Genomic DNA, 144,179 nt, shown 5'->3' on the forward strand with positions numbered 1-144,179 from the left:
GTCCAAGACTGCCAATCCCTACTTCCCAGGCAACATCCAGTCTGATCAATTGTCTATTTCTCTATCAATTGGGAAGCAGCTGACTTATGTTCCTAATCACTCCCTCACACAAGTGATCTTTGGTGGGAAGGGGAATTGTGACAGGCACACTCCTTCCACCTATTACATTGGAAACTGCTCGTGACAGAGGTGGAAGCATCAGTCAACTACTTCCTGATTGACGGGGAAACAGATCCCCATCAATTGCAGTGGCTGCTGCCAGGAAAGTGGAGATTGGAGCATCTGGTTGTAAGTCACTGCATATCCACATAACTATGGTGGTTACACATTTGTAATTGCTCAAGTTAATTCCAGCTATCAGATCTCAAGAAGAGCCTTACTGGATCAGACCAAAGGCCTATCTTGTGCTGCGTACTGTTCTTACAGTAGCCATCCAGAATTATGGGAAGTGTTTAAGCAGGACACAAGTGCAGTAGCATAGTCCTGCTAGTATTCCTGTGTTGCAGATATTCAGCAGAAGCCCTGGCAGGCAAATACATGTTCTTCACATTGTGCTGATGATAAACATACAAATTGTAATATCATATGGGATGTGAAGAGAACTCACACCTATTCAAGGACTAGCACGTCACCCCTTTCCAAGGGGGGAAAAAGAATTTCAAGTGAGGAACTATGTTCCAGGAGAAAATAGATACCTCCAAGTGGCTTCAGAGGCCAAAGGTGGGAAACAAGCAGTCTTCCAGATAGTGCTGAACTGTATCCCTCAGTGTTACTTCCCATTGGCTATAGTGGTTTGGAATGATGTGATTTGCACTTAAGTAACATCAGGAAAGTTGCCCTTTGCACATACCCAGAGGCAGGCTCAAAGACTGCAGCACAGCAGTGAGCCCTGCAATTTATACATGAGCAGAAGCAGCATGATCTGCGGTATTTTCTCTGGATTTTCATCTCTCTCTCTGACCTGGCTCAAAAACAGGTGAAAAGAAGGAAAGTTAAATTCAGAAACTGAGGAGAGCCACCCAGGATTGCACTCAAGAGTCCCCTTAAGTCCAGTGTCCTAACCATAATTGCATTTATCAGGGAGGGAAGCCCAGAAGAGAGGCCATGAAAGCCGTTGCAGCCCTCCGCTGGTGCCCCACCCTCAGTACTGAGCCATCAGAAAGATGCTCAGAATGTGGCGACTCAAGGGCTAACCTAACCTTTGCACTTCCCCTGCGTATGGCTCTAGGCCCTGCTTGGAGCCATCTTAAGCTGAGGGCCATGCATTTGCCTGTTGCACCAACTTAAATCCTCTTCAGCCTCACACAGATTTTCCATGTTGATAGCAATGAGGATCTTGCTCCTAAGTGGATCTTGCTCTCCTCACACTGATGTACACATGTCTTCAGCTGTCTCTGTGTGTGCACATCCTCACATTCTTGTGTCCATGTACCCTGTTCTGCTTCATCTCTCTCCCTTTCCTGGGATCCATTCCAGCCAACACTTGGGTGGATACAGTCATACAGACCATGGGGATAGAAAAGAAGGGAAGGGGTGCCAAGGTAACAATCTACAGTGCTAAGAGCTAGAAATTAAGACAGAGAGAGAGAGAGAGAGAGACAAAGGAGTGGAGCCACAGAGGAATGGGGGTAAAGAGAAGTGGAGAGAGAAAGACAGAAAAGATTGCAGCTGGGAGAATCAGAGCGAGAGATTCAGAGGGGGAGGAATACAGGAATCCACTTCTGCAACTGTCATTGAGGCTAGAAAGAGACAGATGGGGGGAAATACGGCAGGCTGAGGTGCTCCCTCAAAAGAAAATTCTAGCAAAAAGTGTCTGTTTGGCACCTCCTGAAACATAACAATGGGACAAAGAACACCTTACCTTGGAAATCCACACATTTGCAAGACTGGTGGTGGGTTTCAAGAGATAAAACACACACAAAGCCAGTCTTGCAAATAGCTAAAAATCTACACAGCTAAAAATTAGGCGCACTCTTTGGCCAATGGGGGAAATGTGCACATTTTTTTAAAATACAGAAATAAATATGCACAAAATGTGGAATAAAAAAGTGTCACACTCTGGGATCAAGCAGGTGGGGCTTGGAGAAAAGCAATATAATTGTGCCTCATCCTCTTCCCTCTTCCTTGCACAGTGTTTTGCTAAAGACCTTAGTAAATTTCCTAAGTTGTCCTGTGATGACTATGGTATATAACTTCTTGACCCCAATGAGCTGCTAATCCTTACATCAGTTATTGTTATTCTAGACCCATTTGAAGTTTTCTACCAGGGATTCTAGTCGACACAACTGGCCCAACCCCAATATTTGGTTTTCAAAGATGTTCCTCTGAGGATATTTTAAATTGGGCTAATCCCATTCTTATTCAGTCATCTCAATAATTAAAAGCTCAATTTATAATGTGAGTGGTAAACTTTATGATAATAGTTTATTAATACTTGACTTCATGCTCCCCAGTTATAAATTTTGGAGCTGTTTTTTTAAACAGTGCTGAAGCTAGCATTATCTCTTTAACTGATCTGTTTATTTACCATGAATATTTATGCACACTAAACACTCAATAAATCAGCAGTGTTAATTCTAGGACCCACTGTAAATTGTTTCATAGAAATTTATGGTTAATTTGCTGGAATCTGATGCACAGTCAAATGCAGTAAATTAAATGTTTATTCCAAACAAAGTTTATGGCTTACACTCTGTGACAAACACAGTTTAGAATGGTGATATTGGGGAGGAGGACAGGGATGTTCTATGGTACAAAACAGCAGATGGGGAGGGTGAAACATACAGGAGGGAAATAAAATTAATTAAAATTAAATGACAGTCAATGGGGCTGAGGATAGGAACACAACCTTAAAGTAATAGGAAGAGGTTACAGTCCTTTGCATTCATACCCATAATTGATCATTCTTCTTCTTTTTTTGCAAGGTAACAGCTAAATTCTATTAGCCTTGTAATCTAACAAGGGATAATTTCATTCCTTTTGTGGTATAATTTAAGATGTTTTAGCTGCTTATGGACTGCTTGGAGTTTTGTAACAGAGGCCTTCAACTTGGAGCACTCTCACACTTTAAAAAAAAACCTAAAAATTAACTACTACAAAAAAGTGAACATTTCTCAGTTCATCCCACCTCCCAAACTCTGGGCATAATTTTGTCACTGTAACTTGAATACGTGTTCTTTTGAGTTGTTAACTGCCAATTTGCTGGACTGTAGCTCTAATTTTGTATTTTTCATGATGCTTGGTAGAATCATATCAACAAAAAGTGTGAAATTTTCAAGTGCTAAACTTCAGGCTGTCATAAAGTCCCTGTTCCTGCAGAAGAAAAATCCAAAGGAAATCTATTAGTGTATGATGCAAACATGGAAGAACACGTGCCCACCATACTTATCTGTGAAGAAAAGGTTTGCCAATTTTCAGTATAGAGATTTTGAGACTGAAGATGCAGCAAGGTGGGGGCCTTCAACAGTGTCAACTCCTGAAATTGTTGAGCATGTACATGGCCTGATTTTGGTAAATCAGTGAATCTCAGCTAAAACAATTGCTGAGACAATAGAAATATCCCAAGAATGCATTGGGTTTATAATTCATTAGCAGTTGATTATGCAGAAGCTGTCAGCCAAGTGAGTGCCAAAATGTTTGAATGCTGACCAGAAACAAAATTGACGGGATACCACCAATTTGATTTTGCAGCATTGAGTGGTCTACTGATAATTTTTTGGAACAAATCATCACTGTTGATGAAACATGTGCCAACACTATGATCTGATGGCAGCACTCAGGTTCTCCACATCCAAAAAAAATTCAAGGCTCAGAGATGAGCAGGATTGTTTCTTTTTTTACATAAGGAGAATATTTTAATAATGGCTATCTTCAGAAGGGCCAAACAGCTACTGCAGAATGCTACTGTAACTTGCTGTGCTGATTAAAGGAAGCATTGATGGAAAAATGGCAAGGAAAGCTGCAGAAAGGTGTTCTTTTTTTACAGGAGAATGCACAGACCTGGCAAAATGGTTGATGTTTTGAAGAATATGGGATATGAATGAATAGATTATCCAACCTACTCACCAGCACTTGCTCAATATGGCTATTTTCTGTTTCCAAACCCTAAAAAGAGTTTGAAAAGAAGGAAATCATTGAATAATTCAGAGGTGATATCAGGAGCAGAGCAGTTTTTCAATGACCAGACATCAGAATTTGGATTTAACTTCGGTTCAAGCTAAAAGGTTAAAGAAACTTGAAAAATGATGTGGCAAGTGCTTTGAACTTTGGGGTGAATATATGGAATAGCATGCTGGTTTCATTCCCTTCCTGGTTGGGCCACCCCCTCATAATTTTGTATAAGAGAATTACTTTTTAAAAAATGTTGGTTTAATGGCAACTAATTTAGGGCCTTGGATCTGTAACTAATTACTTTTAAAGTAACATTTACTTTTCTGCCTTCATTTGCTCCCTAGATGGGTTCACCTCCATGCCCTTGGTACATTTGCCCTATTCTTCTAGGACCAGAAGAAAGGGCAAGGACACTGCTGCTGCTATTGCTTCTCCTTGGTCTGGTCACTGCTTTCATGCTCAGAGAGGCAATATGAGCGTGAAATAGCACCAAAGTGGGGTGGGATGGGGCCATGAATGTGTGTATGGATCTGGAATTGTCCACTGAGAAGAGGTGGGTGATGTCAAATGCAATCCCTACTGTGGGCTCTTGATTCCACGCCTGGATTGATTTTACACCCTACAAAATATTGCTCGGTATCCTAGCAGTGTCAGAAAAATCAGAATATAAGTGATTTACTTCTCAACTACTTCTGTTTTGAAGAACTGCTGGTAGGGATGAGTCTGCCTCAATAGTATAGGAAAGACAGAGCAGTTCTTAAGGTGGGAGAAGAGCACCCAGACAGGTAGTGTTGGGAGATCTTTTGGTATCTGGGTTGGAGAACCTGGGGTCCTTCAGATATTGCTGGACTACATTATTTAGCATTGGTCATGCTAGGTGAGGTTGATTGGAGCTGGACTCCATGGACACCTGGAGGACCATAGGTTTCCCTTTAGATTAATAAAGTCAGGACTTGCCCATAAAGCCTGAGTAAATGTGCCAGGAGAAATACACAGCAGGCTTTAAACTACACTGGCTGCATTACACCAGAGGTCGTAAAGTACACAGACAGCATTACGCCAGAGACCCCAAAGTACACTGAATCCATTACGCCAGAGGCATCCTGAACATTAGGCCCATAAGGCTGTTCCTCTTCAGGGTATCCCCCCAGTTATATGGGAAAACTCCCTTTGGTGAGGACAAAGTCATGACACTGAACTTAGTGCAGACTCTCTGTGGTTGCTCTATGGGGGTGTGGGAAGGAAACAGCTTTGTTGTATTTTCTCTGTTTATTTGCCAGTAATTCATGTCGCAAACACAATGCAACAGAGAGGCACATTTACATGCAAACAAGATTGTTCAGACTCATATAATTTTATATATTAAAGCTAAAGCCTAATTAGCCTTTCAAGTCAAACTGATTATGTCTTGTTTGCTATAATATTCATCCAGATACATAAAATATACTAAGCAGTGTTCCATCTGAATCCTATCAAGCAAAGTTACTGAAGCATGAGGCCTATGGAAGCAGTGAAGCAGAAGACCATGCTATTACATGGATAAATGCTCCAGAGTTACTGAAGCAATACAAAAACAATCACAGAACATGGCTTTCTGAGGTCTCCAATGCTACTCATTTTTTAGCAAGAGAGAGAGAGAAATAGAGAAACAGGAAAAAGCTATTCACTACCCAGAAGCCTCCAACTGCCCATGCCATTAAAGCAGAAATCAATTTCTCCATCTTAAAAAAAATCAAGCAGAGAGGCAAGAGTTAGGAAGAAAAGACACACTGGGAAGGAAAGTATTGTTTGCTTGTTAATTAATTAATTTGCATGTTGTCATCCAGATCAATTGTCCTTGGGATATACTTAGAAATCAAACCAAAACTGAAATGCAATGAAACAAAGCTGAAAAGTAATTGTTTTCACAGGAGGTGCTTCTCTTCTCAACACACTAGGCTATTTTCACAGAGAGAATGGCTTTTAGCTCCTCGAGTGTAATGGGGTTCATGAAACAGGGTCCCATGTTAGATTCTGTTACAAACAAGGAAGGGAGGGAGGGCCTGTTCCCAAATGAATCCTTCCAAGGATCGGAAGGCCCTGCCAGTAGGGATGAAATACTTCACTGAGGTCTTGTCTACACTATAGGTTGCTCCAGGAGTATTCTGGCCCTGGAATTGCCCCAGATTCCCTGTTATTTCTGCACTCTGTAGCAATGCCAGGTGTATGCCTACACATCCATCTTGCTGTGCTGCCCAGTACTCCTGCTGCTGCTGCTGCTGCTGCTGCTGCTGCTGCTGCTGCTGCTGCTGGCACAAGTAACTCCCTCTGAGGTACCCAGTGTCAGTCACATCATTGTGACCTTAGAAGGAGCAACTTGTACCAGCAGCAGTGGCACAATGACACTAGGAGACATAGGGGTTGTTCTCACTAGGTGAAACCCCGCGTTCTGAATCGAATCCAAGGAGTGGCGTTCCTATTAGGATCCGATTTAAACCTAGAACGGTTCTAGAGCAACCCGCAATCGTCTCCACTACAAATCGAATTGTAGAGCGGAATAAAATTTTGATTCGAGTTTTCCTCATTTAACGCGTGTTAAAAAAACACTAGGGTCTGACCTACGTTTTTCCATTGATTCGATTTAGGAACCGGAGCATTTAAATAGGAACGACAGCCTTTGAAATTGCGTTAGATGAATGGGATGAGCGGAGTGCGATGGGGCTGTCCTTGGGGGAGTTGCCCTTTCTGTCCCCATCCGTCTGGCTGTCGCCATTTTTGCTTCCCTCACCCCTTTGTCCGCTGTGGTCTTTCAATAAGAGATAAGGATTATTTTTATTTTTTATTTTAATGGTTTACAGGCGCTTAATCTCTTCAGCGCTTTAAGCGCCTGAAGTCCCGGCTGCTCAAGCGCCTGCATCTGCCAAAGGAGTACAAGGCTTCCCCCGGTGGATTGCAACCTCCCCTCTGTGTGGGGAGAGCCCATTTCTAACGGAGGAGAGGCAGGGAAGGGATGGCTCCTCTCAAAGAGGCATTCCCTGCCCGCTTGGGCACTGATCTCGCCCAGACAGGGAAGGGAAGGCTCCTCGCGAGGAGGCATCTGATCTCGCCCAGGCAAGGAAGGGCTCTGATCAATTGGGGGGGGGGGGATAGAGCCTTTCTCCCTCCATTTCTCAAATGGAATCTGCCTTCTCCTCCAACCCTGGAAAGAGAATCTTTGGGAAGAGTGCTCCCTCCCTGCTTTTCCAGCAGCCTCCTTCATTGATCTCTGTGCTCTCTGAAGGGATTCTCCCTGGCTGTCTTGGGAGACAGGATGCTGCCCTCCAAAACCTATCCCATAGTTCCTCTGGAAAGAGCTTCGCTTTTTGCCAGCAGCCTCCTTCATTGATCTCTGTGCTCTCTGAAGGGATTCTCCCTGGCTGTCAATGAAATGGAAACGATGCCAAAAGATAAATCGCTTCCAAATATTCCGGATTAACATTACGTCATTCTGACGTACTATTGATTGACAGCTCCAAATAAGGTATGGAGGAGAAGAATCGCTTTATTTAAACACCGATTTCATGCCAAGTAGGAACGCTTGCAGGTAAAAACTTCGATTTAAACAACCAGATGGGAACGATGAACAAAGCGATTCGGATAGCGGGATAAGAACAGTGTTATTTTGAATCGATTTTATTAAAAACGTTGTATTTTAAATCGTTTCAAATCTTAAGTGGGAACAACCCGATAGCAGGACAGATGTGGAAACAGCTGCTCAACATTGCCATGGCGTAGTCCAGGTTTTCCTGCAAATCTAGAGCAAAAAGTGAGTTATTTTAAACCAATTTAAGGTATGGTGCGGATTCGGTGCAGAACTGACATGTTTGTGTGCACGCGTGCATGTTTTTACATTCAGTGTCTCTAATTGGTCAACCATCCAGGCTGATTAAATATTATTTTAATAACTATCAGGTTAAGACCTAGTATGTCAGGTTTCACCTAGACTAGAGCAAAACACATTTGTATTTATTTAGGCCAAGTGGCACAAATCCCTGCAAAAATGAGATAACCTGACAGACTGCTAACATGAAATGTGTTTCTGAAATAACCTACTTTTATTACATATATTTTAATGATTTTTCTTTCTGTTTGTCTGTCTTGAGATATTACTATCTTTCTTGGAGAAGGTTTTTTTGTTGGGCAATGCTGCCCTCCTGTGGTAATATTTTTAACACACACATGCCACCTATAGTTTTATTTTGCAGGATTGCCCCTACCTTCATTTCTGCAGAGTGAAGCTCTTCTTGACTGTACACAAAACACAGGTTCTCTCCCTCTCCGAGATGAAGGGAGTTTTGATTGGTGGCATACATTTTAAATAAAGCAAAATATGCAAATCTGACTGAAACGATTACAGAGTTGTGTGAAAACAGGGTTTGTCAAAGAGTTGAGCAGCTTGCAGTTCTGTATTACACATACCAGGTGTTCCTTGTAGGAGCTGAAAACATCAGTTTCTCTCTCTGCATGGTTATTTTCATTACAGCTGCAAGGTGAGATTTGGAAGATTTGATGTGCTGCCTGCATCACAATGACAGAAAATAATTTGGAACTGATTGCTCCGAGAAGGCTGAGTTACTCCATATGGTCTGATCTTTGATTTGATTGTAAAGGGAAATGGCATGAGGGCAGAGAGACAGACAGACAGACAGACAGACATTCCAGTATCCAGAGAAGGAACTGTGTGAATGAAAAAAGATTTGCAATGTATCAAGGCCATGATGATGATGATGATGATGATGATGATGATAAAACAACAACAACACACTCAAGATGACTTTGGACGGTTTTGGTATGTGTTTTTTAAAGTATGTCCCTTTAATAAGAGGGGAAAGATTCTGAAAAAGGGGAATTGAATAAGAGTTCCTTGCATACATAGTGGGTGTCTCTTGAGTGAGTCACACACTCTCAGCTTCAAGGAAAGGCAGTGGCAAACCTCCTCTGAACAAATCTTGCCAAGAAAAGCCCATGACAGGTTTGCCTTAGGGTTGCCATAAATCAGAAACAACTTGAAGGCACACAAGAAGCACAACGATCACCTTACTTGGTGAAATTCATTGCAGGGTTGGAGTTGCATGAGGCCTGAAACAACTCTAAAGAAGCTAACAGATACTATGCCTTGTGTGACAATTTATTTAATGACTGTAGAGAACACTGAGAGAGTGTACCTCTAGTTTGACAGAAGCAAGCATACCCTCAGCTGCTAGGCCTCGCTGTTTATCAGTAGTTTGCTAATGTTACTAGGAGAGGGCAGAACCTTTGTAAAGGGAAAAAAATACCACTTTCAACACACACATACATACATACACAGGAGACCAAAAATACACTGTATCATGCTTTGTGCATATGTGTCTTCAAGTTACCTGTCAATTTATGATTGACATCAGGTTTTCTTAAGCAAGAAATACTCATTTTTTTCCAGTTCCTTCTTCTGAAATACAGCCTACAGCACCTGGGATTCCTTTGAGGTACCCCATCCAAGAACTAACTGGTGCTGACTCTGCTTGGCTTTCAAGATCTGGCAAAATCTGGTGCCTTGAGGATATTTAGGCCCTTGCTATAGAGGACAAAATGTACATTTTTAAAAACATAAAAAGAGAATTTAAAATTCCTTAGTTCTGCTAATCTTTCTAAAACATGAACCAAACTGAACAGGACAATAAATGATCTCAGTTCATCAGTGAAATGTAACAAAATCTTGGTGAGATGCAGATATCATATGAACAGGGAAATCTGTTGATCTGGACATGGGCTGATCTGTTTTAGAGAAGCAGTGCTGTATCCTCCACTGAATATCCAAACATCCAAAAGAGATGCTTGACAGTTGGAGGTGCCCCTGGATTCAGTATGCTCAGTAAATGCATAAGCATCAGCAGCCAGGAGTGCTTTTTGCTCTCACTGGCTAGTTTGTCAATGGTGTTGCTATCTGGAGTGTTATGAAAAGAATTCCAAAAGTAATTTATTATTGTTGGCACTGAAAGAGTAATTTGTTACATTAGTTGATAGATTACTTGTTAATTTTCTATTGTTTTAGAGGGGCAAAATAATAATAATAACAACAATAACAATAATAGGCTTAATAAGAAATGTAGTGAAAGTTGGAAAATTCAGTTCAAAATTCCTCCAGCAGTACCTGAAGTGACAGTCGGCCCCCCACATTTGTGGTTTTAACTTTTGTGGATTTGATTATTTGCCTTTTTGATTAATATGTTCTCTCTAGGAATCTCCAAGTCCTCCAGCAGAATTCTTCTGGAAGTTGACCATAGAGTTGTCATGGAGAACCTAGAGGTTTCTAGAGAAAACACTTCTCTAGGCATTTATAGGTCCTCCAACATGATTCTATGATCAGGTTCTGGCAGATGTTAACCACAGAGGTGCACTGGAGGACCTGGAGATTCGTAGAGAGGTGTTCTCTTAGGTAAAAAAAATGTATTTTTAATTTGCGTTTTCTCCACATTCACGGGGGCCCTTCACCCCTAACTTAAGCAAATGTGGAGGGCCCACTGTAGAAACTTTACTCATCATAACCATCCCCCTTTAATTCTCATTCCCACCCAGTATATTACTTTGGAAAAGTAACTTCATTCTGTGCTTTGTACCCAAACAGTCAGCAACCTGAGACAGGTATCCACATTATGCCTTTGGGACTGGTGGATCTCATCTCATTGTAGTGAAAGATCCCCTCAGGCTTTCAGCGTAAATTTTAAAGACGTTATCTAAGGGGCTGGACCTATTTGGGAGATAAGCTTCAGCACCTTAGAAAGCTTTTCAAAAGATTCACCATGCCAATGACCTGGGAGTCAGAAGCTTACATTATGTTGCCTGTAATTCATTATTTCTAAGCTCTGATATGGTAATGAGAAATCTTATCTCAGTGATTCATGTTCTGGTTCCATCCAATCTAGACATCAGTAATGCATTCTGTATGGGAATACCTTTAAAAACTCCAGTTGGTAGAAAATGTGGCAGTAAGGCTACTTATGGAAACCAAACAACTTTGCCACTGCCAGCAGGGTTGCAAATATGTTCTGGGTTTTCATCTGAATATTAAAGGAAGTATTCAAAAATGCTGGACCCTCTTTCCCCTTCCCCAAAAGATGAACTATCCTGCTGACCTGGAAGCCACCTCTCTATATATGGTGCCAAGTCTGAACGGGTTGCACTGGTTACCTTCCTAGTCCTCCAACATAATTCTGCTAGAAGTTGACCATAGAGTTGTACTGGAGAACCTACACATTCCTAGAGAAAACACATCTTTAGGCATTTGTATGTCCTCCAGCATGATTCTGTGATCAAGTTCTGGCAAATGTTGACCTGACCACAGAGGTGTACTGGAGGACCTGGAGATTCCTAGAGAGGTGTTCCCATAGGTAAAAATAGTGTTTTTTATTTGCATTTTTTCACACATTCCAAGTGTGTAAGATTACAAAGTCCCATCATCCTCAGTCATGTGGATAAGGTGGCTAGGAATGGTGGAGCTGTAGTTTAAGGCTGTTGCCACACATATAAATTAATGCAGTTTGACACCACTTTAACTGGCATAGCTCCATCCTATGGAATCTGGGGATTTGTAGTTTGTGGTGGTACCAGAGCTCTCTCACAGAGAAGGCAATATATCGCACAAGACTAAAAATCCCAGAATTCCATAGCATTGAGTCATGGCAGTTAAAAGAGGTGTCAAACAGCATTAATTCTGCGGTGTAAATGCATCTCATCTCAAGATATCTGGAAGGCTGAGGATTGCGAAAGACTCCTGTAATCCCTTCCCAGCTCTGCAAGGATGTAACCAGGACTTTGGGAAGGGGGAGGGGGGTTCCAAACTAAGTGCCACCATTATAACGTGCCTTGGGCGCGGCGGTGCAGCAGCACACACCATTCATTGTATCTAATGGAAGGGGGGTCTGGACCCCAGGGGAACCCCCCCTTGGCTACATCCCTGAGCTCTGGCTGATGGGCCTTGTAGTGTAACACAGTTAGAGACTCTCAGGCTGGAGATGGCTCCTCTGCATAAATACAGATCATTAATAAGACCCACATCTTTTCACTTGCAGTAATTAAGCTAAAATAATTTTCCCAAGCTGCTTTTAAGCAAACATTGCCCTGTCTGTTGAACACACACACATACACACACCCCTACCTACCTCCAGCAAACAAAAACCTCTGATTTTGTTCTGTATACTGTAATTGCCACACTCCAGGCTCAACTCTTTTTCAAACTCACTTTGTCATCATGCAACCTGGGAGTGCCAATTTTGACAAGCTAAACAAGGAACTGTCCAGCCCAGAAGTCCATTATTTGTAAATATGCTTCTAAGAACACTGAAAATACAAGTCTGATTTTCTTTTAAAACAACACAAGGAAAACCTTTTCTTTCACTGTGCGCAAAAATCAAATGATCCGTGTTCCCCTTTTAAGGAGCACAGATTTCATGCCCATCAAAGCACTTCGCTCTTCAAATTATTCATGTTCCTCTGTAAAAAGCACAATTGTTCAGGGAAAGGGAAAAAATACTGCTCAGACAATCCAGAACATCTCTAAAACAGACTTTTTTTTTTTTTAATTCCATGAAAATTAAGCCATTCTATGCGGCACCTCCCTGAAGTCTCCTTTCTGTCGGAGGATCCATATTTTAATTAAAGATGGATTTTTTCACTGCCAGAACACACAGGCAGATTATACGATTGCAGATGTATTTTCTGTCATCCACTTGCCCTTTGAAGAAAAGAAATTTGTTCAAGATGGCAGCTCCAATCCAACAGATTCTTATGGAAGCAGAAGCAGCATACTTAGAAGTTTCCACAGTAGTTGTTTTAGAAAGCATTCCTAGGCCTCATTCACACTACAATTTAACCCAGTTTGCAAACCAGGTTATAAGTACCTCATTCACACACGAGTCAATTACCCATGAGTGTGTTTGGGGTGAATCAACACTAGCCTGCCTGAATGAGTTCATTTGAATATGGTTCTTTTATTACATCTTTTGAAAAGACATGGGTTGCCACTAATGTGAACACTCTGACAATCACATTTGGGGCACCCAGGAGGAAGGGGCAATGGGAAGAGGATGGGCAGAGGGGTGGAACATACCCAAAGGTCTTGCCAGGCTTTCTTTTTCCTCTCTCAGCCCTCGCAGTTCCTTGGGGGGGCGACTTGTGATTTCAAATTTCCTGTGCTTACAAAGTGGTCCCTTTAAATCACCATGCAGCGATTTCCACTTCTGCTGGTGAATTGATTCCCTTTTCTCTATCGGCCAGAGGTTGGTGAAGTCAAGGGTGGTTCCTTGGAAGGGCATGGTGCAGTGTTGTTTTTTTAAACCTGTCAGCTTCTGTGTATTGGCACATTTGCATGTGTTCACGGGGGGGGGGGGGGCTTGGATGCCATGGGGGGATTCTTCCTTGGCATGCATGGATTCATGGGTGCCATGAGGGGATTCTTCCCTGGCATGGAAAGTTCCTAACCTATATACTAGCCTACTTCCCTGGCACAGAAAGTTCCTAGCCTATATACACTTGGCTGGCATCCTGTTAAGCAGTCATGTAGAGAGATCTTGTAGCACCTTTGAGACTAACTGAAAGACATTGGCAGCATGAGCTTTCATAGACTACAATCTAATTCCTCATATGCATTTAGTGTACAATGTCATAACTGCTGAGGATTCATGTTTACAGTTATGAAAACCCAAACACGATGCCATCCCAAAACCTAGGTTCATAGCCTAGCAGTACCTCAACCAAAGCATTTCTCGGGTGATGGATCTGGGTGCTCTGGGAAATGGCACCTGCAGCATGCTCCCAGTCACAGGGTCCTTTGGAACAAGCAGTTGTAGCAGGAGGCCAAGAAGTCTCTCCAGCTGCCTGTTGTCAAGGGACCCTGCAACAAGAAGCTTGCTACAGACTTCCATTTCCCAGGGCACCAATTTCCAGCACTTCAAAAACACTTTGGCCAGGTGCTGCTAGGCTGCAAAGATAGGTTTGGGAAGGGGTACTATCCGTTGAAACTATGATGACATAGTCCTATCATCTTAGTTAGTGGGTCAATGAGGGATCTCTGCCACTTATGTGTAAACGAGTCTCAACAAACTCTCATAGAATTAACTATGAACAAAAGACATGTTAAATTATGTTAAATATTTCCTTGAAATCATTGATGAAGGTTTTCTTCAGAGGAGAGCTGTCCAATAATAGCTCCAGAGAGTAATGTAAAATGTGACCAGAAAAGGAGAGATAAAAATGGAATTGTACAAGAAAAGATGAAGATTGTTTTCTAGGGGGTCACAGAACAGAGAAATATGAAAGGATGATGTGTTACAACCATATATAATTGCATACAGTTCATACCGTGTACAATACACTCTTATTTATGTCTTCTGGTTTCAATACAGTTAGTGTGTTTAGGATTGCATCTTAAGGCTTAATTCACTTAACCTAGAAATAAATGCCACTGAATTCTGTGATCTAAAACTAATTGATAGTCCTAGCTGGAGTAGATCCAATGAATCAGTGGAGCTTGGCATGTCAACACTTATGTAAATTCTATTAATTCAATGGGCCCAATCTAATTGGGTCTAACTGAATTTAAATTTATGCAACTTACTTCTTAATATGCATATAAACGATTGAACTATCAATGGTACAGTACTAAATTTTGGAAATGCAGACACGCATCATTAAGTTTTTTATTAGTTTAATTTTTAACTTCTGTATGTTGTGAATTTGTAGCTTTGTTTAAATTTGTAAGTCACCTTGAGTCTTGAACTAGGAAGCAGGGGACATAAATAAATATCATGATCATCATGAACATATTTCAAACCTTACCTCCAAGGAGAGTCTAAAATTTCAGGCAGTTGTTGATTCATGTCAACAAATCAGTTGTAGAAATGTTTGTCCCTACCAAAAGCAGGTCTTCCGTAATGTTATTGATTCTTAATTAATCATTCAAGACCAAGCCACTCAAAATACTTTGCATTACAGCAGGAGAAGCTGACAACAATATTTTGTTAGAAAAACCTATTATGCCTCCAGTTCCTGTGAGAACTGCAGCCATGCCCAAAGGAAACATGGAAGCCAGAAAGGGTGGCAGCAGATCTCATCCATGCAAAACAAGAAGTTCCAGAGCTCCATTCCTGTAAGCCCTGTTTTTCAATAAATACAACACACATCTCTGTGTTAATTATTTTTATTCTAAGACAATTTAGCATAAAACATTTTGGCATACAATCTCTCTGCACTTGTTAAATAACAAAGCACTTGGTAGATCAAATCTTTGAGAGGACTAACCGCAAAGACCATTGCCTTAAAAACATGATATAAGACAATGCTTCAAACAAGTCAAGGCACCAAGGAAGAAACAACAATACTTACTACCGCTTAATGCATAAAAATAAATCTTATGTACAGGATTTACCAGAAACAAAAATATACAAAGATTTTTTTTCCTTTTATAATAAATATATATGTATACGGTAACATGGAATCTAAATAAATAAAAAAGATGACTTTTGTAGCTAGGTCTATAAATTAAGTACTTTAGAAATCTGCTTGGAATTATTTTCACAAATTTGACTGAAAGTCAATGATCACCGAGGCTGGCATAAACACATCTGAGATTGAACGAAAAGTTTGATTTGTCCTGCTGCAGAATGCCCATGCCATATATATTTCAGGAGCTGCTGTGAATGCAGAAGCTTATTTACACTCAAGTGTATATGGAAATGTCTCTAGTTTTTTAGTCTTAGAGTAGGCATGTGGGTCTTTCCAAAGAAAAGCACAAGAAGTTATTGGTTGATAGGAAGCTCCACATGTGCCTAGGAGTCCTCATGTACTCAAAACATGGCTTGTTCATGGCTAGTGACATCAAAGGAATCTAAAGTGATGCAAAGTGCAATTATGCTGGTTTAAACTGTACCTTCGTGATGGGCTAAAATCAAATTACTGCTGCTGCCTGCCTATATGTAAGTGTTTTCTGGCTGTGAAGCTATTTGAAAAGCAGGTTAAAGACAAGTCCAGATTTATATTAACCCTGATGTAATGCAGCTTTTAAGCAAAGTATATCCATATAAAGGCTATCCAAATACACATATCCATACACACTCTTTGGAAACAATGCATTTTTGGGATACGGCATTGAGAATCTCCTGACAAACATGCCTACTGGCCATGCTGACTAGAGGAGTCAGGAATTTGTAGTTCAAAAAAGTAACTTTTCCACTCTCTGTTTATATATCCCATTCACAAGGATTCTTTGTGTGGTGGTAAAATCCTAAGATTTTTAACTTATGGGGTTTTTTTTAAAGACACCAACTTTTTTAAAAAAAGTTGTATTTAAGACCTGGAAAAACAAATTTAGGATTTCAGTAGCTGGTATGTCAAGAGAACACATAGACCAAGCTCCATTCATTTGCATTTCTTTTCTCCTTTCCTTTCATAATTTCTTCTCCTGGCAGTTATTGTTCTTGCTCTTGTCCTAGGCAAGTGTTTTTTATTCTAAAAATTCTTGTTCTTGATCTTTTTTGCTTGTTTATATGTAAAAGACAATACAGATTTGTTTTAAAAGCTCACAAAAAAATAACAAAACAATGAAACTGGAAACTCTAGGCTACACATTTGAATGGTTATGATTTAACATGGATGCATGCATTTTAAAAATAAACAAAGATCTAGAAATCACTTGTGACAGCTCATTTGCACAAATTTGTATTTGGGCTGGGTTAATTACAAAAATGAATGTTTTCAATTCATACCAACTTGCATCCTTTTTCACTGATTCACCTGCCTTAAGAAACCTTCAGCTTTGCAGAGTACTTTAAATAATCCCACTTCTATGTATTTATCACAAAGCTGACCTTTTGAGACATAACATTAAAGTACAATTTAGCATTACATAATTGAGCTTTGAGCCTGTACGCTTCCCCTTCTCCATTATTGTGCAGTCCCAATAACAAGATCAAAAAGGTTCAGTCTGCTTTTAAAATAACCAGTCTTCCTCATTACATCGGAACCTAAAAGAACTTTGGTTATTTTATGTTTGTGTCAATTAACCCAGGACAAAATGGTGATTTATGATATTTGCTAATTATAGTTTAAACTTTCATTTCCAACTAACCAGAGTTCCAAATTCAGGTGTAACTGGCTATGCCAAAGAGAAAGAGATGGTCCACATGGCTCACTCAGATACTGTTAAATCATACATTGGCATCCTGTCCAAACCCATATAGGTTTTACAGTTGGGCTACTTGTCTATTTAAATATTCTGTCTTAAAATAACCACGCAGCATGTGAAGATGGCACATATTTGGCTAGGGAGAACAAAGAGCTCTTAGCCCATTTTTTACAAAAATGCCCAAGAGGATCCAACTGCAGTGATAATTTATCAAGCCATGTGAGTCATTAAGCAAATAATAATGTGTACCTCTTCCCAAAACCTGGGTGATCCTCCGAAGAAAGAGTCCTCTTTGAAACCTGCAAATATGTACTTATTTTCTAGCCTATCAGGTATACATTTACGAACAGCAAATCAATGTTTCAAGCAAGGGCCTTCCCCTGTACATATTTCAAACAATGCTTAAGCTGAGCACAGAAAAGCAAAATAAAATCTTTACAGTTATAAAAATAGACTACGTTTTATAAATTAAACATGAGAAAACAATACAACGCTAGAAATGCAGTAAAATCTTTAAAACATAAGTAAAAGAGCCCAAGTCTCTCTATTTGGCTAACACATTTGAGTCACCCTCATCTTCCCAGGGAGTCAATAACATGGATTTCCCTTTTTTTAAGGAGAGAGACAACTCTGTTAAAATAATGAAATTATCTATTCAATGAAGTAAAAGTGCACACTGCACAAATTATATTCCACAGGAAATTTTAAACTTATACTTTTGTGACTTCAAAATCTCCTCCGTCAAGTAGTTAAGTAGGATTCACTTTTACAACACAGACAAAAATAATAGCTCAACTGAAAGGTTTTCGAAATGACAAGCAGACTTTCCTAACAGTTGGAATTACGGGTCATTGGCTTGGATCCAGACTCAAGGCAGCATCCAGTGAAATGTTTCAATGGTGGGAGCTGCTTCTGCAGTGGAAGCAGGAGGGGCAATCTCTCCTTCCTCCCAAAGGGCCCCCATTCTCCAGAGCAAGATTCCACTGCCACAAGTGGCTTCAGAGGAGAGGAGACAGGAAGATAGGTAGCCAACATAACCTGGAATTAGTTCTTCATCTTTTATAGGGGACATTTAGCAGCCATCTCACACTACAAAGTTATAGAGCTATATTCCACTTTGATTGTCATAGCAAAATCCTACGGAATCCTGTGATATGCAAGTCAAAGACTGCCTTGCCAAATTACAAACCTCAGGATTTCATAGGATGTTGTCATGGTAGTTGAAGTGGAATCATATTGCTATAATTGTCTAGTGTGAAAGAGCACCTAGGTTGCAACCACACTGCAGAAATAATCTGATTTGACACCACTTTCTCTACCATGGCTCAATGCTATGGTAGTTTGTGGGAATGGTAGCAAAGCTCTGGTGGTACAACCAACTATCATTTCCAGAATTTCATAACGCTGAGCCATGACAATTAAAGTGGTGTCAAACCACATTATTTCTGCTGTGTGGATGCAGCCCCATGAAATGTACAGGACTTGTGTTAATCAAGTCCCATACATTTCAATATTTTTCCAGTAAATGTGACTAAGGACTAAATCCAATTTAAGGATTGAGGAAGAACATAAGTAAAATCTCACAATACTCCTCATATTTAACTCATGTGAGAACCAAATAAGACATTCACTTGAGATGTTTCATGCACTTATAAGATACTTGTCTTGTTTTTCCTTACTATCACATGGGGCAGGGAGCATGTATTACTTGGAATGCAATAAACGAGAGAGAAGCCTTTTCTCCTCAGTATAAACTGAACTACAGAGAAAGAGAAAAGGAGAATTCCTAGAAAGTTTGAATAAGAAGTTCCCACTGGTTCATAGTTTTGGCTAGATGTTCTAGTAAGGTGACAATCCTATAATTTCTGTCTAATTCTATTGCTGAATTTGTTACCTCTCCAATCTGATGAAATAAAGGGAAAACAAGGAATGTAAATGAATGCTACATATCATGGGAACATCTAGCTTGAAGATTTCCCCCTTTTGGGACTAAATCTCTCAGAGCTATAGTCCCAAAAGCTATTTTTCCCCAACACTCTGGCACTGATTTATAAGACTATTGGCATGGAGGGAGTGGGAAGTCTCCCAGGAAGAGGCAGGTCACTTGTTTAAGCCCTAATTTAGGGGATAAGCCTGAATCTCAGCTATACCAGTGCTGAGGAGTGGCTGCCATGTCAGTCAGATGGCAAATCCAGTTCAGGATTTGACTAGCTTTGAAGGAGCAGTCTAAGATACTGGCCCTATTTAGGAGTAGGGGTTAGCACCTTGAAGAGATCCCATAAACCTGGATTAAAAACTGGAGTGGAATAACCACCTCACTAACATGAGAGCAACCACTGGACTATACCACTTCAGGCTGCAAGGCTCACACACTCACCAGTACTAAAGATGTTCTCCATATAGGTAACGAAATGTCTGGGGGAAGTTCTATCTCACATTCTTCTAGATATGGTAATGTATTTTTCTAAGTCTGGAGCAATGCAGCCCAAAAACATTTAACAATGCAGTGATACGGAGGTTGATCTCACTTATTCCCCTTGGCTTATATGTATAGTTTCGAACAGAGATGTAAACGTAGATTTGTTAATTCATTCCGAGAATCCAAAATGAAACGCAAGGCATAGTCCTGAGTGAAACGGCTCTTCGTTGAAGTTTTTAAACTTTTGGGCATGGCCAAATATTCTTCACCAACTCTGGTTCAGTGCCCTTGATATCAAATGCCATCGTGTTTTTCTCAGTCTTTGTGCAGCACTGCACAGGGATGCTTAGATCTTCTAAACACCTTTGAAACAAGCCTGATAACATGTTTCAGATTGGTGCTGAAATTATAGGAACAGTAGCTCAAATCTTGCATGATGCAAGCAAGAGAATGGCCTGTGGTCTTTCCATATCGATTAATAAAGCTCAGGTTGTGATAAGAAATATGCTTTACTGAAGTCCTTACTAGGCCAGTTGGTTTTAAAGGGCACATGTGGTTTGAAAAACCAAAACATAGGAGTGGCTGTCACTGCTGTTGGCCCAAACATCTCACACCCTCTGGCATGGTTTTGTTTAACCAGTCATCTGGTGATGCTGATCATCCTTGATAGACTTGGTGGCTGTAGAGCAATCGTCCCCACCTTTTCCTCCACCAATCGTCCTATGCAATGTTTGCCTAAATCCTTCATTTTTTTAAAAAAAAAGAGAGACAGATCTCTTTTCTTTAGGACCAAGAAAGTCTTGATTTTCTAAACACTGCAGCAGTTTTTGGTGAACGTAGACTTTTTTGGGGTTGTCCCTGACAGGTTAGTAACTGACTTGTCTTCCTCCTTGCTGTCACTTCTTTTTCGTACTTCTCTGCAAAACAGTAGTTTAAGATTAAATAACAGCTCTTATGAGGAACAATGAATGATCAACTATGACCTTTCATTCATTACATAAGAAAGGTAAGTATCATAGACTGTCCCAACATCAGATTCCTTGGATATATTTCATGTCATCTATAGTCTAGGGACCAATCTCCAACCTGTGACCCACAGTGGGTCACACCATCCCTCCCCTTCAGTTGAAATCAGAAATGGACAAAAGTCCAGCTTTTTGAAAAAAATCTTTTTTTTTACTTTTTAAAACTGAAAAAACATGTGAAGGAGTTAAGCAACTTTATCCATAAAAAGGACACACGGTGACCTACAACAAGTTTAAAACAAGATGCAGTGAAAAAACCTGAAGATCAAATAAGTTTAAAAATTTGAAAAAAACCGCTCCTATTAAAACACCAATAAGTTAAGACAATATACAGTGGTAGCTCCTGGGGTTTGGTTCTAGGCCATGGATGCTGAAATCCCATTATGTGCAATGCCACAGTAAAACAGTGTCTCTTATATAAAATGGCAAAATCAAGGCTTGCTTTTGGATTTTTTTAAAAAGTATTTTCAAGTCATGAATGGTTGAATCCATGGATGCAGAATCCATGGATATGGAAGGCTGACAGCACAATCATTCAGAAACATAGCAATAAGGATAAAAGTACAGCACACAACCCTCATTAAAAGAACGTTCTGCCCAAAGGGTTAATCACCAAATGCCTATTTAAATAATCATCAAATGCCTGTTTGGCAGAAGGGGCTAGTCTAGTATCCCATGGGAGAGCACAGAGGCTGCCAGTCTAGAATCCCTTGGGAGAGTATGCAACAGCTTGAGGGTAGGCACCAAAAAGGACCACAAGATGGGTCTGTGAGAATGGTGGAACCAAGAGAAGGATCTCATGGATTTTAAGGCTTGAGTAGGTTCAGTCTATCAGATAGTCTGGACCCAGGCTGTTTACGGCTTTATACATCACAAACAGCACTTTGAATTTCTCCCAGAAACAGACAGGTAACTAGGGAAACTGTTTTAACAAGGGAGTTGTGTGTTGGTTAAGAGGAGAATCACACCTCCTAAAGCATAATTATCAATGTTTTAGCCGGGAGAAATATGGAGAAAGATCTATGGTGGAGCTTGTGGCCCTTGGACCACATACCACTCATCCCTCTTTCAGTCAATACCCATGTGTATCATCATTCTAGAATTTGGCACAGTAAATATCTACATTATTCCATTTTGGCACATAAGGGAAAGGAAATTTTTAGATTCTTTTACATAAAATTTACCAAAATGAATGAGAGCAAAGTAAATAATATTAAGGTGGATTTTGTCCTGCAGATCATTGAGAGATGTGATCAATGAATATAAAGAGTAGCAAAACTGTCTCAAGATGTGTCTACACTAGTGTTTCATTGTAACCAGTGTAACTCAGTTTGCCATGTTAGATTGTTGTACATTTTCATACAGATGCATTGCATCCTATTTGGATTGCAGTCTGTGGTTGGGAAGGGTGGGGGAAGGAACTCCTATAGATGATATTATGAGACATTTGGGGCTGTACAGGCTCAGAATCATGCCCTTCCAAAACAAATCACCTACGTTAACAGTTATTCGGGTGACCAGGGTGAATCAGCTTTTCAAAGAACATTCCTCACACTGGAGGCAAAGTGTACTTTCACTCTCAAACAATTTACTTGTCCTAAATTAAAAGCAAAAGGCCAATTTTCTTCCTACTATTGGGGTTGTATAATTGATTCTGTCATTCCCTAGAAATCGTTTATGTATTAAGCTAAGTCCCTGAAAATTCCTGGAACTGACTTGTATCACAGTGCAACAATTAATTTTAAATTGACACTGCCTGAAAGAACAAAAAGCATGGATACACTACCAGTGCACCTGTTATCATTGGAAAATTTCTCTATGCTTGGAATAAACCAACATATTTGCCTCTTTCCAGGCATCCAGTATTTACTGTGCTTGCATTATGTCAGCAAGAACATTTGAAAACACAAAACAGCAACAAAGTGCTACTCTTAACTTGGTTATAAATACCCACTATAACTTCAGACATTACATAGCGTTCATTTGAAGCTCCAAGATATGAATGAACAATTCATGTACGTTCACATCTTAGATTTTAAAAAAAACCTAACGATCCTAGAATTCCTCATCAAGTGACTACAGCCCAGTTTCAATCTAAAAAGTACCTTCTCCAAACTTTGTGCCTGTTTGGTTACTGGAATAACAGACTATATCAGTTTAATTAGGAAATGAACTTTTTAAATCAGGGATGGGAAATTTCCCCAAGATCACAGGCCACATGTCCTGTCCCTCCCCATTCTGCCAACCTGGGAGAGGCACAGCTCCCTACTCCACAAATTATAGCCAAAGAAGTCTCCCAGTCACATGGCCTCTAGGGGATATGTTGGACAATTTGGGCATGTTGTGAGGGTCCCTTGGTCTGTTTTAGAGTTTTAAACCTTTTTTTCCAGTCAAGATATGAATGGAAGTCACTTTTGATTGGGGGGGGGGGGGGTAAGCCCTTTTCCCAAGCTTAAAACAGGCCAGGAGAACCCCCTCTCCCAAATGTGGAAAATTGACCCCAAGAGCCCCTAGAGCAGTGGTTCCCAAACTTTGATCTTTGAGTTATTTTGGGCTTCAGCTTGCAGAATTCCTGAATGTAGACCAAAGTGGCTGGGGCTTCTGGGAGTTGAAGTCCAAAACTCCTCGAGGACCAAAGTTTGGGTAACAATGCCTAGAGGAAATGCCAGGGTTCATCAAAAGAAATTGGGGTAACTGGGGTATGGTCCTAGTAGGTCCAGAATGGGGGCATGTGTAGCCTCTGGATTGGGGGTAGTAAAATACTACAAATTTCAATTAGCACCAAATTCAATTTGGCACTTTGTCCACCCTTTTGGAATCCTGAAGGCCACACTTTCTTCCTAAGCCATAAAACAAGGAAGCTGATGGATGCCCCATTCTTCTCTATTCTGCTTGAAAGCAAGAGCAGAAACAGTGGCTAAGCGATGGGAGGATGTGGTGCAGCTGCTAGCCTCCCCCTTCATGTGCTTAGGAGCACTGCCCTGAGATAGTGCAATTTGTTGCTGCCACTAGGTGTGCATCCTTGTCAACATACATAAGGTGGAAAGGCTCCCTGCGATGGCAGGCACTAGGCACAGATGGTGAGCTGTGTTTAGGGCTCCTCAATAGTGCCTAAAGCTTGTGGAGGGGAGAGAAAGGAATGCCACACTGATATATTTTTCAAATTTACACAAAATGATACCTATGCAGATTTTTTTAAAAAGTGAAATTTAATAAACTTGATTTTTTTTTCCAAACTACCTTTTCCATGGTGCTAAGAAAGTTAATTTCTTTGAACATACCGAGCAAGATGAAGTACTGCCTCCACGATATTAGAGCCATCTTTAGCACTTGTTTCACAGAATAAAGCACTGTAAGCCTAGGAGGAAGGGGAAAAGCATATTGATATCTTCAATTATAATTTCACTCAGATATATCAAAATAGTTGATAATAAGCTAAACTATAATATTGTTTACAAGACACAACTGTATATCTACTAGATAGAGCCCTGTGGTTTTCTCTACTGCAGAAGTTGCCAACACATTGTCCAACAACCAGCACTTAAATCAGTGGCAGTTTTCAAACTGAGCACCTACTAAGTGAACACTAAAAACACTTTGAATTACAATCCGAGTCACTGATTACTCAAAATCCAACAAACTCAAGACCTATCTGAATCTAATATGTTCACTCAATCCTACTGCTTGTGATCTAAGCCAGAGATAGGAATAATATGGCTCTCCAAAAGCTGACGGACTACAACTCACAGCAGCCCCAGCCAGTGTAGCTATTTGTGGTGTTGAGCACTGCAGTCCAACATTTTGAGGACAACAAGATTTCCAGTAGTGATCTAAACTTTCTTGCACGTGATCCATGGAATATCTTAACTCTTACCATGGCCAGTTTTTCTCCATAGTTTATTGGTACACATTTCTGTCCTTGCTCAGAAACCACCTGGCGGAGATCAGCTTTGTTTCCCACCATCATGATTGGGATGTTTTCATGTGTTGCATCCTGGAACAAGTATAAATTGTTTATTATTATTATTATTATTATTGTTATTGTTATTGTTATTGTTATTGTTATTATTGCAAAGAACACTAAGATAAAAGTCATCATGATATTGATATTGATTTTATTGTTGTACATATTGAGAGTATGTATTTTCCCTGGAAAATGATTAACCATCCATTATGAAGCCAAGCCCTCCCTCCAGTCCATCTGCCTTGGTCCAGGCCTTGGAGGTAGAGAGGAACTGCTGGACCTCTTACCCTTTCCCTCCACCACTCCCTTCTCCTTCTGTGTCATGTATTTTTAGATTGTAAGCCCAAGGGCAGAGAACCGTCTAACTAAAAAGATTGCATGTACAGCGCTGTGTAAATTTACAGCGCTTCATAAATAAAGGTTAATAATAATAATAATAATAATAATGTTGGAATATCACTGATTTGGTTTGATTTGATAGCCATAAAGTTTATGAATTAGGATGAGTGGTAATAGCCTAAGCATTCTAATATCTACTATCAAACCTCACACCAACAAATGTTAATGGGAATACCTTCACTTGTGACAAAATCAAGGATAAGTCGATTATATTTTACAGTCACATTTAACAAAATCATATCAAGGTGCTCTCACAGTATTCATGTATTCAATGAATGGAAGCCATTTTTCAACAAAAGTATCATGACTTATTAGTCCCTTATTATCTGACGATTTCTCTAAAAGCCATAAATCTCATACTCTCTTCCACCACCAGAGATCACCTAATCTTAAAGTATGGTCAGTTGTTATAACAAACTCTTGTGATAAGGAAGACAGATCTTTTGGAACTGGCCGAGATTGCTAAGATAAAAGTCATCATATTGATACTGATTTTATTGTTGCAATATCACTGAGTGTATCCTTATATCCAAAAAAACTACAAAACTGCAATACCCTTTTTAGGCCAACCAAAATGCACAAAATACATGTTGCAAGCTTTCAAAGCTCCACTGGCTTCTTCATCAGGAAACAACATTAGAGTCACAAACCTACTTTCTGTAGAACTGTTGCTATTCACAGTTAAGATGATATAGAGGGATATTTATGTAGGCAGGCCACTCATCCTTATAGCCAATACAACTGCCACAACTGTAGTACTCTAAGGCTGCATCTGCATCTGCACTGCAGAAATAATTCTGTTTCACAACACTTTAACATAACAGTCATGGCTGCATGCTATGGAATACTTGTAAGACACTGGAGTACTTGATCTGAGAATTCCCCTTTCTAAGCTGCCAATCCCAGGACTCCATAGGATGGAACCATGGAAGTTAAAGTGTATATACTGTAATTGTGTAGTATGAATGAGTCTCAGGTCATAGTATTGAGCTGTAACCTTTAAAATCAGAAAAGGCTACCCTTGAAAAGAAACACGATCAATTGCCTTCCAAGCCAGAATTCTGTTTGACCTCCCTTCATGAAAGTATTTGTCATTGGCTAAAACAGAACACTGCCTGGCTATGTACTCCAAGTAGTAAAACACATTTCCTGTAATTAATCTAAGCTCAGAGTAACATTTTTCTATACCAATGTGAATAATTGCTGGGGAGGAGGGGTTGCATCCTTGCTACCCCTCGAGTCACATTGGTGCTTCCAGGCATACTGGAAGAAGCATACTGTTACTATTGGTTGCCATTTTGGCCCAGTTTTGAGCTCCAAAGATGTGATTGCGGGTGGATTTGGAGAATACTGAAGGACAGCATGGATCTACACAAAAATGGTCTTTCCCTTCCCTCCTCAGTGATCCATGTACCAATGCCGTCTGCAATTGGCCAGTATGATGCAGTGTCCTTAGCTGTTCCTACTTCAGGAAAGGAGATACTATTCTTAGCACCAGTCTACCAGGGTATCAGCACAGGACTGGGTCCTCCGTTCTATAAATTCTCCTATTTCTCTACTAGATGCACTGGATACAAGTGGGCTACAACATAAATTTAATGGAAAACTGAACTGTAAATGTACTTCACAAGTTTTACAAGGTTAAAAGTACTTACTGCAATCATATCCACCCATTCTCGTACATTAAGGAAACTCTTCTCGCAGGTAACATCATACAGCAGAAGCACTCCATCTGCTCTTCGGAAATAGGATTTGGCAATACTACGGAACCTTTCAACAAAAGAGTTATGTTAAAAGCCATACTAGGTCTTCTAGCCATCTTATTTTGTTTTCTTCTGCAAAAATCTCAGGAGACCAGGCCTAGCCTGAATCCATTTACTGCAAGAGGCAGAAATGGTTCTCAAAGGAAATAGGAGGTGCCACAGTAATACAAATCATCTGGCCAAAATTTTCTTTTAAGAAAAGAAACCAATGGAAACATAGCCCCCAAATATCCAGGAATCATTAAATGCCCATACAGGTGGAACAATACATTTTAATATTGTTAGAATCATTATTCATAAACTAGCACAGGATGGACAAGCATAGATCTCTTTTGAGAACCATGTGATCTTGTTTACTTAATGAAAATAGCACTAAATGTTTAAAAAGCAGCAAAAATAGAAGTAATTCATTCTTGCTAGACCAGAACTTTAAAGAGACACTTCCTTCAGGGGCTAGTATGTCACTGTTATACTAGAATTAAATATTAGAGGCCTGAATAGGAAATATATATTTGTACGGGGCTCATCTGCATTGTCCTGGCTGTTAATGAAAGACGGTTGAGTGGGTGCAGAAGAGCCATAATGCCTACAAAAGACTCACAGAACAAAATAGGGGCAGAAATATAAAGGAAGGGAAGTGAAGGAGGATCCTACTGGTGAAAGTGGAATGTGTTCTGTTTATTTCTTCATTTTGTATATTCATTTCAGCCTTTTTTCAAAAATATTAACTTTAACAGGAGGGGAATTAACTATACAACTTCTAGGTTGATGTCAATGAGGGGCCAAGTCCTAAGAGGCCTCTCATTGAAATTAAACCAGTTTGGATCCACCAGATCAAGGATCACCTTAGTCCTGACTGTGGAACAGATCTTTTTGTGTCCTACCACCAACAGAAACACTACCAGTGGTCCCATGATGCCTATGGAGGTTTCTACAGATGTAATGCTTGTCTCCAAACTACACACATCCCTATGTTCCTCTCTGTGAGGCAGAGATACCTTTGCCGAATCCTAACCCCATTCAAATGGGCAATCTTGGATTGCAATTGTTCTTTTCATTATTAATATACATTCACATAGCCATATATGTGAAGATTTGGCTTTCTGTTCCCCACTAAAACATGCCATCTGTGATGTTTTATGCACAATGGTTCTGCAGTTGATTAACCTCCCCCAAACATTTTCCCAATATAATGGCAAAAGCCACTGTATGTTGTCTGTTTGATAATGTCAGTATGTTGCCTCAAAGGTTTTCAGCATCAGATGCCAAAAGATTTCAACTTCATATGCACTGTAATGTATTAAGAAACCTTTCTGCATAAATAACTTTAAAATAAAATGATAGAAATGCAGAACAAACAGAATATTTTTCCCCTCAAATATAATGGATATGTTCTCTCTAGGAAACTCTAAGTCCTCCAGCGCAATTCTACCAGTAGTTGACCAAAGTTGTGTTAGAGAACCTAGATATTCCTAGAGAAAACACTACTCTAGGCATCTGTAAGTCCTCCGGCATGAGTCTATGATCAAGTTCTGGCAGATGTTGACCACAGAGTTACACTAGAGGACCTGGAGATTCCTACAGAGATGTTCTCTTAGGTAAAATGTAGCTGGACAACTGTATTCAAACTTGCTTGACCATACTGTTATATAAATACAGAATATTTTAAAATTAATTATATAGTATATCTCATCCAAACTCTATCCCTTTTTCGTGTGTGTGTGTGTGTGTGTGTGTGTGTGTGTGTGTGTGAAATTTACCCAAATGATTCAGGATAATCTGCTTAGGAGTTGCCACATTGTGAAGTCGAAGGCTTTCATGGCCGGCATCCATAGTTTTTGTGGGTTTTTGGGGCTATGTGGCCATGTTCTAGAAGAGTTTATTCCTAATGTCAGGAATAAACTCTTCTAGAACATGGCCAGATAGCCCCAAAAACCCACAAAAAACTATAGTTGCCATATTGTTTGTCTTTCTGTCTTTTTGTCTTTTTCTACTCAGAGACCAAATGAGTTCATCTACTGATCCATCATAACTTCCTACAATATAAATACTGGTGACCATGTTTGTAAATGATGATTTATAGCACAATTGCAAATCAATCTTGGCAGTCCCAAATACATGAGGCTACAGTTCCAACCATTCCAAGATGGGATGGCTATTGCCAGTGTTCTAGTCTAACACTTCTAGAACAGCCCAGATTGGGAAAGGATGTTTTTATCTAGACTTCAATATTGTTTCAATTTGCATAAATCTTAGGCTACATCAATACTGCAGAATTAAAGCAGTTTGGCATCACCTTAAATGTCATAGCCCAATGCTATGAAATTATGGGATTTGTTGCTTTGTGAGACATTTAGCCTTCTCTGTCAGAGAGCTCTGATGCCACAACAAACTACAAATCCCAGGATTCCATAGGATGGAGGGACAACAGTTAAAGTGGTGTCAAAATGTGACAGAAGCTTCAGTTTCATTGTTGTTTCACTGTCTGATTTACAATGCTAAGTGATGTTCAATATGATTTACACTTGCACATGTATTATTTATTTAAGAAGATCCATGTGAGAGTCATATGCACATATTTCAAAGCTTATTCTATTACAGGACTAAGAATAGATTCAGCCTCTGCCGATAAAAAGCCGCATAACATTAAAATCAACCCTACCATCACTCCTGCTAGTCTTCAGCCAAAGAAAGTAGACTAGATTTTACAGACCCATGGCAATTAGGCCATATTACACCATATAAGTGATTACTTCTATGCGTTTCTACTCAGTCCCTAAACACATTAAAAAAAAATCTTCTTTCTGCCAGGTGGCCACAGTAGTTTTAAGAAGTCCATCTAAGATTATGTACAGTGCGCCTTTGCTTTATGCGGGGGATCCGTTCCGGACTCCCCCGCGTAATGCAAATACCGCCTATGCTCAAGCCCCATTCTTTCATCCCTATGGGACGTGCCACCCCTTCTCCCTGCGTGGCACACTATATCTGCAAAACTGGGAAAGTGGAGAATATCGAACATTATCTTTTACATTGTCCTCTTTATATATCTCCTGACCTAGACAAAGGTTTCTTGAATGTATTTTACATTCCCTTTCCGACAGATCTTGTTTTCAGCAGATTTGTGTTCTTCTGGCCAGCAATGATGTATTTATTACTTCTATGGTAGCAAAACTTGGTTTAGCTAGTAAGAATAGAATCAATTTTCTTGATGGGAATAACAATTAGAATTTTTCTAGTTTTCTGTCTTTACTATTTTATCATTAATGACGTATTACTGTATCTCGTTGTTGGGCTTCTCTTACTAATTTTACTATGTTGCTTTATCTGTGGTTTTTGTGCCTTGATCTTTTTATACTGTTTTTGTATTTTCGATATTGTAAGGCTGAGATCCTGCATTAAAGCGATGGAATGTAACTTATACAATCACAAAGGTATGCTAGTGACTGTGCCACTTCATCTCATTACAAGAATGCAGCACTACAAAACCAAATGCATATTATGCATTCATGTGTAATGCAATGCACAATAATGGTTTATGCACAATTTACAATGCAGCATGCAATGATGTGGCAATGGCACTGCATGTGTAAAGTCCTTTTTCATAACTTTCAACTGAATGCAGGCATTATGTTTGAGATATGCATGCTTAAGATAAACTATGCAGGCACAAGACATCAACAGGATGCCAGATGATAGTTTGCAATCCTATGCATGTTTGCCTAGGTGTGAGTTCTTCTGAAGCCAGTTGGCTTTATTTACAGAGTTCATGAAAAGTACTTTTTGGATTACACCTCCCAGAATCCTAAAGCTAGCATAGTGTATTCTGTGAGATATAGTTTGAAACAAACAACAAAACCAAACAAACCAAAAAGCAGGTTCTCCAAACTATGCTTACTTCTCAGTAGACATGGAATGCACTTAAAGTGTTTTACAATTTCTTTCAGCAATATTGCTGTTTTATTTTTAATTCAAAAACTGTAATACCATACTAACCTCTCTTGTCCTGCAGTGTCCCACAGTTGTAACACTGTTGGTTCCCCATCAACAATGAGCCTTTTCATCTGAAAGTCAACTCCTTAAGGGGGGGGGAATAACATAATCCATTAAATTCCTCTAAAGAATGATAAGAATCTGGCAGTACAAAAAACACCAGTAACTAAAAATCAGGATAAGAGACAGAAGGCAGAAGAATCACAGATATATATTCAGTTCAGGAGTTAATTTTTGAAATGTAACAGGAAGAAACAAGGTAATGCACAAGATTGTAAATTAGTAGAAATGCCATAAAAAGGCATCTGAATCCATAGAAATCAGTGTTTAACAAATGAACTGGGGAGAAACGTGTTTTCAGAATTTACAACTTTGTGCTAAAATCTTCAACAGGAAATTATGATCAGGGTTGTATTTGTTATAAGTTATTTGTCGTAAGTAACATGACATTATTTTTGCATATTTGTATACTTGTAAGTATTTAATAAAGTCTATCTTTTAAAAACCCACTAGTATATTAGATGGCATGGATTTAAAACCACATTGATGAGGAAATTACAAGTGAATAATAGCAGAGTGCTATTTTGCTAATAGCAGCAAAGTTAATATGCAACATTCCACCCAAGCACTCACTGGGTGACAGGAATTTAGTATTCCCACTGCGACTCTAATGAGATGTTCCATTAATAGACTGTAAGTGTGTTTTATCTTTGTGGAGATAATATTCTTTATAAAAGCCATGTGCACAGGATACAATTACCTGACTGATACATGAATACCTTTTGCATCAACTATGAAAGGCATAAATGGAGAGGGGTGTCCTTCCCCTCTTAATATAGGTAAGAAAAGCATCAAAAGTAAAGACAAAACCCTTTGTTGTTTTTTTCATCCTTGCAGACTAGAGTTACAAATTTCTACAGAATTCTCCCCACTGCATAAAAACATGAAGATTTCTGTGCAGTTTTTAAACTCTGGCAAATTGATACTGTTCTTATTTTATTCATTTATAGACTCAAAGTGGCTTGCAACTTATTAATAAGAGTACAAATTAAAAACTATACAAAAACATCAGTTAAAAATATACAGTGGGGCAAAAAAGTATTTAGTCAGCCACCAATTGTGCATGAGAAAACAAATCCAGACAATCACATTGTCTGATTTGGAAAGAATTTATTTGCAAATTATGGTGAAAAATAAGTATTTGGTCACAGACAAACAAGCAAGATTTCTGGCTCTCAGAGACCTGTAACTTCTTCTTTAAGATGCTCCTCTGTCCTCTTGTTATCAGTACAAAAGACACCTGTCCACAACCTCAAACAGTCACACTCCAAACTCCACTATGGTGAAGACCAAAGAGCTGTTGAAGGACACCAGAAACAAAATTGTAGACCTGCACCAGGCTGGGAAGACTTAATCTGCAATAGGCGAGCAGCTTGGTGTGAAGAAATCAACTGTGGGAGCAATAATTAGAAAATGGACGAGATACAAGACCACTGATAATCGCCCTTGATCTGGGGCTTTACGCAAGATCTCACCCCGTGGGGTCAAAAGGATCACAAGAATGGTGAGCAAAAATCCCAGAACCACATGGGGGGACCTAGTGAATGACCTGCAGAGAGCTGGGACCAACGTAACAAAGACTACCATCAGTAACACACTATGCTGTCAGGGACTCAGATCCTGCAGTGCCAGATGTGTCCCCCTGCTTAAGCCAGTACATGTCCAGGCCCATCTGAAGTTAGCTAGAAAGCATTTGGATGATCCAGAAGAGGATTGGGAGAATGTCATATGGTCAGATGAAACCAAAGTAGAACTGTTTGGTAGAAGCACAACTCGTCATGTTTGGAGGAGAGAGAATGCTGAGTTGCATCCAAAGAACATCATAGCTACTCTGAAGCATGGGGGCTCTTTCACTGCAAAGGGACCAGGACGACAGATCCGTGTACAGGAAAGAATGAATGGGGCCATGTATCGTGAGTTTTTGAGTGCAAACCTCCTTCCATCAGCAAGGGCATTGAAGATGAAATGTGGCTGGGTCTTTCAGCATAACAATGATCCCAAACACACCGCCCGGGCAACGAAGGAGTGGCTTCGTAAGAAGCATTTCAATGTCCTGGAGTGGCCTAGCCAGTCTCCAGATCTCAGCCCCATAGAAAACCTTTGGAGGGAGTTGAAAGTTCATGTTGCCCAGCAACAGCCCCAAAACATCACTGCTCTAGAGGAGATCTGCATGGAGGAATGGGACAACATACCAGCAACAGTGTGTGCCAACCTTGTAAAGATTTACAGGAAACGTTTGACCTCTGTCGTTGCCAACAAAGGATATATAACAAAGTATTGAGAAGAACTTTTGATATTGACCAAATACTTATTTTCCACCATAATTTGCAAATAAATTCTTTCCAAATCAGACAATGTGATTGTCTGGATTTGTTTTCTCATTTTGTCTCTCATAGTTGAAGTCTATCTATGATGTCAATTACAGGCCTCTCTCATCTTTTTCAGTGGAGAACTTGCACAATTGGTGGTTGACTAAATACTTTTTTGCCCCACTGGAAATATACAAGTTATTTGTGCAAAAAGTCTTTTTCTGGAAAGAAAAGGTGTTTCTTGCTCAGGAAAACTCATCTGACCACAAATAAACATATTCTGTCTCCACAGAAAATGCCCTTTTCTGTGCAGAAAAAGTGTTTTCTGCACAAAAAGCCACATAAAGGTGGGTATCCCTTATCTAGAATTCCAAAATCCAAAACACTCCAAAAATGAAGACTTTTTTTCATGGGTGGCTATGACAGTTACACCTTGGCTTTCTGTTGTTTCAATATACACAAACTTACTTTATGGACAAAATTATTTTAAAATATTGTGTATAAAATTACCTTCAGGCTAGATGCATAAGAAATATAAATGAATTTTGTGTTTAGACTTGGGTCCCGTCCCCAGGGTATCTATTGCATACATATGTGCAAATACAGATATTGAAAATTAAAAAAAAAATCCAAAATCCACAACACTTCTGGTCCCAAGCATTTCAGATAAGGGAGACTCAAACTGCATCTTTCTATGCAAATGAATAATTTCTGAGGGAGTATGCTTCATCATTGCCTCTGTTTCTCTTGTCTCAGCAAGGAAATGAACAAATATTCTTTCCATGCCTAGTTAAGAGTGTAAAATATAATCCCTGTTCCCACTTTTTCAGTCTGAAGTTTTGCAATAGCTGCCTATGCTGAACTACCACGACCCCCAACCCCTCCCCATTCTACCTACAATGGTCATATCCTCAACCACAGTTCTCTCCCAACCTCTCAGATTGCATTGAGAGGAACAAGATGATGGCTTTACACTTCACAATACAGGCAGCCATTTTATATTTGTCCTTAAAATGGGAAGCTCGAATTTGAGGTCTTTCTTGGCCACTAAACTCAGCAAGACATTTTCCCTCACAGGATTTCTGTGAAAGCTAAAGGAGATAAATCCATGTATTCCATCCTAATCTTCACAGTGGAAAAGTGAGATTCTAAAGATGAAAGGAGGCAAGCCATTAGGAGCAGACCACATTTCCTCTTGTCTGTCCTTTAAACGGTAAAGCTGAAATTTACCCAATTACTTCAGAATCTGCAAGTAAAAAATTGTTGGCCCGGTACAGACGGGCAAAATGCGGCGTGGTGGCAGCGTCACTAGGGTTAGGGAGAGTGCAGCATGCACATGCTCCCTAACCCTAATACGTACTGGTGACAGCAAAATGGCAGCACCCTGTCTACACAGGCGCCGCCATTACGACATGATGTCCGCACGTCGCATTCCGCTTGTAACGTCATGAGTGTGCCATTTGCACACTTGGGTGTCACAAGCGCAACACAAAAAGAACTCACTTTTTGCAGGTTCTTTTTCTGCCGGCGGGAAGCCTCGCGGTTTGGCAGCTGAGACTTCCCTCCGGCAGAAATCCAGGCACTGGCAGGCCACCCTTTTGGGCAGTCTGTACCCCACCGTTGACACCCAGGAAAGGAAAGTACAGGAACATACCTAGAGTTGCACTGGTGTTCCCTCGAAATTCATTTTTGCAAAGCCTCATCAGGAAGCTTGATTTTCCAACTGCGGCATCCCCAGCAAGAACAATCTTGTAAGCCTTTTCTGAGCTTGGGTATCTGGAGCTGCAGTCTGTGGCATCTGACTAAATATCAAAAACACATACACACACCAGTGAGAGATTTAAAAACAGCCATCTCTCTCCAGTATAATCTATGATCTCCTTGCTAAACCCTAGTTGAAAACTTCATGGATGTCAAGGTTAAGTGTGAAACACATGAACCATAAATCACAATTTCATATGTTCATTACTAGGATTTGAACTCCTTGTGATGATGATCCAGGATGACAAAGATTGATCTTGGGTGGTGGAAGACAACTCAGTGAAAATGTTAACTCAGTCTACTCGAGACAGCAGTGAAAAATGCAAATCCCTAGGTAGGGATTATTGGAAAAGGAACTGTAATGTTTTTTTGTATTGCAGTAGGGAACCTTTGGCACCCCAGATGCTTTGGCCTACAATTCCCACATGGTCAATGCTGAGGACTCCTGAGGATCGTATTCCAAACCATGTGCAAGGCCAAATGTTCTCCATCACAATACAGTATTACAGTTTATTTTCTTATAATCCTAAATAACGCATTTACGTTTTTCACCACTAATATAAAAACATAACAATCTCTTCCATAATAATCTCTAACAAGATGTCTGCTTTTTTCACTGTTGTCTGCAATGCTGTCTGTTATAAATCTGACAACACAGGAGCATTTCAAATACTGTTCACAGTGCCTCACCTGAAGAGAAGGCAAACCAAAAAGAATAAGGGGAGGTTGTTGGAACACTTTCCTTACTAAGACTGAAACATGCTTGGTACTTTTTAAATTGGGAGGAAAATGTATGTGGGAAGAGAAATATGGCTGACCTTCGTAACATCACAAAATGTCTTAAGAGAATTAGGATTCCCTCTTTCATCAACAGTAGAATATTAGAATAACTGGAACTATTTCATCAATACTGCATCATCCAATTAGATCAATATGGAAAATACATTCTACCATCATGTATAATTAATTTATGGAAATTGCTACTATGACATGTGGCAGTTAGCCACTGCTTAAATGCCTCTGAAAGTGATTTATGAAGGATGGAGTCCATCAATGGCTATCAGAGAAGATTTTTATGTAATAACCACATTCAGATGCAGTTATTGAATGACAGGTGCTAGAACAAAAAGGGGAAGACTGCTGTTGTCTTCATATCATAGAATCACAGAGTTGGAAGAGACCCCCAAGGGCCATCCAGTCCAAACCCATGCCATGCAGGAAATCACAACCAAAGTATACCCGACAGATGGCCATCCAGCCTCTGCTTAAAGACATCCAAGGAAGGAGACTCCACCACTTTCCAAGGGAGTGTGTTCCGCTTTCGAATAGCCCTTACTGTCAGGGAGTTCCTCCTAATGTTGAGGTGGAATCTCTTTTCTTGGAGCTTGCATCCATTGTTCCGGGTCCTAGTCTCTGGAGCAGCAGAAAACAAGCTTGCTCTGTCCTCAATATGACATCCCTTCAAATATTTAAACAGGGCTATCATATCACCTCTTAACCTTCTCTTCTCCAGGCTAAACATACCCAGCTCCCTAAGTCATTCCTCATAGGGCATGGTTTCCAGACCTTTCACCATTTTAGTCACCCTCCTTTGGGCACACTCCAGTTTTTCAATGTCCTTTTTTAACTGTGGTGCCCAGAACTGGACACAATATTCCAGGTGGGGCCTGACCAAAGCAGAATAAAGTGGCACTATTACTTCCCTTGATCTAGACACTATACTTCTATAGATGCAGCCTAAAATCGCATTGGTCTTGTTAGCTGCTGCATCGCACTGTTGACTCATGTTCAACTTGGTCTTTGCTTCCCAGAAGCATCTCACTGGTCACTAACAGCAACAGAAAAATGGACTAAACAGAGCTTTGTTCTGCTCCACAAGGGCTAAGTTTATATTATAAAATATGAGTAAAAAGTATATATTAAAAGAATAGAAAACAAGGATACTAGTAGGAAAGAGTTTAAATTCACTGGGCAGGGAGGGGGGAACTCAATTTTTTAATTTATACATTTAGTTATTTTCCATCTCCAAAAAACAGACTTTTCTACATTCAAAGATACAATCTCAAGAAAAGTTACTACTTAAACTCTGATCTCCAGAAGGCTGGAGGGAAGTTGATATGACATCAGTATCTTTGTTTCAGGAAGTTTCAATGGTTTTAAGGCTATACCTTAATTCTGTACTATAGTACAAATCTATACTTACTGAAACAAGCCAGACTGAATGGGACTTTGTTAGACTGTAGCCTATGGCCTGAATCAATAACTGCATCCACATGCCAACAGAACTTTGGTCTTATTCTGAAAACCTACCCCTCACATGAGAAACATCTTTTGAAACTAAATGAAGTTTCAGGAGATATTCATAAGACCCATGATACTGGCCGGATGTAATCTACCAGTTTACATGTGGACAATCAAAGACATTACTAGATATGCCCATGTCCTAGGCTATGCCTAGTAGCTCTCTTGACCTTAATGTGGTTTTTATTTGTGATAGTTTAATTGTAATTTTAGTATTGGAAGGGGGGTTTGGAAGGGACAAAATTTGGATTTTGTTGTATTCCATGTATTTTTATTGTTGTAACCCACCCGGATTCCTCGTGATTGGGCGGGCTATAAATAAATAAATTGTTGTTATTTTTATTATTATTGTTTAGCTGAAAATATTCTAATTGGATACCTGTGGAGAGATAACTGGGATACATTTCCTTGTTGAAGCTCCAGAGCTGTTTCGACTGACTGGCTGGCCAGGTTTCCAGTCCAACACTGTACTGACTTCATCAGGACTATACACCTCTTCATCTCGGATATCAGGAACCTGTACAGAGCAGTAAGTGCCCATAAAAACCTCAAATCAGTCTTTCTCTATAGTTTAAGAGGGAGATGAAGGCTAAACAACATAGAAAATTAAAAACATAATCACATACAACATCCTAGTGTAACAGCAGCAGAGCAAGGTGCTCTTGGAAACCTTCTTCCAGTCTCAAATTTGCCAAATATAAATACCACACATGAAAAACAGAAACAATCTCATAGGTTTTGAACTAATACCAGGCTAGTCATATACAGTCTGAAGAACATCCGAGTTTCTCAGTTACAATCGCTTGACCATTTTGGGCGAATATTAAAAATTCATTTTCACTCTACAGATAGCTAGCAGTATTTCTTGCCTCTGAACATCTTTGAAAAGCAAAACCCTGTAGCTTACGTCTGTATCAGAAGCATCACCCATTGAGCTTTCCTGAGGACACTGTGATGTTTGAGAAATCTCTGGATGCTTGAATTCCACTTCTGAATCATATTCATTTGAGTCCCTCAAAGTAGACAAGCCACTATCAAAGCAGCTTTCAGGAAGGCTATCGACTTCGTAGTTTCTCCTCTGCATAGGATCACAAAGTGCCAGGGAATCATAGTCTTCATCGACATATGGTGAAGGAGATAACCTGATTGGAATAGAAGGGACAGAAAACATGCCACACCATTGGTCACCAAAGTTCCCAATCTACAAGTAAAGATATCTCCCTATGGCCACGAGCTCCAGGAAAAATCTTTCATGACATTCTTTCTCTGCAACAATCCTCAAGCCAGGCCACTCTTTTTTGCTTCCCTACCTCTGCTACCATGGAATCTTGCAGACTACCCTGCTACAATCACAATATCTTATCCTTCCCAATCCCCTTACTTCCCTTATGTGCACAGGAAAGAAAGAGTAGACATGCAGACACAACATCTTTCTCTTATACAGACATGCTAGTGTTTATCTATTACTTTTTTGTCTCTTTGGCTCCTTGAAATACTCAGACGCTGCACTTGAACTCCAGCTCCCATCAGCCCAAACCAGTATAGTCAGTGGTGCAGAATACAGGGAGCTGAAGTCCAACAAAACCTTGAGAGGTGGATGATTTCCATCATTAATCTAAATATATTTTTCCCTGTGTGTAACAGGGCACTCCTTTTTATGAACAGCTTCCTCCATTAAATAAAGATTTCAATATTGAGGAGAGGATGAAAAAAGTTTCTAAACTAAAAGTTTTACAACTTACATCTAGGCTATGACTATAACCATTCACTAATTTCTTATTGAAATAAGCAACATGTGATTTTAGCAATTTTCTTCTTTCTGCAAGAAAATTGCAGTGTTCAAAGCCTATTTGTAATTCCAGATTTATTATTTGAAAAATGCACACAAAATTGTTTTGTACAGAAAACATTTTCAACACAAGACACAACGTTTTCTGCATAGAAACATTATTTCTGCAAAGAAAATGCTGTTTCCCGCACAAAAATATTTTTGTGCAAAACAACCACATGCAAATTTTGTCAAGTTAAGTCCTTAATTAAATAATTTTCTGAGTAGGAAACAGCATCTTCTCTCCAGAATATATTTTTGTGCTTTTTCCGACACAGAAAGTTATGTTTTTTCTACAAACTATGATGGGTAAATTTTGCACAGCATAAGTCACGTACTGCAAAGACTCCATCAGTCCAGAATTCTTCTTGCCATGGCTTCCTGGCACTAAAAAAATGACTTTTGACTATTGTTTGAATACAACATTATTTCCATCCCTAACCTATGCCATACAAGTTTGCTGAGCCTAATGTATTGTGATATATGAATCCCATAGGAATTTCACATCTAACGTTCAGATTTAATTGTCTCCTACACAAAATTCCTCACATTACTATTATTAACCTTTAAGAAGGGCATAGCAAATGACTCCATCTACTTACAAATAAGAAAATATACTCCAAATTCTAATTTGGAACAATTAGTATACGCTTTAACTGATAGGTGCACTGAAGAAAAGATGCTGCAAGAACCCAGCTTTTAAGCATACAGAAATGTTGCATTTCTTGAAACTACTTCTGAAATTATGGATTCGGTAGGACTGTCAAAATCATGTCTGCAAAAACTGCTATGAGATAGAAATAACAGATTCCCATTCAAGAAAAGCTAGTACAAGAGAAAGGTTAATTTTATTCTGGCCACATCTCACTAGGACAATATCAAATCTAGTTGTTCCCAAAAGTCAGTGAAAAGAATGTTCCTTGTTACTAGATGATCATTAACTCCACTAGAGAGCAGCATGGGGTAGGCAGCCAATCAGTGTGACTGGATCCCCTTGGAACTTTAACCACTTAATGGAAGACTAGTGGGGCATGTTTATGCTCCTTCCATGTCCCATAAAAAAGCATTAAACATTCCCAGTTTTCCAGGATTTAAATAGGGCAAGTTATAACAATTAATGACTGATTTTCTGAAGAGCTTATAGAACAGAAAACAGCCTAATAATTATTTTGTCATAAATATGGAGCTTTTTAAAAAGCAGTGTTAGTTTGTGTTGTACCACAATTTCTTTTTTAAAGACCCTGATGAAATAACAGCTCTGCAATCCTAAATCCTAATCCTAACCAGCCCAGATGAAACTATGCATGCATTTGTTTACAAGGCATGTGTGTTTTAAGACAAGGGTGGCAAAAACATAGCTCAGGATCTATTGGTAGATTTCTGTTTCTGATTCCCAAATGTTTAACAAAAACAAAAACAAATGAGCTTTTCCACAAAATTAGGCTGCTGAAATGCTGAAAATAATCAGAACTTTTATGTAAAAGAATTAGAGAGTTCTCTGGCTGAGAATTCTAAATACTTGTTCCCTAAACTGCAAATCCAAGAATTCCATTGAAGGCAGCCATGACAGTGCTTTAACTGTGTAATGTGAAAGGGCCCCAGGATACCTAATCTTGAGCTTCATAGTTTTGCTGGTGAGTTTGTTTGAGTACATTCAGAGACTGGGAGTTTATTTTCAGTATCATAGCTGAATTGTGCTCACAGTTCCCCATCAAATTAAAAAGCCCTGGATTCCAAAAGATGCAGCCACAGCAATTAAAGTGGACTGATAGTGATATTAATTATATATCATATGAAAGAGCCATTGGAGATCTATTAAACACACACATACCCCAAAGTAAATCAGTTTTGTTTCAGGATCACAACCAAAATGTATTATTTATTTTTCAAACGTTACCATTTAAAATGACAACATGGTAATTTTTACCTGTCATAATGTGGATTTTGTGGAGACTGCCCACCACTGTGTTTGGGACTGCTTCTGGAAAGTGTGTTGCCTGGAGAACTATTTGTTAGACGCTGAAAAACACATACATAAAGAAAGCTTATTACTACTCCACTGAAAAGGTTCCAGAGTTTTCTATTTCCTTTGAATTGCATGAATCCTAGAGAATAAACAATGCAAATGAGGGATCTCTGTGATGTTTGAAATTTGGTTATATGTAAATGTATACACGTAGTTATATATGACAATCTAGAGGTTCAACATTCCAGGTTCCCTTAAGTATGTTATATGTACTCTTTAAAAAATACATTTATTTCACAACACTTACAGAAGGCAATCACCAAGTTATTATTTTTTTCAAACTATGCCTTCAGTGTATCTTGACAGAAAATTTTGAAGAGTGCTTATAGAGCAGCACCTTTCCCTTGTAATCAGAGACAAGTGGAATAGGTTGAGCATTATTGCATCCTCTCATTGTTGTTTGTTTTAAGGTCATTAATGACTTATGATGACTGCAGTGGGCCCTCCCCTTACACGGGGGATCCGTTCTGGATCTTCCCGCATAAGGGGAAATCCGTTTATGCTCACACCCCATTGGAACAAATGGGGCACATGCTCGCGGTTTGGGGCAGCGTGCACGCCACAGGTGCACACCATTGCTTTTATCACCATGCAGCTTCCACGTAAGCTGGAAGCCAACTATAGTGCACCCGCGTATGGCGCAAGTCCCCTCTTTGCTGTTCTTCTCTCAACGGGCAAATACTTTTTTTTATTCTGTCAGTTTTGTTTTGAGAACTGAAGGTTTATAAGGAAAGTGTGTTTCAGAGGGTGCTGTACTGTTTTTTAAATATTTTTAAATTCTACATTTTGAATTGGTTTTAATGTTAATAGTTTAATGCCATTAAAATCTTTTGTAAATTTCAACTACAGTTGGCCCTCCTTATCCACGGATTTCTTATCCGCAAATTCAAGCATCCGCAGCTTGAAAATATTCCAAAAAAGTATAAATTCCAAATAGCAAACTTTGATTTGCCATTTTATATAAAGGACATCATTTTGCTCTGCCATTATATTTAATGAGACTTGAGCATTCATGAATTTCGTTATCCACAGGGGATCCTGGAACCAAACCCCAGTGGATAACAAGGGCCCACTGTATATTGTATTTGTTTTAATTTGTAAGTTGCCTTCTGTTCCCATTTGAAGGTAAATAAAGTTAACAACAACAGGATACTACTGTATTCCATTATTAATAGGTATTCTAGATTATACAACTTTGTATTTCATATGGATGTTTTGATTTGCTGTTTTATGGCTTGAGGCTACAAGAATATATTTACATAATAAGCAATTGTATACAACTGCAAATCAACTGTAATTTAATATTTTAATTGAACTGTGTTTTAAGTTATAACTTTTATTTTATTTATATCTTTTTTTAATCTTGTAGTGAGCTGCCTTCAGCACTAATTTTTGGCCAAGGTTACAGAATAGGATATACAAAAAATAAATAAGAATGAACATCTCCAAGTCCTAATACTATTTAAAATGGAGAAATTTCCAGTGAACATTGTGGGGCTTTCATCTGACTAAATACACAAAGGATTACACTAGAATCCTTCAGTCGTATTCATGCTTACCAGGGAGTATATGAAGCATTAAACACAGTGAGGCTTACTTTCAAGTAACAATGCATACTGGATCATACTGTCATACTGAATCATACTGTCAGTTACTTTGGCATGAATCTTGAATAATAACATTATTTCTCTATGCTCTTAATGTACAACTTTTCATTGAGATAATTCAGAGCAAGTACCTGTACACAACACATTTATTTAAACATACTGATTATGCAATTTTGGTGCCTACCAGTGATTTGTTGTATATGCTCCAGCTATTTTCTAATGCACTTCTTAAGCCATCATTGCTGTCATGAAGTTTCCTATTAGCTGATCTTAAGAAACAAGCCAGAGGGGGAAAAACATTATGTGTATTACCAAAATACCTCAAGAGCATTTATTGTATTAATTTGTTGGCATTATGAAACTGGGGGGGGGGGGGGGAGGGGGGGAGAGAGACTTGAAAGGGGTTCCTATCTGTTCAGTGAACTCCAATGAAAATGACATGAAAATTCAGTGTAAATCTGATTACTACTAACAACATGGAATCACGTGAATGTAGTATTGCACTCCAAAGTTATACATTTGGAGGAACCATTGACCTCAAAACATACACATACATACATATATGCTTTGGGATTAATGGTTCCTCAATACTTTAATTACTCTCTTAGTTTAAAACAGTGGTTCCCAACCTTTGTTGGGCCGCGACCCCCATTGGGGACGAAAGTCCCACCCGCGGCCTCCCTGATTGGTTGGGAGGCTGGGAAGGGGCAGGACTTTCAGCCGCCTACAAGCCCCAGCGGGCTTTGCGGCCAGAAGTCCTGCTCCTTCCTGACATCCCAACCAATTAGGGAGGCTGCAGAGGGTAAAGGGGTGGGACATCTGGTTGCAAAACCCGCTGGGGCTTGCAGTCCAGTCCCCTTCTCCCTGCAGTTGCCTGGCAGCCCCGGGGAGAAGAGGAGGTGCCCCCTGTCCCTTCCCCCTCACGGGTGCTTGCACCCGCAGGAAGGGAGGGACAGGAAGAGGAGGCCCCCACACGTCCCTTCCCCCTCGCGGGTGCTTGCACTCACAGGAAGGGAGGGACAGGAGGAGGAGGCCCCCACACGTCCCTTCCCCCTCGCGGGTGCTTGCACCCACAGGAAGGGAGGGACAGGAAGAGGAGGCCCCCACACGTCCCTTCCGCCTCATGGGTGCTTGCACCCGCAGGAAGGATGGGACAGGAGGAGGCGGCCCTCACCCGTCCCTTCCCCCTCGTGGGTGCTTGCACCCACAGGAAGGAAGGGACAGGAGGAGGGGGTCCCCCGCCCCTTCCTCCCCATGGGTGCTTACGCCCGCGGAAAGGGACAGGAGGAGGGACCCCCTGCCCCTTCCTCCTTGTGCGTGCCTGCGCCAGCACGGGAACGCGCAGGGAGAAAGGGAAAGGAGGGAGCCCTGCCCCTTCCCCTTTTCTCCGCCGATGCCTGCTCCATAGCCGGCACCCGCGGGGAGAAGGTGAGGAGGGAGGCGGGGGGATTCCCAACCTGGCGGCCCCCTAGAAGAGGTCGGACCCCCATGTTGGGAACCCCTAGTTTAAAACTTCAAATATTAGCAGAACAAGAGGATGGAAGCTGAGAAACCAAAGACCTATCAAGCCCCTTCATAAAATTATGTGTGTAGATATATATATAGTTACACATGTGCCTACACACATAATTTTATGAAGGGGCTTGATAGGTCTTTGGTTTCTCAGCCTCTATCCTCTTGTTCTGCTAATATTTGAAGTTTTAAACTAAGAGAGTAATTAAAGTATTGAGTAAAAGTCATAGATATCATTTCCATAAACTCAGCATAGGTGGGCAATTGTTGGGACTGGTGGCCTCATTAGTCTTTAAGGAGACATCAGAATGGTTCATCCTACCCCACTCCCAACAAACACCCCAAGCTCAAAGCTGTGGAAGACAAGTCTGCCTATGGGGAGGGCTGACTGTACCTTATTTGTTTTTTTAAAAAAATAAGTGATTTAAAAGTCTATTGGCTCTGAGTGATTTGTATCCCCTTCCCCCAAGAATACCAAAGTTACACAGGTAAAATTTTTTAGTCTTTTTAAATTTTTGTTTGGAGGGATCAAACAAATTTTGCCTCTAACTCTGTGGTGACGTAATCCTTCTTAACACAGCAAGACTGAAATATCATATACTCCCAATTCTTTCGTATCCACAGATACATCAATCCTTAGTCTTAGCAAACATCTTGGAGGCAGAAGCAAAACTGGGTCAGACTAACTACAAGATTTACAAAGAGCAATAACATAAACCAATGACTTTACAAAATGGTGTGGGTTCATCAGACAACAGAAGGGTTACCGTATATACTTGTGTATAAGTTGAGAAATTTAGGTAAAAAATTGACCCCAAAAAGATGGGTCAACTTATATACGGGTCAATAAGGTAGGACCCAAGCCTCTGCAAGGGACAGCCTAACTGAAGAGAGGCTAGGGAAGGCGATTCATTGCCCTGAGCCTCTCCCATGCTGGGCTCCCTCCCCTGGGGAAAACGCAGCTCAATGGGAGGCTGGGAAAGGCAATCAATCGCCCTGCAGCCTGTCCTAAACTGGGCTCCCTCCCCAAGAGAAAGCCCTGCTGGGCAGAGGCTGGGAAAGGCAATCGATTGGCCTGCAGCCTCTCCCCATCTGGGCTCCCTCCTTAAGTCTGACCTTCGACTTATCCATAGGTCATATAGAAATTCTAAATTTTGGCCCCAAAAGTTGACCTTGGTCACTTTTGACCAACACAAGGTCACTTTTGACATACACAAGGTCAACTTATAGTCGAGTATATACGATAATTGAAATACAAGCCCAGACACAAGGGGGGGGGGGTAATTCACAGGAGCAAACAACAACAAAAATGTTTTTCTCTCTTAATTTACCTAAGGTAATAAAGCATTAAATATTAAAATTAATTAAAAAGTAGATTATTTAGCAGCTTACTGTAGTATCACTATCTGCCTTTCCAGACTATCTCTGTCTTCTGTGTACCCTCTGATCATGTCCAGGTCTCTATAAAACAAAATTAACATAATTTTTCTTCACAGACAGCACCACACACACACATATAATACACTTTTTCAACAGATTCAGCTACTAGTGAGTCTTACCTTTCTGAACTCAAACTATGATCTGCAATATCACTTTTCAAAGTATCTAATTCACTCTGAAGGAATGCTATATTTGTCTGTGCTTCCATAAGATTTTTTTTAAGTCTCTGGTTTTCCTAAAAATAAAGACAATTAAAATCAAAATTAATGAGCTTCTTAAAGTTTATGGAAGACCTGAAAAATGTTACTATGAAATTATAATAGAACTCCTTGCAAAGAAATTTAACCATCCATTTCAATATCAATATGTCCTGTTCTTTTTTCTATCCCTACATTTTTAACTTTACTTCATGTCATACATTCTATGGATTAATGAACTGGGATTATGGGGCAGAACCTCTTAAGGATATTTCTAGGGAGAAAGTAAAAGAAAATTACCTTTGCCTTGACCAGCTGTGGCACCATTTCTGTACCTTCAACTGAATCTTAAGCTGTCTCAATTGGTAACAGGTCAGACTGTCACCTAAACATGTATATACAGTGGAACCTCGGGATACGAAATACCCGGGTTACGAATTTTTCGGGACCCGAAAAAAACCCATAGGAAATTATTGATCCGGGTTACGAAAGTTTTTTCGGGTCCCGAAAAAACTTTTGGTGCTTTTCGGCGCGATTTTACACCAAATCGCGGCTTTTCCCCATTAGCGGCTATGGGGATTCGGCTTGCGAAAGCCGTTCGGGTTACGAAAGCGGCCGCGGAACGAATTAATTTCGTAACCCGAGGCTCCACTGTATACTCAAAACCTTAAATCCTATTAGTGACTAACATGTGTGTAAGTGCAACTTATGTATACTGTATATACTCATCTATAAGTAAAAAAAATATTTATTTATGGTATTTATACCCTGCCCTTCAGCCCTAATAGCTATCAGAGCGGCTTACAATTATTATTTTTAATTAGACAGTTCCCTGCCCTCAGGCTTACAATCTAAAAGACACGACACAAAAGAAGAAGGGAATGGTGGTGGGAAAAGGGATGAGGTCCAGTGGTTCTTCCCTCCCTCTGAGGCCTGGACCAAGGCAGATGGACTGGAGGGAGGGTTCTTCTTCTTCAGGCTAGCCTTGGTGGAGCTGGGCCTGCCTGTTGATATACTTTAAGAGGACCCTTTCCCTCTCCCCTTTTTCTCAAGCCCTGGCTGGGAGAAGCCAGCTTGGCCAGCTGTTTTTTAAAAGGCAGACTGCAGCCCTCAAATATTTTTGGGAAAAGGAGACAAGGGGGAAATGTCTGCTATTTTGCTGTTTTTAAGGGGGCAGAAACTAAGGAAATTATAGCAAACGTTATTGTTCCACGTTTTTGGCTGCCTTGTGTTGCCTTCTGGGACTTGTAGTTTAGAAAGGGGAACTGAGAATATTCAGCCAGAGAGCTCAAGCAGTGGCTGGGAAAAGAAGAGAGGGGAAGAAAGTCTTTTTATCTGCTGTTTTTAAATCTAAGACTCACTAGAGCTGGAGAGTCTGGCTGAGAGAGAGGGAGCCTCTCTTTAACTCTTTTTTCTCGAAAATAAGAAAACAGCAGCTGCTTGAGCTAGATTGCCCAAATGGAGAATCAAAGGGATGGGAGACAGAGACACACAGACACAGACTCAGACACACACACACACACAGAGAGAGAGAGAGAGAGAGAGAACTGTGGGGATGTAGCAGCAGTGATGGTTCTTTGAGCACTTCACAGAGCACCAAGAGCCAGAGAGACCAGGGCAGCAGCTCTAATGCCTCCACTCAAAGGAGTGCCAAGAGACAAATGGAGCACAGGAGACAGGAAAAGCAATTTCACCTCAACATTAGGAGGAACTCCTGACAGTAAGTGCTGTTCCACAGTGGAACACACTTCCTCAGAGAGTTGTGGAATCTCCTTCCTTAGAGGTCTTTAAAAAGAGGCTGGATGGCCATCTGCTTTGACTGAGAGTTCCTGCATGGCAGAATGGTGTTGGACTGGATGGCCCTTAGTGTCTTTTCCAACTCTATTATTCTGTGATACAGAGGTAGTGGCTGCACCTTCGACTTATCCATGGATCATATTAAAATCCATAATTTTGGCCCCCAAACCTCAACTTGAGATCGACTTGTACACGAGTATATATGGTATGTACATCTCTTTTTGGATGGGGTACAGAGGGCTCTCTTACCCTTGTACTCCATCTAAAACCCACACATGTGCCCGGCAGCTATCAAGGCCCAGGGGATACTACTGCTGCTGCTCCTTCTTAGAAAGAGAAAGAAAATAAGTGGGGAGACAATTGAGACTATAAAGATCCTGCTGTTCTGAGTTCTTGGGGAAGGAAAAGATAGATGGTCTCCATTGAGAGCACACTGTCATCTCTCTTCAGTCCAGAGCTGAAACCAGCTGTTTCCATGTCGTCTGAATTGTCTTCCCACTCCTGCCCTTCCCCACTGGTAAGAGACAGTGTTTGACAGCTTCCAAGTAGTGGGAAGAACTACACTGGTGCCTCGGGATACGAAATGATCGGGTTACGAAATTTCCGGGTTACGAAAAACTTGGATTGGAAAAAACTGTTTCGGGTTACGAAATATTTTTCGGGTTACGAAATGCATTTCGGCGCGAAATTCAAATGATGCAAAGTGCAGCTATAGGCTTTCCAGGGCTTTCCAGGGCTAACGGAAAGCTAAGGGGGCTGGTTTAGGGGTTAGCTTTGGCGCGAATTTTGAATTTCGTTAGCAGCAGTGATTGGCTTGAGAAATCAAGCTGATCATCTGGATTGGCTAACGAAATTGGGGGGGTGGCCTGGCTTGAGATACAAAAGCCGGCTTCCATTGATCTGCTCCTTTGTCTGGCCTTGTGGACTGTCTGAGCAAGAGTTTCTTCTGAGCTCTAACTTGGTTCCACTGTTGGTCTGGACTCTTCCTGGCTTTCTGCCTTTGGACTTTGCCAGGTGTATTCTTCGGATCAAGACCGGCCATCAGGAATTTCTCTACAGGTAGGTGGATGGATTTTTACCTTCTTCTTGTGGGGTGAGACAGTGTGAGCATGCTTTTGCTGTGTGGATTATGGGCTTGGGGTGCTGGTTTGCTTTTTTTTTTTTTTCTTTGCTGTTTTCAAAGTGTGGAGTGTGGGTTTTAAAACTTTGGCCATGGTCCCATGTGGGCCAGAGAGTGTGACCTTGGGGTGGCATTTTCAGATTTTGGGTTTCTGGCCTTTGGGTTAGTGTTCTTGGGTGCTTTGGTCATGGCTGTGATGTTTTCAAAGTGTGGGATGTGAGTTTTGCATGTTTGGCCTTGATTTGATGTGGGCCAGAGAGTGTGACTTTGGGGTTGCATTTTCAGATTTGGGGGTTTTGGCCTTTGGGTTTGTGTTCTGGGGTGCTTTGCTCATGGCTGTGATGTTTTCAAAGTGTGGGATGTGAGTTTTGCATGTTTGGCCTTGATTTGATGTGGGCCAGAGAGTGTGACTTTGGGGTTGCATTTTCAGATTTGGGGGTTTTGGCCTTTGGGTTTGTGTTCTGGGGTGCTTTGGTCATGGCTGTGATGTTTTCAAAGTGTGGGGTGTGAGTTTTAAAAGTTTGGCCTTGGTCTCATGTGGGCCAGAGAGTGTCACCATAGGGTGGCATTTTCAGATTTTGGGTTTCTGGCCTTTGGGTTTGTGTTCTTGGGTGCTTTGGTCATGGCTGTGATGATTTGAAAGTGTGGGCATCCATTTTTGCAAGTTTGGCCTTGGTCCCATGTGGGCCAGAGAGTGTGACTTTGGGGTTGCATTTTCAGATTTGGGGGTTTTGGCCTTTGGGTTTGTGTTCTTGGGTGCTTTGGCCTTGGCTGTGATGTTTTCAAAGTGTGGGGTGTGAGTTTTAAAAGTTTGGCCTTGGTCTCATGTGGGCCAGAGAGTGTCACCATAGGGTGGCATTTTCAGATTTTGGGTTTCTGGCCTTTGGGTTAGTGTTCTTGGGTGCTTTGGTCATGGCTGTGATGTTTTCAAAGTGTGGGATGTGAGTTTTGCATGTTTGGCCTTGATTTGATGTGGGCCAGAGAGTGTGACTTTGGGGTTGCATTTTCAGATTTGGGGGTTTTGGCCTTTGGGTTTGTGTTCTGGGGTTCTTTGGTCATGGCTGTGATGATTTGAAAGTGTGGGCATCCATTTTTGCAAGTTTGGCCTTGGTCCCATGTGGGCCAGAGAGTGTGACCTTGGGGTTGCATTTTCAGATTTGGGGGTTTTGGCCTTTGGGTTTGTGTTCTTGGGTGCTTTGGCCTTGGCTGTGATGTTTTCAAAGTGTGGGGTGTGAGTTTTAAAAGTTTGGCCTTGGTCTCATGTGGGCCAGAGAGTGTGACCTTGGGGTGGCATTTTCAGATTTTGGGTTTCTGGCCTTTGGGTTAGTGTTCTTGGGTGCTTTGGTCATGGCTGTGATGTTTTCAAAGTGTGGGATGTGAGTTTTGCATGTTTGGCCTTGATTTGATGTGGGCCAGAGAGTGTGACTTTGGGGTTGCATTTTCAGATTTGGGGGTTTTGGCCTTTGGGTTTGTGTTCTGGGGTGCTTTGCTCATGGCTGTGATGTTTTCAAAGTGTGGGATGTGAGTTTTGCATGTTTGGCCTTGATTTGATGTGGGCCAGAGAGTGTGACTTTGGGGTTGCATTTTCAGATTTGGGGGTTTTGGCCTTTGGGTTTGTGTTCTGGGGTGCTTTGGTCATGGCTGTGATGATTTGAAAGTGTGGGCATCCATTTTTGCAAGTTTGGCCTTGGTCCCATGTGGGCCAGAGAGTGTGACTTTGGGGTTGCATTTTCAGATTTGGGGGTTTTGGCCTTTGGGTTTGTGTTCTTGGGTGCTTTGGCCTTGGCTGTGATGTTTTCAAAGTGTGGGGTGTGAGTTTTAAAAGTTTGGCCTTGGTCTCATGTGGGCCAGAGAGTGTCACCATAGGGTGGCATTTTCAGATTTTGGGTTTCTGGCCTTTGGGTTAGTGTTCTTGGGTGCTTTGGTCATGGCTGTGATGTTTTCAAAGTGTGGGATGTGAGTTTTGCATGTTTGGCCTTGATTTGATGTGGGCCAGAGAGTGTGACTTTGGGGTTGCATTTTCAGATTTGGGGGTTTTGGCCTTTGGGTTTGTGTTCTGGGGTTCTTTGGTCATGGCTGTGATGATTTGAAAGTGTGGGCATCCATTTTTGCAAGTTTGGCCTTGGTCCCATGTGGGCCAGAGAGTGTGACCTTGGGGTTGCATTTTCAGATTTGGGGGTTTTGGCCTTTGGGTTTGTGTTCTTGGGTGCTTTGGCCTTGGCTGTGATGTTTTCAAAGTGTGGGGTGTGAGTTTTAAAAGTTTGGCCTTGGTCTCATGTGGGCCAGAGAGTGTCACCATAGGGTGGCATTTTCAGATTTTGGGTTTCTGGCCTTTGGGTTTGTGTTCTTGGGTGCTTTGGTCATGGCTGTGATGATTTGAAAGTGTGGGCATCCATTTTTGCAAGTTTGGCCTTGGTCCCATGTGGGCCAGAGAATGTGACCTTGGGGTTGCATTTTCAGATTTGGGGGTTTTGGCCTTTGGGTTTGTGTTCTTGGGTGCTTTGGCCTTGGCTGTGATGTTTTCAAAGTGTGGGGTGTGAGTTTTAAAAGTTTGGCCTTGGTCTCATGTGGGCCAGAGGGTGTCACCATAGGGTGGCATTTTCAGATTTTGGGTTTCTGGCCTTTGGGTTTGTGTTCTTGGGTGCTTTGGCCTTGGCTGTGATGTTTTCAAAGTGTGGGGTGTGAGTTTTAAAAGTTTGGCCTTGGTCTCATGTGGGCCAGAGAGTGTCACCATAGGGTGGCATTTTCAGATTTTGGGTTTCTGGCCTTTGGGTTTGTGTTCTTGGGTGCTTTGGCCTTGGCTGTGATGTTTTCAAAGTGTGGGGTGTGAGTTTTAAAAGTTTGGCCTTGGTCTCATGTGGGCCAGAGAGTGTCACCATAGGGTGGCATTTTCAGATTTTGGGTTTCTGGCCTTTGGGTTTGTGTTCTTGGGTGCTTTGGCCTTGGCTGTGATGTTTTCAAAGTGTGGGGTGTGAGTTTTAAAAGTTTGGCCTTGGTCCCATGTGGGCCTCAGAGTGTCACCATAGGGTGGCATTTTCAGATTTTGGGTTTCTGGCCTTTGGGTTAGTGTTCTGGGGTGCTTTGGTCATGGCTGTGATGTTTTCAAAGTGTGGGATGTGAGTTTTGCATGTTTGGCCTTGATTTGATGTGGGCCAGAGAGTGTGACTTTGGGGTTGCATTTTCAGATTTGGGGGTTTTGGCCTTTGGGTTTGTGTTCTGGGGTGCTTTGGTCATGGCTGTGATGATTTGAAAGTGTGGGCATCCATTTTTGCAAGTTTGGCCTTGGTCCCATGTGGGCCAGAGAGTGTGACCTTGGGGTGGCATTTTCAGATTTTGGGTTTCTGGCCTTTGGGTTTGTGTTCTTGGGTGCTTTGGTCATGGCTGTGATGATTTGAAAGTGTGGGCATCCATTTTTGCAAGTTTGGCCTTGGTCCCATGTGGGCCAGAGAGTGTGACTTTGGGGTTGCATTTTCAGATTTGGGGGTTTTGGCCTTTGGGTTTGTGTTCTGGGGTGCTTTGGTCATGGCTGTGATGATTTGAAAGTGTGGGCATCCATTTTTGCAAGTTTGGCCTTGGTCCCATGTGGGCCAGAGAGTGTGACCTTGGGGTTGCATTTTCAGATTTGGGGGTTTTGGCCTTTGGGTTTGTGTTCTTGGGTGCTTTGGCCTTGGCTGTGATGTTTTCAAAGTGTGGGGTGTGAGTTTTAAAAGTTTGGCCTTGGTCTCATGTGGGCCAGAGAGTGTCACCATAGGGTGGCATTTTCAGATTTTGGGTTTCTGGCCTTTGGGTTAGTGTTCTTGGGTGCTTTGGTCATGGCTGTGATGTTTTCAAAGTGTGGGATGTGAGTTTTGCATGTTTGGCCTTGATTTGATGTGGGCCAGAGAGTGTGACTTTGGGGTTGCATTTTCAGATTTGGGGGTTTTGGCCTTTGGGTTTGTGTTCTGGGGTGCTTTGCTCATGGCTGTGATGTTTTCAAAGTGTGGGATGTGAGTTTTGCATGTTTGGCCTTGATTTGATGTGGGCCAGAGAGTGTGACTTTGGGGTTGCATTTTCAGATTTGGGGGTTTTGGCCTTTGGGTTTGTGTTCTGGGGTGCTTTGCTCATGGCTGTGATGTTTTCAAAGTGTGGGATGTGAGTTTTGCATGTTTGGCCTTGATTTGATGTGGGCCAGAGAGTGTGACTTTGGGGTTGCATTTTCAGATTTGGGGGTTTTGGCCTTTGGGTTTGTGTTCTGGGGTGCTTTGGTCATGGCTGTGATGATTTGAAAGTGTGGGCATCCATTTTTGCAAGTTTGGCCTTGGTCCCATGTGGGCCAGAGAGTGTGACCTTGGGGTTGCATTTTCAGATTTGGGGGTTTTGGCCTTTGGGTTTGTGTTCTTGGGTGCTTTGGCCTTGGCTGTGATGTTTTCAAAGTGTGGGGTGTGAGTTTTAAAAGTTTGGCCTTGGTCTCATGTGGGCCAGAGAGTGTCACCATAGGGTGGCATTTTCAGAGTTTGGGTTTCTGGCCTTTGGGTTTGTGTTCTTGGGTGCTTTGGTCATGGCTGTGATGATTTGAAAGTGTGGGCATCCATTTTTGCAAGTTTGGCCTTGGTCCCATGTGGGCCAGAGAGTGTGACCTTGGGGTGGCATTTTCAGATTTTGGGTTTCTGGCCTTTGGGTTTGTGTTCTTGGGTGCTTTGGTCATGGCTGTGATGATTTGAGAGTGTGGGGTGTGAGTTTTGCAAGTTTGGGCCAGAGAGTGTGACCATGGGGGTGGGGGTGGTTTCCAATTGTGGCTTTTGCTCAGTGCCTGTGCCTTTTGTCCTTTTTAGGCTTGAGCTATGGCTCCCAAGAAAGCCACAGATAAAAGCGGCGGTGACAAAAAGAAGAGGGCTCCCTTGTCCTTGGAGGACAAGAAGGAAATCATCGCCAAGCACGAGAGGGGCGTGCGCTTGGTGGACATTGCCAAGGAGTATGGACGAAACCCTTCGACAATTGGCACTGTCCTCAAGCAGAAGGAGGCCATCAGAGCTGTTGTGGCTCCAGCGAAAGGCGTGACAACGATTGCCAAGCAGAGGACACCGAAGCACGAGGAGATGGAGCGCCTGCTGCTCCTCTGGATTAAGGAAAAGGAGCGAGTCGGGGACACTGTGACCACCTCGGTCATCTGTGAGAAGGCCACCACCATTTTCGAAGACCTGGCCAGCAAGGAGGCAGGTGAAGGAACTTCTTCCCAGGAGGAGCCAGCCACCCCGGAATTCAAAGCATCACGTGGCTGGTTTGAAAGGTTCAAGAAGAGGACCGGGATCCACTCTGTCGTCCGTCACGGCGAGGCGTCCAGCGCAGACCACCAGGCCGCCGAAGCATTTGTCATCGAGTTCAAGGCCATGGTGGAGGAGGAAGGCTACGTCCCGCAGCAAGTGTTCAATTGCGACGAGACGGGCCTCTTCTGGAAGAAGATGCCTCGCCGCACCTACATCACCCAGGAGGAGAGGAGATTGCCAGGCCACAAGCCTATGAAGGACCGCTTCACACTTGCGTTGTGTGCCAATGCCAGCGGGGACTGTAAGGTCAAGCCCCTGTTGGTGTACCACTCTGAAAATCCAAGGGCCTTCAAGGCACACAACATTCAGAAGGACAGGTTGCCAGTGATGTGGCGTTCCAATGGCCGCGCATGGGTCACACGCCTCCTTTTCGTGGAATGGATCAACAGTGTCTTCGCCCCGACTGTGAAGCGGTACCTGGAGGAAGAGGATTTGCCCTTGAAGTGCCTCCTCCTCTTGGACAATGCTCCTGCGCACCCGCATGGCCTGGAGAAGGACATCCTTGCAGAGTTCTCCTTCATCAAGGTCCAGTTTCTGCCGCCCAACACGACCTCCCTCTTGCAACCCATGGACCAGCAGGTGATTGCCAACTTCAAGAAGATCTACACCAAGCACCTGTTCAAGCGTTGTTTTGATGTGACGGAGAGCACACAGCTGACCCTTCGAGAGTTCTGGAAGCAGCATTTTGATATCGTCGTGTGCTTGAAGATGGTGGACTTGGCCTGGCAGGAGATCACCAGGCGCAACCTGATTGCTGCGTGGAGGAAGCTGTGGCCTGATGCTTCTTCCTTGGAAGGGTCACAGACCGAGGGTGCTGAGCCAGGTGAAGAAGAAGAGGTGACTGAGATCGTCTCCATCGCAAGGTCCCTGGGACTCGACGTGGACAACGAGGACGTGGAGGAACTCATTGAGGAGCACAGCGAGGACCTGACAACAGAGGACCTGAAGGCCTTGGCGGCCATGCAACACTCGGCCGTGGATGAGGACGTGCTCCATTTCGACAGGGGCCAGCAGGAGGAGGCTGCGGGGGCATTTTTGCCAACAGCAGAAATTAAAGACATTTTGCGGCAATTCCACAATGTGTCTTCATATGTTGAGAAGCACCACCCTGAGAAGGTGCTCACCAGCCATGCCATTGCCCATTTTGATAATGTCTGCCTTAGCCATTTTAAGAACGTGCTTAAGGCCCGGCAAAAGCAGACATCCTTGGACCAGTTCTTCACTAGAGAGGGAGAACCGTCATCCAAGAAGGGAAAAGGTGACCCTTAAAAAAAAGGTGACCCTTAAAAAAAACACCAAATTTTAAAAAAAAAAATTGTTGTTAAACTGGTTAACTTTGTTAAATTGGTTGCATTGGCTAAATTGGCTGAATTGGTTGAATTGGCTAAATTGGCTGAATTGGCTGAATTGGTTGAATTGGGTTGAATTGGGTTGAATTGGTTTAAATTTGGCTTTTTTGGCTGCCCCTCTCCTCCTCCTCCTGCCTCACTCTGAGATGCCAGGACCAGATGCCAAGACCAGCAAAAGATAAGTCAAAAACATTTTTTTTCTTTATCCTTTAGAAACTTTAGAATGGACCTGCCAGTCATTGTTAAGCTCTTTAGTGCCTCAGGCAACTTTGTATTACATTGTATTGTAGGGTACTTAGCTTAATAGGCCTCTATTGTACCTTTGTTTTCACTTGCAGGTTCAGTCTGAGGTCATAGAACGCATTAGTTATTTTCAATGGAAAAAGCGTTTCGGGTTACGAAATTTTCGGCTTACGAAAGGAATAGCGGAACGAATTAATTTCGTAACCCGAGGTAGCAGTGTATACATGTGGAACTACATGTACATGTAGGTTATTGGCCTATATACCCATTATGAATAATGTCATTTCTTTTCACTCTGGAATGCTAGTCATTCTCTATATAACTTTGACAACTTAAGAAAAATATCATCCTTCCACAAATTATATAAATATGGCAGGTGGCAGAGATAACAGTTACATTAACAGAGATAGACTAAGTTACTACCCCAAGTAGAAAGCTTTAGGAAATTCATACCAACGTCAAGTCATGTATCCTGGTCTTAAAGGCTGCCAAATCTTCTTTGTGATTAATATTTCTAGATTGTTCTTCAAGCTGAAATAGTAAAGAAATTGTGGTTACTAGAGTGAAGTGTGTTTGACTGATCCATAAGAGTGCATGGAGATCAGCAGAAAGAGATCAAGGCACACACCAGAGGTGAGCAACTTTAGTGGGGCTCAGCCTTTTGAGACTTTTGGGATTACCAAAAATGCCAAAAAAACAAGAGCTCAGGAGACATAACAACAGCCTAGGGAACACACACACACCTACCACATACAAAAACATATTATTTCTTTATATAACCCTTGAACATCTTGGTCACAACACCATCCCCAGGCTTGTCTGGTGAAGACACAGGAGAGAATCTTCTTAGTTGACAGCTTCTTTGCTGTCTTTTGACTGCCAGGCAAAAACTTAAAAAAAAAAAAAAAAAGCTATTCAGCCTTTTTTAACTGGTTGAGGCAGAAGTTTTTTAAAAGAGGTGTGTTATATTTTTTGCTATGCTCTGACTGTGTTTTTAACTGTTTAAAATTAATGTTTTAATTGATTCGTTGTTCAGTGGGTTTTTTAACTTTTCCATTAAATATTCTTTTAGCAATACATATTTTGTTTTACCTTACACAGTCTGCCTCCATATATGCTGACTTGCCATCTGCGGATTTGAGCATACGCGGATGGCAAGCCCGCGGGGGGGTGGGTGTTGGTGGAGGAGAAGGAGGGAGAAGGAGAACGAGGAAGAGCGGAGAGGAGGAGGAGGAGGAGCGGCGGCAGAGCAACAGAGGGGGTAAGAGGAGGAGGAGAAAGTGGAGGATGTGGGAAGGAGGAGGAGGAAGAGGAAGAGCAGAGAAGAGGAAGACGAGTGGTGGCAGTACGGCAGAGGGGAGGAGGGGGAGGAAGGCAAAGCAGGCAGGGTGGGCTGGGAGTGACCCCCAGGAGCCAAGGGGCAGGAGACACGGGGGGCTTCGGGAGGCCAGCAGAAGCACAGAGACCAGGAAGGCAGGCCACTACTGCACCTCCCCCCACCATGCCTGTTCTTCTCAAAGGCTCCTCAGCTGCAAGTGCAAAGGAAGGCGGGTTACAGACCGCCGCTTTGCGGCGGTCTGCCACCGCTGCCGCTTGCTCCATGAGAGAGCTGTAGCAGCCACACCGCGCGACTCCCGCGCGGAGCAAAAAAGGAGCTCCAAAATGGAGCTCCTTCTTGCGGTGCCTCTATGACGTCGCGAGGCACTGCTGGCGCATTCGCGACGTCATAGGCGCCGCGACACGTCTGGACGCTATGCATCCGATACGTAAACATGGCGGCCCCCATGTGGAAGGTGCGCCGCCATGTTGTACGTATGGAATATGTACTAGGGTTAGGGGGGTGCAGAAGCACCGCCCCTTCCTAACCCTAATACGTATTCCATACGTATTTTTTGGCAGTCTATAACCCGCCAAAATGAGGAGAGGAGGAAGAGGAGGAAGAAAAAAGGAAGGGGAAGAGAAGGAGATAGGAACAGGAGGAAGAAGAAAAGGAGGGCGAGCGGCAGCAGGGCAACGGAGGGGAAAGAGGAGGAGGAGGAACAGCTGTAGGAGTGGCGACGGGTGAAGAAGAGGAGGAAGAAGAGGAAGGAAGAGGAGGTGGGAAAGAGAAAGAGGAGGAGAAAGAGCGGTGGCGGCAGCGACAGAGGAAGAAGAGGAGGAGGAGGAGAAGGAGAGGGGGCAGGGAAGAGGAGGAAGAAGAGGCAGCATGAATTTTCCTAGACTAAAGCCTCCTTCCTCAGATGCTTTGGTGGAGTGGGAGCCAGGGACAGACATGAGGTGACTTCCTTCCTGTCAGTTTTCTTCACTGTTCAGCTTTCCTCCTTCTTCCCCACCATTTCCCAAAGCTCTTCTCCCCGACGTTTCCTCCTCTTTTCTCTTCACTCCACTGCCCTTATTTCAAAACACACACCCCATGTGTCCCTCCTCCTCCCAGTGACTGACTGCCAACCTCCCAGTTGACCTTCCCAGCCCTTCCTTCCTTCCTTCCTTCCTTCCTTCCTTCCTTCCTTCCTTCCTCTCACTCACATTCACCCACCAGCAGGATCATCACGTCCTTCTTCATGGCCCCGCTTTTTCCCCTCCTGGGCCCGGAGGAGGAGAAGAGGGGGGGAAGGGGGTAGAAGAGTACCCCCCGCTGCCTGCTGCAGTGAGAATGGTGAGGCTGGCATCAGGGAGGGGGCAGGAGGAAAAGTGCCATTGTCCGCTACTGAGTTGAGCATATGCAGATTTTGGTATCTGTGGTGGGGTCTGGAACAGATCCCCTGCCGATACTGAGAGCCCACTGTATTGTAAGGCAACTTCGTTCCCAAATTGAGAGAAATATGGTATGTTAAATAAATAAATAAGAATGCCAGTTTCCTTACTTTCTAAAAAAAACCAAGCAAATATATAACAAGATTACACTGAAGGCTCACCTTTAAATTCTCCTCATAACCAATGATGGCAAAATGTTATCATAAGTTCAAGCTCCAATGAGTTAGTCACAAAACAAAGCAAAATCATAAAATCCATGATACTTACCATTTTTAGTTTCTTTATCGTCACCTGGAGATCTCCAACTTCTGTTTCATACTGACGCTTCAGATCATTCAAGGCCTCCTCAGCTTTCCGCTTTTCCTACAACAATTCACATTTTTGTTAAATTGAAAATGGCAGAGCTCACAATTTACTCTTCTGAAGCAGACAAATCTCTGTATCCTTAATATTATACCCTTATATGTATTATATACCCTTAAAGTAGGCCCACAGGCCAAATTCAATTGAAGTGGTGCTGCTGCTTCCTATTACATTTATTTATATCCCACTTTTCTCTCAAAATTAGGACTGAAAGAGCTACTCAGTGGTGAGTGGTGCAAAAGGAAAAGGGTGGCACCTGTTTTAGCTTAAAGAACTTACTGCTAGTGTGTAAGCCTTAAGAAATGCAATACAGCTTTTTGGGGTGATTCAAAAACCTGCACAATAGCTGGGAAACTACCAAATGATAGTGGCCTTCCTGGGACCCTCAGAAGACCAAACTGGGACCTTAAGAAGGGCCCCAGGCTTGAGGCTCCCCATCCCTGCCTGAAATTGTGAGTGAAAATGCATATATGACCACAGTAAAATATTGTTGTGGTATGTATTACACAACTGTTGGCACTAAAGAAGAAATTCCATAGTACGGGCTGGCACATAAAGTACAGGTCAACTATGTCATGAGTCATTCTAGTGTCAGTGGCAACACTGCATGGGTACCATTAAAATTTATAGTTGGCACTATCCCACAAAGTAAATATCACAGTGGCTTTGCATTTACATTTGGGGTGTCATACTTTTTGAAAATATGTGCCTATAGAGAACAGGGGAAGATAAGTATAATTTCAAACAGTGATAAGACAAATACGTCATCATGGGCCAGCCCTAATATTTGGCTCTAAGTGGTGGATTGTTCATGATTTATAAAATGCTCATCTACCTAGGCAAGACTTCCCCAGCTTAGTGCCCTTCCAATCCTTTGAATTACAACTTCCAGCATACCTTGCTGCAATGGCATCACTAGTGTTGGCATTGCCCAATGTGGTAACTCATGGTATCATTCTTCATTGACCTCCTCCCATATCAAACCATACAGAATATGTATCTTGTTTACTATTGCAATAAAATAATACATATCTTGTTTTAATATTGTAATAATTTAATTATATTTTAATGTACTATTTTTGTATACTTTTAATTGTACTGTTTTTTAATGTTGTGAGTTACCCTTTAGAGAAAGGGTGGGATATAATAATAATAATAATAATAATAATAATAATACAGTACAAAAATCATGTTTTTTGTACTAATGTTACTTATAAATTGTAATTCCCATATATCACTGAATGTAATGGCAACAGTTGTGAGGTAAATAATGAGCAAATTTAAAATTATACCTTTAATTTCTAATATCATAAGGGCAGTCTCAATGTATTTATATTTGCATAGTTTCAGTTGGTTAAAGGGAAAACTTGGTAAGATGTGATTTTTTTTTAAAGAAAATTTTTAGAGTAAAAAAAATTTCTTTAAAAATCTGAGGCCTCTCCTTTTTCTGCCCACTGTGCCTCGGCCCATTTGCACCTTCTCTTCTGCTGAGCTTCAGGGTTTTAAAGGATGCAGGTAAATGCCATAGCCCATTTCTGCCAAAAAGCAGACATTTGGGAAGCAGTGGTGTCACCCACACCTTAGGGTGTCACCCAATGCAACCCACATTCTCTGCATCCCTAATGATGTCTCTGCCTTGTTAGCTGAGAATGATGAGAGTTTGGTTTATAACATCTGAAGGATAACAGGCTAGGGAAAGCTGGCCTAGGCATTCCAATGTTGCTGATGGGTTTAAAGTGGGATCAAAAATCTTCAATAAGATGAACACCCAGTCTGCATTACCAGGAATAGTTTGGACTTTTTCATTTAAAAATTACAGTGTAATGGTGTGCATTTATTGTTTTTTACAATACAGAACTGATACAACACATTGACTAACATTTTCTGTTTGTCACAGAAACGGTTCACAACAAACGTACATATTTATCGATATCTTTGACTGTAATCTCTTGCCCTCAATTAAGTGGAATTTGTGATGACTTGTTTTCTTACCTTTAAGGAGCCCCCAAATGATTCTCATCACCTGAGTTAATAGGTTTGTGTGGACACCTGATTTCCAGAATGTTACATCTCCCAAAGGTCTTGTTACCATGCTGTATCATGATTTTCTTGCTGATAAAGTATGTTAGCAGTAAGTGTATATCTTCCCCTTCCCAACCCAAGCTTGCTTGCTTGCTTGCTTTAGTAACTATTCTCCACCCAAGGAGAGAGAGGAAGCTGTCACCTTCATACCTTTCACATCAGTGGTAAACTGGAAGGGGAAAGAATGTACAGAAGTGCTGTACACACAACCTGAGGCTGAGAAGTCAGAATTCTGTCACTAATTTTATTAAAAGGAGAAATCACTTCTAAAGTATTTAGTGCCATAGGCTGTATATACTCATGTATAAGTCTAGAAATTTAGGTCAAAAAATTGACCGCCAAAACCTGAGTCGACTTATCCATGGGTCAATGTAAGTACTGTACTTTAACTCTTATTTAAAATAATGAACCATCCCCTGGTGAAAATCAAGAGTATAATCTGTCATGGAAGCACTGAACCCCTCTAGTCCCTCATCCATCCAGCCTTAAGAGTGTGCACAAAGCGTTATGTCTGCTGGGATTTTGTAAGTTCTTTGGCATCATTTTGCTTTGCTGCATCCTTTAGATCCTTTGAAATATGCCCCTAAGTTTTACCCTCGACTTATCCACAGGTCATAGCAAAATCCATAATCCTGGCTCCAAAAACTGCTCTCGACTTATACATGAGGTCGACTTATAGTCGAGTATATACGGTAGTCACCTCCTTCTTGATTTTATGTTCTGCGGCTTGTATTCGCTGGTCCATCTCTTCTTCTAGTTCACCAAGCTGCATTGCTGCTTTGTCTTGTGCTCTGAAAAGCAAACATGTACATAAAACAATCTCAAGCTTCAAAAACAATTGGGGGAAAATATATGGCTTGATGTCCCAAGCCCCATATTTAATGTATATGTTCATTAAATTTTTATCCCAGCTTCCTGCAAAACTGCATGCCTATTTGAATGGTGAATGAATTCAGTATTACATCACTGCCTGTTTTTCAAAATTCAGAGTAAAATAGTTTACTATTTTACAGAAACTAACAACACATGTGGACACATCACATGTGGCTATCACTTTAAACATCAGTGGTAGCTCATGGTTTGAGCACATGGTGACTCATCCCAAAATTCTGAAGTGATCAATATCTGAACCTCTCCCCACCAGTCTACCAAGACTGTTGTATGCTTTGCCAAGTATGCATGCAGAGCTGGGGGAGAGGTCGCACACAACAGTACAAAACATATTCCTTACAAGAGCATGAAAACATACTGTTGGCTTTTCACATTTCTGGTTCTGACTTTTGCAGATTCCATTATTCACAGGTTTAATTAATGTTCTTTCTAGGAATCTCTAGGTCAGTGATGGCGAACCTATGGCACAAGTGCCAGAGGTGGCACTCAGAGCCCTCTCTGTGGGCACATGTGCCGTCGCCCCAGCACAGAGTTTGCCAGAGTTTGTTATTAGAAAGCCAGAGGGACATGGCACTTTGCAATAAAAAGTGGGTTTTGGGTTGCAATTTGGGCACTCGGCTTCTAAAAGGTTCACCATCACTGCTCTAGGTCCTCCAGCATGACTCTATTGTAAGCGTGTACCAGAAGTCATACTGGAGGATCTAGAGATTCCTAGAAAGGACACTTCTCGGGGCATTTCTAGGTCCTCCAGCACAATTCTATGGTCAACATTGAGTGGATGACCACAGAGTTGCACTGGAGGACCTAGAAATTCCTAGAAAGATGTTCTTTCAGGTAAAATTAGTGTGTGTGTGTGTGTGGGGGGGGGTTATTTGCAGTTTTTGCACTTTCACATGGGTCTTCAGCCTCTAACCCCAGAGATCATGGAGGGTCTACTGTGCAATGTCTTAAATCCTACTGGTATTGTCAAGTAACGTAGACCAATTGAATCAATGCAATTTCTACAACTGATGACGCTGCATTCAAATGTTTATACAATGGGTTTATTCCAGTTAGGACTCCTGGTAAGGTTCAGGTCAATGTGTGAGGAGTTTTATGCATGCAGTGCTAGTAACTTAATCTCTTCAGAGGGTGTTAGTCTGCCTGTGTGCCATACATCCAGGAGTGATCAAGATCAAGCCTACTGTATATACTCAACTATAAGTCAATGTCATCTATAAGTCAAGGGCAGGTTTGGGGGACAAAATTAGGGGGTTTGATATGACATGAGGATAAGTCAAGAGTGTCAGGGATGATGGGAGTTGTAGCTCTTCACCTCTGGCTCGAACTCACCACCTTGTTGCGCACCGACGCTGACCAGTTTTGGCCAGTGGATAAAGCTTTGCTCTAAAGCAGCAGAGTTACAGAGAATAGGCTGAAGACCCTGACAAACTCTCCAAGCCTTCTCACTCTTGCTTCCACAGAAGTCTTCCCACTTCTTCAGGATCCAGCTGGTTCTTGTATCTTCACCCAAGACACCAGACAACTCAGTAGTCTTATATAAAAGATCTACTTTATTCTACTATATACAGCTCCAAACTATCCAACACAACAATACTCCTCACTACTCCAATACTACCCAACTACTACCCACAAAACACATTGGGATTCATAGTCATTATTATAGTCCTTGGATCATACCACCCACTCTTGTCAGTTTCCACCCAGTGGGCGTGTACATCCACTCTCATTGGCTCTCTTGTTTCTACCCAGAATAGATGATTTCATCATCTCAGCCTTGACCACTTAACAATTCTCAGGTGTATCCAATTATCCACTTTACATTTCTGTCCTTGGCATTCAGGACTTGTTAATTGTATTACCTTGTACACCTGTGTGGCTTCTGATTTGCTTCTGCTGAGTCACCCTGACTCTCACATACATGTTTTCTTTCTTTCACTGTATATCCCATGCCTGGGTGTCCTCTCGGAGGACCTCCAGAAGATATTTGGACTGAGGAAACGGGGGAAGCAAACATTTGCCTCCCAAGTCTTTCCTCAGCCCGGATATCCCCTCAAAGGATCTCCGGAGAACACCCGAGCTAAGGAAGAGGGGAAGCAAGCATTTGCCTCCCAGGTCCTTCCTCAGTCTGGCTGTCCCCTTGGAAGATCTCTAGAGGGCAGGAAGGGAGGGAACAAATGTTTGCCACCCAGGCCCTTCTTCAGTCCGGCTGTCCCTTCAGGAGACAACCAGGCAGCAGAAGACAATCGAGGGGCAAGCGATTACCGTATTGCCCCATTTATACGTTGACCCAGGTTTTGGGGGTCACTTTTTGGGCAGAAATTTTTCGGCTTATAGTCAAATATATACGGTACTTATCACTCTCTGCAACAGCAAACTCAGATGGTGAATACCAGGATTCTGTCAACTTGCTATCACAAATTCTGTAAAAATATATTTATTTAGAGGGGGAAAAAATACCTGGCGACCAAAAAAAACCTCAAACCCTAACTTGTCTGGAACTGTTTACTGATGACTGTCAGAGAATGCTATCCTGAAAAAAGATATGGCGTGAAGCAAGGAACACTGACCAAGACCTTCAGTACCATGACATTTTATTGCAGCTCCTACATATATCTTTCAAAAGGTGAACAGGTGATATCACAGAAAATAACTCTACTAGTAATGTACCAGTCATACTTTTACCCAGCTGTTTTACATCATGTTCATAACCTCCAGGTAGAAACCATATTTACATGGTAAATGGTGTGATTTCATTTCTCTCCCCTTCCTCTCCCCATTTCCAGCAGAGCATGATCACAAGAGTGTCCACAAGTCCTGATTTATAAACACTGCTTCAGAACCAGGAATAATGGATATCCAGAAGCCATGCAGACCACTAGATAAAAACTTCAAGCACATTCCAGAAGTCACCTGTGCCTGAATATCACACCAGTCTAATCACTCTGAGCCACCTTTAATAAACAATATGTAAACATTAACTTTTTTCTGTCTATCTATCTGTTTGCTTTGCTTTTTAAAGGTAAAACATTGAATTGCAAGGTAGTTCTGGCAGGTTATTAATTCTGATGGTGCCATTAGTGAGGAACATAGAGAAAAGTAAACAAAGAGCACAATATGCAAATAGGATATCTGAAAAATCTACCCTGCCCATTTGGGGTCATAAGCATTTCTCTCACGATGGAGTGGCACAGCAAAGTATACTGGCTTGCTTTCTCACTCCCACAATTACAAACTTTGGAGTAACTAGTTACAAATAACAAATTACTTGTAACAGCTTCTTTTTTGCAATAACTAAAGCATAACTATGGTTCAAAACACACTGCAGAAATAATCCAGTTTGAGACCACTTTAACTGCCCCCTAGCTCAATGCTAGGGAATTCTGGGAACTGTAGTTTTGTGAGGCATTAAGCCTTCTCTGTCAGAGAGCTCTGGTGCCACAATCAACTACAATTCCCAGGATTACCTACCACTGAGCCAGGGCAGTTAAAATCATCTCAAACTGGATTATTTCTGCAGTGTATTTTGGACCTAAGTTACATTACATTTGTATCACAAAAGGGAGAGCATTTCGCATTTCTGTGTTGTTATTATAGCTCACTTTCATTACTATTGCTGTTACAGGTAGTGTGTGGCCTCACTTAGGTAGGCTTGGTACCACAAACCTATGTCTTACAGTGGTCTGAGTATTTTTAATCAGTTAAGAAGTAAATGTTTTAAGTACTTTCAAATAATGAAAACATAAAATGTAACTAAAATGGTAACTAAGTACTTCTCTGGGCTTCGAAATATAACTAATTTTTTCTAAAATAATTTTCTAAAATATGCAATCCTTATACAATTCAGGGTGGAAGTGGAAGCATGCATATTAACTGATATCATTTGAAACTTTAAGCAACATCACGTATAGCAGAAAGCAACTGTTTAACTAAAGTGTGCAAAACAATTGACTCTACCTTTTCACAGCTATGGCTAGGTTTTCCATTTCTGTGCTCTGAAGCTTGATCTCTCGAATAAAGTTCTTAATAACATGCTCATACGGTTGAATTAATCTTGGTTCCACTATATTGATGTTCTGATACAGAACGCTGACCTGTTCTTGTCTGGAAGAAGAAAAAATATTTAATTAAACAACCTGCAGATTTATTCGAACAATCAGTTTATATCTCATGCAGAGGTAGCTGGGTAAATGGAGCCAATGGCCTGTTACAGACAGCCAAAATAAAGCTGCTTCGAGTCACTTTGGAGGTATGGTATTTCAATGATACATGCATCCTAAGAGTCCAAAGGCCGCACCAAAGCCACGCTCCAGTCCTAAGAACTGGAGTGCAGCTTTGGTGAAGCTTCCAGACTCTTAGGACTCATGCATCATTGAAATACCATATCTCCAAAGTGACTCGAAGCAGCTTTATTTTGGCTGTCTGTAACAGACCAATAAGAGTATTTTACATAGCTTTTACAGTTTAGCTTTGTTTTTATCTAAAGCTAAATCAAAACTTGATAAAGGTTGAGTCTCCCTTATCCAAAATGTTTGGAACCAGACACGTTTTGGAGGGTTTTTCTTATTTTGGAATACCTGTATTTGCAAATATGTACATGATGACATGTCTTGGAGATGGGACCCAAGTCTCAACACAAAATTCATTTAGGTTTCATATATACATTATACACATAGCCTGGAGATCATCATATACCGGGGGGGTGGGGGGGGAATTGAATAATTTTGTTCATGAAACAAAGTTCATGTACACTGAACTATCAGGAAGCACACCCATGAAAAAAAGTTTTGGATTTTGGAATATTCTGGATTTCAGAATTCCAGATAAGGGAGACTCAACCTGCATTAGGAAAATTAAAAGAGAAAATTCAATCTGTTTTTGTTATAGTACCAAGATATATTTTAAGTGCAAATGAGAAAAGATTTGGAAACATCATCTCTGAATATCAATGAAACTGTGCAATAATGACTGCAAACTTTTACCATCTTTGTAACTTCACAGAAAATATGTACAAAACTCTTTTAACTGCATTAACAATTACTTTATGAGATACCTCAAAAGCAGGGCGGTCAATTTGGGCTTGGTCTCTAGATAACAAATATGGTGGCATCATGGTCAGTCCAAAAAATTTGCTACTTGAGGTGAAGGGGAAGATCTTGCACCACCTACTGCATTGGCACCTGAATCTGATTTCAGCATTGGCAAGGGGATAGCATTCTGCACTGCACCCAAGGTCAGCAGGACTGAAGGGTATAGGTTAGACCACAGGATAAGGGTGTAGGTTAGACCACTGGATAAAGACCAAATGCTGCTGGCTGAACACTGTCTAGTGCCAGCCCCTGCATAATGTACAAGATTCCACACAGTCAGAACTCCTTATCACACAGAGGTTCCAACTGCATAGAATAAACCTGTTCACATACAGATTCTGTCAGTGAAAATGTCCACAGGGTAGGATCAGTATATGTGCACACCTGTACACAAGTGTATATGTGGCAGAATATTAGCCTTTGAAAAAATGTTTTGTGGCATTATTACTAAATACACCTAATGCAATCTGTAACCTGTTATTTGAGGACACTGGTATTCCTGGAATAGTTAAGAAGAGTCAATAGGTTTGATCTAGGACAGGAGTATGACACATCTAGCATGTCATTTTGTGTTGGACTTCAGTTCAAGTGCACCATTAGTTAGGCTGGCAAAAGGAGATGGGAGTCAAATAACATCTACATGGATGGGTTCATGTCATGCAGTATGCAACCAAGAGAGTCAATAGGAAGAAGTGGGTTGTACAAAGTTAAAGCAAATTAAGGAGAATATGAGGTTTAACGTGCAAGGCAAAAAGACCCAAACAGATACAAACTTTAAGTTCAACCTCTATAAAATCTTCAAGAGAAGCTGTGTTAATCTTACATCACCATCTTCAACACACAAAGCATTATCCTCAGTACAAACGGAGGGGAAAATATCTAGACAGTGGGACCTAATAGCCATGAAACAAAAGCTGTACAGCCTGAGACAATTCTCTCAAAAGCTTACGTAAGTATAGATAATTGTGGTACAATTCAAAACAGCAGCAAGTGGCAATAATAGAATTTACTACATTAGAGGACGCTAGTAGTGAGAGGAAACCATTATCTCTATTAAACAAACAGAATCAAATATCTCAGTAAATTTTAATTCAGTAATTTCATACTACAGTCTCTTTCCCTTTAATGTTCCTTTGGTTTGAAAGGTAGCAAAGTGCCCTGGATAACTAAAACATTCTCCCATCAGTTTCTGAATGTCATTGTTTTTGATGTCAGATCTGTATTCATTTACTCTGTTGCACAGAGACTGACTTGCCTGTCTTATGAAGACAGTAGAAGACCACTGTTGACAAATGACACTGGCGAATAAGCAAGGGCAAGAACCCTGATAGTATGGTTGATGTTTTTCTATTTTGTTATATTGCTTTCTGAGCAAAGACAAGGAGAATCCAATGGTCCCCAAGGTCTCTTTGGAGCCAATCTGGGGGCAGTTGGGTCGTTGCAGGGTGAAGGTGAAGGAAACATGGTTATGTGCACTGATGTTCACTTTCGAACACTGAAATTAGTGCTGTGGATAGTGTCCATTGTTGTTCTGCCAGCAAAGCAGACACATTTATTCCCTTCCCCAAGCCCAAAATCAGCTCCAGTGGCATCTGGGTTTGTTGGGAGACTTTCATCCCTGTGTTTTTGTCTCTGTTACATGTCTTACTGGTGCATTTTTGAACATGTGGAATAATCAGAGAAAGAATTTGAAGTATTTATGCATGCAAAGTTCCCTTACACAGGTCATACCAAGACCTAATCCCACAATCCCGCCATGCAGAGTACATTATTAGAAATACTGGCCAGAATCCTACCAGTGCATTACACTGGTATAACCATTCAGACATAAGTAGTGGCAGCAGGCAGGCATAAGCCAAGGATGCAGTAGTTGTAAATTATCAGGCACTGGAACAATGAGCTGCTCAAAGCTGGCAGGTTTTGTCAGATTTCCCTTGGCATCACTGCACAGTACTGGAAAAAGTGCAACCATTAGTGAAGTTGGCCAACCTTTGCCTTCTGAACTGATTCTCTAAAGTGCACTGAACACCTTGTATTAACAAGCAAGACAGAACAATAAAGCATTTTTAAAATCTATCCTTGCTTACTTTCCCCTTTACAAGACGTAACAACCACTATAGTATGTTTGATACCATCAAATAACAGAGCCTCAGAGATACAAAGATTTGCATGAGTTAGGTTTGATGCAGAGCTAAGATTTGAAATGGAGACTTCCAGCTCATAGCTAAGAAATGAATTTAGAATGCAGTGCTTTTTGAAGTACAGGACAAAAAAAATAACATCTCTATAATCTGTCATCTGCTGTCTGACAGTTCGAGCCACTTTGCAGCCTAATACCTTTCATGCATAAAATCTAGGTGCAGACAGAAATTCTGGAATAATAATTTATTTATATCCCGCTTCTCCAAGTGATTGAAGCAGCTTACAATAAAAATATCCATAAAATACAATAACAGCATGTTTCATTATATCCCAAACCCTCCCATCCACATTAAAAACAATTAAACTATTGAACAATTGTTAAAACAATTATTAAAACAATGAGGAGGCAGTTAGGGCAATTGTCAAATGAATAAATGCAAGGATCTTAATCTGGAAAGGCCTGCTGGAAGAGATATTTCTTGACTGCCTTTTTAAAGCAATCAAGACTAGTAATACTTCGAATCTTTTCTGGCAATTTGGGAGCGGCTGAAGTGAAGGTCCTCTGGGTAACTGCAGCCAGCCTAGTTTTAGCTGGCTGCAGTAAGTTTTTATTTGAGGGCCTCAGTCTGTGGGGCGGATTATATGGGAGAAAGCGATCCGATACGTAAACTTGACCTAAGCCATAAAGGGCTTTAAGGGTTATAACCAATACCTTGTATTATACCCAGAAATTAATAGGCAGCCAATGAAGAGACTTTAATATAGATGTAATATGGTCACCTCTAGATCCTCCAGTGACCACCCTGGCTGCCATATTTTGGATTAATTGAAGTTTCCAGACTAGATACAAGGGTAGCCCAATGTAGAGCACATTGCAGAAGTCAAGTTGTAAGGTTACCAGTGCGTGCACCATAGTTTTTAGGTCCTCAGGTTCTAAGAAGGGGCACAGTTGGTGTATCAACCGAAGCTGATAACAGGCACTCTTGGCTGTCACATCTATCTGAGCTGACATCTGGAGCAACAGATCCAGGAGTATCCCCAGACTACGAACACAGTCCTTTAGGGGAAGTGTGACCCCGTCCAGAACCGGTTGACAAACCTCCAAACTCGAATTAGGACCTCCAACTATGGGCACCTCCGTCTTATCTGGATTCAGTTTCAGTCTGTTTTTTCTCACCCAGCCCATTATTGCCTTAAGACATTCATTCAGAGGGGAGACACCTTCCTTAGTTGATGCTATGGTCCGGGGCACGGAGAGATATAATTGGATGTCATCAGTGTACTGATAACAGCCTGCCCCATGCCTCTGAATGATCTCCCCCAGCGGTTCCATGTAGATATTAAACAGCATTGGGGACAGGATGGCACCCTGAAGGACCCCAAATTTAAGCCCTCTTTTAGAGGAGCAGCTGTCTCCAAACATCACCATCTGGAATCTGTCTGAGAGATAGGACCAGAACCACTGTAATGCACTGCCCCCGATGCCCAATTCTCTCAGGCATTTCAGAAGGATACCATGGTCAATGGGATTGAAAGCCACTGAGAGATCCAAGAGCACCAACAGAGTCACGCGTTCCCTGTCAATGCTCAAGCGAAGATCATTTACTAAGGTGACCATGGCAGTCTCGACTCCGTATCCTGCCCTGAAGACAGTTTGAAATGGGCCTAGATAATCTGTTTCATCCAAGACCACTTTGAGTTGAAGGGGAACAGCTCTTTCAATTACCTTGCTTAAAGATGGGAGACCAGTCTGTAATTATTCATGTCCAAGGGATCAAGGGAGGGTTTTTTCAGAAGCAGCCGTACCACCGCTTCTTTTAGACAAGGTGGGAAATAGCCCTCCCTAAGAGATGCATTTATGATACATTTCAGATGTAACCTAAATGCATCTCCTCCTTGAACAACCAGCCATAAAGGGCAAGGGTCGAGAGGGCAAGTTGTTTTCTTCACATTTCCAAGAAGCTTGGCCACGTCCTCGGTACTCACAGATTCAAACTAACACAGTATGATCTTATTCACGGAGTCACTGGACAACTCACCTATATATAGTCTCTGCAATAATGCAGTCACAATACATTCATAGTCTGCAGGTCATTTGCTACCCACTCTAAATTTACATCTCAACTCAACTTCTGGCCACACTTCACATCCCTTTTTATTTTGCACCCTTTTGTAACTCTGTTTCCACAGGATGGCCTAGGAGTGCTACCTTTTGTTCTGTTCCTGCGTACGTCACAGCTGGTGTTCTTGGAGATATTTCAGCTTCAAAAGATTAAGCAAACAAGAAACCTGAACGAAGGAGAGCTGAAAGCTCGGCTTCCCTCAGCCGCGCTTTTCAGTCTACGCCCACTGTGCTCTGCTTGGAAGAGCTGCTGCTATCATAAACATATGGTGGTAATTGTGGGAGTTTGCACAGGTTATTTCATCTCAAAAACTGCAACATGGTTTCATTGTTCCTCACTGGCCAATTACAACCATCAAGAGAGAGATTCAGGGGACTCCAGTGGCCTAAATTAATGCAATGCTAGTCAGGCACAAGAAGTGAGAAATCAAACCAGAGACAAGCAGAGCAGCACACACCCAGAGGGTCTTTTCAAATTAAAAATGACAGCAGGAGCACTCACCTGAATGCTCATGCCAACATGTCTGCATGAGATTTAATTTAAAAACAAAACAAAACTCAGCAACCCTTCCACCTTGCAACTGTTTTGAAAGGAGAGTGTTAATACTATATTCTCTCTGAAAATCTATGGCACATTTGGTCTTGAGCAAGCTGCAGTACATTCATCAATCTCAGTAATCTTTGGAAAACAAAAGGCTTGTCTTCACTGGCCAGAATACACCAGGCTGACCCTGTAGTATTCTGGCCTCAAATTCTCCTCTTATCTTTGCTCTCTCTGCGGCAACAAAGGGTGGCTGCCTTCCCATATGATCCCTGTTTATTGCCTGGCACTACATTTGAGATCACAACAAGACAGCTAGCCATGTTATCAATGTTGGACATCTCATTCTAACCTTAAAGTGACTCGCACCCACAGCAGTAGTGCTAGGTGTTTCACAGAGACCACATGGGGAGTAAACCTTCCATCATCACTGTGGAGAGAGCAAAAAAAAAAAACCAAAGCAAAAGGTAAGGTAAGGTTTTAAAATTTGAGTTAAAGGGAGGAGAGGCTAAATCAGGTGATGATGTCATGAAAACATTCTCTGTCTGATTTGGGATTCTGGTCCTGCATCATATAAACAGGGTGCAGCAAGTCTAAGGCAGAATTTGGAGTAAATAACCCAAGTAGGCAAGCCCAAAGACAATGACACCTGTAATATGTTAAAGAGGAACTCAGTAAACTTTAATAAGGCACATTATTTCAGAAAGATGTATCTGGAGAAGAAACTTTTCCCTATTAGATACACCATCTAATAACATACAACAGGTACTATTTAGGAAAGGATGCATTAGTACCTCCATCCATCTTATATTTTAGATCAAATGAGACTGTTATTCCTTTGGAGCAATCTATACCTGTGGTTACTATTATCCTTTGTTACTGGAACAACACCTGTACATCATACAACAGACACTACAGAATTCTGGCACAACTATTTGCAAGTTGGCTCTTTAATGCTGCCAACAAGTACCTCCACTATTAGTCAACTCATAATTATGGAGGAATAAAACAGCTATTGTTATTTACTCAGCTTTTGTGTTTTCAAAAGATTGTTTCCTAGTTCATCAAGTTCCCAATAACATTGACTGCCATTTCTGAATCAGGTGAGTCAGAACCATATCAAAATACATGAAAACACTGAAGGAAATGCTAGTTCAAATAACTTCAAATGTATATCCAGGATAAAATCTCATTGAGAAAACTGAAACTTAAGACAGATGTGGACATAATTCATCAGTGCCTATTAAAAGTCTGAAAGCATTAAAACAGGAGTTTCTCCCTAGATTTTCTGAACAGTTTAAAATCTAGTTTAATCAGAATGTCAAACCATTACATGTTTCAGTGCAATTGTGGTTTGCTTCAATTTGGACTAAAGCTATTTGGAATCATACCAGTAAGTTCGGGATCTATTATTATCTAATAATAATAATAATTTGTTTTATTTATATACCGCTATTCCAAAGATCATAGCAGTGAACAGCAAGTAACCTAATTAGCAAGTCAGCTAATTTGCCCCCAACAGTCTGGGTACTCATTTTAGTGACCTCGGAAGGATGCAAGCCTGAGTCGAGCTTGGGCCCTTTTGCTGGTCTTAAACTCGCAACCTTCTGGTTTTGAGTGAATGGCTGCAGTACAGGCATTTAACCACTGCGCCACCAGGGCTCCATCTATCTGTGCATAGCCAAAGTTTCCTCTTTTCATCTCAGTAGTGAGTGACTTTTTAGGATGCCTCTCTAAGAATGGATATATTTGTTCTTATACAACAGCATGAAGGCTGACTGAACCTCATTTTTCTACACTTGATATAAAACACATGAAAAAGAAATGTCAATCAGAAGCAGTGACAATCTCAGAGATATTCCTTCTAAACCTGCTGGTCATTCCTTTCTCTTATGTGTTTCATACAGCCAGTCCTGCACTACTAGGCTACTGTTTCCAGGTGTGGTAAACAATAAGGTTCAACTACAAGTCAAATTGGCTTCTTCAATGAGAGGGTGCCATCTTCTCCTTGATTCAGGCAGCAAAATGTCTTGGACTTACTCCAACAAAAATTATGGTAAGAAACTTCACAATTCACTGGCATTCTTCCTCCACTTCAGGGCACTATATGAGGTCAGTGCCCCCAGTTATTGTTATTTCCAGAACACTGAAGAAAGTTTCCTGATGGAAAAAGCCACCAGGAAAATGCACCACATAAGCACACCTAGCTGCTGCTGGATTAACTGCAGCGAGCATGACTACTGCCCACACCAGGCGAGGTAACACATTCAACGTGACAGTGGGGAAATTCCTCCCATTACACTGGTTGCTAGCCAGCCATCATAAGATTTCCAGGGCTTCAGGGGTTCTCATGGGTGCACAAAACTCTTACAAAACCTAAAGTGGGACTTAAATAGGTTTGCTGCCTCACATTTCTCAGCCAGTCTTGTGGTAGCTCCTTCCGTACATTTCAGTTTTCCCCTGCCATACACCCATTTGCCTGTTAAAGGGGCCAAGAAGGAATGTTTTCTTGTCAGTGTTTTTCACCTTCCCTGCAGATCTTCTCATAGTCCAGGGTTGTTTCATCTGTAGTGCTGAAAACATTTTGCACCCAACTTTATTATCATTGCTCATATATGTCACAATTGGTGAGACTGAAGTGGGGGAGTGAGAAACTGGTACTATACTGTAAAACTGATTGGGAGATATGGACATCAGAGACTGAAGGGCTGATTGAGATGGACCACTTTGTAGCTTTGGGAAACTGAAAATAAGCCACAGGCTGGTCCCTCAAAACTCCCCAAATCAGGCATGTTAGGGCTTAGGTTTGAGCACAGAGTCCAGCTAACCCAGCAAGTATTGGAACTCTGGGATACGTCTGACCCAGACCATTGGTCACAGATAACCCCCTCCAGCTACACATGCTTTAACATAACCTGTTTGTAAAGATGTGGCTTGTTTCAACTCCATTTAGGGATCATGCACCTTCTTGACAGAAATGGTTTAATTAAAGGAGCATCTATTTGGTGACACTGGCCTGTTACAGACAGCCAAAATAAAGCTGCTTCGAGTCACAGTGGAGGTATGGTGTTTCAATGATGCATGCGTCCTAAGAGTCCAGAAGCCACACCAAAGCCATGCTCCAGTCCTTAGTGCTGGAGTGTGGCTTTGGTGCGACTTCTGGACTCTTAGGACGCATGCATCATTGAAACACCATACCTCCACTGTGACTCGAAGCAGCTTTATTTTGGCTGTCTGTAACAGGCCACTATTAATACTCATACAGAGCCAGCCAGATGTGATGGTTTGGATGTTGGATTAGGATTCCAGGATACCTAGATAAAATCCTCACTGAGCTGTGGACACACACTGGATAGGTATCCTTGGGCAAGCCATACACCCTCAGCCTTAGTGGAAGGCTATGGCAAATCTCATCTGAATAAATCTTGCCAAGAAAACCCAGTTAACAGGTTTGACTTCCAACCACAAGTCAGAAATGACTTGAAGACACACAACAACACGATTATGATTCATGAGACTAAACCCACCAACCACACCCCTAACATTTGTACACCTCCTAGCTATACTCCCAGTCCCCAGAGATATTAGCAAGCAGAGTGTTTGGGCTTTTTCACTCATCTGAAAATTTTAAAAGCCAACATATCAGGGATAGGAATCATGCTACTCTCCAGATGTTGTTGGACTGCAAAGCTCAGCAGCCCTAGCCAAGACAGCCAACACTGCAGAATGCTGGAAACGGAAATCTGACAACATTTGGAGAATGACAGACTCATAGAGTTCAAAGATACCTCAAGAGACATCAAGTCCAACACCCTGCCATGCAGGAATACAAAATCAAAGCATCCCCGACAGATGGCCATCCAGCCTCTGTTTAAAAACCTCCAAAGAAGGAGACTTCACCACACTCCAACGGAATGTGTTCCACTGTCAAATAGCTCTTACTGTCAGATATTTCTTTCCTAATGGTGAGGTGGAGTTTCTTTTCCTGTACTGTAGTTTGAAAAGAGAATCCCGTGATTCTCACTTCTACAACAGATGAGTGAACATCTAAAACATATACAATAAAGTTCAATCAGATGACAATCTCAGTTCAAATATACCTGTAGCTCTGAATCTGGACTTCTCTGTCTTATGGCGCACAGCTGATTTTATAACCATTTTGTTCTGATCACCATTCCGCCTCAAGCAATGCATGAGAACCTGCCATTCAGTAGAATCTAACCACATGTCTGTTTACTTGTGCCAAACAAAGCAATGGCAATTCGCTCTACCACCCTATTAAGACAAAGTAGCTGGACTGAATTCAAAGGGCTGTAATAAATACTGTATCCATGGTACCAAGATAAAGGAGACACATGCTTACACAAACTCTCACCGCGCACATTTCATTCCATCACCTATACAGAAGTCCTAAACCAGTGTACTAGACTCCACTATATATCTGACTGACCTTTGCTTTGCAACTGCTGTTTCTACCAAAGTTTTGAAAAGTTACTTTTACAGAATACAATTCCTAGAATTCTCAAACTCTAATATAAGCTTCAATGGTAATCTTAAAAAGTGAATACTGGAACTTCAGATGGTGCTTTTTCTTTAAAATGAACATCAGAAAATAAAAGATTTATTTCTCAATTTGACTTTTCTGGTGGTTTTTGTGTTGAAAAACATTGCTCAATGTACATTTGAGGCCAGAATTACATTGGAAAGGATTCAACCTTAGTTGTCCACTGACCTTAAAGGGCATGCTTTGACTAAATCTCAACACAGTATAATGGTTTTTGATAACTAAAAGTTCACATAATCTGTTGGTCCTTCACATCTGAGAATAGTATAGCAAACCTGTAAAAACAGTATACCATCAACATTTGTAAAGACATGAAACAAAAGAACACCCTTCTTTTAAAAAGGCACTGTAAAAGCTGTCAAGTTCTATGAGTTTAAAATACCTATTAGATATCTTTAAACATATTAAGCTAGTTGAACTTATGGCTGTTCCATTTTTATTTACTCTCTGTCTACCCCCAGATTCTCCCTCACTTACAACATATCTGTCTATTTCAATTTTCTGACATGCATCTGCTCCAGGTGTTTTGTATTGCAACTCCCATAATCCCCAAGCTGTCTAGCAATGCAGACTAGCATTGCAAGGGAAGGTTGATGAAGGCTATTACAGACTCTTACCAGACAGAATGGTGGAACTTGAAATACAGAGAGCACTAAGTAGCGAGAAAGCTGGACTATTGATACTGCCAAGAACTTGGAAACAGTAATGGTTGGGAGAGGCATAGCTATTGGTCCATCTGACTGAGAGATGATGGGAGTTTTAGTCCAGAAAAGTAATGTTATTGAACATTAGTAACAGTCCATATACCATCAGCAAGCAAGCAGATTTCATAAGCACCTGATACTGCTCTTAACACAGAAGCACGCATTTCCTGATTTTAGACTGACAATCTGCACACTTTCATTTCAGGTCACAGGTGCACCCAAAACAAGAAAAAATTAATATAACACGTTTCTGTATTTTTAAAAAAAGCCCAATAGGTCTTGACAAAGTATGACATATAAATAGGGTTGCCATAATTCTGGACCTCCAAACTGGGACAAAAGTAGGACAAAATTTTCAAATGTAGGACACATTTTTTTTTAAAAATGGAAGACACGCAAAAAAATTGATGATTTTTAAAAAAATGTTAATATAAATGCATATTTCTTAGGCATGATCAAAATGGAGGACATTTTGGCATTGTTCCTAGACAGATGGCAGAAATGTACTTCCCTTTCTGGCTAACCTCCCCCCCGTTCCAAACAGCATATTTGGGCATTGAAGAGGAGGAAGAGTGGAAAAGGCAGAGGAGGAGGAAGAGGAGAAGAAGAAGAGGAGGAGGAAGAAGGGGAGGAAGAGGAGGAGGAGAAGAATAGATGGAGAAGAAGAGGAGGAGAAAGAAGATGAAGAAGAGGAGGAGAAAGAAGATGAAGAAGAGGAGGAAAGGGAGGAAGAAGGAAGAGGAAGAAGGGGAGGAAGAAGGGGAGGAAGTGGAGGAGGAGAAGAAGAGATGGAGAAGAAGAGGAGGAGGAAGAAGATGAAGAAGAGGAGGAAAGGGAGGAAGAAGGAAGAGGAAGAAGGGGAGGAAGAAGAGGAGGAGGAGAGGAGGAAGAAGAAGAGGAAGAAGAAGATGAAGAAGAAGGGGAGGAAGAGGAGGAGAAAGAAGAAGAAGAGGAGGAGGAAGAAGGGGAGGAAGAAAAGGAGGCAGAAGAAGAGGAGGAGGAGAAAGAGGAAAGGCTCTTTCCCCTGCCTGGCTGCCTCCGTTGCCAATGGAGGAAGCCAGGCAAGGGAATGGGGCCTCGCTGAAGCCAAGCCCCAAACCCCTGCCTGGCTGCCTCCGTCGCCGTTTTGCCCCCACCCCCGGGATTTCCCCCCCACCCCAGAGACGGAGGCACCCAGGCAGAGGTTTGGGGCTTGGCTTCAGCTGTCCTCCAAGCCCCAGCCAAGCCTGGAGGGCTCCGCGATCGCGGAGGAGCCCCCAGGGCATGGCTGGGGCTTGGAAGACAGACGTCCTCCAAGCCCCAGCCAAGCCTGCAGGACTCCGCGATCGCGGAGGAGCCCCCTGGGCATGGCTGGGGCTTGGAAGACAGACGTCCTCCAAGCCCCAGCCAAGCCTGCAGGACTCGCTGGGGGGGGGGGGAGTCCCGGGGGCGGGGCCAAACCGGGGCGGGACCGTGCGGACCCGCCCCAAATCGGGAAAGTCCCGCCCCCAGGCGGGATATGGGAAGCCTACATATAAATCATGTTACAAGGCCTGACTGTGAAAAGGAATAAATGTTGTTTCGGTTTCCTTTTTTTCCTTGTGCTTTCTCAAAAGTCATGTATAATTTCCATGACATCTCAATTCTATTTTCAAATGAGCAGTTAGGAAGAGCTAGAGAAAGAATTAGTAAAACAGTGGGTCCTCCACTTTTGCTGGGGATAGGAGTGCAGCAACCCCATGACTGTGGAAAAACCACAAATAAAATACCATTATTGTTATTGTTGTTGTTGTTATAATTATTTTACCTGAAAGAATACCTCTCTAGGAATCTCTAGGTCCTCCAGTACAAATCTATGCTCAACTTCTGCCAGAAATCGACCACTCTGGAGGACTAGAAATGCACAGAGAACTCTTTTGTTTAGTAATCTCTAAGGTCCTCCAGCATGATTCTAGTCAAGTTGTGGCACTCATGCTAGAGAGAACATATTAATCAAATCCACAAATAATCAAAACTTCGGGAGTCAAAGCTGCAAATGCGGAAGACCAACTGTATAGCTGTCCTTTCCATGACTGTTGCAAATCAATGAGGAAGGAACTTAAGAGAGGGAGTTTCCTGGTATAAAACATTCAGAGGAATGTGGAAAGGTCTCCTGGAGAGCCCAGTTTTATAAGGCCATCAGGGGTAACAGCTCAATGAGAACTCCACTCAAAGAGGCAACATCATTTCAAAATCTGAGAGAACTGCTGCTTTGATGCCCCATGCATGAGATTTCAAAAACACGGGAAATCAAGACTGGGAGAGGGAAGTTTAAAAAAAAACCCAAAACCCTGGGTTGTGTGTGTGTTTAAAAACCATTTTTGAAGGGTTGTTGTTTTGTTTTGTTTTTTGCACTAATGTTCTAATGAAAAAAATTCAATCCTGCTTATTATAGTAATACTGTGAAACATTATTTTATGTATTAGAAAGCTTGATCAACCATGCTTTCTAACATTAACAATCCAAAGGTATTAGGCTTTGATATGTTTTACATCTTTCAATACAGCCTTGGGAATTATATTGAGAAGTTGGTAAGCTATATAGGAGTATAGGACTACACCAATGTTGGAGTTTAGATGTTATGCTTAAATAATCATTCTTCTTTAAAAAGTGCTTTTTTAAAGCAAGTTGTTTTGGTAGATCTTGTGTTATTTGAAGGATATGTTTCTGAATAGCATTTCTTGCATGGGATTAAAAAAAGAAGCATCTGACACTTGATACTGATCTAACAATGGGCAACTGCCAATAAACTGTTACGGGTTAAAATATTAAAATTCAAACAGTCACTGTTATTCCAATAAGACGGTTGGAAAATAGTAATAGCAGCCATAAACAAAAAACCTTTGAATAATCACTTTAAAAAGTCAGGAGTGGATTTTTGTACAGCATTTGGTTTAAACCAACCAACCCTGCAGGAAGGGAACTCACATCAAATCAGACCACTGGTCCATCTAGCTCAACATTCTCTTCATGGATTGGCATCCCTCCTTTCACTGATCAACCTGCTCCAGCTCTTGAGGGGGATTTTCAACCCTCCTGATACTGAAAAACTACTAGTACCATCAACCCTCACCACTGGCCATACTGGCAGGGCTTGATGGGAACTGGATCATGACAATACCTGGAGAGCCACCAGTTACCCAGACCTGCTCTGTAGTTTCAGGCATGAGTCCTTATTTATTTGGAAATGCCAGGGACTGAACCTAGGAGTGTTTGTCTCGCACATGTGTTTTACCACTGAGTGACAAACCTTCCAAAAAGGAGGTCTCTCGCTAATAACTGGTAAAAAAAAAAACACCAAGATGTCAGATTGCCAATGGAGCTTTTTACTCTTTTTATATTACTAAATAAAATTATCTACTAAATCATTTGCATTGTAACTAATTAATTATAGAATATACCAAAGGAAGTGACACATCATTTACTATACATTGTCCAAAGGAATGAAAAGGCCATCTTTATTGTTCCTTGTGATACTCTCATCCAGCTATCCCCAACCTGGTGACCTCCAACATGGTGGACTACAATCCATCATTCTCATCTAGTTGTGGACAAGTTTGCTGGGGATGTAATTTAACTCACCAGGAAATGTCCAGGTTTGGTGGAAGCTGTCTTTAGTTCAGTCACACAACCAAAATAGCCTTAAAATTATTGGCTTATCAAAAACACACCAGTAATGACAAAATAATCCTTGTGCCAGACACATCTGCTGCACTGGATTATATCTTTGGAGGCCAGGGTTCAAATCCCTGTTCAGCCATGGAAACCCACTGGGTGACCTTGAATGACCTAAAGGCACAACAACAACAACAACAACAATTCAAACTAATATACCAAACACCTGTAGTTTCATGTAAGTGAAACTAATTTCATTTCATTACGGATGAAGACAGATTGCCATCCATGTAATGGCATTTAAACATGATGACTCCTCTGAATAATTAGGACTTGAATGTCACCAACATTTTTTACCATTTGATAACTGTATCTTTCATACAATAGCCAGCTGGCATGAAACAGCTATCAACCATAGAGTCTTATCACATGAACACAGTACCCAGCCAGAAAGACAAATATATAATGTGATGCACTCATCACTTGATAATCTACTACCTCACAGGATTACGCACATGGGACATAAATTCCTTCCGCAAGACATTTTTGTGCTTTTAGTGCTATGGTGAACAACCTCTAGTCCTCCTCTTATTTTCAAAAGCCCTTTGCAAACACTTAATTTGGACCTCTGGCAAAGATGATCCATCTCTCTTTTAGCAATCCACTGGGCAAGAAGGAGGGTGAAAGGGAAAGAAGGTTGTGGCCTCCTTACTTTTAGTTTTTGCCTCACCCGCCAGCACCCACCAACACACAGTCCCTGAGAGAGTATTTCAGGAATGGGGCCTTCAGACAGAAATAATGAGGTTTCCCCACTCTCATTTAATAAATTAACTTCCAAATCCTATGCATGTCTGGTCAAACGTAGGCCATTCTACACTCAAAGATTGGAAATGGGTTTTGTTTTTCATTTTTATACTAGTTCCCAGAATCCCTCGGTCAGCATGGCCATTCTGTTGGTCAAAAAACTATTACAGTGGGCCTCAGTATCTACTGGGGTTTGGTTCCTGCCCCCTTCAAATATCAACATTTATGGATATTCAAGTCCCACTACAGTATATACAATGGTGTAATAAAATTATGTCCCTTATATAAAACAGCAAAATCAAGGTTTGCTTTTTGGATTTTATTTTATTTTGGTGAATATTTTGAACCATGGTTGATTGAATCCATGGATACAAATCTGTGGATATGGAGGGCTGGCTGTATACAGACTGCCTGGGCTACAAATCCCCCTGCTCAGTGGAATTTATTTCTAAGAATAGTGTGCATTAGGAGTGGAAAATGTACACCTTCCAGAAATGAATTCCCATGAGCCCCAGGAAACACAAACAAGGGTGAAGAATATGCAAGGCGCAGTTCAACAAAATCTGGAGAATCACACGTTTCTCATGTCTGCTAAACAGGATTATTTGTCCTTGTTATGTATGCTCAGGATTGGAGCCCATTCTGAATGGAATAACTGTTCACTGTAGGATATTAAAAAGGAAGATAAAAATGGGCTGAGCTGGGGGAGGGGGGGAGAAAGTCTGTAAATTCACTCTTGTACTGTATTGTGGCTATTTTGAGAATTATCTTTTGGCCATGGGATAAGTATCATGGCAATTATCTTTTCTGTTCCTTCCTTCTAAAAAATGAGAAAGAATGTGTATCTTACATAAACCTGAAAGTCTGAGACTAAACAGGAACTTGTTCTTTTTAAAAAAAAGATATCACCTGACTTATTTGTTCATTTGTGTGTGCTTTATCTGACAACAAGGCAACACCTGTCTACACCAAATGTGGGGAAGGGAGAGGGAAAGGAAGGGACACCAAGGGACACCATTTTGGAACATGTTCTATACTCTTTCACAAAACTGGGGTGTTTTGAACTGATCAGTGATTGTGAGCAGCGCTGAAGAAAAGAAATTCTTCTAAAGCAGTAAGAGAAGAGTTGAAATCTGAGAAGCCAGGTTTGCCTGAGGCAATGAAAACTAAAAGAAAACCAAAGGAGAACAAAAGCCACGTGGCACTTTGCAAGTTTGCTGTAAGAAAGACTGATGGTCAGCATTGCTCCATATAACTAACTTCTAAGGAGCCACAGTTGTTATTTACCACCATACACCTATCACCACCATCATAAATCCTAACACAGTTTTATGTTACTTCATCTATAGACTTTCAGCTTTGGCTGTAATAAACATCATAGGCAATGAAGGGGGTGGGAGAGAAGAGAAAGGAGAGAGCATTGCTCTTAAGGGATAAAAAGAATGCCAGGGCACAAGTTCAGGGTGGGCAGAGAGTAGATGTGAGGGGGATGCATTACTAACATTGATTCATTTATGAAGCTGCAAGGGTGGTTTCCTTTTTTAAAACCAGAAGTCTCTGTTCGACATAAGAACACACTCCTTTGGAGTATGATCAAGTCTCCTTCTTTATGGCTCTTCATACAGAGGCTGGATGGCTGCAGAGAGGGGGGAGTGCTTTGATCATGAGTTCCTGCATGGCAGGGGTTTTGGCTGGATGGCCCCTGAAATCTCTGCCAGATCTATTTTATTTTTATTTTTATTTTATTTTACAGATCTATGATGCCATGACTCTATGATCCCTTCTTTCTTGATCCCAGAGGAAATACAGGGTACTGTAGAAGTTAGTGCCAGGCTAGGAGCAACAAGTTCAATTTCCCACTTGGAATCAGGCTGAGGTTCTCTGGGCCAGTAGCTCTCCCTTTGCCTAACCCATTTCAACAAGGTTGCTGAGAGAATTAAAGGTGGCACGGTGCTGGAAGAAAGTTATGGCATAAATCAACAGCAAAAACATGTCCCCTACATTGAAGTTGCCCGCTGCTTTGTTTCTCACCAGGCAAATCTGCTGTGCACAGCTGATAGAAAGAAATTTGCCCAAGAGTAACGTTTGATCTTTTGCAATTACAGGTTGAGTCCCCCTTATCCAAAAAGCTTGGGACCAGGAGTGTTTTGGGTTTCTTCAGATTTTGTAATAGTTGCATATATGAAATGAAGATAGGACTCAAATGTAAACATGAAGTTCATTGCTGTTTCCTATATCCTTTATTTTTTATAAGAGAGCCAGTATGGGGTAGCAGTTAAGCACTGGACGATGACTCTGGAGACCAAGGTCCCAGCTGGGGCATGAAAGGCACTGGGTGGCCTTGGGCAAGTCACACTCTCTCAGCCTCAGGGGAAGGCAATGGCAATCCTCCTTTGAGCAAATCTTGCAAAGAAAACTCCATGATAGGTTCCCCTTAGGGTCACCGTAAGTCAAAAATGACATATAGGCACACAACAACAATATATGTTATAAACAACCTGAAGGTGGTTTTATACATTGTTATTGTTGTGTGCCTTCCAATTGTTGCTGACTCATGACAACCTTAAGGCGACTGTATCATGGGATTTTTGGGGGCTGAGAGTATGTGACTTGCCCAAAGCCACCCAGTGAGTTTTTTACATGATTTTAAAAACAATTTTGTACACGAAACAAAGTTTGTGTACACTGAACCATCAGGAAGCAAAGGTGTCACTGTCTCAGCCACCAATGTAGACAATTTTAGATTTTTGGAGCATTTCGGAGTCCCAGATAAGGGCGACTCAACCTGTATTGACCAAATGCATTTGAGGAAGTAAACTTGTCTATGAAAGCTCATGCTGCCAACTTATTTCTTTCAGTTAAGTCTCAAAGATGCTACAAGATTTCTCTTCAACCTCTGTGTGTGTGTGTGTGTGTGTGTGTGTTGAGTGCCTTCAAATCGTTTCTGATTTGGTTTGGTTTTGTGTTTTTTCCCCAAGATTTGTTCAGAGGAGGTTTGCCATGGCCTCCCCCTGAGGCTGAGAGAGTGTGCCTTGCCCAAGGCCACTTTATGAATTTCATAATCAAGCAGCAATTGAACCCCGGTCTCCAGAGTCATAGTCCAACACTCAAACCAGGCTGGCTGCAATCTCAACCTATATAGCAGGCTTGCAGAATACATGGCCCAGGGGCCACATGCGGCCTGCCAAAGGATTTTGGGTGGCCCATGAGGATGTGGAATGATTTCAAGGCCCCTTCACTGCTCCTGAGGAGAAGGCCAGGCAGCAGAGGAGGAGGATGCATGGGCAAATGCTTGCTGATCAGGGCTCCTCCATCATCTGGCTTTCCCCTGAGGAGGAGGACGGGCAGTAGAGGAGGAATCATAGAATCCTAGAGTTGGAAGAGACCACTAGGGCCATCCAGTCCAACCCCATTCTGCCATGCAGGAAATCCAAATCAAAGCACCCCAACAGATGGCCATCCAGCCTCTGTTTGAAGACCTCTAAGAAAGGAGACTCCACTACACTCCAAGGAAGGAGTGTGTTCCACTGTCGAACAGCTGTTACTGTCAGAAAGTTCCTCCTAATGTTGAGGTGGAATCTCTTTTCCTGGAGCTTGCATCCATCGTTCCGTGTTCTAGTCTCTGAAGCAGCAGAAAACAACCTCCATGTGACACCTCTTCAAGGAGGAGGAGAACGGGCAAATACTTGCCCTGCAAGGCTCCTCTGCAGCTTGGCTTTCTCCTGGGAAGAAGGCTGGGTTGAGGATGGGAAGGAGTGAACATTTGCAATGCTCCTCCGCTGCTTGGCTTTCTCTTGAGGAAAGGACCAGGTAGAGGAGGAGGGGGGGAGAATTAATATTAATAACATTAATTACTATTAATTAATAATTAACAATTAATTAAAACCTATCTGCAGCCTGAAGAAGGTAACCTGTTTTAATATTGGCCCCTTCCTACTGCCAAGTTGTGCAGGCTTTTGAAACGGCCATTAAGTTTTATGGCCAAGCTGGGAATGGAACCCCGGTCTCCAGAGTCGTAGTCCAAGGCTGAAACCAGGCTGGCTGCAGTCTCCACCTGCCTTTAGATGCTTGTTTAGATGCTTGTGCTGCTGCATCCCCTCCCTCCCTCCCTCTCTCCCTCCCAAACCCCAAGGCTGCGAGTTCAAGTCCAGCCAGGGACTCTGGGTGGACTCAGCCTGGCATGCTTCTGAAGTTGCCAAAGCGAGTACTGTACCCAGCTTCTTGGGAGGAAGGCGGGGGTAGAAAGAAACATATTAATTATAAGACGCTTATACTCTGTAAACCGTGCTATATTCCCGAGGGAAAGGTCCATCCTTCTGCAGATGCTCAGAGGCCCTCTTGCCGCCGCCGCTGAAGGCTGAGTCTGCCTGCTCCTTACCTGGGGATGTAGCTGGCCTCCCCGCCCAGCCTGGCCTCGAAGTCCCTCCAAGCCTGGCCCGGGTCTCCCGTGGCGCCCTCCTCCGTGTCCTCCATGTCCCCCGAGGGCTCCTGCGAGGGCGAGGGGCGCCGGAGCTGGCTCCTGCTGGGCTGCGTGGAGGCTCCTCGGAAGCCTCGGGCGAACTCGGCGAAGGAGATGGCGCCGTCGCGGTCGGTGTCCAGGCGCCGGAAGATGGCCTCCGCCTCCTCGGGAGGCACCCGCAGCTCCGCGCACAGCGCCCCGAAGTCCTCCCGCTCGATCCGCCCGGAGCCCTTCACGTCGCAGGCCACGAAGAGCGAGCGCAGCAGCGGCCAAGGAGAAGGAGAAGAAGGCCACCCCGACGGCCCCGACGCCGCCTCCTCCTCCTCCATGGCCGGGGACCGGGAGAAGAGGGAGGCTGGCCACACCGCTGCCACCGCCGTCCGCCTCCCTCACAGTCACACCGCCCCACCCGGGAAAGGTGGCTCCCGTCCGCCCGCCCGCCTCCAGGCCTCTCTTCCAGGTGCAGGCCCCTGAGGGAAGGAGCCCAGGCCTCCCTCAGAGAGAAAGAAAGAAAGAGCGGGAACAGGAGGCCTCCCTCTTCGCGGCCCAGGAGACTGCGGCCCCAAACGAAAGCAACCCAGTCTGAGACTCTATCAATAAAGTTTAATGATAATCATCATTAATAGTAACTGCCCTGCCTCAATGCTAGGGAATCCTGGGAATTGTAGTTCGTCGTGGCACCAGAGGTCTCTCTGACAGAGGAGGGCTCAGTGCCTCACAAAACTACGATTTCCCCCAGCAGACATAGGCCCCAAACACACTGCGGAAATAACCCACTTTGAGCGCGCTTTGACTGCCCCTGGTTCAATGCTAGGGGATCCTGGGAACTGTAGTTTTGTGATAGAATTCAGAGATATAATGTTAGTCTGTAGACTCAGTATGTGTAGAGAGATCTTCTTGTAGCACCTTAGAGACTGAGGAGATTGCCACACCACACACTTATAGCGCTGCTATTCCACTTCGACTGCCTCCTGTTGCATTCTGGGATGTGTAGTTTAAGGAGGGGCGCTTAGACTCCTCAGCCAGAGAGCTCTTAGGCCTCACTGAACTACAAGCCCCAGAATGCAACAGGAGGCAGCCAGAGCAGAAAAAGTGGAATAGTCTCACCATGAGAATGAAGTGCAGCTATCTACTGACTGAAAGAAAGAAGTTGGCAGCATGAGCTTTCCTAGACTTCAGTCTACTTCCTCAGATGCATTTGGTGGAGTGGAAGCCATACACAACGGATTTTGAAATGACATTCTCACATGGCTGTCCCTGGCTTCCACTCCACTAAAAGCATCTGAGGAAGTTGGCTTAAGTCTAGGAAAGCTCATGTGGCCAACTTCTTTCTTTAGTCTCAAAGGTGCTACAAGATCTCTCTCCATACTGTAGTTTCCTGAGACATTTAGCCTTCTCTGTCAGAGAGCTCTGGTGCCACAATCAGATGGCCTAGCGTTCAGCCAAAACAGTTAAAGCGGTCTCAAACTGGTTCATTTCTGCAATGTGTTATGGGCCATAATCTGGTTTGACACCACCCAATGCTAAGGAATTCTGGGATTTGTACTTTTGTGAGACATTTAGCCTTCTCTGCAATAGAGCCCCTGTGGTTTGAGTGTTGGGCTATGGCTCTGGGAGACAAGGGTTGGAATCCTAGCTCAGCCTCGAAGGGAATGACAAACCCCCTCTGAAGAAACTTGCCAAGAAAAGCCCATGATAGCTTTGCCATAAGTCAGAAACTACTTGAAGGCACACAGGAACAACAAGTCAGAGACAAACTACAATTCATAACATTGAGCCATGGCAGTTAAAGAAGCATCAAAGGGATTATTTCTGTCATGTGGATGCAGCTCTCTAAAGCTTTGCCTCTTTTAAGGCTGCATTCCTAGCCGTATGGTTCCTGAAGAAGATTTATGGTGACCCCATGAATTTCTTAGACAGGGAAGACTTAAGAGTGCTTTTGCCAGTTCCTTCCTCTGAAATATAGCCAACAGCAAGTGGTATTCATTGGCTGTCTCCCATCCAAGTACTAACCAGGGCTGACCCTGCTTACCTTCCAAGATCAAGGGATCTGATGCCTTTAAGGTACAAGAATATTACTGTAACTATTACTATTAATAAGTCATTTCTCTTCATTTTTCCCAAGGCTAGGAATGAAGGCAACTTGCAAAAGTGAAAACAAGTGCATACAAAAACATCCATTCAAACAGTTGCACATTATTTAAAGTGCAATTAAATAATCCATAGAATTAAAACCATTTGAAATCAAAAGGTGTAAGATACCACACTAAAACCTATGTAAAAACTGTTTTATGGCATCTTAACATGCTTATTGTAGCTTAAGCTTTTGAAGGTTTAGTGTCTATTTCATGCAGCTGATGATGTGTCTGTAGTCCACAAAGTAAACTTATCTCAGCTGTCGCAATACTGCTTTGTTGTTTGGTCTGAAGTTAACAGGGCTTCCCTTCTAAAACTCTTACTAAATAGGAAAGGCATCACCTCCACTGCAGTTTATCTTTGTGAGTGCAAGTGTTTGGCTGGAAAATGTTTTTATCTTTTTTACCTTGGATAAAAATAGCCACCTTTAGTGCTTCTTGTACAGTCATTCCTGGAAAATCCCTTCAAAGGTGTACATACCATTGCTTAGTTCTATTGCTTACCTGCGTCTCCAGTTCTTTGCTCACTTTTTAGTAGAGCAGAACACAGAAGGACTAATGTCAAGGAATCTAGCATAAAAGACCCAGAGTTACTTCTGTTGTCTAGCTAAGCCTGTTTTCAAAGCAGAGATCCATTCCCTGGAAGAAAGTCCATTCTTAAATAGAAAAGGGAGATAACATGGGAAATATTTGAGTTATTATGAAGCCATGTTGATTCCACCCAACCACTACATTGCAGATGAGACTGCAATCCTAAACTCAGTAAGATGAAAGTTCATTCAATTTAGGAAGATTTCCATCTAAGCATACAAAGGATTGCACTATATATCTTTGCGTCTCTGTTCTTTCCTGTTCCAGCTCCGTATCTATATTTGATTTGATTTTCAAGAAAAGGAACGTATGTTGATTGATATAAAATGTTTACATTCCTTTTTTCTCTAAATATGTAGTAGTTTAGGAGAACAGGAGGTGGTATCTTGTAAATGAACACATCAGTTACTGTAGCATGAGTTTCAGTGTCCAACACACTGATGTTTTTTACAACCTTCATCTTTTTCTTCTTCTGCATTACCCACATTTAATTGACTATGTCCATTCAGTTTTAAAATGGCTGTCTTCACATTTGTTTTACAAGTTGCTACGTTGGCCAGTGATTCATTACAGACTGAAATGTGTCCTTACTATCATCTCAAAATGCTCATGGAGCTGTCTCCTAACTATTAGTCCTTGGGTATTCATTGTGCAGCCCTCCAAATGTTATTGGACTGCAACTCCCACCAGCCCTAGGTATGCTGGGTGTTGCAATTCAGCAACCTCTGGAAGGCCACGTAACCTTCTCGTAGAATCATAGAGCTGGAAGAGACCGCAAGGGCCATCCTGTCCAACCCCCTGCCATGCAGAAAATCCAGATCAAAGCATCCCCGAGAGATGGCCATCCAGCCTCCGTTTGAAGACCTCCAAGGAAGGAGACGGAGTGTGTTCCACTGTCGAACAGCCCTTACTGTCAGGAAGTTCCTCCTAATGTTGAGGTGGAATCTCTTTTCTTGGAGCTTGCATCCATTGCTCCGGGTCCTGTTCTCTGGAGCAGCAGAAAACAAGCTTGCTCCATCCTCAATATGACATCCCTTCAAATATTTAAACAGGGCTATCATATCACCTCTTAACCTTCTTTTCTCCAGGCTAAACATCCCGAGCTCCCTAAGGCGTTCCTCATAGGGCAAGGTTTCCAGACCCTTCACCATTTTAGTTGCCCTCCTTTGGACACGCTCCAGTTTCTCAATGTCCTTTTTGAATTATGGCACCCAGAACTGGGCACAATATTCCAGGTGGGGCCTGACCAGAGCAGAATACAGTGGCACTATTACTTCCCTTGATCTAGACACTATACTTCTATTGATGCAGCCTAAAATCGCATTGGCCTTGTTAGCTGCCGCATCGCACTGTTGACTCATGTTCAACTTGTGGTCTACTTGGACTCCTAGATCCCTTTCACATGTAGTCTTGTTCAGCCAGGTGTCCCCCATCCTATATCTGTGCATTTCATTTTTTCGCCCTAAGTGCAGTACCTTACATTTCTCCCTGTTGAATTTCATTTTGTTAGCTGTGGCCCAGCTTTCTAGTCTATTCAGGTCATTTTGAATTTTGATCCTGCCCTCTGGGGTATTAGCTACTTCTCCTAATTTGGTGTCATCTGCAAATTTGATAAGTATTCCCCCAGTTTTTTCCTCCAAGTCATTGATAAAGATGTTGAACAGTACTGGGCCCAGGACAGAGCCCTGTGGAACACCACTGGTTACTTCTCTCCAGGATGAAAAGGAGCCATTGTTGAGCACCCTTTGGGTTCATCCGGTCAACCAGTTACAAATCCACTTAACAGTTGCCTTGTCTAGCCCACATTTTACAAGCTTGTTTGCAAGAATGTCATGGGGAACTTTGTCAAAGGCCTTCCTGAAATCAAGATATATTATATCCACAGCATTCCCTTCATCTAACAAGCTGGTAACTTTATCAAAGAATGAGATAAGATTTGTCTGGCATGACTTCTTTCTCTGAAACCCGTGTTGACTTTTTGTGATTATGCCATTGCTTTCTAGATGTTCACAGACTCTTTGTTTAATGATCTGCTCCAGAATCTTTCCTGGTATTGATGTCAGACTAACTGGATGATAATTGTTTGGATCCTCTTTCTTCCCCTTTTTGAAGATAGGGACAACGTTTGCCCTCCTCCAGTCTGCTGGGATCTATCCTGTTTTCCAGGAGTTCTCAAAGATTATTGCTAATGGCTCCGATATTACATTTTCCAGTTCTTTTAATACCCTTGGATGTAGTTCATCTTGTCCTGTAGACTTAAATTCATTTAGGTTAAACAGGTATTCCTGTACTATCTCTTTACTTATTTTGTGCTGAAATTCCCCTATTCTGTCCTCTGCTCCATTATCCTCAGGTTGAGCACCCCTTGCCTTTTCTGAGAAGACTGAAGCAAAGAAGGTGTTGAGTAATTCTGCCTTTTCTCTGTCTTTTAGCATTTTGCCATCTTCTCCACGCAGTGGCCCTACCGTTTCCTTCTTCTTCCTTTTGCTGCGGACATATCCATAAAAGCTCTTTTTGTTGTTCTTAACCTCTCTAGCAAGCCCAAGTTCATTCTGTGCTTTAGCTTTTCTGACTTTAACCCTACACAGGCTCACTATTTGTTTGAATTCCTCTTTGGTGATTTCCCCATTTTTCCATTTCTTATACATGTTCCGTTTAAAATTTAGCTGAGCTTAAAGTTCCTTTGTCATCCATCCTGGGTTCTTGCGACACCTCCCATTTTTCTTTCTCACTGGAACTGTTTTAATTTGTGCCTTCAGTATCTCCCTTTTGAGAAACTCCCACCCATCTTGAATTCCCTTCTCTTTTAGTATTCCTGACCATGGGACCATCCCCAGTATTTCTCTAAGTTTACTGAAATCAGCTTTCTAAGTCTAGAATGCGTGTCTGACTATGCCTGGCTTCTCCTTTCCACTGTATAACAAACTCCAGGAGAACATGGTCACTTCCACCTAAGGATCCCACCACTTGCACTTCATTAACCAAGTCATCCTTGTTGGTTAGGATCAGATCTAAAATAGCTGATCCCCTTGTTGCCTCTTCCACCTTTTGGACCATGAAATTGTCTTCCAGGCAAGTGAGGAATTTGCTAGACCTTGAGGATTTGGCTGAGTTTGACTTCCAGCAAATATCAGGATAGTTGAAGTCGCCCATCATTACTACATCTCTCCTTTCTGAGTGTGTGGTCATCTGTTCTAGAAAGGCATCATCCAATTCCTCCGTCTGACTTGGGGGTCTGTAGTAGACTCCCACCATAACATCCTTGTTGTTTCCCTGCCCTTTAATTTTTATCCAGATGCTCTCCACCTGGCTTCCAGGATTGATGTGCTGGGTCTCTTCACTGGTGTAAATATCTCTGACATATAGTGCTATTCCTCCTCCTTTCCTGTTTGGCCTGTTTCTCTTAAAAAGGTTATAGCCTTCTATTTCTACTCAGTGACTCGCAGCAGTTTCTAAATCGTTAGCTGCTGAAATACAGTAAATTTTTTAGTTTAGTCAGGAATCAAGTCTGGGATCTTTATGCATGTGCAGAGCTATGCATTAATTCTTGCCTAGCTAAGTATTGCTGAATGTAGACAGAAATGCAAACAAAAACTGAAAACATCCCAACTTCTCTTCTGTTGTAAAAGAGAGTGATTTGTCACCAGCTATTGTTCTTAGACTAGACATTTGCAAAATCCATGTGGGTGGTGTCTGCAAATTAAAGAGTTTGGCCTTTCCGCTTGCAATAACATTGTACTCAAAATACATCACCTGAGAGGAAGTGGCCTTTAGTTGTTACACTGGTTTTGTCAGGTTGGAGTTTACTAAGAGTAACTGGACAAAGTGCTCTCTTGCTGAACTGGTTTTTGATCACTGATGCAACCACCCCTTAATAAATCTTACTTGGCATGAACATAGCTTATAGCACAGCTAGGGAAACTGGCCCTCCAGATATAATTGGAACTCTCATCAGTCCCTGGCAATATGGCCAATGGGTTGATGGGAGGAAGAGTTCGTGAATATCTGGTGGAACACAGGTCCCTCGTAGTACCTTATATTTTCAGGCCCAATCTCTTTCTTTCTTTTTTTAAAAAGGTAATTTTAAAAATGGGCTGCACTGATATTATATAACTTATTGATGCATTCATATAAAGCATGAGTGAGCATTTACCACTTAGAATTACATATGCTTGCAGGGCATTTGAGGCAAAAACGTTTTGATCTTCTCTCTTTCTTTCTCTCTCTCTCTCTCGAGGGGAGGAGCATGCAATGAGGGTTTAAGACCCTCCTCTGGTGGGGCTAATGTGGCCTCCTATGCTCTCAAAGTTGGCCACCCTGATCTAAAGTCATATGCTATCCTAATTTTTCCCCTCCCTATTCTCAATGTTTATCAGTCCCTGGGTGCAAAATGTTTGAAGACGTGATATATCATGGCCAACGTAAGTCACTGCATTCAAACAAAATTTGAATCTGTGCCTCCTGGATAGAAATTCACAGTGTCTGCCATGCCTTTCTGGTATACTACATATTAACCAACATGTCAGAATCACATTATATGAGGATAGTCATCCAATAACATTTTATGATTCCTATATGCATCTGACCTCTAAACTGAACTGTTAAATCTATCTGTTCTGGTAGAAAAGATCCAATACAACTTCCCAGGGTTGTTTATGGGACCCCCAAGGCAACCCAGAATTAGGACTGGGCTGCAAAAAAAGCATGCTTATAACACATCAGTAGAATATACCTGTACATGTCAACGCACGATTCAGATCCTTCAGTTTAGCTCATTTCTTAAAATCCAATATGGCATCATTTTATACTGTCACAAAGGCGTAGCCTCCAACAACAGATGGCATTTGCTGCATTATTACTCAGGGAGACAATTTCCGCCTCTGTAAGTTTGGCACCTACATGGCACCACCCCTGCTATTCAAGGAACGGGCACCAGAAACATCCAACAAAAGATGATTTATTTTTACGAGCCCTAAGAGTAGGCGTTGAAGGCAGACCTCCCAGCAGCAAAAAACAAAACAAACAAAAAAAAACGGTTTTATTCTGAAATGTCTTACGCACTTGTTGGTTAAAAATGAGACATATCAGTCTTAATGCAGCTCATATTGATGTAATGTTTATCTCTTAAGTGTACACAGTGTCCTATTTGGATTCACTGACGGAACTGTGGTACTTGGGATGTTAAGCCAACCAATCCTTGAGATATATTTCCTACATCCTATTTCACAATGAATTAAAATCCCCATTCAAAGATATAATCAGCTTTAGAATGGGCAATCAAGGCACCCATTTTGTGATGTCCAGTAAGAAGTGTAACCATTAGTCTGCAGTTCAGTTGTTGTGTTTGCATCAGCCCTAAGCTTCAAGTCATGCATGATACAGTTTTATGAAGTCAGAAGGTATGAAACATTGGCCTAAGTCAACCAATGTATATTATTTGTAATATAACATATTAATTTATATATATATAAATACAAATACATTTATCTGCATTAGGGTTGTCATTTGAAAAACTGGACACAGCTCCTGTATCTTTAAACAACTGCTGAAATTCCCTCTTCTGCAGTCCTGTTCTGTTTCTTACCAAGCAACCATAATTTTATGCATGTATGAACAAGTGGTGGTCCACACTGGCAAAAGAAAGCAGCTTCAAACCACCTTGAAGCCTACCTGTTTCTACTGCACATGGGGCGAAACCAGGAGGAAACCAACACTCTATGACTAAAAACTGGAGCAAAAAGAAGCCCTGATACTCTGCTTTAATGAAGAAAATCGTGCCTCATCACACTGGCATACAAACAGCACAGCAGTAATGTGGGAAGGCCAAGGTGGCATACGGAACATGTGCACTGGGATGGGTGAGATGCAGCCACCATACGTCTTTTTCATTTGATCATCCACAAGTGGCCAGCTGCACCATCAACCCATCACACCATTGAGCTGCCGCACACCTCATGATTGGAAAGTACAACAAACACAGCAGGTTGCCAATAATGCAATGGATGTAATCAAAACATACACAAACCAGACAGTCAAAGGGGGGGCATGGGATGAAAGGGGGGAGTGGGCATGTATGAGGGGGCCTCATGATTGTGCTTTGTCAATGTGTCACTGGGCACAACAGTGCACTGTATGGGCAGCATATCGCTCATGTGACTATGTGGCTGGTCACATGGGACATCCAATGGAATGGCAATTGGGTGAGAAGAGGGAGGTAAGTGCCAGTCTCAGGTGGTGTGTTTCTGTGATGATGCGCATACATGGCGGGGAAGGGAAAAAAGCCCCAAGAGGTGCAGCTTGACACTGCAAGGTGGAGACTGCCTGCGAGTGTTCAGCCCACCTTGGAAACGGGCCATGTGGACAGCGGAGTTTCCAACTAGTTTGGGAAAAACCAGGATTGACCTGGGCTTTCCTCTTCATCTGCTCAGCCCCTAAAACCCATACCACTTTTAAATTTGTGTGTGTGTGTACACATGCACACATCTACATGTATGTCAGAACAGCCAATCAATCTCTGTGTTTATACATACACATATATGGATACACTCTAATATATACTTTCAATGTTTGTTTTAAAAATCCTTCCTGAACAAGGACACTCTTTAGGACAACACAATGATGAAAGGCAAACAAAGAGGCAGAGGTCAAATCTCCCCAGGCAGAGAGCTTCAGTGTTTGGGTGTATGAACCTGATTCCAGTCAACATGGGAAGTGGAAGAGTGGGGTATAAATAAATTATTATTATTATTATTATTATTATTATTATTATTATTAGGCTTCACTGGTCAGTCTCAGTGAGTCAGCAAGCTCTGTACATTCTTCATGTTTCTTGTAAAGTGGATACATATTATACTGTTCTTATTTCTTATTTTTTTTAAAAAGAGTCAGATAACACCTTTAAGTTTAATGTGTCTTTATCTATTTACAAATGAATGCTTGTATCTTAATGCCCCTGTGAGTTATTTTATATATATTAAATTATAAGTCAACTTCATGTATAAATCGAGGGCAGGTTATACCAAAATGAAAATGTCAAAAAGCAAAGAAAATGGCAATTACATTAGCAGTGATTACAACCTTTTACTTTAATGTGACAACTTTACCTGATTTTAACCCAGAAAAGCTGACAAACATACACAGATGTCTTATTCAAATAGTTTAAGCCCAATTCCTCTTGGTGCTTTGAGGGGAAGCCCCACAATGCTGCCACCAGCACCATTTTCCTGCCAGACAATCGCAACACTCAGAAGGGGTCGGTGCTTCTTTTAAGCGCTCTCAGGATGAACTAAGCTCTCACTTTTCATCACTCTATTCAGAGAAGAGAATGGTTCCCTTTTTTATAAGAGTTAAAATACAGTACTTCACCTATGAATAAGTCGCCCCAGGTTCTTTGTGTCAGTTTTTTGACTACAATTTCTAGACATACATGAGTATATAAAGTAGACAAGGGTGAGAGGGAGTTTCTGTTTCACAAATGTTAAAAATGGCAGATGTAGTTAAGTATATGGGTTAAAGTTAAATAGAGAGAGGGTCCTAGGCCCAAATTAAACTGTTTGTGTTTGCACAAACTAGGGTAGACCCATTGAATCAAAAGAACATACACAGGCATCAACTTACTAAATTCCCACTGATTTAATGGGTCTATTCTAGTTGAAACTAACAATCAAATACTAGAGTCTAGAAATAATGTATGACATCTATTTTGATAGGAGTCCTCATTTAGATGACAACGTAGCAGCTGGGACTTGCAGGTCATAGAACACTTCAACAGTTTTATTGAGATTTTTAATAGACTCCAGGTCTGGCACAAAACGGCAACCGTATAAATGAAGGATCTTTAGTCTGTTGTAAAGGAAAAAAAATTAGTAAAATTAAGAAACTACACATAAACACCTAATATTTTGTTGTTTCCTTTAACAAATACTGATAGACTTTCAGCTTCCCCCAAAGAGAACAATTTGAAAAGTCTCTGAATAAACTGGGGTAAATATACATGGCCTGGGCAGTGATGCCTCTATCTCAGTGATGGTGAACCTTTTACAGACCGAGTGCCCAAACTGCAACCCAGACCCCACTTATTTATTGCAAAGTGCCACGTCCCTCTGGCTTTCTAGTAAGAAACTCTGGCAAACTCTGTGCTAGGGCTTCAGCATGTGTGCCCACAGAGAGGGCTCTGAGTGCCACCTCTGGCACGCGTGCCATAGGTTCGCCATCACTGCTTATCTTATCACTTTCAGCTCTCCCAAAAACTATAGTTGTGATGCTGGCTGTCTTGTGAGTGAGTCACTGGAGTTTATCAAATGGGAGGAATTTCTCTTAAATTCGAATGAAAAGAAAGTGGGGCCAGAACGTATTCACTTAAAGTCGCTAGTTTAGCACAATTACATGAATGCGCATTGCATTCGAACTGGCTTCCCATTGCCTGAAAATAGCATGCCATTGCCTGAATTTGCATGTGGCAGTCTATCACGCAATAACGTGAAACCACATGATTGTGTTCGGACTGACTTCCCATTGCCCGAATTTGCATGTAGTGGATTATCACGCAATAACGTTAAACCCCATGATTGCGTTCAGATTGCCATTGGATTATACTTCCAATTTCCCTTGTCTGATAAACTCCATTGTGAGTGACTACCAAAGGCCTTCAATGAAAATGTCTTCATGATCCTGAATAGCTGGTAATACTATCATGGGTTGACTGTAGGTGAAAGTCCTTTGCATATACAATCTCTTTCGGCAATCCTGTTGCAAGGCTGGAAGAAATGTTGCCTGCTGTGAGGAGGCCCGTAGCTAGCGTAGGGCAAGCGGGGCAAAGCCTCGCCAATCTCTTTCTGTCTTCCCTGCATGGCCCGCCCAGCCTTCCTCTCCCAACAACAGGGAAGTCAGGAAGACTCCAGTCATGGCCATGTGGGGGCCTGAGGGGGAGGTGCCAGGCCGGCAAAAGGGAGCTCTGGAGGGGAGGGAGGGAGGGAGGGAGGGACGAGAGGCTGCATCAGGCTGCATCCACACTGGAGAAATAACTGGGTTTGGCAGCGCTTTAACTCTTTTTCTGGCTCAAAGCTATGGAACTCTGGGAGTTGGAGCATGTTGTGGGGCCCAGATATCAAGGCTTGACTCTCTTCTGGGTCAAGGCTATGAAATTCTGGGAGTTGACATATGTTGTGGGGCCCAGAGCTCAAGGCTTGACTTTTTTTCTGGCTCAAACCTATTCAATTCTGGGAGTTAGAGTATGTTGTGGGGCCCAGAGCTCAAAGCTTAACTCTTTTCTGGCCTCCTTTTATAGGACACATCCTACATTTCAGACTTCTGCCCAGAAGAAATTTCAAAACATCCTCTATTTTTTGTAAGATGACTAGATGTCCTCCTTTTCTAGGACGTGTCCTACGTTTCAACCTTCTGGCCAGGAGGAATGTCAAAATGCCTTCCATTTTTGGTAGGATGACCACACATCCTCCTTTATCCAGAACACGGCCTACATTTCAGCCCTTCCCAGGAGCAATGTCAAAACGTCCCCCGTTTAACAGGGTGACCATACGTCATCCTTTATCCAGGGCACATCCTACATTTCTGCCTAGGAGGAATTTCAAAATGTCCTGGTTTGTTCAGAGAGTCTGCCTTTGCCAGTCTTTCCTTGAGGCTGAGAGTGTGTGACTTACATGCCTAGTGGGTTTTCTTATTTTTTTCAGAGAGTTTGCCTTTGGTGACTTGGCTGTCCGTATGTATGCCTTCAAGAGGTTTTCTTGGGAGGTTTGTTCAGATAGGTTTTGACTTTGCCATCCTCTGAGGCTGAGAGTGTGTGACTTGCCCAAAAGTTTTCTTGGAAGATTTGTTCAGAAGGGATTTGCCTTCACTTTCCTTAAGGCTGAGAGAGTGTGACAAGCCCAGTGGGTTTTTTATGTCCAAAGAAGGGATCGAACCTTGGTTCTCCACCACTGCCTCCTGCTGCACTTCCTCAGATGCATTTAGTCTCAGAAGTGCAACAAGATCTCCATAATATAAGCATTTATATTAATTTTTTTAAAAATTAATAATTTTTTGGCTTTTAGTTGGTTATGTCCTCAATTTTTCTTAAATGTCCTATATTTTGAGGTAAATCTTGTCCTACATTTTGGGGTAAATTTTATACTACGTTTTTTCTACATTTTGTCCCAGTTTGGTGGTAGAAAATTATGACAACCGAGCCACAACACGCGGCTCCTTTGTCCACCACAACAGAGGCAGCATAAGCACTCTGGAGCGGCGCTGTGACATTCCTCATGCACTGCACCATGTGGACACAGCGCATGAGCCACGTCATGAACATGCGCCCTGTGTAAATAGCTGCGTGCCAAGATGGCACCCGTGGCTTGCGGTAGGACTCAGGACATAAAAAAAATAGGGGCTCCAAAGACTGAGACTCAGAGCAGCTTCACAGTATTAAAAAAACAGTTAAATTAAAAATTGTACATTAAAAAGAATTTTTAAACTGGTTCAACATCCCAGCCTGTCCTTATAGTAATTATATACATCCATGGTGTGCATATGTGTATGTATGCATGTGTATCAGTTACTTTGTATATCAGTTGCTATGGCTACTAAGAAGGAGGATGCTGTTGTACTCATGTCCTGCTCATGGTCTTTCACCAGGCAACTATTTGCCCACTGTGTTAACAGAATGCTATTTAGAGGGACCTTCAGTCAGTTCCAACATAGCTATCATGCTCTTACGTTTCACTTCTCATTATACTATTAAGTGTTCCCCATATCTTCATTTCATTTGTCTCCAGATCTCTTGAACTACTCTGGAACTAACAGAAGAACCTACATTAGCATCCCAACCAAGCACAGCAGCCAACATGAAACTGTACTGAGAGTAAATGGATAATCACAAGCCATTTTTTAAAAAGGTGCCAATTAACATTGGAAGTCATCCAATGCAACAGTCCAATTTACTTGGGAAGGCTCTTACAAATCTGGTAACAGAAATCTGAAATAACCTTGCCAAAAAAAGTGACCCCAGCACTTTTCTTTGCTCATTTTATCCAATTGCCTCCAAAAAAGTCAAACCTTATCCACAATAGACCTGTAATCTGATTGTCATTCTTAAGTCTTATTACCACAGCTGCTTCTTGTACTAACAACTGCTGTTACACTGGTTATAAAAAAGAATTCATTGGGACAAAAACTAGAAATCCAGCACGTTTCAACAATGAAACAATCTAGGGTTTTAAGTTTTCCCTTTTTGTGCTCTGCTAGTGGTGGTTACAGCAGCAGCATGAAGTAAAAAATACCCCAAAAAGCCAAGCTAGCATTACAGTATAGTTAAAGAATCTGTTAAATGCAGAAGCAGTTAAAGGAGACTGAGGGCCCATTCACATTACATTTTAACCTGGATCAGGATTCAATCCTTGCACGTGAAGTTCATATCCACCCCGAATCCCCCACAAGCGAATCAGAGGTTTGCACACCCGTTCCACAGCAAATGCCCCTTAGAGCGGGTTAAAAGAAATCGGGGCAAATTGTGTTTCTTTTGGGAAACCCCGGGTTCTGCTGAATATGAACTTGCCCCCGATCATGATCGGGGCAAGTTCAGGGAGGGATTTAGGTCTGGGGGAGGGCAGAGGGCAAGGCATTCCCTCCCCTTCATCGGAGAAGGAGGAGGGAGGAGAAAGAAAGATCCTGGATGCAGAAAGGGAAATCAGAGGCTCAAGGGTGACAGAAGGCTAAAAGGGGAAATCAGGGTGACTGACGGGGGCTGCAAAGGGCTGTCAGAGGGAGGGGGGGACTGGAGAAAGTGACGGAGGAGGAGGAGGAGGAGGAGGAGGATGAAGGAGCCATGGGAAGAAGGGAGCCATGGAGGGCATTCTATAACGGAGCAGGAGAAGGAGGATGAAGGAGCCAGGGCAGCTCAGAGGGAGGAGAGGGTTGGAAGGGAGGAGGAGGAGGAGAATTGCCAAGGGAAATTGGGCTGTGGGGCCAAGCTGGAGGAGGGATGTAGGGAAATCAGGCTGCAGAAGAAGCCTCTTTTATTTTTGACAATCTATGCTCATGATTTTTTGGGTGACCTGTCTATGTGCTTGCTTGTGCTACTTTCATTTCCTCTTGCTCCTGGATTATTATTATTATTATTATTATTATTATTATTATTTGTGTTATATGCAGATGCTACAGTCAGAATGCCTGCGCTGCATTTCCCTTTTATTCCCAATTGATTCCATGGGTCTACTTTAGTTGGAACTGACAGGTCACTCTCTCTTACTCTTATTTTTTTAACTAAATATGCATTGGCACTAATTTCTGAACACGGGGAAATAAAGGAGATGAGACACCTATGATTCATAAATTTGTTTAATCTCCTAAATACAGTAGTTTAGATAATTTCACAAGAGCCTGGACAAATTAATGAAAATGGGTGTATCATTCCAATAAGTCAATGAAATCTTTAACATCAACATTTTATATTGATTTCAGTCTTAAGCTATTTTGTACTTTACCATTCATACTCACTTTTTGCAGTTTCTGCATAGTTTTTCAATTGCAGCCACGGAGAGATCCTTGCAGAAATTAAGCTTCACACATTCCAATGTACGGAAGCAGAAACTAGCCAATAAGCAAACTCTGAAATGCATTAAACAAAATGCCAGTTAAGTTCTGCTCTTACCACAGGATGTGCTCTTAGAAACTACTTCATAGAAGGAATACATGGTACATTTAAGCTATTCAAGTTCTTTTCTGATAGGCACAATATCTGATGACCATTCTGATGAAATTTTTCAACTTTATAGATCAATCAGGGCACCATATTAGGGGAAAGATATGTTTTGGTATATGAATTGTATAATATTAATTGTGATAAGGTAAATTAGGAACAAAAGGCACCCTTGTAGCATCGGCAGTGCCTCTCTTTTGTCCTCTCTAAGTTTTTCATGCTCCAGAGATACTTAGTTTACCACTAATCTGTCACTTCATATACCGAAGATGTGGGAATTGTGGTCCTCCAGATGTTGCTGAACGGCAACTCATAGCAGCATAACCAATGGAGAGAAATACTGGCAGTTACAGCCCTGTCTAGTGGGTTACTCAGTTACCATCATTGCTATACAGTGTTCATAGCGAGTAGACTACATATTGGCATTATGCTGTCTTTGACAAGTTTCTGCCCAATAAGTCTTCCTTTTTCTTGAGCTAAGTTCACACCATAGGCAATGTCAGCTCTAGATTTCAGTGCACCCTGGGCAAAGTATCCCCCATGGGAGAACTTCCTTAACTTACATACACATCAGGATCACTGCTGACAAGTACTGAAGAGAAGAAAGACAAAGGCCACCCCAGATTTCCTCTGTTTTATCAAATTACATTACCATACACAAAAGCATAAAAGTCATCTGTTTAATTTCCAGTAATAAGGAACCTCTGTATTTGGTTAACAACAATGCTCTGATACAGATATCTAACACAGCTACATCCAGTTAACATTCTAATTGCTAGGTTCAGTGTGCTAGTGAATATTACAAGAATAGAATAACAGGATTTTTAAAATATAGCCATGTTAGTCTGCAGAATCAGCTTGTGGCCAGTGATGACTAACTGCTAGCAGCTGATTGTCCAAGGCATCACACAGTAAATCATCACCTTATCCTGCTCTTACAGTCTAACCCAAGGGTTGTCTACTCATACATAAATCTCACTACATTCAATCAGGCTTACTTCCATCTGGGAATCCGTACCTTAATCAATTTTGATTTATTTGGACAGGCAGGTAGTTGAAATTGAAAATTGCTAAACAAAGTTCTTCGGGAAGGGAGTAAAATTTATCTTTGTGCGTGCTTCATATTAAAATGGAGACTATTAAGAAGGTAAATGAATGACATATATCTGACTAGTACATGTACACTCTCTACTTGTATTTGATTTGTCCTTTCAGCTATTCTTTTGCATATTCAGCACCTGAGTCTGTCAACTATGCATGACCAAAACAATGAGGCTAAACCACAATGATAAAGCAGTTAGTTATTACTTGAGCACACATATACAGGGAACCAGCTTTTCAGCTTCATGAGGTCCTTCATTCTAACTGCAGAGTAAATGGCTAGGTGACAATAGGTAGATTTTATATGTATTGCTTTCTTTTAGGAAAGAAGATCAGAAGACTTGTAACAAATACCTAGGGATGTAAGTATTAAAACAAATGGAGAATAAACTTCACATATCAGTGTTTTTCAATACCATTTCAGTGCTTGTGTACACAAGTTTCTACATGAGTGGACAAAAGGAAATCTTGCAGATCACTGGTCTCCATTGTGCTAGATTTGTGATTAAAATAAATGCCTTATTAACATCTGAGGATGAGATTAGGAATACATTACAAGTGCTGTTTCCTATGCCTTGAGTTTTTACTTTAATATGTTTAAAGGTTTTCACTGCCATGAAAGTCAAAGAAACTGACATTGGCGGGCTACAGACGGGCAGGAGAAGACGTCTTGGAGGTGTATTGTGCTGAATACGGAGCCTCCAGACCGCCCGCCCCAGGGACGTGCTTCAGGTGTCAGGGCTTCCACACGGGGGGCAGTGAAGACGCCTCACCTGGGTCCGTTTCGGACCCGTAGCTTCCATACCGCCGCCTCGGAGGACGCCGCAAAGAAAGGGGCAGCTTCCTCACGGGCAGCCAAAAACGGGGCTTTTTTTTCCTTTGCCGGCTGGCGGGCGCGCAGCTGTGCAGCTGCAGCGCTAAGCAGCGGCGGCAGAAAGCCTATGGGCACATTTAAAGTGCCCAAGCCCCTTTAAAACTTTTTTCCCCGCTCTGCCCAAGAACAATGGTGGTCTCCTGGTGATCAGCTGGTGTTGGCATCCTTGTCCGCTTGCACTTTGCCAGTGTCACCAGCATCATAGATGCCTCCTCTCCTTTGGTCCCTGCGCTCCTGCTGAATCTGCAATGCACAGCTACAGCTGTCTCTGCTGCCACCGCTGTCCCCCTGCCATCCCCCATCACCTCCCTTGTACATATGTAAATATTTACAGTTTTAGGGTTTTTTTATTGTTAGGTGAAAATGGCACAGGAATGTGTGTAGGGGTGCACTTTAAAGTCCAAACTTTCCAAGCAGCGCATGCGTACATGTTACTCTAGGGTTAGGGTTAGGGTTAGGGTTAGGAGTCTTAAAATGCGCTGCAGCTGTGCTGCAGCTTCCACACCTGCATGGCAGCGGACGCTGCAATTAAAGCCTGACTGCAAACTGCGCATGTTCCAAGACCCCAACTCATTATGCGACGCAGCAGACACGGAGCTTTTAAATGGGCAACTTAAATTAGCGGCGTAGCAATTCTGGCGTACCGGTGCAGCAGCTCTCATGGCTTCTTCCACTTCTCGATATGTGTCAGCATTCAGGTAGGACTGCTCCAGTTTCTGCAAAATGTTTGGCTGGGACCACATAGCTATAAGGTCAGCCGTCTCCACATGAGACCAAGACGTCCCCCTGCCTTTTTTCGGGGTGCTGGTGGATGGCTGTGCCATCCTGCCTGGTGGCAAAGGGGAGCCGCCGCACAGCTGTGCCAGGAGCAGCCGAACTGTGCCCGTTCCCAGGTGAAAATGGCGCAGGAATGTGTGTAGGGGGTCACTTTAAATTCCAAACTTTCCCTTATCACTTTCTACAACCAAAACATCCGCCGGCAAAACTTAACAACTTCCCGCGGTTCCAGCAACGCATGCGCACATGGAGCTCTAGGGTTAGGGTTACGAGACTTAAAAATGCGCCGCAGCTGTGCCGCAGCTTCCACAGCTGCATGGCAGCGGACGCTGCAATTAAAGCTTGACTGCAAACCACGCATGTCCCGGACCCCGACCCATTATGCGACGCAGCTGACACGGAGCTTTTAAACAGGCAACTTATATTTGCGGCGTAGCAATTCTGACGTACCGGTGCAGCAGCTTACATACGGAGCTGCGCACGTACGCCGCAAATCAAAAAGAAGCGGAAAAAAGCAGCACCTTTTTAATGCCGCCTCTTCCCGCTTGGGGCGTGCGGGCAGCGTGTTCATGACGGCATTCAGGTAAGGGCCGTCTGAAGGCTCTACCTTCATGACGTCATGAATACACCCCTTTTTGCCCGTCTGTATCCCGCCTTTGTATGCAGTGCACAGAAACAGGTCCATCTGAAGATGTTGTTAAAGTTCTGGATATAATGATGTTTTAAAGTCAGCAAAGTGCTCCTGAATAAAGATAAAGATTATGATGATGATCACCATCATCTATTTATATAGCTCCATCAGTGTACATGGCACTTTACAAGTACAAAACAAAAAACAAAAAACAAAAAAACACCACAGCCAACTATACTAAAGTTTAATAAAGAACAGGTTGAATCCTACCATCACAAGGAATGTGGCAGTCGCCTCATGTGGCAGATGCTAGGAGGCAGCAGCAAGCTGTTGGGAAGGCAGAAGCCTTGTCAGCATAGATGAAAATCCCTATGCTCTCCTGGACTCCAACACACAGTGATTTCCTATGAAATACTGCACGTTTTCCTAGTTAATGTAACTTTCCCCTTACTTAGCAGTGTCATGGGAAGTCCTGACATTTCCCTGAAATTGAGGGTTAGTACAGAGTTTTGTGGCATGCAAACAGATGGATTAGGCCCAGTATTTGTTAGTCTCTATTTGTTATTTTTATCATGCTGTTTAAAAAATGGTTTATGCTTTTCACTTGTCTTAATATCTTTTAAATCACTTTTTAATGACTGTAGTTCGTGAACTTTTAACTACGTGGGTTTTTTTAATCTGTTGTTAAGTTGCTTTGACACATCTACATTTTAATACATAACTTTTTAAACTGTTTATATTGTTTAATTGTTTTGTAAATTTTATATGTATACCTTTTAATGCTTTTGCACTGCTTTTAAATTGTATTGTTTAAATCTGCTGTTTGCTGCGTTGAATCCTTATATTGGGGAAAGCGTAGGATGTAAGTAAATAAAATGTTAATAAAAATAATTCTGCCCCAAACTGGGGGAAAGTTGGTATATAAATAAATTGTTGTTGTGTACCTTCAAGTCATTCCCAACATGGCAACCCTAAGGTCACAGGGTTTTCTGGGGCTGAGATGAGAGTGTGTGACTCACCCAGCATGTTTCCATGGCCAAGTGAGGAATAAAACCCTGATTTCCTGAGTCACAGTCCAGCACTCAAACAATTATACCATGTTGGCTGTCACATCATCATCATCATCATCATCATCATCATCATCATCATCCTGCATAGGCCCTCAGGGCAGCATACATTATAAACCATTTTAAACAGTTCCAGATTAAAAGCATAATTAATTTAAACAAGATAAAAGCATACGAAATAAAGCAAGATTTAAAAGCACTTTAAAAACTACAAAAAATTAAAAGCAAGTGTATGTATGTTTTGGAAAAAAAATAGCCCCCAAGGCATTAATAAAATTCTATGTTATGACTTGGCTCCGGAAACAAACCAACCTTGAGTTGATTTCTGGTTTACTAAAATCAGCCTATCCCGAGCATAACCATGAGAAAATACTTACACTAAGGAGTTCAGATAGTATTCTCAGTAAAATATTAACATTAAAAATTGGAGTGCCCTTTGGGGTGACGCATGGCCTATACTTTGCATGTTGAGGCAGAAATTTAAATTTGATATTTAGGGAACTTGTGTTTTATCATACCAGACTGAAGGCTACACTGTAAATCACAATGTACTGCAAGCTTTTCTCAGTATGTTACTACAAGATAATGATCTTCTTGCAGACAGTAAATGTGGAGGGCAATGCAAATCAAGAAAATCCATCAAAATTATTATAGGCGGGATACAGACCGCCGCTTTGCGGCGGTCTCCCGCCGGCGCCATTTGCTCCGCGAGGGAGCCGCAGCAGCCAAACCGCACGGCTCCCGCGCGGAGCAAAAAAGAAGCTCCATTTCGGAGCTTCTTTTTGCGGCGCCTTTATGATGTCGCGAGGCGCCTGGCGCGGACTCGCGACGTCATAGGCACCGCGACACGTCTGGACGCTATGCGTCCAGTACGTAAACATGGCGACCCCCATGTGGAAGGGGCGCCGCCATGTTGTACGTATTCTATACGTACTAGGGTTAGGGGGGTGCGGAAGCACCGCCCCTTCCTAACCCTAGTACGTATAGAAGACGTACTATATGGCGGTTTGTATCCCGCCACAGTGATTTATATAAACTGTGCTGCCTATCTAAATAATTACGAGGACATGCTCTGGTACAGCAGTACTTAAATCCATTGGGCTCATAAAAGAATAAAAGCCCTATGAGAAGCAGCTGAACATAATGGGACTCAAGAGGGAAATGGACCAGACCAGATAGATGTAGCTCAGATAGTCCAGAGCATCTGTATTTAAGGAATATAAAACCTCACAATTATGGAGCTGTTTCCATTGCTACCTAGGAAACATAATCTTAATGCTCTACAACTCAGGGAAGGAAATTGAAAATGTACTGAGAAAAAGCTCTTTTGTCTCCTCTGCACTCTTCAGCTTAATTAGCAGACCCTCCACTTCTGAAAAGATCCAGCAATGAGATGAAAAGGGAGCTTTGTATCAGACATTGTACCAACTGGCAACAAGAGCTTTGTAGCCACTGACGCACACTAACTGGCTCCATCAGGAAAACAACTTCAACAACCCTACTTTCTTTTAACATGTAGATACCTCACTAATTAAAAATGTTATTAATGCATGACAACAGCTCAGTAAATGTCTGTGTCAATACAACAGGGCATGCAATTTGAAAAGGAGATCATGGAACCCCAGATTTTGTCCCTCACCCCCCCCCCAAAAAAAAATCAACAGAGAAGGTTTGCCTTTTTAATCACCTAGCATTTGGAATCAAATTATTCACTTGTAAGTCTTTAAAATGGCATTTAATTCAGCTCACAGAGTACTATCATTTTTGTTAAGGTATCCAGACATTTTAATCACTGTGTAGAACCAAGTACTTTTTGTAGCCACAACGTACCATATTCTGGGCAAGTTTTACTGAAACATTCATGACAACCTGGCAGTGAGGTGGAGGAGACATTCAAGGAATATTAGCTCTGCATCTTTATTTTCAGAGTAGAGGTGATATAATCATAGAGTTGGAAGGGATCACAAGGCCCATATTCACAGATTCTGCATCCATGGTTTCAACCATCTATGTCTTGAAAATGTTTTTTTAAAAAATCCAAAAAGCAAACCTTGATTTTACCATTTTATATAAGGGGCACCATTTTACTACACCATTGTATACCATTGGAGTTGAGCATCCACAGATTTTGGTATCCACAGGGAGCCCTGGAACCAAACCCCAGGGGATACCAAGGGCCCACTGTACACAACTAAAGGACTTACAAAAGATGGTCAACAAACCTGGTTAAAGATCTCTAAAGAAGGAAAATCCATCAGTCCCCAAGGCAGTCTTTTCCACTCACTCTCTTACAGTCAAGAAATTCTTTCTAATGTTTTTAGGTAGAATCTGTTTGCTTGTAATTTGAATCCAATGGTTCATGTTCTAGTCACTGGAGCAAATCTGCCAGATTATCTGTCATCATTTGTCAGAATAACTGAGAAACACTCTGGCAGGACAATGAGATGATAATGTGACTTTTAGGCCTTACAGTAGACCCTTGTTATACGCTGGGGTTTGGTTCCAAGATCCCCTGTGTATAACAAAATCCATGTATGTTCAAGTCCCATTAAATATAATGACATAGCAAAATTGTGTCCCTTATAAAAAATGGAAAATCAAGGTTTGATATTTGAAATTTATACCTTTTTTTGAACATTTTCAAACCATGTATGCTTGAATCCATATATAAAAAATTCCGTGTATAAGAAGGGCCAACTGTACTACTATTTACACATTAGCACAGAAATGACAGAAAGGGGGGAATAATTTTTTATCTTTTCTTTCATGAGGTTCATCGCAGCTGCCTACATGGTTGGATTCTTCTTGTGCAGAAGAGGATGTGGAGAAACATTAGCTGTGGGAGTAATTATGGTAAACTCCCAAATTTATCACTGCACTGGTACAAGCAGATATGTGTTACTGCTTAAGACGCATATATCATTATAGGTGTCCTATCACATTTCTGTGTTTAGGACATGGTTATGAGTTGCCCTACAGCAACAATGGGTAGGAGACTTGGACTTCACAAAAGAATGTTAATAGCCTTGACTATTCTGGAGATGTGCTTCCACAGGATCTGATAAATGCTCTTTCTTAAATATTCCAAATGGAGCAAAACTGTATCTTTTTCCATCAGTCACTTAAAAATATGTAAGGTAAGTATTCCTGTGTGTGTGTGTGTGTGTGTATGCACGCGTGTGTGTGTATGTAAATCTGAAGTCCAGCCAAAGACAAAGATAAACTCAAATAAAATCTGAAAAGAAAAGAACAAAAGCTGGGACTTTAGAACCTTCTCTTTATCCATCAGTCTAGAGACATCCTAAGAGACATGGAGAGCACATTTGTGCTCTAAAAAGCTGATAGCATTATGGGGTGCTGGCTTCAATATCCCTCTTGAGATCTAATGTTGAAGATAGAAGATGCCTTTTCCCACTTATATTTAATGTGAGGATTTGTAAAGAAACTCCATGCCATCAAATGTCATCAAATTTGCCTCTCTGCAAAGGAAACTAAAGCCAGTAAGTTGTCCAACCCTGTAACTCTGGATAAGTGGGATGTGCCAGACATCTCTCAAGCTCTCTTTCTCATTCATGAACCACTACCTCCTGTTCTACCCAGAGGCTTGAAGTTTCTCATTACCATACCTTTCAGCAGTTCTTCTTTGGGACCAATATGAGTTGCTATGGACTTCTTGAGCTAAACCTTATTGTTCTCTAGCAAGGAAAATGGCAGAACCTTTCAATCCCACAGAGCATTTTTTTATTATTATTACTGGAAGCAAGATGATCTTTGCAAGCAGCTCATATTCTATTTTTCCTGATACAGAGAAACTCACAACCCTAATTTTGTTCTGTATCTATTTATAAATACATCTGATCATAATTTCTTCACACTATTGTGAAATCAAATCTGACAAATGGGCAGAGATGTGCCATTGTTTGCAATAACGATGTAGTTAATACAACCTACACAATGAAAGACAGACTTCACTTCTATTACATTTTTTTTTAGAAGCACAGAGTGCAAAACATTCCCAAAAGTTTTACCCTCTCTTGCTTGTTGATGTGGAACTCAAATCAAGGTAAGAAAGCCTATGGCATCTTGCTGCTAAAGCTTGAACTCCAGTGTCGGTCACCTTTTCACAGCCACTAAAATCAAGGTACCTGAAGCAATCAAAACAAAGCATCCAGGTGTAGCAATCACATAACTATCTTGATAATGGGAAATGTTTGAAAGATATATGGTGAGCACCTTTTAGTACAAAGGCAACATGGATGATTTCAACTGGTCAGCAGCCAGGAAAATGCCAGTCTCTCAGTAACAGTAATAATAAGGGCATGTTTCTATGACTGATGATGTTGTTTGTTTATATTCCATCTTCTTCTCAAACTTGGGACTCAAAGTTAAAGCACAGATTTTTAAAAAAACCTACATACCTAGCTATAGTCAGTAAAACTCAAGATATCTTTGCATCCTATCTAAAATTAGATCCCGGAAGGTTTCTTTAAAATGTGGTTTAAGATCCTGTGACTCTCGAACTACTCTTTTTCATAAAGAATCATTAATCATGCTTCCAGCCCAAATAAAGTCATTAGATGTAACCACCTTAAATTATTATAAAATAGCAGTAATGTTTCAAACATCCTCAGGCATAGTGGCATCACTAGAGGGGTTCAGGGGGTGTGGCCTGCACTGGGTGACACCTGGTTTCCACCCCATACCTCATTGCTGTGGCCTTGTTCTCTTCATGAGTTGCTTCCATGGCCTTGTTCTCCTCATGGGGAGAATGCTGAAGCAACAAGGAAGACCAAGGGCAGCCCCCATACACCTTGTTGTCTCATAAGGGGAACAATGCTGTGACAATTACGAAGACCGAGCGCACCGCCCACGACCTAGTTGCAAAACTCTGCCCCCCATGCCAGAAACCCCCCTCTGCACCAGGTGACACCAGGGGAGGGTCACCACTGCTCAGGCATACCTGACTGAAGGTAAACGAGTGCTAATTTCCATCAGACTGATGTCAGTTACTTGAGAACAAGAACTGAGAATGAGACATTCCAACTCAGGACATTTCTTCAGAATAAAACAAACCATACAATCCTTCACCTGCAACCCAGCAGGAAAAAAAAACATGATTTGGATGATTTCATGTCAAAAAACATTGAAGCACTATTCACAAAAGCATCCAAAGAAATTCTATTTCATCTTACCAATCTAAAAAGAAAAATAGCTCTAACACATCAAAACACTAATAATTTATATATTAATTTTCACAATATTCAAGGCTGTTATTCAGAAGCAGAAACTGTGCTGTTCATTCTAGGCCAGGGAGAAGAACGTTGGTGGTTGCTATGAGTATATTGATAAACATTATTTAATTTACTGTTTAAAATATTTTTTATTATCTGCATATTCATATTTGTATTATTGTCCTATGCTAAGCATGAGTTTTTGTGTTTTTTTGTTCTTGAAATTCACTTTGAAGCTCCTCTGTCAGTGTGAAGTAAGGCATACATTTAATAAATGAAAGGAAAATTACAAGATCTGGCATGAACCTAAAAATGGAGAAAAATATGAAGAACCAAAATATGCCATGATTGGAATGCAGATGGGGACTGGTTCCCACTGCTGTTTTTGAACTGACGATCCCATCATCCATCACCACTGATTATACTGGGTGCAGCTATGGAGTTGCAACCCAGTACCATTTGGAGGGGTTCCCCAGCCCAGGTTAAATTAGACACAATTATATGAAGAAACACAAGAAACAGGTGGAGTGAAAGAGGACCTTTTTGTAGGGGCCAAATCTCTGGATTGGAGGCATTACCTGTAATGATACAGGAAGATTTATAAGAAATATAATGGGAAAGAAAATGAAGCTGCTCCACAAGAAAAAATCATTTTCCCATGCCTTTTGAATTCTGAGCATTTATCAAAACTTGTCTGCAAACAAGGAAAAGTAAGGATTTTTCTGAATGAAAAAAAACACACCATTTTGGGTGGTTTGCTCTTTTCTTTGTCACAACACAATATGTTTAAAGACCTACCAGAAGAACTCCCTGACATCAAGATTTCCAGGGTTTTTTTTTTTAGGGGGGGAGATATTTTTGTACTATCAAATGTTTCCATGATAGGCTCTTTAGTCTGAAATCCTACAAACGTCCTCCTAATCAACATTCATCTGTAACTGCAGCTACAGAAACATGTGCCAGACCAGACTACTTTCTTCCCCTCTCCACCCTATTAAAAAAACACTTCTTCATATTGTTCTTGTGTACCTTCAAGTCGTTTCTGACTTATGACAACACTAAGGCAAGCCTATCACAGGGTTTTCTTGGAAAGGTTTGTTCAAAAGGGGTTTGCCTTTGCTTTGCTCTGAAGCTAAGAGAGTATGATTTGCCCCAGTGGGTTTTCATGGCCAAACAGGAATTTGAATCCTTGTCTCTAGAGTCCTAGTTCAACACTTCAACTGTCTCTTGTGTTTCTTTATATAATTATGTGTAATTAAAACTGGGTTGGAGAATGTCTCCAAATGTTACTGCGTTGCTTTGTAAATCTTTCTTCTGATTTTTCTTTCAATCTAGATGATATTTTATCTAATTCCATTATCTCATATATTTTACTTAACACATTTTGAAATGTCCTTTTGCCATTGCCTGAAGGGTTTGTCACTGTGGATTATAGGGATTGTTTGAAATAAAAATAGGATTTTTGGTAACAAGCTCATCTTTACCAATGCTAATCTTCCTAAAAATGATAATTTGAGCTTTTTCCAATTATTTAAATCTTTCTTAATTTCTGTCCATAATTTCTCATAGTTATTTTTAAACAAATTGGAATATTTATTTGTCAGAGTAATCCCTAGGTATTTTACTTCCTTCTATACTCTTAGAACCAGATTTTTCCATTAGGCTTTTTTTCTCAGAGCCTGACATATTTTTCGTTAATATTCTTGTTTTGTCCTCATTTGTTCAAAATCCTGACACCTGTTCATACTCTTTCAGGAGATTAACTAAGTGTGTAATACTTTCCACTGGATTTGATATAGTGATGGCTAAATCGTCTGCAAATGCTTTAGCTTTGTATTCCTGTTTTCTGATCTTTATTCCTTGAATCTTTTTATCTTCTCTAATTCTCTTGATTATTGCCTCTATAATTATTAGAGAAAGCAATGGGGATAATGGGCATTCCTGGCGGGTTCCTTTCTGTATCTGTATTTCCTTTTGATCTTTCTCAGTTCACAATTACATGTGCCTTTTGTTCTTTGTACATTGTTGTTATCCAGTTTATGAATGTGTTTCCTGCTTTGATCTTCTTTAGGATCTCTATCATTGTTTCCCAGAACACATTGTTGGATGCTTTTTCCGCATCTAGAAACATTAGTGCTACCTTGTTTGTTCTATTGTATTTATATCTGTCTTATATTATATATTGTCTGTCAGGGAAGAAACCTGATCTGGATGTATCCATTTCTGTAGAACACTCTTAAATCTTAAGAATATGACAAAATACTTAAGAAACAAACGGGGAGAAATAGGTGTGATAAATCTCCTCAATTAAATAAGGGAACGGTAAGAAGGAGAAAATAACAAAGGGAAATAATATCCAGGATAATGAAACTGTGGTTTATGTTTCCGTAATATGAATTCTTTCTGATCTTGATAAATTGAATAAATTGAGTCAAACGTACTACATAACTGAAAGATGGACAAGATAGAAAATGATAACTGGGAATTAAAAAGTTATATGTCAATAACGTTTAGTAGGATGATACATCTTCTATCTTACTTATTTACTTAATATTCTATTTTAATATGAAGATGGGAAGACAAAAATTAATTTAGACTAGGATAGACACAATGGGAAAAGAATAACAAGATACCTAAGATAACTGAACATTTATGACAAAGGATGTTGGCTAGGAAGTTAATCATTATGTGTAATGGTATGTTATGTCATGTTTTTTGTTTAACTTTGTTTGCTGTTAAGGTTAGATTATGTTTGTTCAAGTGTTACATGTTTTTTATCTATTAAGAATTTGTATCTAAGTGTTATATGTTTTGACGTTTAATAAAAATATATTTTAAAAACAAACAAACAAACAAACAAATGTGACTGGGTTGCAACTCCCATCAGCTGCACTCAGCATAATCAATGGGGATCGATGATGATAATAATAATAATAATAATTATTATTATTATTATTATTATTATTATTTCTATACCGCTTTTCCGCAGTGATCAAAGCTGTGTACATAGTAAAATTATTAAAACAACATAAATGATGGGATCTGCAGTTCAAAAAATCTGAAGGATAACATAAAAAAGGCTTCCAAAGCTATAGAAATGATTACATGTTAAGTTTTTCAAATCTCTTATTTCTATATGTTCTCTTCTTCTTGCCACACAATAAAAATCTTGCTTTCCTCCTTTCTTGCTTTCTGCATATAAAATGGAAGTAAATTTTTACCAAGAAAATTCCAACTTTTCACAGACAGGCAGAGGCTGTATCTGTACTGCAGAAATAATCCAGGTTGACACTGCTTTACCTGCCATGGCTCAATACCCTGGAATTCTGTGATTCATAGTTTTGTCAGAGATTTGGTTTTCTCTCTCCAAGGACTCTGGTGCCACAAGAAACTACAAATCCAAGGAATTTAAACATGGCAGTTAAAGTGGTGTCAACCTGGATTATTGCTGCAGTTCAGATGTAGCCAGAATGATCAGATACACATCCAGTAATGTGCAGAATTTTTACAATACACAGGCAGACAGATGTAACAATTTGGGGTGTGTATTGCAGTTATCACAGATCCTCTAAGGAACCAGGCTGAGAGAGAACTCCATCTTCACCAGAATCTGCCACTTTATCAACAATGTCACTTTATACTTTGGTAAAATAGAATTAACATAATGCTCTTCCTGTACGTATTAACAAGGTAGGTGTATCAGATTTAGGTAGGTGTTCTTTTTATTAGAAAACAAGAGTTTTGCTGAAATTAACTTTGATTTAGTGGAGAAACCGCAAGCCTTGGGGTCAAATCTGGCTACACCAAATTTTAATTCTGTATTGTTTTACATTTGTTAACCACCTTGATTCCCTGCATCAGGAGAAAGGTGGGTTATAAAGAAAACAAAATAAATACACCTCTTTCATCATGATACCATTGTTGATTGTATCCTGGATTTTGTATAGATTATTTCCCATTCTTAAAGGGGGAAATACCTCCTCTGAGGCAGTTACTTCCTCTTACTTCCCAGCCTTTGAGATAAAATATATTGGCATTATTGGTCACATCCTTTTGCTTTTGGCACCATCAAACAGCACCAAAAATTTCTCTGAAACTGAGTTTGGATCTTGGTCTAAAAGAAGTTAACCTTCTTCTCATTTAGACCAGGCATTATACTAATATGTAACTCATCATATTGTGTGCAGTAGGAAAATAAAATATGTAGTAGAAAATAAGTTTTTGTACAGTTGGCAAAATAGGCTTTAATCAGGAAAAGTAGGTGAAATTGGTAAACAGGAAAGCTTTCCTTACCATATTGAGTCCTGTACAGTTGAGACTAGTTAGCTTTTCCATAGAATTTACTATTTTTGCCAAACAGTCCTCAGTAGTCTTGGGAACTCTACCAATATTCAGAACCTTTAGATTTGGACACTTCACAGCAACAGATCTCAGGCATTTGGCAGTAACAGCATGGCAGCCGAATATTTCAAGTTTCATAAGTCTGGAGAAGGACAGAAGATATAATCAAGGAAATAAACAATACCTACTAACATCAGCAGATCAATATATATTAATATATACTCTAAAAACTGTCCAGAATATTAAAAAAAACCAAATGAACTGAATAGGGTTATAATAACACTCATGACCAAATTCAGACATGAAACGGTATATGAAAATAATAGATAAAATAGTACTGGTTTAATGAAATCATAGGTTAAATGCTCTAAAATGACAAAGTTTCCCTGCTTGGCCATGGAAACTCACTGGATGATCTTGGCTGAGTCAAAACCTCTCCGCCCCGGAAAAACCATGATAGTTTGCCTTAGAGTTGATGTAAGTCGGAAATTATTTGAAGGCACATAACAACATATAAGACCTTAAAATTATATGACTTTTGGTAAACCTCAGAGGCATCTCTGCATGTAAACAACACAATATTCCTGAGTGCAACCAAACAGCAGCACAAGAAAAAGAAGTTCAAAGGGAACACTGGATCCAGGTTCTGAGAACCCTGGCCAAGATGCTCACAGAGGGACTACCAGAATGGGGCTACCACCCCTTTGCTGATGAGAGACAATAAAACAAGATGTGTTTCTCCTTCTTCTTCTTTCCCTAATTGATCACTAGGAGAAGTGAGATGAGCAGGCATTAAGAGCCAGGAACAGCAGCACTCTCAGGAGACTCCAAGGCTCAGCAATGGACTTCTACTGGGGGTGTGCAATTCAACAGTACCAAAGGACATCTATACCTGGCACCTGTGGTATGAGTGACAGATTAACCAAAAAAGGTAGGGCAAAAGATTCAGAACTGCTGAAGAACTGCCAGAGAGAAGGTAATAGCTAATTTTCTACTGGAAGAATACTGTGGGCTATGCCTAGAAAGTTAATATACATGAGTATATCTATTAAATGTTCAGACTGAACAGACACATCTTCGCTCCCTTTCTAAAAGTATACATTCCAAAAATAAGGCAGAAAACAGAAGAATGATCTTTCGCACATGCTTATCATGTAAGTTCTGCCAATGACTGAGAATGCCACAGCACAAAAACACAAGTGCACAGCCTAAGGGCCATCAGACTATTGTAGGCTTAAATTACAAAGTAAACACGTCTCTGGAATTCCCTTCCACAGAAGGCTAGGCTGGCCTCCTCACTGCTTTCCTTTTGCAAGCAGGTAAAGACCATCTTGTTTTAAGTATTTTTAGTGACTAATTCTTTGCATGGAACCTTCTTATGGGGGTGGGAGGAGTACTTTAATTTTTACTTTTTTCTGTATTTGAATTATTGTATATTGTTTAATGTATGGTTTTTAAAATGGCGATATTTTAGTTTTGTTTAATTTTATTACTATGTTTTTGCTACTTCTGTTTTAATGTTTGAGTTCCACACTAGGAAAAAGGTGGCATATAAATACAATACATAAATAAATAAATTGAGCATGGGTTGTTTTAAAAGTGCAAAAAGGGATGATAATTACTAGGATCATTGTAGGGTTTTCACCCCTTTCCTCCTGTGATGTGTTCCTGGCAAAAATCACTCACCTGAACCTGCTATCTGCAGTGGGAGGAAAAACTCCCATTATCTCTCAGAAGTGTTGAACCTTCATGCGTGTAAATCCTTAAAGCGAGACAGCAGGAGGTGAAGCATGAAGAAGCAGAGTGTGCAGAAAATACTATTCACAGGATATATAGATCCTGGTTAGCATACAACTGGCAAAATGAATACAAGTTGTAAAATGTGCAGGAAAGGATACAAAAATAGGCAGCACATTGAGAGATACTGGTTACCATCTGTTAGCTATTGTAAATGGTGAGATAAACAAATGCAAATGTTTCTCACTGTATTAATTTGCAGATAAAATTACACTGGGCTGGCATCCTATTGGGAAATTGCATTATTGTAAACCAACATATGATAGCAGAAAGTTGAATTGTGCCAATGAATTGTGTTCCTATTCTCAGGAGGGGAGTAAAGATGTAGTTATGCTATTGGAACACTGGACAAGTGGAGTAAACAGCATGGCCATTTTGCAACAGTTCTAATGCAGAACATGTCCCACTGTGCAACGATATCAAGATGGTCAATGTGCTCCTCACTTTTGAATGGGACATTTTGTGCAGTGCCTCATAGTGCATCATTTCAAGGTTACACATTGTAGCCTCTGATACAGGATCTCAGCTAATGTTTCCAACAGGGAACTATCTTTACTTTGATTAAGGAAGCTAAGCAGGATCAACCCTGGTTAGTACTTAGATGGGACACCACCAACCAACTCCAGGTGCTGTAGGCTTATATTCATAGGACGACAATGCAAACCACCTCTAGACATTCCTTGCACAAGAAAACCCTATGAAATTCATGGAGTTGGCATAAATAGACAGGCGACTTCAAGGCACGCACATACGCAAGTACGCGCACGTACACACACACCTTGCATACTATAAGATTAAAATTAACATTAAAAGATTAATAACTAAGCGTATTGTTGCCCCAGGCAACCACCTGCTCTTCACATGGGTGTGTGATAGCCAACCTGAGACAGATAATATTTAACTAGAAATCTCTAGGCAAACACACAGTAAAATAAACTATGAAAATACTGTGCTGTCAAGTTTATTCTGATGTCTACATCCCATCTTAAAAAATCCAGTCAGTTTCATTTTGGCAGATACTCAAAACCATGAATTTTGAACTTTGGTTATTTGGCATGGAATTTGTCCAATGCTTATTTCAAAAAAGTAATTCAAGTCAAATGTATTATTAGGCATGATTGGGACTGAATGTTTGTGCTAATATAAGGCATCAAATCAGAGCACTTAGTAAAAAATATATTTTTATAAAGAAATGTAATGAGTCCTTGTGGCCAATTTTGTCACTAGTTATCTAGCATAACAGCCAGTAAGAAAGCCTCTACTTTCAAACGCATTTGATGCGGATCAGTAATAGAGTAGGATATTAAATAATAATAATAATAATAATAATAATAATTGCAGATATTGATGATCCTGAGATAAACTAAGAACAATATAATGTATATGCAATAAGTCAGATTATGTATAATGAACAAATTTACCAAATGTGTACCAACTGACTTTTTATTAAACACACTCAAAACACTGAGGAAATGTTATTGGAGCTTGTGCAGTGATTGTAGTATTCATCAAAATTGTATTTTACTTTATATCATTTTTACTGTAAATTTTCTTCTTCTTAGAACTCAAAGCAATACACCAGCATTTCTACAGCCAAGCAATGAAAAGTCCTATACCTGCTTAGACATGTGTCCCTAGACAAGACCTTGAGGATCGCTGGTCTGTACTTCTTTAAAGCCCTGCCAGACCAGAAGCCACTCTTGTTATTTCAATTATATCTGAGTAATTTTTTGCCTAAAAGTCATTTCTTATCCGTTAATAAGCTGGACTGGAACCAAGACTTGAATCCTCAAGCAAGGATATGATAAAATAATAAATAAATGCTTCATGTTGATGCTTTTTACAAGATCTGTAAGAGTTTATTTTGAGACCAGAGTCCATTTTCTTAAAATAGTTAAAGATGTGCAGTGTGCTTACATGACTATTACAGAATAATTTTCCTCTAAGGAAAAGTGGCTGGTATTATCCCCACATAGAAACATTGTGCCTCATTTATGTTCTCTTCACCAGTATGAAAGCTGCTGGCTGTATTCCCACAGAGCTAATTAACACACAGGATCAAACTGCTGTAAATGAAAGCAAAGAGCTTGATTGATGACAACAGTATTAACAGAAAATAAGGCTTCCAGCATGTTTCCCCATCAGTCTTTCACAACACGTGCATGAGCCTGGAATGTATACATTAAGTACTGTAATGTTAAAATTCTTCTTTAACAGGCTGCTTCTGTTATGTGATCTGACTTATAAGGGTGCCTCAGCCATGTACATTTTTGTAGGAAAGTCACTAGGAATTAAAAAATGGGACTGTTCTTCCTATGACTCTGTTCAAGTGTTTGGACAGCAACTCCTAGCATTCCTTGCCTATACAGTCCAGAGGGGCACAGTTGTCCACTCTGCATTATGTCAGTAGCCAGTTCAGATGCAGTGTCAAACCACACTCTAGATAATAGCCAGGTGCAATGTTAAATTGTAGTTTAGTGCTGCATCCAAACTGAGCTATTGCTTACATTACATATCTGTATTAAGATAGAGTTTTTGTTTTCCTTTAGAAGGAAAAGTTTTCCTCTAAAAGGAAATCCCCTTTAAGTAATTTTTTTTAAAAGAAAAGGTCTGATGATGGTCCTAAAACCATACAACAATCTTATTCAACATCCTTGGTTCTCTTTATTGAAATTATATTCCTTCTTCTGAAAAACTGCCTCCATTCATAAACTATTTTGTTAATATACTAATTTCAGAAGTGGAGCCAGTTCATTCCATTCCATCTTTAGAAGTATGTAAGTATGAAGTGAGGCATGGTGTTGTAGTGGTCACAACCTGGGTGTTGTGCCTCCTAAAAAGGCAACAGAATAAGCCATGTTTCGCATCTTAGTGTTTGGGGAGCAGCCTGCACAGCTGCAACATAGTAAGAGCAATCCTAGCTGCTCTGTCATCAGTCTGTGTAGAAAAGGCAAGACATCTCACCACACTCCAACCTTGGTTCTTCACCTTTAAGCGATAGATCCTTTGAACTATCTTTCTGCACATCCCTCCATCTGTTTTATTTCACTCAGACTGATTTTTTTGTTAAAAAAAAGAAAAATTTGTCATATTTATCGAATTCTTCATATCTTATCTTCTCCCCTCCCATCTCCCTACCTCCAAGTCTCTAATTCCAGTAGTTACAGTCATTACAGCTGAGCTAATGTATTCCTCTATCAAATAAATTCTCTATATACTACATCTCACATATCATACTTATATTTTTGTTGGTTGCAAAAGATTGTGCGATTACTACCTGTTCATTCCTTATTCCTTATTTTAAAAAAAATCTCCATGTGAATTTATCTTACGTAAACAGTAACAGTAGCCTAAACATTTTTCTATACATAACTTAACTTAACCATCTATCTCTGCAATAATTCAATAGTGGATCACAACTTTGATTTCCTTCGATGGTTTTGTCTTAGTGTCATTGTAATCTTATCCATTTTTACTATATCTAAAGTTTGTATAACCATATATCCACGGTAGGTATTTCCGTATTTCTCCAGAAATGAGCTAGCGACATCCTTGCTATTGTAATTAAAAATAATACAGGTTTAAGTCTTTCTCTTACATTTTTGTTTTCTACCATATTTAACAGGAACATTTCTGGATCTAAACTAAATTCAATTTGAAATATCTTTTGTATTACCACGTGAACCTCTTTCTAAAATTTCTTAACTTTAGGGCATGTCCACCACATATGGTAAAAAGTTCCAACACTTTCATTACATTTCCAACATAGTCCCTTGTTGTTTTTGTAGATTTTACCCAATCTGGATGGTGTTAGATACCATCTATGAATCATCTTAATCCAGTTTTCTTTTATGTCCATACATAACATAAAATTTAAGTCCTTCCCCCAGTCTCTTTCCCTTTTTCCCAAACTCAATGTGTGACCTATATTTCTTGCCCATTTGATCATACAAGGTTTAATTATTTCTTTTTCCAACTCTAATTTTAAACATAATTTATACAATCACTCAGACTGATTTTATTGGCTTTTTGACCTCTAGATTCTTTCAACTCACTCTAGCTGCATTCCTCATTAAATTATATACAACACTGGGATAGATTTAAAATAGATTATTAAACAAATTAAAGGAGGAAAAGTCTGTTCAAGGCTACTAGCTATGATGTCTACTTGCAAAATTCCAATTTGGGATGAGTCTAGGGGGGTCATACTGAATAACTGGGTGATGTAAAGGGTAAGAGAGTGGCCCAAAGTAAATTGGACAGAGGTTCTTCTCAATCTGGACATCTTCCTGCCAACTATACCAAGCACAGCTCAAGTTTGTGTATTTCTAGTAAGTCAATATAAAACTGATTCCTGGGTTTAAATACCCCAAATAGCTGATTATTTCTGATTGTTGGTCAGCATCCAAAGAAGCCTTCAGGATAGATGGGGCACATCCAAATGGTCTCCAACTTTGCTGTATAGAATCACAAATATTCAAAGACAGTAAGAAAGAGAACTGTTGCTTTTGAAATCAAGTCCTCCTGAGGGCAACTGCATGGTCACTGTGAGGTGTAATACAGGCTGGTTGTTTCAAAATCAATGAGGTGGTAAATCCATTCTGAAATTTAACCTAAATTTTAAACACAGCCAGTTCACTTTCGGTCTAAATTCAAGGTCCAGGTGATGATATTTAAAACCCTAAAGAGCTTGGGGCCTCAATACAGTATTTGAAGGACTGACCCCTATATATCTATTTCTATATCTGCCTAAGAACTGAAGCCTACAGGAGGGTCCCTCCTCTGTGTCCCACTAGCAGGAACAATATGGTGTAAGAGGACACAGGAGAGTCTTTAAATTGTGACACCATATCTGTGATATGCCCTCTCCTTGGGTGTCCAACCAGTGCTAACATTATTTTCTTTTTTAAGCTAAGTGAAGACATGGCCTTTGAGTCTCAACTTACTTTTAAATGTAAATGCACATGGCTTTTACCTGTTGTAGCAGCTTAAGTTGTTTTAACTTCATGTCTTGCTTAATTTGTTTTATCCTCTTTAAACTATAACATCATTTTAATCTGAAATTGCTTTAAATTGTGTATTATTGGCCTGTTACAGACTGCCAAAATAAAGCTGCTTCGGGTCTCTTTGGAGGTATGCTGTTTAAATGATGCATGCGTCCTAAGAGTCCGGAAGCTGCACCAAAGCTGCACTCCAGTGCTTGGGAATAGAGTGTGGCTTTGGCGCAACCTCCGGACTCTTAGGACCCATGCATCATTTAAATAGCATACCTCCAAAGAGACCTGAAGCAGCTTTATTTTGGCAGTCTGTAACAGGCCATTGTGTCTCCATGCTACCTTGAAGCTCCAAGATAAGGAGTGTGACATAGGTATTTCCACTAATAATTAAAGGGGCTATCCAAGGTCCTGAACCTGTTTGGGGGACAGGGTCAAAGCCTTAGGTAACCTCTTCAGTGCAAGCTAAAACCTGAAGGAGCTTTGCCACCTCTCTGACTCTCAAATTACTAACTACCATTGGGAAGTGGGACTAGGTGGACATTCAGTCTGAAACATTTGGGCTCTGCTTCTATTACACACAACAAAGAATGTAAAATGAACCATGAGTAGGTTTTGAGCTCTTAGTATACAAAAGGGCAATCACTGTAAGCACCCATGAGGCCAATCAGCATACTAAAGAACACTCTTGCTACCTTTACATCATTGTTTTTCCTGATCCATCACATGCACAAATAAATATTTTGCATTTTTCCAAGCAGAAATGGCTAAAAATTGGAGCTGGAGCTCATCTGCTAAGCCAAATGTTCAGTTCTGAGACATCTGAAATGGCAAGAGAAAAAAGTAGAGAATGAAAACCCTTTTCCTTCACTGCTAACTACTGAAGCATCATCCAGATATCAGTGATGCACTTGACTGCCAAGTCATACAGTTCAAATGCCAAGCATGCTTAACTAAGGGCAGCTCTCCCACTAGAAATAAAACTTTTTTTATAATGTCTTGCAAACAGTTGCAGGAAAAATAAAGAAAAAAATCATAGTGCAATGTTTACAAAGGGCGGGGAAGCCAGCTTATAGGTCATAGAAAGCCAAGAGGATGCAATAAATAGCAAATATTGTATTTTGAAGTCTATTTCTATTGGCATATAAACTACCTTTTTCCATGGTCTTCAGTCAACATAACCACTGAATCATCTGTAAGCTTGCATCCATTAGCAGAAAGGCACTGAAGGCTAAAACACAAGGTAACTGGAGTTATCTTACTTTCATTACACAAGTTAACCAATATGTAACTTAGTTTACTTAAGTTGTTTCTTGTGTTGTGTCTCCTTTAATCAATGCTAGTACACAACAGAAGATAAGGCAGGATCTACCTGACTTTTAGCAAGGTTTTTGAATTCCCTAAAGCAAGTGACATTAGAAGTAAAACAGATTTTTTTTGTCATGGATGGCCTTCTGTTAATCGTTTATCTCTCATACTCTGTGTCCTTTGTCTATTAAATATGAGTAATGAGTAGTGGAGAGACAGCATGTCATAGTGCTTTGAGTGTTGGACTATGCCTCTGGAGACTAGGTTTCACTTCCCAGCTTGGCCATGAAACCTACTGGATGACTTTGGACACATGTCTTCAGCCTCAGGGGAAGGCAATGGCAAACCTCCTATGAACAAATCTTGCCAAGGAAGCCCTATGATTGGTTTGCCCTAGGGTCGCCATAAATCGGAAATGACTTTAAGGAATACAACAACAACAAAGTAACTAGCTGCCTTGGACATGTCTTATGTGCAGTTCACTTGACCAAGTGTCAGAGTTTTGTGTTAGAAGCCCCAATCTGTAGTAAGACAGATGTAGATTTGTATTCACATAATCATATTACCTCAATACACTGTCTACATGGCGCTCTAAGCTATGCTCTGAGCTATCATTTTATGTCTGGTTCCATAACACCTCCTCCAAATGTCTTTCATTGGGCCTAAATTTGAGGTTCTTATTTATTTATTTATTTATTTATTTATTTATTTATTTATTTATTTTTATCCTGCCTTTCTCCTAAAGTGGGACCCAAGACAGCTAGCAACATATATAAAACACATTAAAACAACAATTAAAATCATACAATTAAAATAGTAAAAAATATTTAAAATTACAAATATAAAATTTAAAACATATAAAGTTAAAAATAATAATCTGAAACCAACCCCCTCATCCCCCAATAAAACCAAGCCAGCATTGCACATTGCTAGAATCCAGGAGCAGGCAACGTGCAGCCACAGGCTGTATGCAGCCCTGGACCACAGTTTTGTGGCTCTTGAAGCACCATATCAACTCATCCAAGCTCCCCCCCTTTTTTAAAAAAAAAAAGGCTGTGCAAAAATACTCCCACAAGCATGCCAGAAGCCCTTATTATCCCCAATGTATCCATTTTCCTCTACAGTCCCTCTCAAAATGATGATAGGAAAATATGAGATATCACTTCCAATCTTAGGTCCCCCAGGGTTAAAAAAATGGAAGAAAATTCAGCCCCAAATGGCTTAAATAAGGGGCACACACGAAGGGCACCCGGGAGCATTTGGGGGCAAAAATTATTATGGCAGGGAGATGAGGCTGCAGCCTTCCCTGGTCTCCTGAGGGCTAATGCACCCCCTAGCTTTCCCAAGCTCCCTGTAAACAGGTGTTTTTGACAGTTGGCCTCTTTCCTTACTTTTGCAAGGATACCAATTTTACAAAATTGTTTCAATGTGCTCAGTGACATTAAAAAGAAACATTTCTCTACCTTCTAGAAGCTTTTACTAGGGCAATGAGTCCTGAATCAGTAGCTCCCATCCAGCTTATATCTACAGTTCTTAGGTTATGGCAAAAGGCACTTGCATGAAGTAGAATGGTGTCACCTCTAAATCCAGGACCACTGCAGCTTCTTACATTCAGTTCCTAAGTGAAAGAGAAACAACGGAAATTAAAATGGTGAGTGAGCAAAAACAACAGCATTGCTGACTACTGTTTTTAAAATGTTGGCAAACCTTGTATTATTATTAATATTATTATTATTTTAGCAATCCATGTGGTGTAGTGGTTTGAGAATTGGATTACAACTCTTTAGACCAGGGTTCAAATTCCCTCTCAGCCATGGAAACCCACTGTCAGCTGCAGAGGAAAGCAAAGGCAAAAAGCCTTTTGTAGGTATTTTAAAAACCCTTTGTAATATACTGTGATGAACCAAAAGCAAGGTGTGGGGCGGCTGCTGGAGGAAAGGTAAGCCAACCAAAAACAGGTGGACCACCACATATTTTATGGCACACCTCCACTTCCCATACATCCCACATTTTTCAGGAAACAATCTTAGAACCAAAACACACTGCAGAAATAATCTACCTTGAGACCGCTTTAACTGCCCTGGCTCAATGCTAGAGAATTCTGGGAACTCTAGTTTTGTGAGACATTTAGCCTTCTCTGCCAGAGAGCTCTGGTGCCACAATAAACTACAATTCCCAGAATTCCATAGCACTGAGCCAGGGCAGTTAAAGCACTCTCAAACTGGATTATTTCTGCAGTGTGTTTTGGACCTTAGTTTGAAATGTACTAACACTTTTAGTCCTTAGAGGTTTCCTACAACTGCAGAAAAATAAAAGCTATGGTTTTTTTCTAAAATATGACATTACCTGAAGTGATCCTTCACATTGCTGAAAGAACTGCTTTAAACCTGCACCAGTAACTTTCTGGGCTTCATCGTGACAATGATCAAGAGTGAAACATTGGGGATGACGTTTCCCCAGAGTGATCAGCCAATCATCATTTAAGCAATGGCAATTGATGAGCTGGATCTCCTTCCCTAGAGAAAAAATATCTGATGTTTTTAAGCTGAATATAAAAATGTATGCTAAAGAAATCATTTGCATTTTCCATTTTTAAGTAAAATAACCAACAATATCAACTAATATTTGATTTTTAATTCTTGATTTACATTTCTACCCCACCTCCTCCCTAGGGAGCATAATAGGTCAATCCTATCAGGGAGGAGGACAGAATAATGCACAGCATTCATGGGACAGGAAGTTTCTATGTTACTTGGGTGACATGAAGAAAAACATCTGTATAAAGTAAAGGTAAAGGTTTCCCCTTTGACAAGATTGTTGTGTCCAACTATAGGGGGCAGTGCTCATCTCCATTACTAAGCCAAAGAGCCAATATTGTCAAAGATGACTCTGTGATCATGTGCCCAGCATGACTGCACACAACACTGTTACCTTCCCACCAACGTGGTACCTATTTATCTACTTGCAGTTTTACATGCTTTCGAACTGCTAGGTTGGTTACTGTATAGCAGTAACAAAATGTGCCATATGAACTAATAGAAGAAGTTTATCATTTGTTCTAAGCATTCCTACAACACTTTTGGGTTAAGGATTATAGTAGTATTTTATGTGTGGACACTGGGGGCATAAAAAAATATTCATTCTTTTTCTTGCCCTTGATGAGAAAGGCTGTCTTGAAATATCAAGAAAATTACATGAAATGTTTGCAAAAATTTGTGAAATGCAAATGAAGGTTGAATAATGCACAAAAACCCTATAAGCTCATCTGGAAGAGATAGGGTTTTTTTTAAAAAAAAAAGTCTTGCATGCAAGAGCAAGATAAACAAGGATTTGTATCCTTGCTACACATATTATTAGACAACTCAAAAGCACATGGGGGGCATGAATAAGGCAATATACATACTGAATGAATTTTTAACTTGGCCAGCAGCACCTCTAAAAGATACATCCCAATAATTGACACCCATACTAGTTCTATTTCTGAAAGGAAATTTGTTTAACCTATCAGAATAAAAAATAAATATGCAAAATGATCCCTGATTTGCAGAAATAACTTCTAACAGCAAATTACATGTACCTGTAATATACACTCATATACAACATATTTATAATCGTCATGTGAGGCAGATTATCCTATAATCACATTTAAAAACCATGCACCACACTAAAACATGATGAATTCTACTTTTGACTGTTACAGACAGCCAAAATAAAGCTGCTTCGAGTCACTTTGGAGGTACGGTATTTCAATGATACATGCGTCCTAAGAGTCCAAAGGCCGCACCAAAGCCACACTCCAGTCCTAAGGACTGGAGTGCAGCTTTGGTGAAGCTTCCACTCTCTTAGGACTCATGCATCATTGAAATACCATATCTCCAAAGTGACTCGAAGCAGCTTTATTTTGGCTGTCTGTAACAGGCCTTTGTTTTTAGAACAGGAACTATGAAGTCTGAAGAGCTTGGCTATGGGTGCGTGTAGCTGAAGCAGTAGCAGCTGGTGGTTCTCATGTCAGTGGAGCAGTAAATCCAGTTCATGTTTTGGCAAGTTTTAAAGGAACTATCCAAGATGCTTAACCAATTTGGGGATGAGTTTAGGGCTTACTAGATTCAGTTTTCCGAGTTTTCTCTGGCTGCCTAGTCTGTAAGTTTCTGCTGGAGCTCCCAGGTATTCATCCTGGTCCATGTGAACCAAAGCAGAAGCATCTCAAAGGAAACATTGCACAATATCACAAAGAGTGAGAAGGATGGCTTTCAGTTTCCTTTTAGGTGCAACAGCTTGCAAACAATTGGGTAAGGATAACCAGTGGTGTTATTCTGAAAAATTAACAGTTAGTTTCTATCCCCAGCTCTCCCTCATCACTCCAGATGATCCAGTCCTTCCCTTCCTCTGGCCGTCTCACTCTCCCATCATCCTTCTCCTCCTTCCCTTTGCTACATTACATTATCATATTGTGCATATCCCCAGGCTTCGGCTGGTTGCCTTAAGGGGCTAGGAAGGAATTTCTCCATGTTATTGGAGCATGGAGGTTTTTTTTTACTTCCTTGGAGGCATCTTGATGGGTAGTACTGTTATTTTGCTTGTTTTACTATTTGTACCTGTCTGGAGATGTAATTTACCTATAGAATTTCCTGCTAGCTGTTTTCCATGTGTCAGTGCCTTTATGTTTCATGACTCTTAATTTGTCAGTTAAGCTGCATCCTGATGTGTATATGGAAATATGTCCACCTATGCTACTATGTTATAATTGGCAATTATTGGAAGGATATGGGAAAATAGGGCACAAGATAAAGAGGAGGGAAGCAATATGGGGAGGATAGCTGATCTGATGGAAGCGGAGTAACCTCAACCTGCCCCATTAGGCTAAAACACACTGATTAGCTGAGATAAAAGACCTACACTGAGATTGAACAGACAGACTCAGAAGGAAGTCACATGCACACATTGCTGATCCCTCAACTAAAATGTACACACACCTTGTCAACAGGGAATGATTGAAAGATACAGCTGTGTTAGTCTGTAAAATCAGGATGTAGAGATTTTGTAGCACCATTGAAACTATCTGAAAGAAAGAAGTTGGCAGCATGGGCAGCATGAGCTTTTGTAGACTTAAATCTCCTTCTTTAGACTAAATGCGTATGAGGAAGTAGACTTATGTCTATGAAAGCTCATGCTGCCAACTTCTTTCTTTCAGTTAGTCTCAAAGGTGCTACAAGATCTCTCCACAACAGGGAATGATGTTGTCTTTGACAGTGATTGATTTATTATGTTAATGTAATTGGGTTATGACCGCATTATGATAGAATTATGATTGATTTATAACCCCTGTATTATGCAATAAAGCTGTGGCCAGTTTGTTAACCCACTGAACAGTGTCCTATTCCTCAGTCCCAGTGCAACTGGCAAAACCACCTCTGAATATTCCTTGCCTAAGAAAACTCTATGAAATTCAAGGGGTCACACTCAACAGAGAACCCAAAAATGCATGTGCACACAGACACATTAACATACAGTAGTAAAGCTCTTAAGATCTCACTGGCTAAAACAAGTGCGGCTAACATGCAGTATGCACATAACATGTGGCCCCCAAGCGTCCCAGCATCTTACATAATGTTTAAATTTTTTATTGTAAATGTCTCCACACAGTTTCTAAGTGCCATGGGAGCAATTTTCCTACATAACCCCCCCCCCCCCCCAGATGTTTCAACTCAAGAAATAAACTGAGGCCTTTTTCAAACCAGGAAATAAACAGGATGTTAGACTCAGAAAAGCACTTTTTAAAGCAAGATATGAGCTAGAAGCTGACTGCTGACTTACTTCTTGATTTAAACTGGGTCTCCCAAGGGCCTAAAATGGTGGAGAAAAGGAACATTCTATATACATATATATTGTCTGCATGGTCTTTGTGCTAATAAAAAACACAACATTCCTGCCATAGATGGTTCTGCTAGTATCCAGGGACTTAGTCTCCAAGCTCTTTCTTCCCCTCTTGGGGTAACACTGCTTTTAATCCTCAAATGAAAAGGATGTTATCCCCTGTAGTTCACCTCAGCTGATCTGTCTTTTATATTTCCCAAGCTTCTTCATTGTGCTCAAGGATGCTGCTCCTTCCTAACTGATTCTGCCAGGAGAGGTTAAGATACAGGTGACTGATTTGTAGCCTCTGCATCCCATGTGGCAAAAGAAAAAAAGAAAAGATCTGAAAAGAAAGGCACAGATATCAGCATCCAATAAAGGCAAGGAAAGGTCTCTCAGAAGAAAGAAATGATTTCTTTTGAGTCAAACAGCTTTAATGTAGAAAAAAGGCCTTTTGATTTTTGAGGGCAGAACAGACACCCAGAGCATATTTCCAAGGAAAGGACCCTCCCTGAAGGATTTGTATTTCCTCCTGTGTGTTTCTTCTGCAATTATCACCACTCAATCACTAATGTACATAGCAACAGAACTGGCACTCAACTGTTGGGTAAACTTTCCTAGGACAGCCACAAAACAGTGGGAATAATAAAAGTTTGCTAAATCACTATGTTCAGTGTACCAGAATATTCAGTGGAATACTGGATATTCCATTAATTTCCTGCAACTGACTATCCTTAGTTCTCAGTACAAGTTCATTACCTAGTATGGCTGTACATCATTTTACTTAAAGAAAATGTTAAGAAAGGTTAGTTATAAAGAAGATGCATATTTTTTTAAGTCCAAGTGCTAATGAGTTGATATGGATAGATACAGATGAAAACAGCAAATTTTATATGCTACACACCTTTTTATGTCCTCAATTTTATAGAGTCCCTGAAAGAACCCTTCCTCTTGGTATTTTCAGTAGTAATGTACTCTAAGAGCTAGTGTGGAGTAGTGGTTTGATTGTTAGACTACGACTCTGGAGATCAGGGTTCAATTCCTTGCTCATTCATGGAAACTCACTGGGTGACCTTAGGCCTGTCACATAACCTTAGCCCCAGAAAACGCCATGATAGGTTCACCTTAGGGTCATTGTAAGTTGGAAATTACTTAAAAGGCACATAACAGCAAATGTATCCTAAAGGCACCAAATCCCATCCGATCTTGGAAGCCAAGCATGGTCAGCTCTGGCTAGTATTTCGAAGGAAAGAACTGGCAAAACTACTTCTGAGTATTCCTTGCCTAACAAAACCTTATGAAGTTGATGGGGTAATCATAAATTGGCAAGCTTGAAGGCACTTGCACACACAATGACATTGGGGCAGACTTCTAGGGCCCAACTCAGAGAAATGAGCATGGGAACTCTGAAATCACATTGCCACCTAAAGCAGGAGCAGGCAATTGTGGCTCTCCAGATAATTTGGGACTAAAGGTCCAACAATCCCCCACCACTGATTGGGGGTATAAGCCAAAGACATCTGGAAGGCCATGGTTAACCAACACAGGATTAAAGAAACACCTCTACTCCTCTCCACAGACCATTATGTTTTCTAAGATATAGCTCTTATGTTACCTTCACCATGCCCTCACTCCTGCTGCCATCAGATTTCCCCATTCACACATCCTCATGCACTCATAGAGGTGAACACTGTAAATGAACAAAGGGATGCATGAACAAACCAAGATCATCCACAGAAGTTTAATTTTGTTCCCCCATTTTGAAATTTTATACTGCTTTTAATTTAGGGAGCTCTGGACAAATGGCATGGTCCTTCTTCCCACTTTTTCCTATCTTCTTTCTTACTGTCTTCACAACCACCCTGCAAGGTATATGAAGGTGAGGGATATGACTGGTCCAAAGTCATCTGAGGGACGGATCTGAACCCAGATGTCCATGTCCTAGTTCAAGATTAATCTTACCACTCCGCCACATTGCTTCAGAAAGTGTGACTGGGCATGATTTTCATGAATGCAGCAGAGTTTCAGATCAAGAGAGTGACTACAGGAAGACAGGGTAATGCTGATATTTAAATAAGACAGGAATGTTGTTATTGGTAATGGATATCTTAAAAGTAACAAATCTCAGATGCCCACTACATTTAATATCATTTTGTTTATGAGAATCAGAATCATTTTGAGGAATATGAATCATAACCTTTACATCTCTTTGTGTTTTAAAAGTGTTTAATTTTGGGATGGAGTTTTATTCTGTACCAAGTGCCCGTAGCTGGGTTTCAAGGTATAGTCATCTGATATACGCTGCACAAACAATTGTTAATTGTCCGCATGCATGCTAAAAGGTATGTATGTTGGAAGGGTTATCGCTGCAGTATGGTGCATAACTGAATCAAATTCAGGGGGTGGAGGGGAATACCACAACCCTCCTAACAACAAGTGCACCATGTAGGGGTTCTTCCACTTCCTAACCCAGGATGTATCCACACTGCTTGTTGCCACTTTAACTGCCATTGCGATGGAATTCTGGGATTTGTAGTTTTGTGAGATATTTAGCCTTCTCTGCCAGAGAGCTCTGGTGCTGCACCAACGAAAATTCCCAAAATTAGTAAACAAATTGCATTATTTGCCTCCTAGCAAACCAAACCAAACAAATCCAGAACTGTTTTGTTCATCTGTTTGATTGCATATACAAGATCTTGCATCCCACTTATTGCCATAATCTTGCTCCCCTTTCTCCTGCTGCAAGTTACTTCAAAAACAGGCTGGGCCTTTTCATTTCAAAATAAAAACATCAGGCACCCTACACTGTCCTTGTTTATGAAAACAAACACACAGAGAGAGCTCATAGAACATTTACACAGCATTACTGAAATGCACCATTTGGCTGCATCTAATTGCACACCTCTGTTTGTTCAAGGTGGTTAAGTATTTGTCTTGGAATTCACTGTGGGAACGAATGTGACACAAGCTTAGCAATACATGCCATCAACAGGTGACCTTTAGTTCGTTTTCTATTACAGTCACAGCACTAAGCATTCAAAGACATATTAGCCATGTTAATACATAGCCATGTTAGCACGCTGCAGCACCAAGCATGAGACCCTTCTTGGGCCCTGCCTGCATGGGCCAAATAAACCAGCCTTCCTCTGCCTGTCTTCTTGGTGGGGAGTCCAGACAATATACAGCCCAAGCGTACATTCTGGCATAAAAAGACTGGGCAATGTCCAGAGTGTTCAGTGCCAAAACTGGGATATATCCCTCTTTTAAAACCGTGTTTGCTCCAGACCTTCCCAGAAGATCCAGAGCCCTCCATTCCAGTGCCAGGCATATAGTTGAGGCTGGGAGCCTTGCTCTGACTTCAAAGTGAAGTAACCAATGGTGGTCTGTGGGCAGCACAATGACACGCATGTGTGAACAGCTGCCCTGTATCAGAACAAGGGCCTTTGTAACAGGGAGGTCAGGCCAGCTCCAGGGCTTCCCCGGCCAAGATATCCTCAATAGTGCAGACAGGACATTAGAAATTCACCCAAAGAATTTCTTCTGCTTACAGAAGATGCAAAAGTTTCCTCCTTGAAGAATTCTGAACAAAATCCCCATAGTTCTTAATCCTGAGGGAATTTTAGAGGATTTTAAAACTAAAAATAGTTATTTTCATTAATTTATTTATATGTATTGTTTTACAAGATTACAAATTGGGGGGAGGGGTCACTTTGTTCACTCCCAATCTATTCCTAAATATTAACATTAATTTTATTGACATACTTCCCCTGTTTTCTATAAATATCAGTGAAACATATCTTAAAAGAATACAAAACAAAGCACATATATACCTATTCCTATTTTTATGAGCAGCCCTGCAGTAGGCAGGTTAAGCCCTTAAATTCAGGCAAAAGGCTGGATGGAGTGGTCGACTGAATGCGCTCTATCAGCCTGCAGCAATCACTGCTATCGATCTGACTGAAATCTTCCCCCCACTATTTTCCTCATGCACAAAAGTGTGTCCAGCTGCACCTTAGAATAATGCCTGTGGTGAACTGAGAATGGGTGGCATCCTCTCTCTAAACTGCAATTAAATAATTCATCATTTGCTGTGAGTTTTTGTCTGTCTTCGCAGTGATGATGGTGGTTGCCTCTTCACTCCTGGTCCCTGCAAGCTGCCCACCACCACGACTATGGACACAAAACACTCTGAGATAAGAATGAGGAATCCAGCATCAACAGCATGGCTGGGGGGCTCATTCTGACCTCGGCAACAGTACCAGGAAACAAATGGGGACCACATGGTAAGGCAGCTGCCCACCATCCCCAACACCAGCAAGAGCTGAAATCCGGCAGCAAAAGAGAGCAGGTAAGTAGCAAATTCCAGAAGAATTCAGGGCCAGAACATTCCAGGCTCATCGCCATGAGAAGAGAATTTACCTTCAGAATACCCTGGAGAGTTTTGTGGGCTACATAGGATCTGGTTCTTTTATTCTCTTGGGTTGAACCTGTACAGCCATTCTTTCAGCTCAGTAGACTGAGGGCAGGGGGAGGCGAGCTGCAATAGTGGTCCAGACACTACCATGCAGCTCCTGCTGGACTTTTAATTTGGTTTAGGTGAACGTGGGAAGAGCCAAGAAAGGGTGGGGATTGGCAAAAGACATTGTAGCTTATGCTACTGCCTTGAATCCAATTTTGGGAGAAAGGCAGGATATAAATCGAATAAATAAATTTTAAAAATTCATTAGCCAGCTTGGTCTTCTGGCCATTCTCACCTAGCACTTGAAAAAGTCAGATGCTAGGTGGGAGATTTAGGGAGCTCCAGTACAAAAAAAGTACTTTTCTCCAACTCTTTCTTTACAACTCACAGCAGAGGCTATTGCTGGGCTGAAGCTCCCAAAATTCCTAACCATGGGCCATGTTGACTGGAAATTATAGGAGTTCCTATCCAACATCTGGAGAGTTGGGTTTGGGGAACTACTGATTTAGACAATTAAAAAATAATTTATTTATTGAAGTAAAAGGGAGAATGCTTACTCATAGTTAGTAAATGAAGGAACTAGGGTTAAAGTATGTTTTTCTCCAGTTCAGAGAAGGTTCATTGTCAATGTAAGATGGCATCAAAATAGCTTCTCCTTCAGGAGTTGGATGGAGAAAACACAGCATCCTTAATCAACTGATGTCAGAATCACTGTTGCAAGAATGTACAAATGATAAGGTGGCAATTTTTAAAAGCAGATACTGGGACCTTGGGAGATAATCTGTCAGATAAGCATAAGCACAGAAATGTTTCTCCAGTGGCTATAACTGAAAATATCCAAGCTTTGTTACTTGTAACTGAGCCTAACAAAGATTTATTGGTTCCTGGGAAACAAGCAATTTTTCACACAGTTTTCTGCTACTAAGGTAACACCTTGGGGAAATGGAAGGGAAATGGACTGGGAACAATGGGAAGAGAGAGGGTGTACTTAATCACCCACACACAAAGTTTCTGCCAGCTCTACACAATTATACCCATTCTGTGTTTGTTTCCCCCTCAGTTGGGCTTTCAGTTTTTGATCCTAATTGAACGTGTTGGAATGATTAAAAATGGCCTTGTGGTTTTATGGCCAGCCCTGACATTATACAAAGGAAGGCCACTTTGGGTAATGGATTTGGGGGGGGGGGGGCAGCATCCACTTGCTCTGGTCAGTCCATTACAGCCCCTCATCCCATCTTGCCTTTGCAGTCCTCCTAAGCCAGCATTTCAGTGGCTATGGTGTTTACTTGCTGCTGGTCCAGTCTGGTCGGCAGACTGTCATACCTAATCACCGTTTCCCAGTGAAACACAGGCATCAGAATAGAAATGCCCCTAAATAGCACACAGGTGTGCAATCAGTCCAAGTTACACACTTCTACAAGTTTCATACACATGCACAGACATTACTCTGCTAATATTATTATTATTATTATTATTATTATTATTATTATTATTTGTATCCCACCTCTCCCTATATTGGATCGAGGTGGGTAATATGATGCATTCTGCTGCCCTTGCCACTTCATTGCAATATTTAAGTGGCCAGCAAGTGGGCAGCTGGTGAAGTGGGGACCATGCTGCTGCAAGTTATGTTAACGCTGATTGCTGCTAGGTTGGTAAATTAGTTGGCATTGAGTCACTATGAGCCCGTACAGACAAGCCAAAATAATGCTGCTTCAGGTCACTTTGGAGGTGTTTAAATGATGCATGCATTCTAAGAGGCCAGAAGCTGTGCCAAAGCCATGCACCAGTCCTAAGAACTGGAGTGCAGCTTTTGCACAGCTTCTGGCCTCTTAAGGTATGTGAGTCATTTAAACAGCATAGTTCCAAAGTGGCCTGAAGCAGTTTTATTTTGGCCTGTCTGCATGGGCCCTATGTGATTTATTCACCGATTTATCCATTTAATGGCTCATAAGGCTGAAGTGTAAACAAATGTGAAATGGTGTGCAAGCTTGTTTGAAAAATAAAAGATTCACATTTTATTATGCCGAACAACACATCCATTTACAGCTTACTATTCCTAATCTGTTAAAAACATTTTGTTTATTCAAAACATGCTAAAAATGCACTTACTGAAGACAACAAATGCATCTGAGGAAGTTGACTTAAGTCTACAAAACCTCATGCTGTCAACTTCTTTCTTTCAGTTAGTCTCAAAGATGCTACAAGATCTGTCTACACAGTGAAGAGAACAATAATGCCAGAAAATGTAAGAATTCCCATAAGTGTCCATCAACACAGCAGATTACAAAAAGTATAAAGCATATTTTTAAAAAACTCTTATTTGTTTTAATTTCATAGTCATGGCCTGGAAAAAAGGAAGTTTATTCCAGCTGTTTGAAGTGGAACTGAATTTGCATACTAAACTGATCTAGACTTTTCTCAATTTCCCTCTATTCATCATCCCATTAATCCACTCATTCATTTTAAAGTACTTACAGAAAGATCCATCTCTTGCTAGCTGATAAAACCGGCGACAGACTTGTGAAACCTGAGAAATATCTTTATGAGTCAGCAGAGAGAAGATACAAAACCATAATTCATCAGGAAGAAGTAGCCATGGCAAGAGGTCGTGGTCACCTTGTCTTCTCTGAAAATAATTTTAAAAATGATTCCTCTGTGAAGCCAAAGAATGACAATAACAACCATGAAGACTCAATGTACTCATGTCCAAAACATAGAAAATGGCAAATACTTGAGCAAGGCAGGTAGTAAAGTAAGCTCACATAATTAAAAATTTTCAAAATGTCTTTTTGACAACAGTAAGGAATTTATTCCTAATGAGATAGAAACAGCCCAGCTGGCTTCCTTTAAAATTAGCTGTTCCACGAATCTGATAATGTACGGCCAGTTCAAGACAGAGCTGGCCATACACCACCCTTAAAATGGATTTTAGAAACTCACCTTTTGCTCTGGATCAGGGGTAGGCAACCTTTTTGAGCCGGGGGCCGGGTTGCTGTCCCTCAGACAATTGGGGGGCCGAAGCCAATAAATAAATAAATAAATAAATAAATAAATAATATAGGACATTTTCAAATGTAGGACACATTTTTTTAAAATGGAGGACATGCAAAAAATTTGATGATTTTTTGAAAAAGTTAATATAAATGCATGTTTGTTAGGCATGATCAAAATGGAGGACATTTGGGCCTCAGAAGCTGGCTGATATCAATATCACCACCACCACCATCATCATATCATTGTTAAAGCAGACCTTTTAGCATTAAAAGCACCGAAAATACACAGAAATGCACTTTTGAAAGTCACACTGTCTCACCTTCAGAAAGAGTGAGTGCATGTCTCAGAAACTGACTGATATCATCATCATCATCATCTCATCACCACTATCATTGTTACAGCAGACCTTTTAGCATTAAATGCACCAAAAATACACAGAAATGCACTTTGGAAAGTCACACTCACCAAATGGAATGGAAATCCTCCTCCTCCTCCTCCTCCTCCTCCTCCTCCTCTGCCTCTGCTTCCTCCTCCTCCTCCTTCTTCCTCCCCTCCTCCTTCCTTCCTCCCTACTCCTCCTCCTTCTCTTCCTCCCTCCTCCTCCTCCTCTTCCTCTTCCTCCGCCCCCTTCCTTCCCTTCCCACGGCTGTCTGGCAGCCACGGGAAGGGAGGGAAGGAGGAGGAGGACCCCCGCCCCCTTCCTGCCCTGGAGGGGAACAGGCAGGGCGAAGGAGCCTCACTTGAGCGAGGCTCTTTGGCACTGCCCGCCTGCCTGCAGGCAGAGGGAGCCAGGCAGGGCGAAGGAGCCTCGCTTGAGCGGTGCTCTTTGGCCCTGCCCACCCGCTGGCGGAGGGAGCCAGGCAGGGCCAAGGAGCCTTGCTTGAGCGGGGGCTCTTTGGCCCTGCCTGTCGCTGGCTGAGGGCCACTCGTGCGAGGGGCGAGGCCTTTGACCTCTCACGCAAGGGCGCTGGGCTTTTGACTTCTTACGCGAGAGGCCAAAGGCCCTGCGTGAGAGGCCCGGTCCTGCCGCCGATTCCTGCCTGCGCGGGGTCTTTGGCAATCGGCGGCAGGACCGGGCTCGGGCTGGTCCCAAGGCCTTGCCAGGCCGGATGTGGCCTGCAGGCTGGGGGTTGCCGACCCCTGCTCTGGATCTTCCCAGAAAATCCAGAGCTAGGCAGACTGAATGATGCCAGCCAGCTGTTCACATGCAAGTCCTGCTGTGCCACCCATCATCACTGCCACTGAGATCAGAACAAGATGCCCAGCCATGTGATTAACATGGGCACCTCGTTTTGACCTCACACAGAGTGAGTGACTTGTGCCAGTGGCGAGCACCATAGTGGGCCACGTATGTGAACAGCTGCCCAACATCGATTTGGATTCCCCAAGTAACAGAGTGAATCAGCAGCTTTGGGGCCAGAATACTCCAGGCTGCTCCCAGAGTATCCTGGCCCACATGGACATGGTCAATGTCTTTGTCACCTGTTTCAGATTCAATCAATATTTGCATTCAGTGCAGATAAGAAAAGGGAGAGCTAGAATGTCACCACTAGGTTAGGTATGGAATGCACAAGTTGGAATGTAACTTCTAAGAGTCTAACCTGACTGAAGCTGATCTACATGCTGTATATAATGAGCAGATTTTTGCAGCTCCTTTTTGCACCACAGAAAGGCCAGATTAGGGCCGCGGTGTGTGGTTGCCCAGATCTGGTGAAGAAAGATGCGGCTGCAGTCTGCCCCTTATGGGAGGTCTGCTCAGCCCTTTACTTACATACCAGTGAATGGTATCAGGGAGCAAAAGGAAAGAAAAGGGTTGCCTAGGGAATATAAACAAGGTTGTGGCATCCCATGCAATCTATATCATCACCACAATTAATGGGCAATGGCAATTATTTCTAACAGGTTTAGAAAAACATTTCAAATCCCCCTTAAACATATCTATATTCCACTGATTATTCTTGCAAACCTTGGTTTTCTAAAAACAGTTTGCCCTTTCTCTCTAACTGCTTCTGCTGCCATTGGTCTATAATCTGAAAAGACAGAATAGGCTTACCAAATGTATTTCATCACAGTCTTGAACAGCAGAATCATGATGCTTTCTGGATTCTGTCCCTGAAAAGGGGGTGGGTTTGAACATTTTACATAAGATTATCAAAGTTGCACTGATTTGGGAAGACCCAAACAGTAGAACACAGTATGTGCAGAGCAAACTTCTCCGAATTCTTATCCTTTAAATATTTTATTTATTTAATTAATTGATACTTTTCCACCTAAAAAGCCTAAATTTATACTTTTCAACCTAAAAAAATGGGAACAGAAGGTGGTTAGCAATAACAACATCCATATTTTTTTTAAAAAAATACTTATGAGCACAACACAAAAACACCAGTTAAAGACATAGCTATCATACAAATCACTCAGACCCCCCCCCCCCCCACAACAACAGCAAACCAATTTACAGGTGAAAAATATGGCAGAATAAAATGTATTCTAACCCCAAAGCTGCCCAATGTCACTCCATTACCTTGGGCCTTCTGTTGCAAAGCTGGGCAGCTGTATACATATGTGTTCCATTGTGAAGCCTGGCACCACTGACACCATGGTAAGTCTTGTTTTGACTTCAGAGCGAGCAATTCACTCTGAAGTCATGCAATTTTGCCATGGCGGCAGCACCACTGGGCACCACAGTGGGACACATTGTAAACAGCTGCCTGGTGTCACAATGGAGGAAGAGCCAGAGCACAACATGAGTTTTTAAAAACATTCTCTCAGGTCAGGAGGGAGACAACTTCTGCGAGTTCCTGTGACGTGATTTGTAATAACTTCGCAGAGGGCTTTTTCGGTCGCTGCCCCGCAGTCCTGGAACTCTCTCCCTATCGAGCTCCGCTCAGCCCTCTCCCTTGAGTCCTTTAAGAAGAATTTGAAGACCCATTTGTTTCGGCAAGCTTTCCCTACCATGTCTTGAATTGTTATCTGCTCCTGTAATGATGTCTGATCGTGTTTTAGCTAGGGGGTTTTATTGATGTTTTTATTGGTTTTAAGTTAGGAATGAATGATGGCTTTTATGATGTTGTATGGTTTTATCTTGGGGGGTTCCTATGTTATATAATGTATTGTTATTGTTTTTGTTATTATTGTTAACCGCCGTGATCATTGGAACGGCGGTATATAAATAAACCTTCATTCATTCATTCATTCATTCATTTTAAGAGAAGTCACTTCTTTGGTGGTTCAGCACTGAACGGGCCAGATGTTATCCAGACAGTTCACATCGGAACCAGGGATTGGGCTGTGTGTCACCCAGACTCCCCACTGAGAGAATGCAGGGAGAACATTTTATATGGCCTTTGCATACAAGTCCCTAGCCTGCTTTGGCAGGGAGTTCCAGAGAATGTGAGCTGCCACCAAGAAAGTCTTCTCTCACATCCCCAGCTGCCATGCCTTCAGCAGCATTAGGACATAGAGTGATCCTCAAAGATCTTAATGTCCCTCAATTGTTTTTATACTGAAGATTTTCCATGCCAGCCTAGTGAGGTTTTACTGCATATCACTGCAACAAAAATGCCCAAGTCATGTAATGGATTCCTTATAAGACTGTGGAGTTTATCACACTGAGGATTTTTGGAGGGTTTTGGGCTCAGATCTGACATGACTGCGGGCCCACAATGCGAATTCACGTCATAAGGTCAATGTGTTATCAGACATGATTCCTTTCTATGGGTACTCCTTCCATGGTGCTTCCGCAGTGATTCCAAAGTGAATCCTCATTTTGATGAATTCGGGGGGAAAGTGAATTCACAGAATTCTCATTCAAGCTCGCTTCGATTTCACTCCAAATTGATCTGGTGTGGAATGCAACTTTGCTTCCATCCCAGTACACACACACCCCAAACCTCCAAGGTCCCACATTTCCCATGATGCCATACTGCAATTTTGCCCCATTTGCTTCCGGTACTCCCCCCTCTCCCCGCTTCCACTGCTGCCGAGTGGAAATGCTGGGGAAAGGGCATAGAGCTACTGGGGAATGAATGTATTCACGTTTAACGTGAACAGTAGACATGCTGGCGAGGAGGGGGAAAGCGGCAGCTTCTAATGCCCTGAGGAAGGCTGCTTGTGTCACTGGAAAAAAATAAACCATATATTCCAGAGAAAGAGTGCTAGTTTGAGTGCCACAGAGGACAATGTCTCCCATATAATGGCTCCTTGTGTGACAGGAAAAAACGGAGCATATATCCCAGAGAAAGAGTGCTAGTTTGGGTGACACAGGGGACCATATCTCCCATAGAAAAGCTTCTTGTGTCACTGAAAAAAACGAACCATATATCCCAGAGAAAGAGTGCTAGTTTGGCTGACACAGGGGACCATGTCTCCCATAGAATAGCTTCTTGTGTCACTGGAAAAAACGAACCATATATCCCAGAGAAAGAGTTCTAGTTTGGGTGCCACATGGGACCATGTCACCCATAGAATGGCTCCTTGTGTCACTGGAAAAAACACAGCATATATCCCAGAGAAAGAGTGCTAGTTTGGGTGCCAAGACAGACCCGATCTCCCAAAAAAGGGTTCTAGTTTGGGTGCCAAGACGGACCCGATCTCCCAGAAAAAGAATTCTAGTTTGGGTGCCACGATGGACCTGATCTACCAGAAAAATAGTTCTAGTTTGGGTGGCAAGATGGACTCTAAAGCCCATAGAAATGAAGCAATCTTTCACGTGAGAGTAGCATTCAGATCCAAAGGATTTACTTCCAAGTAAACCTGAAGCTTCTACACTGATTATTTTGCAGTGAAAAATAATAATAATAATTACTTAATAATAATAATAAATGGATGGGGTCTCTGACACGGAGGACAGATATAGATGTGGCTGAAATGGATGAGGAGAATGACAGGAGAATAGATGTAGATGTGGCTGAAATGGATGGGGGCTCTGACACAGAGGACCCGTTTGAATTTGGCTGCCAGGGCTGGTAAAATAGAAGGGAGGAAGAAACGTGAAGCAGTCTTTCACATGAGGCTAGCATTCACATGAAAGTGCAACCAGGCTCCCTTCTTAACCCCGGAAGTGCAAAGGTTCAGGATATTTTCAGACCCTCACTGAGCATGCGCAAGGGTCCCAATTCAAATTGTTGAATCCGCATAGTATGTGGTAATACAATGTGCACTCACTCTACTTTGCGTGAATCCGCATCACATGACTTGCCTTGGATTCGATTCCTCCTCGATTCGGAAGGGCGACAGAAAGGCAACCAGGTGTGATAAAACATTCACGTTATAACATCAATTCGCATCCTTCGACCCGCAGTCACCCCTGATCTTAGCTCCAATAACCTCCATGTGATAAACACCAATGTGAATGCAGAGCCTTTTCTCTTGATCAGGCAAATGAATACAGAACAGAGTCCAACCTTCTTCGTGTGTCAGCCGAAAATAGGGGAAACAGAATGGACATAGCATCTTTGACATGGTATTTTTGACAAGGAGGCATCTCAAATTGTGCAAACATGAAGATGGGCATCTCTAGTACTTACAGCTGCTCGTCCTTATTGCCTCCTTGCCTGGTATAGGTGTTTGAACATACTGTGATCTACTACAAGAAAAACAAAAACAAACAAAATAAATGGAAAAACCCAGACAAGAACTATTATAGACCAATGTCAAGAGCATCTGACTAAGGTATTTGGAGACTTAGGGGCTCTACATACAGCCCTGAAGGGGTGACATGCAGCTGCCCCTTCTTCAGCCAGATCAGGCCCGTGGCAACCTCACGCCACGGCCCCAATCCGGCCTGTGGAGGGTACAAAAAGGAGCTGCAAAAAGTGGGTCCTTTTGGCGCCCTCCAAAGGGCACCATAGCTGCTGCAGCACAGCTACAGAGTGCTCCTAGAGGTGCGTCATGATGCTGCACACTGTCTGGAGTGGCACGTGGCATTAGGACGCCCTAGGGGGCAGAGTCAGGCATGCGTTGTCACTTTCAGGCCAGTCTGGATAGCACCATAGTCCCTGTCCTTTCTCATCCTTAGAATCCCCAGATAGCTTTGTTCCAGCTTAGATAAAAACATTCAACAGGTCCACAATTATGACACCTGAAACAGATCACTATTCTTTATGAACCATTTTTTGACAATATAGTTGAAACAATCCCAACAGTGAGAACAGCACAAGTATAATAGTGATCACTGTCAAAATATTTTTGTGGGAAATTACTTTATTTTGAGACAGCAAACTAAAACCACATTTGCTTATTTTTGAAGGATATATATATATATATATATATATAGGGGCAAGAAAGGACATGGCCCATTAAACATGGCATTTTCTTGTAAAAATTAATGGAAGTTTCTGCTTTTTTTTCAATATCACAAAACCAAAAAAGACACCTCTGGTGCAGCTTTTGTAATACACACCTCATATTAGTATAATTAATCAGTTAAAAGTGGGACTGCTTTAACTGACACAAAAGGCCTTTCCCCAAAGTAAAAAGAAACACTTTACTTTAGCTTATGAAAGCACAAAACATGATGAATATTTTAATCATCCTGCTGAACACACCTACACTGGGAGCAGCTGAATAATCATCGAGTTTCACTCCATGGTTTGTTTATGGTCTCTTATTGCTCTGGTTTGTTTCTTTCCCAACAAACCAGAGTCAGAATCCATAGTTTGATTTAGGACTGTTTATGTATTTCATATGTCGCTTTAAAAAAACAGAGAAGCAACTATACTTGGGCAAAGCAACTACAGAGTGAAGCTTCATTGTTGTGTAGCTGTTCCTTCTGCAAGTAGGGGTGATTGGACAGCAAGCTCTGGAGTAGTGCTTATCCATGATAAGTCAGTTCTCATGGATCCCTGGTTTCCAATGACAAGCAAATACTGTATATCTAAAGCCTATCTCAAGGGCAACCTTGTTATTACTTACAGTATGGCATGACTGAGGGAAAGATATACACTGATGCAAACCATTACAAAAACTGCTGTTAGGGGCTCAGGAATCAACCTTACAGTAACTAATTCCCAGTTTGCCTTTTTAACAAATGGTCACACTTATACACAGAGAAAAACATCATAGGCAAGCATTTGCTTTAAGATTTGAGCTATTTTTAAATCTTTGTCGACCAATTAGGGTTATCCAAACCCTGGATTAGGCCTGTGCCCCACAGGTTCCCAAGCCCTTTTGAAGGGCTAGCCTATAGTAAAATACTGTAAAATTCACACTGTAAAACATTCATTCTGTTATCATATGACATTGATACATATTTCCTGCATATGAATAAACTTCACAGTTTTCCTCTTCCATTCAAAATCCAGCACAATGCATGCAATAAAATATAAGATGCCACTGTGTGATAAATAATAAAGCACAAAAAGCAAACCTTGGCTTCACCCCTCCATGTCTGTAAGATGACCATGCAATGCTGGCTCTTGCCCAATGCCGCTTAGGACCAAGTACATTTTTCTCAGTTTTCCTGACCTCAAATACTTCTTTATCT

General features: G+C 41.3%; 2 protein-coding genes across 3 annotated transcripts in view; both read right to left on the reverse strand.

The window, feature by feature from the left end:
- Nucleotides 1–15,327: 15,327 nt before the first annotated feature.
- On the reverse strand, nucleotides 15,328–86,281 carry RASEF (RAS and EF-hand domain containing). 2 transcript variants are annotated; one of them, XR_016277745.1, is made up of 18 exons: nucleotides 85,766–86,281; nucleotides 65,745–65,891; nucleotides 61,597–61,687; nucleotides 58,719–58,814; nucleotides 56,151–56,228; nucleotides 45,808–45,923; nucleotides 45,641–45,709; nucleotides 42,921–43,005; nucleotides 41,031–41,122; nucleotides 38,183–38,417; nucleotides 37,655–37,792; nucleotides 34,868–35,015; nucleotides 30,848–30,929; nucleotides 26,747–26,861; nucleotides 24,603–24,722; nucleotides 24,010–24,086; nucleotides 19,662–20,620; nucleotides 15,328–16,637 (listed from the first exon to the last, which is right to left on the reverse strand). XR_016277745.1 is itself a non-coding variant. In XM_089494549.1 (17 exons), the coding sequence occupies exons 1-17, from the start codon at nucleotides 86,173–86,175 to the stop codon at nucleotides 20,512–20,514; spliced, it is 2,208 nt and encodes a 735-aa protein (XP_089350675.1). In that variant the 5' UTR covers nucleotides 86,176–86,281; the 3' UTR covers nucleotides 15,328–20,511. The 2 variants fall into 2 exon arrangements, 1 of the variants encoding a protein (XP_089350675.1); XM_089494549.1 differs by having other exon boundaries at nucleotides 15,328–20,620.
- A 9,390-nt stretch (nucleotides 86,282–95,671) lies between these two features.
- Nucleotides 95,672–144,179, reverse strand: part of LOC149286020 (uncharacterized) — a 52,840-nt gene continuing 4,332 nt past the window's right edge. The window contains exons 2-13 of the mRNA XM_089494530.1: nucleotides 144,063–144,177; nucleotides 142,222–142,280; nucleotides 138,747–138,805; nucleotides 136,175–136,325; nucleotides 125,731–125,900; nucleotides 124,848–125,002; nucleotides 123,230–123,307; nucleotides 115,238–115,427; nucleotides 110,674–110,801; nucleotides 109,742–109,858; nucleotides 101,062–101,172; nucleotides 95,672–96,414 (exon numbers count right to left, since the gene is read on the reverse strand). Of these exons, the coding sequence (XP_089350656.1) occupies nucleotides 96,288–96,414; nucleotides 101,062–101,172; nucleotides 109,742–109,858; nucleotides 110,674–110,801; nucleotides 115,238–115,427; nucleotides 123,230–123,307; nucleotides 124,848–125,002; nucleotides 125,731–125,900; nucleotides 136,175–136,325; nucleotides 138,747–138,805; nucleotides 142,222–142,280; nucleotides 144,063–144,177 (1,460 nt within the window). The 3' untranslated portion in view covers nucleotides 95,672–96,287. The remainder of the gene's footprint in view (nucleotides 96,415–101,061; nucleotides 101,173–109,741; nucleotides 109,859–110,673; nucleotides 110,802–115,237; nucleotides 115,428–123,229; nucleotides 123,308–124,847; nucleotides 125,003–125,730; nucleotides 125,901–136,174; nucleotides 136,326–138,746; nucleotides 138,806–142,221; nucleotides 142,281–144,062; nucleotides 144,178–144,179) is intronic.

Source organism: Sceloporus occidentalis, unplaced genomic scaffold, assembly GCF_023333645.1.
Source record: "Sceloporus occidentalis isolate IW3139 unplaced genomic scaffold, rSceOcc1.0.p SCAF_73, whole genome shotgun sequence".
Taxonomy (NCBI): domain Eukaryota; kingdom Metazoa; phylum Chordata; class Lepidosauria; order Squamata; family Phrynosomatidae; genus Sceloporus; species Sceloporus occidentalis.

Excerpts from the sequence above, each read along its gene's own strand:
- RASEF (XM_089494549.1), bottom strand. The coding sequence starts at position 86,175 with ATGGAGGAGGAGGAGGCGGCGTCGGGGCCGTCGGGGTGGCCTTCTTCT. Across the intron at positions 45,924-56,150 it reads GGATACATGACTTGACGTTG|GAAAACCAGAGACTTAAAAA; the intron begins GTATGAATTTCC and ends CTTTATTTTTAG. Across the intron at positions 24,087-24,602 it reads ATGGAGAAAAACTGGCCATG|GCTTACAGTGCTTTATTCTG; the intron begins GTAAGAGTTAAG and ends CCTTCCTCCTAG.